General features: G+C 40.8%; 2 protein-coding genes across 5 annotated transcripts; both read right to left on the bottom strand.

The window, feature by feature from the left end:
* Window positions 1-6,705: 6,705 nt before the first annotated feature.
* On the bottom strand, window positions 6,706-40,445 carry clcn5b (chloride channel, voltage-sensitive 5b). 3 transcript variants are annotated; one of them, XM_078276347.1, is made up of 17 exons: window positions 40,132-40,445; window positions 39,020-39,169; window positions 26,459-26,628; window positions 25,853-25,952; window positions 24,806-24,993; window positions 24,056-24,178; window positions 22,873-23,079; window positions 22,165-22,245; window positions 21,336-21,570; window positions 20,885-21,060; window positions 20,448-20,588; window positions 19,839-20,025; window positions 16,503-16,645; window positions 15,710-15,859; window positions 15,063-15,168; window positions 13,656-13,872; window positions 6,706-9,892 (listed from the first exon to the last, which is right to left on the bottom strand). In XM_078276347.1, exons 2-17 carry the CDS (start codon window positions 39,156-39,158, stop codon window positions 9,802-9,804), a joined length of 2,454 nt encoding a protein of 817 aa, XP_078132473.1. In that variant the 5' UTR covers window positions 39,159-39,169; window positions 40,132-40,445; the 3' UTR covers window positions 6,706-9,801. The 3 variants fall into 3 exon arrangements, with proteins under 3 accessions (XP_078132473.1, XP_078132471.1, XP_078132474.1); XM_078276345.1 differs by lacking the exon at window positions 40,132-40,445 and adding an exon at window positions 39,257-39,666; XM_078276348.1 differs by lacking the exons at window positions 39,020-39,169; window positions 40,132-40,445 and adding an exon at window positions 29,532-29,949.
* Window positions 40,446-45,017: 4,572 nt separating this feature from the next.
* On the bottom strand, window positions 45,018-114,951 carry shroom4 (shroom family member 4). 2 transcript variants are annotated; one of them, XM_078275543.1, is made up of 12 exons: window positions 114,687-114,951; window positions 88,906-89,057; window positions 69,657-69,860; window positions 61,932-64,821; window positions 58,268-58,329; window positions 55,992-56,849; window positions 54,645-55,316; window positions 52,735-52,864; window positions 51,664-51,765; window positions 50,320-50,490; window positions 48,713-48,855; window positions 45,018-48,278 (listed from the first exon to the last, which is right to left on the bottom strand). In XM_078275543.1, exons 1-12 carry the CDS (start codon window positions 114,807-114,809, stop codon window positions 48,122-48,124), a joined length of 5,664 nt encoding a protein of 1,887 aa, XP_078131669.1. In that variant the 5' UTR covers window positions 114,810-114,951; the 3' UTR covers window positions 45,018-48,121. The 2 variants fall into 2 exon arrangements, with proteins under 2 accessions (XP_078131669.1, XP_078131670.1); XM_078275544.1 differs by lacking the exons at window positions 88,906-89,057; window positions 114,687-114,951 and adding an exon at window positions 74,409-74,853.
* Between the last annotated feature and the right edge of the window lie 1,484 nt (window positions 114,952-116,435).

Below are 116,435 nucleotides of genomic sequence, written 5' to 3'. Positions count from 1 at the left end.
TGTTCATTCACCGAGTGACAGGCGCGACCGATTCTGCTCCAAACAAAGTCCACTGGTTGTTTTTGTAACTGTAGTCCAGGGTACGTTCAGAACAGTTCAACAGTGTTTGGACTGAGACGCGATACAGTTGTAATTTGAGCAGAGTAGTGAGTCGGCAAATAGTATATTAGAGGGGTAGAATAAAATTATTTTTGCAAAAAATTAACTGTACTGATGGCTACAATTCTGAGGAACGTTCAAGATGCTCAAAGAGATGTCTTGATTGAAACTGAGTGGGATTAGTAAAAAAATAAAATAAGAAAGGACCTTAATGGCACAGTATCATGGTATATTTTACCAGGGCAATGGTACTTTGCTGTACACAAACTTGCCCTTCACACCCATGATAAACCCAGTAGAGCTGCAAGGATTGGTCAACTTATCAATTAGGTGATCAACAGAAAAATAAACAAAACCTATTTTGATAATCGATTAATCGTCATTTTTCATGCAAAATTTGAGAAAATGCTGTTTCTAGCTTCTCAAATCAGTTTTTCTAAATTCTAATATCATGTTAAACTGCATATTGTTGGGTTTTGGACTGACAAAACAAGACATTTAAAGACATCCCCTTACCTAGCCTAGAAAATAATCGGCAGATTAATCAATAATGAAAATAATCGTGGTGTTTTTAATTATTGTGGCAAATTAAGCTTCCTTGCCATTTTCACAAATTCTACTTTTATCATTCGTATTGGTGCATACCAATAGTATCTAGATCTAATTAGCCAAACTAACTGAAAAACAAGCCAATTCTTTGGCACGGAAAAAGGGCAAATGAGAAATTTAATTAGCAAAATATGGTTTTCTCATATGAACTTAATTAACAATGCAACATGGTGACTAGTCATAAGTGTGCACAGATGCACTTTAAACTATTCAGTTTTTTTAATGACATTTAATGTGCCATGCAAAGTTCTTTCACCTCATGCAGTGAAAATATCGATGAATTTGAATGCATGGTAAATACATAGGTTCTACAATATAAGCTGTGTCATCCCCCAGTCTCAACAAAAATAAAATAGTTAAAGTTTTGTAAAAGTACAAAGTTGTTTTTACACTGGAATGCATTACACTGCACAGATGTTTCTCCTTCTGCTCAGTGCTTAATGCATGTTTTATATTTGGCCTATTATATTTTGGTCAAACCCTCAGGGAAAGCTTTTACTGTATATTTTATTATACGATATGACAAGAGACAAGCGGTTCCCTAACCTAATCTTTCTATCATGTTCTGTCTGCCTCAGCTGTTTTGTGATAACATAATAAAAGACATCATTTACATACCAGAAGTCTCCACAATCTTGGCAGGGCAGGTCGCTCCAGAAGCATTTTGCAGGTAGCCTCTAACCTCTCTTGGTCCATTTGTGTTGGGCTGAAGTCATCCACTCATTTTTGCCAATCCTTAGGGTGGGAAAGCGGAAAATAGTCCACGTGCTATCACCTTAAAAACAATACAATTCAATATTTAAAATGTTCAACCTAGCCTTGCTTTGCTCAAAAAAAAACTTCCCTGAGCACCCTTGCAAATCATAGTCATGCTTACTGCTTCAAAATAAAGTTTTATTTTCTGCTTTCATAATGGATTAAATACCTGCAGGGTAGCACTCTTTTAGCTAGCAGTATGCTTGTGGCTAGTGTTAGCTACATTAGCTACTAACTAACCGTTTTGAGCTGCAGTAGCATTAGCTTGTTAAACTAGCATTACTAATCAAATTAGCTTAGCTTGGTCAACAAGTCTCTCTGTATTGTGGTTGCAGCTATACAGTAGAATCTGATGCTATTAAATCGTTTTTAGGCCAACAAGAGTTAGTCAGATGGTAAATATTGATGTTTCACACGTAAATCATAATTTGCAGTCTACTTACCAGGCAGTGAAGCTGTTAATGTTTGCTAGTTTAACTAGTCATAACTAATATTTGGCACCACATGACAGACACATAATTAATTGAAATCATAAAAGCAAAGCATTTGAGTAATAGAGGTTCCTTTTTTCAAAGGTGACCGGTTTGAGCCAGTTTGAGAGGCTTTCTAAAATAGCTGCAGTGTTAGTGCTCCCTCATTCAAATGCAGACGCTGAGAGGGTTTTCTCCATGGTTGGACTAAACAAAACCAAAACCAGGAACAGCTTGGCACTAGATGGAACTCTGTCATCCATCATGACAGTGAAAATGGCTGGCCTGAAACCACAGTGTTTCAAATGGGAGCCACCAACCCCTGTGTTGAAGGCCTCAAACTCTGCTACCAACACCTACAATAAATAACACTAACCATTATCTCTCACACACACTAGCTGCACTTGATGGAGAGACTGCATGTTGGTACTGTAGCTAATTTTAATTAACGTGAATTGGTTACCAGACTGGTCTAATTTGTCATCCTCCTCCACACCTGTCCATTAAGATCAGCCACAGGCACAATATGTAACTTAAGATAGAGGGGGCATTTTTACAAACAATTGTACATGTTTGTTAATCTTTCTGTTATGACAATTCAGTCATTTAGTGTCTGTGTTGTCTTGCATCATATATAATAATTCATTATTACTTGTGATAGCTTTGGGGACTGGAGCACATGCGTGTTATACACTAACCTAGATCAATAACCAGTATTTACTGTTGAGAAAGTCATTTTAATTGTTAATGTAGTATTTTACTTACACTTTATACATTTACATTGAATCTATTTCAGTCTCTGGATTCATACTTTTGTAGTTTGAGATAAACCCAATGAAACAAGAAACAAAATCAATGTGTTACCAATAAATCACAGTTAAGATGAACTCTTTGATTTACTGTTCCTTGTCATAACCCACACGCACATATGCAACCTGTATGAAACATATGTAACGACGACTAATTTTGTTAACTTTTGAATTTGACTGTTTTCAATTTCATGCCATAAACAAACGTATATAGCGTTAACCAGTTCCCAAAAAAGAAGCTGATTGTTTTGCAGCTCTTTAAGGCAACATTCAGTGGTAGCAAAAAAACAAAGAAATGTGATAGGACTTTCCATGAAAAACTACTTTACAGTTAACCTGTAATACTAAACCAACCTGGAGTTGGATGATATCACTAGCCACTAATTCAAAAAAGGCTAATATTAGCTCTTGAAATGAGTTTAGCTAATGCTAGACAAACACTTAAACAATATAAATCCAAGTGTTGGGGTAAGATAAAAGTTTATGTGAAATAATGATGTGGTTGAGTTTGTTGGCGTGTGCTCCATGAACTTATAAAAATGCCGGTTTTATGCAGAAGTAGGATTATATTGCAGCTTGGGGACGTAAATTGGCTGTCACGCTCGATGACCTCAAGTTTCCAGTATCCGTGGAGAAAAATTACAACACGCTGTCCATCAGTTGAACAACATGTTGGATGAAAAAATATCTGATTGCAGCCACAGATCTATGTTTTGATGTGTTGTGGAGGTTAGTGATAGCCGTCACACTGAAGAATGGGTTGATCCAAGCCCTCGACACTCAGGAGCCCAATTTGTGAGGTTTCTGGGGTTAAACCAAAACCCCCAGCGAGAATACAAATTCATATGGCACTGGTATATTTTAGATTGCTTCCAGAGTATGTGCTGGCCCTATCAACTTTTTCTTTCCATTTTCCATTTCCACCTCTTTAAACCTTTGAGTTTGATCAGCAGTTCTCAACCTCATTGCCTCTCGTGAGCTCTTGAAAAGAAGCAGTGCCTGTTCGTGTCACCCCATCAGAGGCTGCGTTTGCAGTTTAACCAAGGAATGACGTTCCCTTTTCGGTTTGCTTCATTTAATTAACTACCAGCAGAGACCAAACAGGCTAAAACACTTCAGTATATCCCTAAACGAAACTAATTTAGTGCACAAAAATCAGATAAATAATACAAATGTATGGTAGCAATAGCATTACTTAGCAGCACCACCTCGGGTAAAAGTTGTGCTGGAGCTACATTCATGTAGTGTGTGACTTGACTCATAAATTCTGGAGTGCACCATGTGTTTTTTCTCCAACCTAAAACCTTTTTTCCAGACCCCAGCAGGACATAAACAGTTTGTCAGCCTCTTCTTGAACTTCCCTAGACACACTGAGTTTATGAGGGGTTCAAACTATTTGATTACCAGTTAGGTGTGGGTCTACTGGGAGAGATCAATTCACTGAAATTCCTCATTTATAAATGTAGGTCCACTCTTTCAAGCCCTTAAGTGCCGTTACTTGTCAACGCATCTTAAAGCTGCACTAATCAGTATTTTTTAACAACGGATCAAATGGCGACATGTTAAGTGAAAGGGGGTTGCCTGTAGTGACAAACCCACGGAGAATTATCAACCGACCCTGCAGTTCCCCTAAGCTCTAGCGTTTTAGTGTATTTAGCTCATTGTTTTGGTTTTACGGCCCTCAACTTTGAAAAAAAATCTTTTTAGTGTACTTTTCCAACATACGCATCACTGGTAACAACACGACACAAATTACAACAATCAACATCACAGCTCGACAACTCATGTTTGGTAAAAAAGTAAAAGTGTGGTCATTCTGTGTTACATGAGCGGCAGCAGAAGCCGTGGGAACCTCCACCTTTATAACCTCAGTTGAGGCCAAAAGGGCAGAGACACAACACTGTGGAGTGGATTAGATTGTATTCCTTGAAAACACACACACGTCATCTCTTTGCATGCATGCTAAGAAAGATTTGACACTTTGGGGTGTAGGATGCCAACCTGAATTGGCCTATTACCACATCGAAATGTTTCGCTGCTTTGTAATGTGCACCAAGACAATGGCAGGCCTGGGAACGGGATGACTGATATGAGAGAGCGAAAACAAATGAGGTAGGGCAACATATGTCAGAGAATAATGAACAAGAAACATAGAGTAATGACGCGATAAAGAAACAGGAACTCAAATGAGAAGGAAATAAAGCACAGTGTGTGGAAGTACAACCTGTGTGTGTTTGAGGTGTGAGAATGCAGAAGCCACGAGCAGGTTGGTAACTCGAGCCCCATGTGAAGTCTCAGCAACAGGAACTGAGCTCAAGAATACGCTGAGTCATTACTAACCAGCTATAACACACACACACACACACACTTCCCTCTGAAGTCTAAACTTCTCACAGAGATTATGTGGCCAGAAATGAGCTCTGACTCGCTGTCAGTCAGTAAGTCAAGAATGACAGCCTAACACCAAAGCCCGTCTACGGAAAGCCGTTCCACTCCCTATTCAGCCCCATTGTCCCGAATTTGGTTGCAGTCCTACCAGAGTTCCACTGGGGGTGATCGCGGTCCAGCGCTAAATGAATGGGACTCTATGGAGCTAGACGGCTACATTTGTCTCTTTCGCCTGATTGTCGTTGAGAAATCTCAGATTTGATTGTAGTTTTTGCAAGTTCAACATGGATTATGAACGAGTACTTGTGTCCTTTCGATTTCTTACAGGTTGAGTCGTTGTTGCCCATAACACGCTAGCATTCTGCTAATGAATGCTGATTGGTCAGTGAAGGACTGATTACGATCAGAGATCCCGCTTGACGGCATCCAAAGCAGAACCAGAATGTCAGAGTGAATATTTCGGCGTGGTCTTTAAAACATTAGCAAACCTCTTTCTAGCACGTGTATTAACAGGGAGAGTCTAACCTGTCAGCTGTGTTGTATTAACAGGGAGAGTCTAACCTGTCAGCTGTGTTGTATTAACAGGGAGAGTCTAACCTGTCAGCTGTGTTGTCGATGCTTCGAGAGAACAAAGGAAGCGACTCAGAGCTTGCCGTAAAGGAGTATCTCTGGCCGTATATGTGTATGACATCATTGACATTTTAAAAGGCTTTTTAGAACAAAAAAGCCACTTAACACCCAGCAGTGTGTATTTTCTTAGCCTCCCCTTTCGAATGCAACATTCAAATTACTAGACAAAAAACTATATTCATTCTGCACTGGCCTGTGAGCGCCCCCTATATGGAACTCTGGTGGAACTGCAACCAGTTCAGAAGCCGGAAGTAACGAGAGAGTGGAACTTCTTCCCTTATTAGAAATTCTTTGGTAACACCTTTAACCCAGAGGGTCTGCAGTACAAACACACACAGCGGTCATCTCGTACTTGTTCCGCAGCACGTAAAGAGATTATTATATAAAATAATGGGTCCCTGGGCACAGACATGAAGAAGGTAAAAAGGAGTGGCAGAAGGTCCACACTCTTCTACTAATATACAAATAAACTACTATACAAAAATATCTTCAGAAACAATCACGGAAAAACTTAATTGGACATTACTTTAATGTGGACTCACTGTAGAGATAGATACTTTATTGATCCCCAAGGGGAAATTCAAGCCTAAGTATGTACTGTGCTTCTGCATTATAAGGAAAAATACATAGCACAAATATAACAGGACTACTGTCAACAGCCGTGCTAGCGGCTCTATGAGAGTGTACTTGGACACAGCAGTGATTTGAACTAAATGCTCATGATTGTGCTAACATGCTAAGGTTTATCAGGTGTTTTTACCATGTTCACCATCTTACTTTTTAACATTTGCTAACTAAAAAGGCACTCCGAGAGCGCGAACCTTCGCTAAAATCATGCCCTATCTCGCAAAGTAATAAATAAAATAATATATCTGCCCCTCACTCCAAAATTCCATGGGTTCTTTCTTGGCCCATGCTACACACTTCCACCAAGTGTCCTGAAAATCGGGCCAGTTGTTTATTAGTAAAGCTGATAGACAGACATTAAAGACAAACAAACAAAAACCTCCTTGGCGGAGGTAATAATAATTACTGTACCAGTAAAGACAAAGTACAGCTGAGGCTGATGAAAATGTCATAAATGATGCAGGTGGGGATCATCCATGGTTGCCAAGATGTTTGTGCTGGTGAACCCTTAAAAACTAAATGTTTACTTGTGTACCCGTCTGGAATATAAAGAATGATTTCAGATTCTCAGAATCTTTCATTTGACTCATTTTAAGGAGGCCTGAAAAAGTAAATATCCTTCTTTCTTCTGACCCTTCCGGTTTAGATATTTTTTCTTGTGACTACTTGGGGGCGTCCAAACCCCCTTCCCTATTTCTTCAAAACTGACAGAACCCCTACAGATCTCTTAACAGACATGATGAGAAGGAGAATAAACTGTTAATCTGTAAAAGATTAACCTTTTCCTTCTTGTCCAACCTAGGCCTCTGTTGGGCCAAAATCCTCTAAATGGAAGCGATAATCATGCCAAAAGGAACCATTTTCTGGTCAAACAAAGTCTTTGGTTTGGAAGAGAATGACTTTTTGCATCAAGGACGTACATGCAGTACTGATGAATATGACCGTTTTGTGCTTCGACTGAGGATGTACCTGTGTGTGGGCCATTATTGACTCTGGTTCGGAGCAAACTGAATCTAATAATCTCATCTGGCAGTAACTTGACATAATGAATAACAATGAAGGCTGAGACTAATTCATAGTGGGTTTGTCCTGGAACACATGTCAACTGAGAACAGATGTATCAATAAAGACATCACAAAATATTGGCACATGCTGTGCAATAACAGGTTCAAGCAGGACACAACAGAGAAAAGACTCGGAATTTGAGTTCATGACATCAAATGTAACACAGTCAATCACTCAAGATTGTTTCAGACATAAAAGGGGACATTTTTAGTGCTCGTGCTCATACATCTGGGTATCTGGAGTGCCTACCAACCCACAAACCATTCATCAAGCCATTTAGATTCGGCTCCCCTTCCTATGTCACATGCAGGCTCATTAGAATATGCCGCCCCCCATCTGAGTATCTTACTACCTTTGCAAAGGAGCGACACATTTTTCTCGCAAGACTGGGCTTTTCAGGAGGGGGGGGGGTTAAAGAGAAGTGCTAAAACGGAGCGTTTCAGACAGAGGGTGAGCATAATGTCTCCCTTAAATCATCCTGGTGACGATCTGCCAGATGAATCTGACTGCAATAATAAATCAGCAAACTGAATTAATCAATTTGCAAAGGACAATCTAAAAGGAACTGCGATGCCACATTTGGGCCAGGGGGGTAAAGTGTGTGGGGAACTTCTCTTTTTTAGTAAACTTGAAAGGTTAAACATAATTTCATCAATTTTGACAACTCGGGGGCAGCAGAAACACGCTGGAAGCACAACATGGACAAATGATCCTCTTGTGAAGATGAACTTGTTAGCAAACACTCGGCTAATTACACATCCAGTTGACACGTAGCAACATTTCGAGTCGTACATCCAATATTAACGCTCCTTAGCGTCCTTTAGCTCTGTTTTGGTCGTCAACAACTACTAAAGGAAATAACTGGCTCCACGTTGTTTACCATCTAATTGCTATCTCTGTTGGTTGTTTGGCGCTGGGCAGGTACAGTAGCATCCATTGGAAATTATTGTCTGAAAACACAGCAATGAGAGCAGTGAGTTGTGTGAAGTAAACCCACTGTAACCCGTGAAGGTTAATATCCAAACAGTAAAGTTTTGGGCCATTAAACCAAAACATTTCAAATGAACATACAGTTTTTTTCCCCAAGTGCTTGTTGCCAGTACAGAACATGGCCTAGCAGTACAGGGCAGTTTCTAGGTGAGAGGGTCAGAGTGAAAAAAGACAATCAATTCAGTGGTTAAATAAAGCATACAGAGTCGAAGAACCAGGCTGAAAACAACTTGACCTGCTCAACCTTTAAAGTGTTACAAAGAAGCACAGACACATTTAAGTCAGTGAAATAATTTAGTCAAACAATTTTACATAAATTAATTTCATGTGTCATGATTCTCTCTTTTTGTATTGTTTAGCCCTTCCACAGCAGCACAGAAAAACACCTCCGCCCTTCCATAAGGCTTGACATGGTTTTTGCAGCATTGTCTTTATGTTCGTATGATTTTTTTTTTGTATTCGAATATTAACCGCCCTGTTGCCAATGGGAGAGTCGGTATGGAAGACACCACTGCATAGTTCCCAGGCTGGAGTCCAACGCTGTATTACAAATCACAAGAGTCTATATGACAACAACAAAAAGACATTTCTAGAGAGTTCCCAGGCTGTCATGGAGTCCTTCTGGAGTGTAAATGTGTATTAGATCCTCTTCTCACACTCCTGTGTGCTTCGCCCCCGAGGCTACAGAAAACCTCACAGAAGGAGGGAAGAGAAAGGGGGGGTGGGGGGGGGCAGAGCGTCCATCAGCCCAGCTCAGAGAGCTCTGTCTGGGCTCGCTGTGACGGCCGGAGGGCAGGCACGGAGCTCCCCGAACCTCTTTATTTCTCCTCTCTTATTGCGAATATATATGGCAGAGGATTACCTGTTCCCACCTCCTTTTAAATGTTTTTCTCTGAGGTGTTGCAGAGAAGCATGACGGCACTTTTGCTCTCAAGATTTCTCACTTTTTTCTTTAAGAAAAAAAGAGAAAGAAAGGAAGGAATGGGAAAAAAAAGCCAAAAAGGCGCAGATGTGAACTATTCTGTTGACTTATTTCTCTAGTGTACAACATCCTTCTGGGTTGAACATGAAATTGAGGCCAGCAGTGAGGATGAGTCATTGTTTCGCAAAGCCAAAAACGCCTCCCTCTTACAAAAAAAGAAAGAAAAAAAGATCCATTGTTCTCTAGTCGCCTGAGCAAATGGAGCTCGAGTTACTAGGCTTTCTCTGAACAGACTCTTTAAATGTAAAAGAGTTAAAAAAAAAAAAGAAAAAAAAAAAAGGTGCATTTCGTTCCGAAGTGTGCAAGCTGGTGTCTTCTTCTCCCCAGGTCTACAGAGGCGAGGTGGAAGGATAATAAGGAGGTAGGACGGAGGGGTTCAGTTGAAGAGGATGGAGTCGGGGTCTCTGTTGGCGATCTGTGCCATGTGTTTCAGTATGTCTTTTTTAGTGATGATTCCCAGCAGCCTCCTGGTGACGAAGAGAGAAAAGAAAACAAAAAAAAAAAAGTCATGGAAAAAGCAGATTACTTCATATCATACTTTGTCTGCTTCGTCATGGAAAGTCAAAAGAATTGACAGAAAGCAGAGACACACAGTGGAGGTCTGGCCTTCCGTCTTAACATTGTGGCTCGGCTCAGTTTTATTACAGTCTCAGAGGGATACTGGCACGCAGCAGGAGATCAGACGGGGGAAACGCAAAGTCCCTGATCACACTAAAGCCGTTTAAAATTTTGTTCAGGTTCACACTCGGGACACTAAGCAACAAGAGCCAAAGCTAAATTATGTTAAATGAAGGCAAGGCAGCTTTATATTTGTATAGCGCATTTCAGCAACATGGCAATTCAAAGTGTTTTACATAAAAACGATACAAAAATTTAAAAACAGATCAAATAAGAGAATAAAAGTTACAGCGCAGTATAAGAAATTAAACATTAAAGAGCATATTAAATCTAGTCCCTCTCCAGTTAATGGATTTCATTCCACTTCAAAACAACGACAGCGTGGGCAGCTTATGGTTCAACATGGCCTCACGCAGAGAGAAATCATTTGTGGACAGAGATATTAAGGAAATAAATGCGGCAACATAAAACAACACAAAAGATGTGGGAGGAAGGAATGCTGCCTTAAAGAGAGACTGTGTCACTTTTGAGCCAAATTGGAAGAAATTCCCTCCAGGGTGTCCTGACATATCGCAATCACAAGAATGGGACAGGTGTACGGACGGAAAACCCGAAAACACAATTCCTCCTGTTTTTGCATTTCTGTCATAATGATGATGTATTAGAAAGCTCTTAAAACAAAATTATTTTATTTTCTTAATAAATTGTAAGTTAATTTAAGCTGACAAAAGAAAAGAAACAAACCCAGGCTCGGACTATTTTGAAGCCAGATATGCCTCCTGCCAATGAGGCAACCTTGAACTAAAGATACTAACTTTTTCTGGGAACATACCATAGTTGTCAGTCAGAGTCCTGAAATTAACGGTATCCATCTCACAAAACGGCCGCAGTGATCACACTCTGCACTTCACACCGCCTCAAGGTCTTTTTTTTATGAGTGTGTCAGACTATCTTCATTCCCAGACAATGAGTGATAAGCTTGCTCTAAAACCTCGCCTGAAAACACAAATCCTGCCTTATCAACAAGAGTATATCACTGTCTCTTTAGCCATATTCAGTTCATCCTGCCCTCTCGCATGAAGCCCAAGCCTTCCCTTCACTGCCCTCTTCTCTGTGCCTCCTTTTGATCCCATATAAAATGTCCCATTTCCTGTCACACGTGGATCCACTCTGGTATAATTGAGCCTTCTATTGTTGGCCAACAAGCAGCCCATCTAAAGAAAAAATATGTGCAAGATTCATCCAGAGTCATTGTGCCTGTCAACAGCCTTTCAACAGCTGCCCATGGGCCAGGCAGTGAGTGAACATAAAAATTGCCAATTCGTAGTGAGATGTTCTGGTGGACATCAGTAGCCAAATGCCTGAGAAGAAAAGATGTAGAGCCAAACTGAGGGGAACTAGTGAGGTTTTTGTTGACAGCGGTTTTGGTGATTTGGTTTGAATTAAAGTTGATCAGGCCCTTCATCTCGAGGATACGCACACTTTAAAGCTGCACTGGTAAACTTTAAAAATCTGCTCCAACTGGCAGCAGATGCAATCTCACTCCACTGATTCAACACGTTAAAGGCATACTTTGCCAATATTCAACCGATCAAGATTATTACCCATTTTCTGCAACAGATTTTCTTGGTTTGGAGACATGCTCTCCCACCCTCGCGTATCCCTCTCTATCGTCCTCTTGCAAAATAATTTGAGTTTTCTCCAACTGGGCTGACCCCTTTGACTGTACCCAGTAGTTGAGAAGCAGGATACGGGAACTTTACATGGGTCTGGAGGAGCTGCAGTATTTATTAACAGACAAACTGAAACCTACCCTGTACATTTACTACAACTTGACAACTTCACTGTTAATTTCCTCTCTGTTCCGATCGCCAACAGCTGTCTGCTCTGAGCTCATGCACCGTCACTCTCTCTCTCTTGACCACACACTCGCTACGCACTGTGCTATTCCTTTAAGGAGCTTCCTTACTACTTTGATCTGGACTGAGACCCCCCTCTTTTCATCGGATCAAGGATTGGCTGTTTGGTTCCGGAAAAGTCCGAAAGTCCGGACCAAACTAGGTAGGTGTGAAAGGGCCCTAAGACTAAAAAGACACAAGGTAGCTCGACCAAGACTTAAAGCTCAACAACTAACTGAAGGAGCTGAGGGGTTTAACTCCTGCTGGAAAATAAATACAGTGCAAATACAGTGCATGTGTGTGTGTGTGTGTGTGCACGAGAGGCATGAGGATTAGGAGTGAAACACTGATTAAGTTTATTCTCACTGGGAGTATCTTCTGTTCTGTTCTGTCTGAATGGAATTCTCCAGATCAACATTGTCCCTTAGTCATCACAGAGACAGAAGTCTGACAGACAAACAGCATCGCGTGTGAAATGTTTGGTTGGTTTTGTAGTTGGAGAAGATTTCAAACAAAGTATGTGTATGTACTTATGTATATGTTTGAGAGGTTAAACTCCGTTGTCAAATAACTGAACACAGCAGAGTCAGTCTTAGGTTCTATCAAAGTACACAGCCCTATATCCCGGCTGTGCAGGTATTTGTGTATTTACTGCCGTTTATGCATCAGATGAACATACAACCTGAGTGGAAATTCATTTGCAGCAAGTTTGATAATCAATCAATCAATGAAGTTATTTTTCAAGCAAAAATGACTAATATTTGACTCAAATGTGAAGATTTCCCGCTTCAGTTTGCCTTGTATCATTGTACAATAAATATCTTTGGGGTTTGGACTGTTGGTGTGACAAAATAAGACATCTCAAAACGCCACCTTTGCTCTGGGACCAAAAAAAATTTGATCACTTTAGACATGACAGCTAAACCCCTAAAGCATCCCCAATAGAAATGTCTACATGATAAACACACCTTTCACTCCTGTTTTACTGTTTTTCTAACTCCATTTTCTTCCTTTAACAGATGCTTACAGCAAGAAGCAGAACATTCACTCGTCCTCCACAGGGGCTCCCCAAACAGTCCATAAATCCTGCCTCAACACAGAGATCACTTTGAAGTAGCAGATTTGACTCTGAAGATAGATTTTTTTTACGAGCTACATGAATTTAAAAAATATATAGGATGTCAAATATCATCAAAGCTTTGCCACTGGCGTCACCATGGATGTTTTCCGTTAAATCAACAGATGTTACGGATACCACATCTGAAAGGGGGCTCCTCGGCGAAGTTCATGGTGATGAGGTCAGTGGCGGTGAAGAGATTTGGGTAAATGCACCTGAAGAGTGTTCTGTGCTATCTCTCACTGCCCCTCCCCTCCATTAACCATCTATGTCTTCCTCCCTACTTCCTGTGCCTCCTTGCTGTTCCTTTAATGCATGACATGACAACGACCCGCAGCCCTCCTACACATCCACCTGTCACTCCTTCAATCCCTCCACACGCACAATTTCCCGAAGATGTCTCACTTTAATGTCTACAGGCGTGGGAGAGTGCTCAGTTTATGTATTCGTCCATCTGTTCCTCCCGTCTATTAGTGCCTTCTACCTTTCTTGTCTTGTCTTTAATGTGACGTGATCACAGAGGGGATTTTCTACCCTGACAATGATAAAGCGGTAAAAATAAATCAAGCCCTACTCGCTGCGCATGTTTGTTCTCACCCGTTATGTGTAACCAGACACTGGCGTAGCCCCAGCTTCCTGAAAATATCCACAGTGATGTCCATAGGTGTATGGTCTGTGACCGTGAAGGGGCTCAGATCCATGATGCCTCTGAGGCGGAGTGGCGGTGGAGCGTCAGCGGCGTGAGCCGGAGCGTGCTCAGTGAAGACCACCTGGGAAGCGCCGACGACGCCCTCCTGGCGCTTTCGGGCGTTGTCTGAAAGGAGTGGTGGTTAACTTGTATAATTATTTAAAAGTAAGTAAGCACGTCACATTATTTAGTTTTTTGTTAAAGTGACTATATGTAACGTTTACAGTTTTCTGAAGCTCTGTCATTTTTTATACAATGATCTTTAATGACCTGTAACAGCAAACGACTAACGGTAAAAGGAACACTATTTTTATATAGTTTTTAGTAAGGCATCTGCACAGGTTTGATTTTTCCTGTGAAGTCAAAGAATGATTTGCGGCAGGTAGACGGCACTACAGTAACACATTCTGATGGGTCACAGATTTCTTTGCAACACCGAAAAAACCAGTGTTACTACCACCATTGTCCAAAGCGGCCGCTAGAATCACCACAAACTGAAAGTTAAATATTGCCACTTTAAAAAGACAATTCCAGCGCAAAACGAACCTACATACAGATGTGTATCCACTCGATCGCTCTCTGGGACATGTTTTCATGCTAATCGAATGTGTTTTGTAGCTTGAAAGAAGCTAGTGCGGACCGCTGGTTAGCGTATTACGCTAGTATTCAAGGCACAGGGAAAGTAAAAACAAATCGCTATTTTGTACCACTAAAAAGGCTCAAAATATCACCACACTTCAACAGTAGCATAATGAGGGTCCCTAAATGTTAACCGAAGCATTGAGAACATTGTAAGTGTACAGACAGTTTATTAAAAAGATAGATTATAAAGACGCGTTCTCGTATACAGGCGGCCGCTGTCTTGGGAGCTACTGTCTTTCTAAACTATCTTTTTAATAAACTGTCTGTACATTTACACTGTTCCCAATGCTTCGGTTAACATTTAGGACCCACATTATGCTACCGTTGAAGTGTGGTGATATTTTGAGCCTTTTTAGTGGTACAAATAGCGATTTGTGCTTTCCCTGTGCCCCAAATACTAGTGTTGTAAGCTAATCAGCGGTCCGCGCTAGCTTGTTTCAAGCTACAAACACATTCGATTAGCATGAAAACATGTCCCATAGAACGACAGAGTGGGTACACATCTGTTATTAACCCCTAGGTTTGTTTTGCGCCGGAATTGTCCTTTAAGGTGTCATTTCAACTCATACACAGGATGATATAATGTTATATAGATTAGCGATACAACTTTATCCTTATATGTTTTAAGCCGGACAGCAGGTATATTTCTATGTATACACACACACAGTTCTGACCTATTGATATGAGCAGGTCTCTTCTGAATACAAATCCCACCAGCCTCTGGGACTCCTGGGAGACGACCACAGGGAAGCCACTGTAGCGAGTGCTTTCCACCAAGGCCTGGGGACAAATAACACCGTATAGGTTATATGCAATATGGTACATCATACTATAAATCCACAAGTCCTGAGGAAAGAGACCAAATACTTTAGACTTTGTATAATTTTTTTTTTTTTTTGACAGTTTTAGAAGTCTAATAATAAATAATGTAATAAATACTACCCACACATATAAATGCTATATATATATATAAAAATGATATATATATAAATGATATATATATAAATGATATATATATATATATATATATATATATATATATATATATATATATATATATATATATATATATATATATATATATATATATATATATATATATATATATACACACACACACATTTATAACTGACATTGCTCACTTATTAAAGTAAATGCAGATAGCACAGTTTTGGTTTCTCACATGTACTTATCGGTATCCAGACCTACAGTATACACGTTTTGCTTTAATATACCACATGTGCGTTTCATATCACTGTGGATTTTTTTTCTGCTCTGCATTCCAGTGTGTTATGATAAACTGTGCGCATGTGTCCATTACCTCCACCTCCTCTACAGTCATGCCCTCCTGTGTGAGCACAGCCAGCGCAGGGTCCGACCTTCTGGGCCTCATCACGTCCACAGTCAGGCTGCTGTGCTCAAACTCCTCTTTAGGCTCCAGGAATGGGTATCCATTCAGCCGGATGTGAGCCTGCAGAACATTGAGGAGTAAGTACCAAACTTAAAACCTTGACCTCTTAAATCTAGAGCTGGGCGATACGGAGGACATCAAATATCACGATATGTTTGGCCAAATACATCGATGTCGATACTGTAGGGTAAACTTTTGGTGCTTTCACAAAAACTTTACACAATGAGATTTTAGATAAATAATCAATAATGTGGATATAATGACTAAATGAATAAAGGCAAGTAACAGAACAGCGAGAACATTCTGGTAAGTTCAGAAAAGTACATCACTTTACTGTAATGCAGCTATAAAAACCAGGAAAAGACAACATTTTAATTTAAGACTATATCTAGCCTCATATATGGATGTCGATATAATCTCGATGTTAAACTTCAATATTCCGCACATTGATAGCTGTGTTGTAATTCTGATTGAACATTAGGCTCTAAATCACATTCAGTCTCCTTTTAAACTGCTGTGTGGACATTTGTCCATCAATTTACTTGAAACTGGAAGGGTCAGAAAGGAGTAAGGACAAAAGAGCCAGAGGAGATCGTTTTGGCACTTTTATGGACAAAAAAAAAAACTCAAAGTCTGTTGCATGCATGACATGCATACATAACAACCACAACCACATCTCACACACGCACACACACACACACACCTCATAGATTCCCTCTCTTCCGAAAGCATCTGCCACCCATTTGCTGGTCATGGTCGCTGCCATGAGGGGGACGATGTACTCCAGACCGCCGGTCAGCTCAAACATGATGACTACCAGTGACACCGTCATACGAGTCACTCCACCTGGAGGAAGCAAAATGTTAGAAATACTCTCGAGCAAGGCGTCTGCAGGTGACTCACAGTAAGTTCTGTGGAATGAATCACTGTCTGATTCATTTAAACTTTACATTAACAACAATATATCTACAGTATGATAAGGGTGCATACTGTTGATACACACAAAGAGTAAATACTAGAGTCAGAAAATGCCATCCGGCTGTCTGGATGGAAGAGACAGCTGCAACAACATGTAGTGACACATTAATGCATTTTGACATTTCATTATCTATAAGTTTGAGCTCTTAATTTCCCCTCTTCATATGGAGATGTTGGGAGTTTAGGTCTGTGGTTCCACTCTGAATCCAATTATAACCATTTAGCTTCGTTGTTTCTTCTGTGGCCTCCTTCCTCTAAACAACTAGCTTAAAGGGATACTTTGCTGCTTTTTAAACCAGCTGTGTGGCATCTTTGTGTGGGCAGTGTGTTTAGATGAATGGTGATTGACTTCCCTCAGTGGCGCCAGCGCTCCGAGCGGCGGAGGATGGCACGAAATGCGGTCTGGCCTCTGAGACCCGCGGGAGCATCAGCGCTCCTGGACGACATTACTGTCTTTAAGAGGCTGTAGCGGGGTGGCTGGTATCATATGGAATTAGAAAGCCTAAGTCATGCTAGCATTTTGGGAAGGGGGCTAAATAATGCTCCAAAGTTAAGTTAGGCTAAATGTTGGCGAGGAAAAGACTGGCATTTTCAAAGGGGTCTCTTCCCTTGACCTCTCACCTCCAGATATCTGAATGAAAATGGGTTCTATGGGTATCCCAGAGTCTGCACTTTACAGACACACCCACTTTATATAACCCCATGTAGTCTTTTGCAAAAACTATGCAGTTTTTCTCATGCAGTATAAATGTGTTATTTTTGCCTATTCTAAAATGGTGTACAGTATTTCTTCATGGATGCCAGTATGCCGAAATATTCAGTCTTAGAATTGGGTATGACTAAATGAGACCAACTGTATTCATGTTCAATGATGTTAGTCCCCATAGAAGCCATTTTATTTTAGTGAGACTATTTTTTATTGTTTTAACGTGACTGGAACAAACTCCCAGAAAACTGCAGAACCGCTGAAACTCCCAGTTCTGTTTGACGCTGCCTTCTATTAAATTAAGTAATTGTTCATTTCTTACACTGCAACTTGTATTTTATACCCGTCTTATTCTATTGTTGCTTGTCTTTATTTCCTGTTGTATGTAAAGCAGAATTGCTTTACTTTACTTCTTGCTAAAATGTGCTATATAAATAAACTATACACTAAACTTTCAAAACTGAATAGGCGCCTAACCAAAACAATCTTTATTACAGCTTTAGGAGTAGAAAGACTTGACACACAGAGCTGAGCTGCATCTTTCAGATTATGTATACGCACGTATATGTGGCTTAAACTGTTGACCTACTACCTCCCCCTAAAGATCCCCTGTCCCTCCCCAAAAAAAAAGGACAGAAATGGGTCTACGTGGGTCTCAGAGGGTTAAGGACAAGAGTTATAAAACAGCACATTTGTATTTCAGTAGTTAAGGATGCACACGGCCTCTGGGTAAATGCTGCTTTACTTTGATAGCCTTTTTGAAAGCACTTACTGTACGAGGACATTACAAACAGAGAGACAAATTATAGTGTAGTAAAGAGAATAAGATCAATCGACTTTGAAGTTAGAGGAGATCATTGCTGGAAGTGATTCTTGGTCACTTGCATTAAATGCTACTTTACAAGAGCTATCTTTAAGTACAGAATGTACTGACATTAGTCACACAAATGTATTGGTACATAGTTCAGAAACAAAGAAACGTTGTCCCAGATCTGCTAGATGACAGATCTGGCCCGTTACCCTGAAACCCTCTCCTCTTGGTAAGAATTTAGTACCAATCTGTTTTTTATACAAAATGTTTCCTGTGTGCGACGAAGCACACCAGCTATCGGTTTTCTTTGTTCACTTAGGCTTTGACAAAGGAACTAGAAGGTAGAAAGGTTAATTCTCATTATCCATTAACACTCCTGGAATTCACTGTACATAATGTGAAACAGCAACAGTTAATATGAGAAAACTGTTTGGATTGGCATGTTGCCGTACTTATTTTAACCACAGCCTTTATAATAATGTGTATATTAGTTTCCTATGTGAGCTGATGGAATAACTCCACAGTCTGTGGAGGCCAAACAGTCACTTTTTTCCAAAAAAACTTAACTGATTTAATTAGAATTCAAAAACTGACAGACTGAATAATAAATAGCTGAAATTATTGTTAGTGTGCAAATTATCATCTTATGAAGACATTTCAGTCTATAAAAAACAATAATATTTTCTAAAACCTTTTTGAAGTGGAAAAAAGTCAAACGAAACCCAATATTTATAAAATACTTGCAACTAATAAGACTTAAGGGACTCAAAACCCCCTGTAAAGTCTCCCTCAGTCCATCCATCATGTAGTACACCACTTATTTGGGTCTGGTTTGCAGTGGGGGGGGAGAAAAAAAAAAAAAAAAAGTCCAGACTTCCTTCTCCCCACCCACATCCAGCTGCTCTCTGGGCGCCGCAAGACATTCCCACATCAAATCATCTAATCTCTGACATGTTACCAGTTGCTCAGAATACCACTATAGGAAGGCGAGCATCCAAATCAAATGGCCAATTAACTGCCTGCTTCCTTGATCTATTCCAGGCTGCTTCTGGATATCTGAGCTCCTCACCCTGCCCCTGTCGCTGTCGCTGTCCGGAGGGGGGGGTGATCTGATTTTTTCGGTCACTTCACCTTCAGCCTGGGCTCTGTCTTTTTTACATTACATGTCATTTAGCTGACGCTTTTATCCAAAGCGACTTCCAATTAAGTGCTTTCAACCTTGAAGGTACAAACTCCAGACAGCAAGAACAGTGCACGTACATTAGCTTTAAATAAGCCAAACTACAAAGAGCCATATTATATATTTTTTTTGTTTTTGTTTTTTAATCATCCAAGGTGCAGTTGGAAGAGAGGTTTTTTTTAGCCTGCGACGGAAGATGTGTAGGCTTTCGTCTTCACCTCGACAGTTAGACAAATAGTATCACACAGATCTGTCTGTTGATCTAACGGTGCATTTTTACCCACACTCACGATCAATGTTTATGGTACCCTCTTTTGAACAAATCAAGCCACAACCCAAGTGCTCCCTGCCACACACGTCTCACCTAAACATGCAGCGGCTCCGACCATAGCGTAGAGGCCCGGAGTGATGCAGTCTGCTCCTGGCGAGCACCACCCTTTAAAGAGAAACCAGTCGTGGTGATAGTAGGCCAGCTGCTCCATGCCGACACCCAGCAGTCTGCCGGCGATGGCTCCAACTGCCATACTGGGGATGAAGAGACCAGAGGGAACCTGGGTGAACAAAGAAGAGAAAACAACGTTACAAAGTACACCATGTCTTAGTTTAAAGCCTCTGTAATACAAACAATCTTTGTTAATTAAAATGTAAACCACACAGCCATTACTTTTTTTTTTTTTTTTACTACCAACTACTTGATCCTCCCAGTTAGCCACATGATTGTGAGTCATGTTGCTATGATTCAAAATCTGGTTCCAGACGTATTGAAGACAGCTGGCACATTTTCACATGCTATGTTACGCAGAGTTCACAGAGAACGGTGCATTAACAAAAAAAAACAGGAGTTCAAAGGAGAGTGGTGACACTTTAACAGGTGACACTATTCAAAGATCAGTGTTCATGATAAGTATGCACAAGAGTGACTGTGCAGGAGTGGATTTCAATGTTTGTATCACGTTTGTGTGTCCGGACCAACCTTCATGCCGAAGGTAATCACAGTGACCATTATCTTGAAGACTAAGGCCAGGGACAACTGCCACAGAGCGGTGTACAGGCCTTCTCCTGCCGGCCGGTCAGCGAGGCTGTTACCTACACCAGTTTCGGATGTGTTGGTTGGCTGGAATGAGTGTGTGGGAAAAACAGTAGCAGAGAAAGATAAACAGAGATAAGATATTGAAGAAATAGAAGGGAGTCGGACAGAAAAACAAAAAACAACTTACTTAAAAGGGTAAATAAAACCGTAGTTTCAGGGATTTAGGTTATTATCTATAATATGACCCAATCTCCACTTTGAAATGACAAACCAGAAAATCTTGTTGACTTACTATCTCTCCAAACAATCTACTCCTTTCCCCAACACAAACACAGATTCAACCCACCCACACACACACACACACACACACACACACACACCGGTTTGTAGCCACAGAGCTGAGAGGAATCAAGCAGCGAGCAGTCGTTGAACAGCTCAGAGATGAGCTCGGCTCCACTCATCCTGGTGTAGCTGTTTGGGTAGGCGACCACGGCGGTCAAAGCTGTGACCACAAGCACCTCAATGACAGGGTAGTGACCCAAACGAGTAGTTTTACCTGTTAGAGACACAGAAACGGAGTAATGAATAGGTTTTTTCCTTTATTTAGAACAGCTGAAGAGAGACAAGAAACGGGGAAGAGAGAGGGGGGATGACAGGATGACATGCAGCAAAGGGCCCCCCGGGTCGGACTCAAACCCAGGCCGCTGGCAAGGACTGAGCCTACATGGGGCACACGCTCTACTGGGTGACTTGGTACACACAATCTTATTTAAATAAATAAGATTGTGTGTACATCTGTTTAAGGCACACACATTCAACTTCACCACTCACGTCTCCTGCACCAGGCGATGTTGGCCCTGATGAACAGCGCCCCCCAGAGGCCTCCGAATATTCCCAGCAGGATGAAGGGGGCCAGCTCCAACATGTGCCACGGGGCATGAAACTCCACGTAGAACAGCACAAGGCGGCTGTTTCCAAACGGATTGATGGAGCGCAGAGTGAAGGCTGCTACGAGGGCGGCAAAGAACGAACGCCAAAGGGTCTTCAGAGGGAAATAATAACTCACCTGAAGGGGAAACAGAGACAGAGAAAAGAGATCTTTGAACTAACAGAAGAGATACATTATTGCATTATCCTTGAGCTTTGAGAAGCAGCACTCAGTGGGTGAAAGTGCCCTTCGTATATTGTCATCCAAAAACTCCTCAGGGTGTTTTGCTCAAGATGGATTAAAGCTGCTGAGACACATTCTCCAAACTATCAATGCAAACACCTGTTCATGATTTATTGTGCCCCAGTACGGTGCCAGTGCTGTGCAGTTTTCAGCATAGAGTCACGTGAAAATTAAACAAGTGGGGGGAAAAAAAACAATTCAGATCAGTTTTGTTATCCATTGCTAATAAAGCAACTGGCAATTGCAGTGTTGTTCTGATGCAGAAAACGCAAGAAAATCAGACTCTTTGATCCTGCTTTGCGTTATTCACTGTAATGAAATCAATTTTTCCTCAAGACTATGTGATATAATTGTGGTGGATTTTAAGTCTCATGTCGTATCAGATTATCCCCTGATGTTGTCTGAGGGGGGATTATCAGACAAATGATTGGGTTGATGATGTTGATGGGCTAATCAGCGGCAAAGAAATCAATAAATAACTGTACTTACCTCCTCCAGGCTGAACAGGACTCCTCCTATGGGAGCACCGAAGGCCACAGACACACCTACTGCTGCTGCTGCCGACAACACCTACAAGCATGAAAATAAAACCAATCTGTATTGCAGTACAACTGAGACGTTAAACAAGAAGAAAAGAAAAGAAAAAAAAAAAAAAGAAAGAAATCAACCAACAATCAAAGGAACTGTGCGTTCTTCTTTTTGTTGAGGGAACAGATGTTATCTGGTGCAGGCCATTTATAAGACAACAGCCGTCTCTCAATAGGCTGATCAAAACCAGGAGCTCCCAATGGTTCTGTGATAAAGGCCAAAAACAAACAGTGCACCAAAGCAGCGATTTTAAGCTATTCTTGTGATATGTAAAGTTTTAGCATACGTAAAAAAAACATTTATTAAAATAAGACATTTCTCTCTTTAGCTACTGTGTTTTCTAGTTTTTAGGGTAATATATTCAAAGACAAGAAGCAGCCTGTCATCTATTAACTCTGTTGTATGAAAGTAAACAACAAATTAACCGCTAACAGCTGCAGAATTTGTAACCACAAAGAGCTTTTTTCAACACTTTCCTTTAAGGGAGACTACCAAAACAACAGGAGTCCATTTTTCCTGCTGCATTCACCAAAACTAGGACACTGAATCCTAAACTAGCAATACAACCCCCCTCATTATTCACCTCACCCAAACTGCCTCAGAGCCTACCTCTCGCCGCTTGGCCTCATTCTTGCGGTACTTGGTGAACAGATGACACAATATATTAGCGCAGCAGCAGGCCACGTGTACCAGAGGGCCCTCCTTCCCTAAGCTGAGCCCAGACGAGACGGCTAAAACCAGGGTGATGGTCTTGATGATCAGGGTCCACTTCCCCAGGTAGCCACGGATGATGAACCCACTCAGGATGGTTTTAATCTGAGAGAGACGGAGAGAAAAAGTGTGTTTGCATGGATTAGTTTGTGTGTGTAGAGAATCAGGATAAGTCTGTGATTATGTGTGGGTTTAGGTTAGGTTGGGATCCGTTTACATATGCGCGTGTGAGCGCATATCCAAGAGAAAGTAAACTGTGATGGAAAGGGAAGGAGAGAAAGCGGAGTTTGCGTTGTGGATATTTTTCTTTCAGATGAGCAGTTCATCTGGTGTGCGTGGGCCTGTCGACCGCTCTCTGACCTTTTCAGAGACGAGAAAAAGGAATCCATGAAATTAAGGATGGTCTTTGTTTAAAGGCAGGAGTGGAAGAGAGGTTTAGAGTTTATACATGCAGGAGAGAGTTGTGTTTGTGTGTCTTGTTCTGTATATATGAAATGAGTGAATCAGTTTGGATATGTTTGTGCTCAGTTGAGTTTTCCACTTGTATTTCCAGTGCGTGTAAGCAAATCTCCACTTCCTTAGAAATAAAGCGTGAAAGAACAGATACGAAGAAAAAGTAAACACTGGTGGAGAGCGAAGAGGATGGAGGGAGAGCAGTCTGGCTTTTAGGTTTAGTATCCACTGCAGGTCATTTGCCCTTTCATATCGTTTCAGTTTGGGTGTAAACAAATCAAAGTGATTAGATGCTGTAAGGAAAAAGTGAAATGGAGGAACAGACAAGTAGTAGGACTCGTGTACAAATGTTTATTAATAGAAAAATAAATTGCATACAACTGAGCTATCACATCTCAAATTGTTTATTCTTGCAGCTTCATCATCATCCCATTAAAATCCTGTCCCTGAACAAACAATAGAAAAATAAAGCAAACAATGAAGAATTAAATGAGGAGAAAAATTAAGAAAGTGAAAAACATTGTTTATGCACAGGAAATGGTCTAAAGCCTGATTCATATGTCAAATGAGGCACTCCACAAATTGATGCTGCTTTTTAAATACATTATCATCCTGAATGCAGTTTTACCTCTGGTATTCCTGAGCCACATGCATATGGAGCGAAGGCCCTGACCAGCGTGACCGCCAGGAAAGCGAAAAGTAAAGCCCAGAAGATGTACATCAGGTAGTTCATTATGTAGGCAAACGGACCCTGCAGGGACACACAAAGACACACGCATGTTAAATTCAATTCAATTTATAGTTTCAAAATCACAACAGGAGTTATCTCAGGACACACTACGGGCGGCAGTCTGCCACTGCCGGGTGGGACTGGTACATCTGTATACACTGATACAGATATATAAAAATGTGTCTACTTATCTATAAATAAGTAGACGCATGATTTCTTAAACCCCTTGTCATTACAAAAAGAAAGATAAAAGCTGTATTTCATTCATTAGGCATACTGGCACTTAGCGGTGGTGTTATATTGTGTCATGACAGCCTACAACCAGTAGATGGAACACCATTACAACTAGAGAGACAATGACTGTACATGAACTCTTGCTAGACTGTGAAGAGAGCGCTCATGTATAAGCAAAAACTCTCTTCAACCACTTAATAGTAAGATATAATAAAATAGGCAGTCTCTGGATCATGACATGGAATTCATTTCGTTTTCATACTTCATTCAAGACATTTGCATTTATTAGCCCAACTTTCCTTCTGCAAACATATGCTTGAGAAAGCTTGGCTACAATATGTACATTTCATGGCTCTAAGTGTGCAGAACACAATTTTCACTCTGGATTCAATTGGTTTTGTAATGTCCCCCTACCTCCGATGTCCCCATCATGAGCTCAGCCCAGCTCTGCCACTGTGGACACTGGTCCCTCTCCTTAAACGTCGTCTCGTTGGACGTCCAGCAGCAGTGCTCGTGGTTGAACCAGAAGCCGATGAGACAAACCCCTTCCTTCATGTCAGTCAGCCAGTGGGCTGCAATGTCGATGCCGCCGGCTAAAGCACCTGGGAGAGAGAAGGATGCGTTTGAGACAAGGAGAAATATTTGTGCTGAGCATGTTTCCACTCCATCCAAAACACAGAAGCTAACTTTATAGTTCTGCCTCTGTGGTTGAAGCTGTGGTGACATGGACCGAGCCAACATCTATCATCAATTGTCACATTCATCCTTGTGTTCTGGGTCTAAACTTAACTTTTTGGCTTGCCAACATAATAAATATTCTTTTTCTTTAGAAGTATGTCACCCTGCTGCCTATTTTTCAGTGTTATTTTGTCACTATGCACCTGCTGCCTGTCACCACATGGGAATTAACTTTCAGCTAAAGCACAGGCAGCACAGAAACAAGAGGAACGGTTTTGTGTTCAGAAAGATTACTATCTACAGGATTAGATATATCTAGCTGTGCAGTTAGTTGCAGCATTCAAGGTCCCATATTGTAAAAAAAAAAAAAAAAAATACTGTTGAAATATCAAAACGCTCAATCCACAGAGAAATGCATAATGCCTGTACTAAACTCAGAGCGCGCAGATGAAGAAGACCCAGAAACACTGACCAATCAGAGCACACTGGGCTTTTCGGGAGGGGGACTTCAAGAGACAGGCAAATCATGAAAAATCATGTTTTTCTAAACAATAAAGCAAGTAAACATGTTCTAGTAGGAACTGAAAAATACAAGTATGAACCTGAAAATGAGCATCATATGGGACCTTTACAAAATATTTTTACAACATTGTAGTCAACAGTGTTTTTCTAGAAACAATTTCCCAGTTTGTCAGAATGAAGGACAGGCTTCACTCAAGCCAAGTCACATGCATTAAACAGAATGAGTCCAGACCACAGCTTAAAGAAATATAGGGCCACTACCTGACATGAGTCCCACTAGAAGCATGAGCAGCCATCCAGAGAAGGCATCGCTGATGCTGTGCAGCAGAGCCACAGTCGACAGTTTGCTCTTATTGGTGATCTGGATGCATGCGGAGATGAGAAGATCAATATTAGAGAGTGATTACCATCATCATTATATTATTTAGTTTCATATCCTAGAGTATATTACATTACATAGGGTATCAGGGATACTTTACAGTTATGTTACTGCTGCAGTGCTAGAACATAAGTCATGTACTTTTAGTTTGTACAGTTTCTTCAACATTTGACAGTTTTTTTTGGTTATTTAAACTCTTGGCCGTGTTCTATTAACATAGAAAAACCAGCTACTATCATGAGCAAACTGCATAACCTCAAGTCTCCAGTTTCTAGGTGTGAATCTGTAGAGCTATAAATATAAACTCTAAGGAGAGCGTGAAGAGAAAGATGTTAGACATGGTGGTTGTCTTGTCTTAAACGGATACCTAGAGAGCATTCTTGTTACAGGTATGACAGTGAAGTAAACCGTACCGAATAACAATGATCTGGTTAAGGTTTTTACACTCTTTCCCATCCTTAAAAAACACACAGCGCTATTCTTCGTACCTCACGGTGTCTGTCGCGGTCCTTGGTCTTCTCTCTGACCCAGTCGATGGTGTTGAAGTCTTCGTAGGTGCCCACCCCGGGCAGCGGGTCCTCCAGGGGGTCCACAAATTTACTGGGGCCGTTACCGTTCATACCGGCTGATCTGCTGCTGCTGCGCTCCTCATAACCTCCTGGGAGGGAGGGACAGGGAGCGAGAAAAACGGGGAAGAGAGAGAGAGAGGCACATTAACATCCTCACACCCAAACGCCAGCCTCTCGCTTGCTACCACATTGTTCTTGCCTTGTCATTATATGCATTTTGTTCTATTGTTTTCAGCCATGCTGTGTTTTGGAGTTATTCAAAATACTATCATTTAAATATTTTGTTTGTGACTTGCATGTTACTTGGGTTTTTTTGTGGTCATAAAAAGGACATACTTCCACAGAATGAAGGAACAAGTACGTATGGGAACTCCTTCACACACACAGTTCAGCAGTGTATCCCACACAAAATATACTGTTATTATACGGGGATTTGTTTTGATCGGCTGTGAACTGATTTCAGCATGTCAACATATACTCTCAGTTACATCTACTCTAATATCTAGAATCTGCACAATCACGGCCAAGAGTATACAGTAGTTGGAAATGACTTTCAAGACAAAAAGTCTAAAGCACTACAGTGTTCATTACACCTCAAAATACAAAAGTGTTGGATGGTAACAAGCAACATAATACTCCTTTCACTTTATTTCATTTTAAAAATGTAGTTTTGTGCTGAGGGTGGGCCAAGGGGAAAAAGTGTTGGAGTTATTAAAGTCAAAAAGGGGTTTTAGCATGAATTTCATCTGCAAATTTCATTAAAAAACAGGACAGTGAACATGAACTTTGGTGTCAGATGTAAGATCATGTTGGGCTCCAAAATCCTAGTAAAGCATCCTCTGGAGACTTTGAATTAGTAGTAGCTAACAAAGCTAATCCAGAAAATCTTGATCTTTTATTTTAAATAATGAATATACGTTTTTACAAGAACAAGTGCTCCTCCAAAGATGGATATGTCAGCAGCAATCCACACACACGTGCGCTATTATTGCTGACTATTGTCACTGAGCCAAGTCAAATGGGGAGAACAGTGCACAAAGGAGCAACAAAAAATGTGTACTGTGACCTACTGTTGTAATATACATTAGATAACACTATTCTTGACAATGCTGCATTAATGAGTGTCTGAGGCAAAGAGACACAAAGCTATGAGTTTGACTTCAGCTGCATTCTTTCAAGCTTGAGTACGTGGCAGCGTCTCAGCTACAGACAGCAACAATTACCAGACAGCAGCAACCAATCACAACCAGCTCTGGACGGAAACAGGAAACAAAACAGGAAATTCTGATTCACATTTGGTGTAAGCCCCTAACAACAGATTTGAGACCCATAAAAATGGGTTTTCATTCGAGTATTAATGGAGGACATAATAGGAATGTAAATGATGGTGGAGGTAGTGCTTCCTGTCTGTGTGAGGAAACAGAAGTTTAACAAGCTTATTGTGAGAAAAGACGCTGTTACTGAGAGAAGAAACTGACGGGGGTCTACATGCTGGACTAAAACATTAAGGCAATCACTAGCAATATTTCATCTCATATTTCACTTTCAGGATTACTCAAGTATTGTCTTAAGTTTGCAGGACAATCAGTCCCTCCAGAAAAACGCGATTTTGCGATCACATAATTCAATGCATCATCAGCCAATGTCCGCATATTTATGCGCGGGGGGGGGGGGCGCATATTTTCAAATACGCCGCACTTTCGCCGCATAAATTGCCAATTTCCGTGCAAAATACGTGGGGCTTGCATGATTTCATATCCCCGTATTTTCGTTGCAAAAAAAGTCACATATATCTTAGCAGAAAGTTGAAAAATGTTGCGTTTACTTCACACAAGAGCAGCCATTTTCCCGTTGCCATGGGAACGTTATGAAGTGACATAACAAACCTTACAAAAATGTTGTGGAGAGGCAAAAATATTGATTCTCCCATTATTCTTTACCAAGCTCTTTTGAATGCCCTTAATATGACAGACACATTTCCCAACTATTTTTAGACCCTCAAAATCATCAACTGTTGCAAGAAATACAGTATGAGCCATAGCCACATTTGTACCAGCCACAATTTAGATTATGTGTTATTATTATTTATAGAGGAAATACCTTAAGATAACTATTTGTCTCAACAAAAGTCATTGCTATTATAAAAGTCCTTGTGTGCCCTTTTCTATTTCAGAGGGATTTACCGCATTTAAAAAACACACAACAACTGTGACCTTTGCACCTTATTCATGATAGACAAAACAGCCTAGAGAGAATGCAGTCACAAAGCCAAAACACACTTGAAGAGAATAACAGGAATTTTTTCATTTTCAAAAAATTAAAAAGGGGGCAAATCTGATTAGTTAAAATGTTAAAAGTTAAAATATCCAGCCTAATATAAAAATGGAAATCAGACTAAAGCCATCAGGAAGATATCAATATTCACTGCTCTAAATAAAGTGGACTAAAAAGCAAAAACAACTAAAGAAAACAAGTGGTAAGGATCTGAGTTTGACCACAGCTGTAAATTCATGTCCGTGCACGTAAGAGAAAAAACTGCCTATGTTCAATCAAACTTTATTTCTGTAGCACATTGCATACAAATCAATGTACCACAATATGCTTCGCACTAAAGTGACAGTTGACCCCAAACATGCATCGCACACACACACACACACACACACACACGCACACACACTAAATGGTCTTAAAGGTTAAACTCCACAGTGTTAAGTTTAAAAGCATCAGCAAAAACACAACTACACCAAATAAAGTTAAAAGCCTTGTTAAAGCTTGTAACCAATCACAAAAAAAAGGTAGCTGCAGTGAAGGTGAAAAAAATGTATACAACTTGTTACTCAAGCAAGACCTATGTCAGCAGTCTAAGAAAAGATGACAACAGCCTTTCTTCGTAAATGCATTTAAAACCTCGGTATGAGAGCAGATTTGATCAAAAGACATCAGAGCTACAAACAAAGCTCTCCTACAAACTCTTCCTGGGTCCCAAACTCACCGTTTTCTGTCAGAACCTCCTCATCCAGATGCTTAGTCCAGAACTCCCAGTCCATCTCTCCTTTCCTGGCCCCAAACACAACCAGCTGAGTATCCTCAGTCAGTGTTAAACTCAAACTGGAAATCTCTTTCCTCCTCTGCACTCCTCTAGGAAGTGGACTCCCTTATTGGCCAGAGCGCCCTGGGAATGAGTTATGATTGGCTAATCTAGTCTGGGAAGTAGATGACGATTTGCTGAGCTGGTGGGAACTTGTTTTTGTATAGAGTGCTTGTGAGCTCTCTCTGATTGGCTGAGGTGGTTCTCTGCGTTAACAGGAGGTCATTTTTGTTTAAAAGGTCTTGAGCTTTTGAATCCGGCGGGACCTCGAGAGATTTCAGGAAGGGAGGCTGTGTGATGCAAGGTGCTCTGTGACAGGGTCAGGCTGTGGGTACATTCACTTTTAATTCAGTCAATTCTGGGAATGCAGTCCTTTTGAACATCAAAAGCTCTTGGCTGGCTTGTGCAAAATAAATACACTGAAGAAAATGTGAAACGTTTTGTTTTTATAATCAGTAATATATTAAAAAAAAGACGAAGTTCACAAAATTAAGTAGTGAACAGAATTTAATTAAACTAAACTCTCATGAAACATATTTCAGAGACACTTAATGATGAAGTTAACATTTTGGAACTGAACTGAAATTAAACCACTAATCCTTACCCTGCTATGACCTCAGGAGAAGTATGTTACTTTACTTCCTGTCACACAAAAGGTCTGAGTTAGACCTCCATAAGATATACAGTACTGTGTATTTAAAGTAGATAGGGCTAAACCACAATCAAATTCTGTTGCCACATTGAAACGGCTTACATCAAAAGATTGGGACTGGAATGTGGCAACTGTTTAACCCTTTACTTTCTGTCTGATGGCTTGATTTTCTTGGAAAAAAACTGTCCAAAGCCAAACCCAAAGGTAGTCACAAATGGCACATTTCTGCAGTGATTCAATTACGTGATTCATGTGAGTAACTTAATTATGAATTGTTTCAGCTTATGGCCTTGGACGTCCCAGGGAAAAGGCAACAAGAAGCCAAGATGTGTCACAATATGGTTGCTCTTAATACTACAAGTTAACACGGACATTAAATTGACAGGAAGTAAAAGTGGGAAGCCGTTACCAAGGAGTAATAGTGACGCTGCAGTCATGCTACACGGTTTCCTCCGAATCAATCAAGCATGTTAACTATTGATGCAATGTATGTTAATAAGCATCCATCTACTTTCTATAGACTGTAAAGTGCAAGGAGCTGAAGCCTATCCTAGCATCCACAGAGTGAGAGGCAGGTGCACCCAGGGCAGGGTGCCTGTCTATCGCAGGGTTAACGGACAAACATGAACATCTGAAGGAAAACTGACAGCGCTAACATCTGAGCCGCCATGCCTGATCACCTCTTCACCATGTTAAAACAGCAACATGGTGGTGCTGTCAAACAACCAAACACACAAGAATCCTGTCTACAACTTCAAATGCCAGAAGCAAAGACACATTTCAAAATGAGCAGTGAAAACTGATCCAGTATTAGTACTTCTCAGAAAAATGGGTCAGCAACTCAGAGTCCTTGGAGCAACTCTGCTCATTTCCAGTAAAGGATGGCATGCTGAGCTCAGCACTTACTCTGTTCCTATCAGAGTGTGTGTCCTAGACAGACAGAGACACAGAGAGAGAGAGAGAGAGAGAGAGAGAGAGAGAGAGAGAGAGAGAGAGAGACGTTTCCAGTAAGGATTTGAACCTTGCACTCCTGCTGCCTTGTTGCCATGGGAATTGGCATCTCATGTGACCCGTGGCGACTACAAACAAGCATCTCTGGAACATGTTTACAGACTGTCATTGCTCTGCTAACCCCAAGTTTTTAGCTCACATTTACTGGGTCAGAGGAAAATTGACTAAAGACGGAATGTGCGTCTCTGCGGTAGATTCAATTAGACAAAAGATAAAGTTTTCCATGTGCTGGAAAGAAACTTTCAAATATGAGGATATGATGCAACGGTCCTGCTGGAAAACTACAGAGACAACTTCACAGAAACCTGGCTCAGATGTTACAGGGAAGGAAGCACTTTGAAAGAATTTCTATCAAGTCAAGATTTCCTTTCCTTGATGTTTTGAACATAGCCCAAACGAACGTCAAAAACTTAAATAAACCTACGCTGTTTATTCAAACTACTTTTCTTTGAAACAAACTGACTGAAACATGTGCAGCATTAAATATCAAAAAGTGCCAAGTCCTGAAATTGGGCATCGACTGCTCGATCAGGTTCTTAGTTCTTTGTTCAGATGTTTCCTGATTTAAAACTGAAAACTTCTGCTTGCACTGATGCAAAATTGCTAAACCCTTTCTGGTTCCTGCTACGCAAATGTTAGGATTTCCTGCAATTATTGTTATTCACAGCTCTATTTCAAATGATACCCGAACCCGAGATGACACCATATATATACTGGGATATTCCTACACCTCAGTGAGAAGCTGGATGGGCGGGCTCATTCTCTGCTCACAACATCTCACCAGGGGATTTCTGGCCTCATGAGTGGTCTCAGTAGCAAAACGCTTATGCAGGATGTGTTATCTCAAACCAAACCTTTATAAGCATGATGTAAGATTAAAACATGAATCAGAGTTCTTTTGACTGTGACTCATTCAGTGATTGAGTCACACCTTTCAATAGTTATGTGAGCATGATTATGACCACAAGGCGTCCACAAATGCATTTTATCGAACCAGTGGAACATCTTGGGGTTTCCAAGTAAGTCTGCAATTGTACCGGCAGCTTCTGACTGCATGAGTGTAAAGAAGGGTACAGCAGTAAAAGGAAGAATATGGTAGCTCAGCTGAGGTGGTTTGGGCATCTGGTAAGGATGCCGCCTGGGAGCCTCCTAGGGAGGTGTTCCAGGCACGTCCAGCTGGGAGGAGGCCTCGGGAGAAGACCCAGGACTAGGTGGAGGGATTAGATCTCCAACCTGGCCTGGGAACGCCTCGGGATCCCCCAGTCTGAGCTGGTTAATGTGGCTCGGGAAAGAGAAGTTTGGGGTCCCCTGCTGGAGCTGCTCCCCCTGCGACCCGACGAAGATGGATGGATGGATGGATGTTAGCTCAGCAAATCCCTTCTTCCTTGCTAGGATGAAAGAGGAATGTTTACTACTACTACTACTACTACTACTACTACTACTACTACTACTACTACTACTGAAGCAAAGCTGTTACAGATTAACAGCTGTTCAAAATGTCCCTGGATGACCTTTACTAGGGCTGCACAATGTAAAGTTTTTTTCATCGTCATCGCGATATCAACTGGCGCAATAAACACATTGCGAAAGGTAGACACTGTAGAAATATTTCTATAATCTAGATGTGATATCCTCAGTATTAAAGTTGTATTATAATTGTATCGCTTATTGCTGCGCGTGGAGTGTAGTTATTGTATTCCCTGTATAATGAATAGGCTAGCACAGATGGTTTAGCTTAAAGCTTGGAATACAGTTTATTATAGTTTATTAATGCGATTGTGTTAGAAACTGTTTCTGTACCAGACAGACAAGTAAAACAACAGGAAATAACTGTTAGGTTGGTGTGTGTTTGTTTCGGTCGAGGGGAATAAGTCACAGAGAAGCAAGAAGAGGAAGTGGAAGCAGACGAAGACTCGGCGGATTTCCACCAACTGTGGAACGAATGCGGATCGGCTCCGCTGCGTGTCGGCTCCATGCTCCGCCGTCCTTCATTACCCACCAGGTCCGTATTCGTTGCGAAACGGCTGCGGCCATGACTGACAGCCGAAGTCACTAGGACCCACGAGATCTCGCAAATTCACGTATGATAGCGGGATATAACAGGATGTAGTTTCTATAAACAGAACCACAAAACCAACAACAGTTTGTTTCCATTCCGACTTCAGGCCTGTCTCCGCCCATTAACACGTTTTCAAGGTGTACTGCAGGGAAATATGATCGGCCGTGAGCACGGTGTATTTTATTATGAAAATGAACCGGATGTTTTATTTTGCTTCCGTGCTTGACTTCCTGTCCCGCACTATCTGCCGTGTGCTGAATTGCTGCGGAGCTCTCCGGCGTCTGGCAAAAATAGAAGCTCTGCGTATCTGCTCCGGAGGGCTGCGGATCGCCGGAGCTGGGACACAGTCGGAACTCAGCCGTTCCGCAGTCAGTGGAAATACACACATTGACTTTAACGGAAACTATTGACTCCGGCGGCGTTCCGGAGCAGATCCGCAGTTGGTGGAAATTGGGGATCACACCTGGCTGCAGTGAAGATAGCAGCACAAACGCGCGCGAACACGCACGCACGCACGAACGCACGCAACGGAGAAGACACCAGCCGAAGAGGAGACAATAAGAAGAGAGGGACAGTTAGAAACGGGGCTCACAGTCGAGGAGAGGCCTGGTGGACCTGAGCTCCGTTCTTTAACGTCTGGATGCTAGGGAAACTTAGTCTCTGACTGTGAACCCACATGTGTTTTGTACTTTCGGAATACTGTTCTAGTAAAGTTACTTGACTTGAACCTATCATCTCAGCAATTGATTCCAGCGCTCTGGTGAACTACTCGCGGGGAATTGATAGGCAGATCGATTGCTTTCACACTAAGAGATTTTTTTGTTAGTTAGAAAGAAAATATCAGTAGTAAACTGCACTTTCAAACGTAACCGTCATTGTTTTTTTAGTGATGCCTTTTATATTCAATTCAATGTTCAATTTGTGCAATAAAACAATGTTGGAAATGATTTCCTTTCATTTGTTTTAAATTCAACAAACAATTTTTTTTGTTTTCTTAGCAGAATACTGAAAGCGGCAGAACTGAGTATACTTTAACATCTGTTTATTTATCGCAAATCATTTCGATATTGCAATATTCAACAACGTTATCGCATATTTTCCTCATATCGTGCAGCCCTGACCTTTACTTCACCTACTTTCTGCAGAAGCCAGTGATGTTAGATTTTACGTTAACACACAAAGCAAAAAAGTTCTGATCATCAAAAGGTAAGCGTTTCATTTAACAGCTTGTTGGTCTTCTTCAAAGAAAAACCTGCAATCGCCATTCTTAGCATGAAACAATGCTTTCCCTTTCCATTAATAAGTTGACCATTCACTCCTGTTCACTTCCTGTTTAATGCAGTCGCCACATGTGACCTCGTAAAGTAAACATGGTGGTATTAAAGACTCCTTCCTGTCAATTATTATATCCTGTTGTCACCAGTTTAGGTGTTGACAGCCCCTCTCTTCCAGTTCTTTTTCCTTTTTTAAAAGATTAAACAGTGTTTATTTTGTTTTATAACAAAACTCAGAACATAGAGCTCACCTTGTTGTTGTTGTTTTACTTTTTCCATCTCTTCAACGATAGATGGTTTGATTTTCCTCTCGACTTTTTACGCTTTTTGAGACTAAATTTTCACTTAAACCAGAAAGTGAAAAAAATGTGTTTCAAGGCCCAGGCTGCAGGCTTAGCCATCTCTCTGCTTCCTCTCGTCAATGAAACATTACTACAATGACAGGGGTCAAGTGGTGTCAAGCGTCCACACTGTAAATTGTAATGAGTTCAAGTATTCTAAGAATATTGAACGAAGAATGACGGAGACAATAAAAGCAGCACAGTGTCTACACAGTTTTAGTCTGAATGCATTTTGGCTGCTATCACCTCGTTTCAGTCTTCATCTTGTTCAAAAACTAAAATAACACAGGAGGCAGAAAAGCCAGGCGGCCAGGACAAGCAGTGACATGCTTCCTTCCTTTAGACAGCAAAGGCTTTCATGGGAAAGGTGGTCTTTCAAAATGCTGCACACCATATTGGATAAAAAGCATAATGATAAAAAAAAATTATAAAAAATCTTTTCCATTTATCTGATCCCTAAACATGAGCTGAGTGATTGTTACGATGCCTTTATCTGTTAAAGGTTTTTATACTGCAAATACACTCAACACCTTCCCTTCAAGATGCATCGCTTCTGTTGGACTCCCTCCAGATTGTTTAGACTTGGAGTCAAAGACACACCAAATTGTTGGAAATGTAAGACAGAGGGCGGCCAATTACTCCATGTCCTATGATACTGCGATAAGGTCCAGAAATTTTGGACCGGGATACATGATAACCTATGCCGGATTGCAGGGACCCAGGTTCTATTCTGTCCAAGATTATTTGTTCCAGGAGATCCTAAGCGGAATAGATAAGCACATAAGAAGATGGGTCCAGACTAGTTTAATCATAGCCAGACAGATTATTTTAAGACAGCGTTTTCCCTCGGTTTGTAGAAGATTTAGGTGCACGTATTTGACAGGGGTTTAGGGGTCATCCGTCAAGATAATGTTACATTACTCAATACAAATAATGCAATTCCACATCATTTTGGACCATTATTATTATTACCGTATCTGTGTCTAAAACGTTGGAAAAACTAGAGCAGATAATAAATAACACTCATAATGGCTAAAGAAGTCCACTGGAGACCGACTACAATCATTCAATCTGAGAAAAGTCTTTTAGTTGCATTCATTTGGCATTTTAGGCAGTTGAGAAAAAGTGCTGTCTGTGGGAGAGAAAGCTCCAATTGGAGTGAAATGGGGTTTTTTTTGTACTTTATACATCGACAAAAAACAAAAAAAAAAAAAAACACACACACACACACACACTATATAACACACTAAAATATGGGGAAAATCCAAAAAAAAGCATAATAGGGGTAAATTGTATGTTTTGTATAATGTTAAAAAAAATATGAATAAAATTTGTTTTACAAAGAACACCTTGATTGCACACTAGTTGCTGACAGAGGAATAAGAGTACCACTATATTGATATCAACCCAGGCCAATATTTGCAGTAGCAACACCTCCTAGGCTCAAACTCTGCTCTATGAACATCGGAGGTTAATGAGTCCCTGAGCAACAGGTTACACAAGGCTGAACGATTACGACGGCACTAAGAACGGCTTATAAGAAGACTTGTTTTGAAACATGTTCAAGTGGGAGAGGGAACGAAAAGGAGGAAGTTGCTATACTAAGACAGGAAATAAAAAATGCAAGCCGAGACAATGTTTTACTGCTTTGGCCTGTTTAGGACACAACCTGGAGCGGGTTCACTTATAGCTGCACAGTGTCCTATTTAAGAAACATCTGCCGTCACAGATAAAAGCACCATTTTCTTTTTTTTTTTTTTTTACTGTGATCTAAAACTTTAATGACGAACTCTGCACAGTGGAGGGTGAAATTAACCCGAAAGCCTCCCGATTTCCCCGGAGCCTGACACACAATTAGAATCAGTCTGAGGCTACGCAGCGAAGCACTACTATCAGACGGAATCCTCACAACTCCAGTTTTGCTGATTCTTGTTTTTCTACTTAGATCAAATCACTACACACACTTTTTTTATTTTATTTATTTTTTTGCAAACCATTGTGTAATTTTAAAAATGCATGGTTGTCAGTTTTAAAACAAGACTGTGTTTCTTCACTCCCCACAAAAAGCTGACAAAGCGGAAACACATGGTTCAACCCAACAGAAGCTGCTTCCATTGAGAGAAAAGCTTGCCTCCTGATGTCTTATCTCTCCGTTTCGACTAGTGGGGGGGGCGTGGTGCTGGTGATGTCACAGTGACATCAGTAGTAACCAGGCAGCTGATGTCACTGTCTGACTGTGCTTTTTTTCCTGAATCGCTTGAGATCATATTTTCAATGCACTGGCTTGTCCTGAAAGTTAGAAAAACACTGAAAGATACCCAGACCAATGCCAAAAATAAAATCCTTCTCCACGGCACAAATTAACCATAATACATCTGCCGGAGGTTAATAAGGTTGTTAATCAATACCAATGACTCAACAATAACCTTGCCTGGAGCTGCAAACTTTACAAACAAAGGCTAAAAACCTCTGTTCTCAAGCCAAACATTTTAATTGCCAAACTCTCTCTCTAGCTGACATGCTAATGTATTAATTATTCACTTGATATTTCTTCTGAATCTCTGCTTCGATTAGATAACATGAGGCATCTCCATAGCGAATTGCTGAGGTCTTACACGGATGTCATGATGACATAAGCAAAGCAGCCATCAATCATTAATGGGAGATAAATCTCTTCATCTGTGCAATAAAAGTAATAATGCTGCAAGCCTGTCATAGCCGGCCATTTGGAGGCTGTTGTACTAAGAGGCAGTCACATTAACGCAGTAAGATGATATCATCAGTAACCGGGCAGCCCTGGTGCAGAAACAGTCAGTACGTTGGTGAGCTACTCCCACAAACATTACTAGTACTATAACTCACTTTAATAGTTGTTATTATGTTCTGATGTGAAGTCAAACCAAAATACAGCAAATCAGGTTGATACAGTAAGTGTGTGTGTGTGTGTGTGTGTGTGTGTGTGTGTGTGTGTGTATGTATGTGATTATTCAGATGAATGACCATGACTCAGTGAAAGCATGTGACACACACTCACCGTACCCAGCGATTACAGATATAACGGTAGACTTAAGGGCTCTTACAGACACCCAATGTTATTAATGCTTACATATCCTACCATGAAAAACACTGCTTCAGGAATACTTTGAGAACATCATAAGACATAATAATAACAAAGTGAGATCAACAACTCTGCAGCAGTCCAACAACTCATCATAGCCTGTGCCATGACTACAAATCTGAGGTTAGCAAATTTAGCCACACAAGCATTTACAGATTTTCTTTCTTTGGTTAGAAAACAACGACATCAGGTCCCTTGTCAAGCTCTTGTTGAAGGCCATAAAGCTTATCCATCAAGTTCAAACTAAATGAGGGTTCAAAGTAAGTCAAGTTTTATGATGTTTGATGTAATCTTTACTGCCACCTGCAATTCAATTTAATACCAATTCTAACAGGTGAGCCAACCCAGACTGACAGGGCTTGGAATTTAAAACAGGTAATAAAAGATGTTATATTACCTAAGATTATAGGTGGTCATGGTCAGTGCCTTAAACCTCCAAGCAGTGGTGGAATGTCTATTTAAGTACTGTACGCAAGTACAAATTTGAAGTACTTGTACTTTACTTGTGTCTTTTTATTCCGCTTTCTACCTCTACTCTACTACTCCACTACATTAGAGAGAGAAATATTGTACTTTTTACTCATATACTACTTTTTACTCGTATTTTCACAGTGTGGTATTAGTACTTTCACTTAAGTAAATGATCTATATACTTATTCAACCACCACTTCACTCAACCAACTCGGCCCAGATTTGACTTTTAGATAGTTTAGTTCATGAAGTTTCCAGACTTCTAGGGGCGATTCAATACAACAGTTTGAACGAACTTTAGAAGCCAATTGTATGATGTTTCTGAGAGTATCCTCGTAGTCCTCAACATTTTTGAAACCACAGGAATATTTCGATCTATTTGCATACAATCTTGCCAATACTATGGAAACTCCCTCCTCCAGCTGTAACTGGACCTTGCCTTAAAAACAATTATCTGCGCAGTTACCCGAGCTGAGAGGGGGGTCGTCGTCCGTGTTGGAAAAGTCCAGTGTGGCTCCTGCAATGTCTACCATCTCGTCATCGTCGTCGTCGCTGGACTGATGAAGGCTGTCAAAGCTCCCGCTGCGGTAGCCGGGGTTTTCCATCCCTTCAAATCCTGTTACACAACAAGAGGACAGAGTCCGTTTAGCAATTAGCGACAGCGTCTGGGATTTAACCACTGCAGGATAATTACTAGCTTTACCTCTTTCACTGTCGGCTGCATATTTTCGATACAAGCTCACCCAAAATTTAAACATTGTCACCGTAAGACAGCACAGACACTCCCTTTATTCACTTAACTTTATTTCATAAAACAAATCCTGGGCTCTTAGGAAACAGCCGACTGGGACGCCCATACTGGTCCTACCACACGGTGCATTACAGCGCAACTCCAGTTACAGGGACGTTTTCGCAACCACTTCCGCAGTTTTTCTGCTTTTTTAGTTATTCTATAGCTAGTTAGCAGTGAAAACAGCTGAAGAAACCGAAGAAGACGATTAGCCTAGCGACCAATGAGATAAGCGTACTTAGCCGTTAAGCCGTCTACATATGACCAGCGGTAAAACCGCTCAGCGCTGGCTGTGCTACTTCTTTTTTTTCTACTTTGGGAGAGAGGTGGACAACTCGGACGAAGCTACCCTTGTTGTGGCGCTCTGCTTAAAGTTCAAATTATTTCAACGTTGGAATCGTTGCCGCTGACCGTTCAAAATTGGTTGAGGTAGCCAAGACCGAGTATATATTTATATCTATGGAAGCAATGGTGATGACGGCGGCAACGGCACCGCTGCGCTCTGATACACATTGTTTCCAATGGCTTGCGCGGCGCCAATGCGGCGTTTTGCCGTATACGTGCGATAAACCCAGCGACAAACGCATCACAAACCGCGTAACGTTATCTGCACTACGCTCTGCGCCCTACCTCGCGGTTTTTATCGCTGATCATGTACTCTTATCACAAACTGACACAATAACCGTTCAGCTAACTTAGTAAATGTCACTGCACTCATGCCTCAACTCCCATGTTGGCTACATGCAGTTTTATAAGACAGAATATGCTAAATTAAGGCCTGACTTTACCTTTGGAGAAAGAAAGCCGCCGTCCAGCTCAGTGAAGAAGTCTTGTGACTCGGATTTGCTCCGCCGCCGTCTTCTACTGTCTGTAGGCTGCTAATGTCAACAGTAGCCAAACTAAACTTAACGCTCCGCAGCGGCTGCTCCTTGAAAATCCTGCGTCATTCTTCGTCCCAGAAACGACGACGACGAGATGTACTTACGGAGGCAACAGTACAGCATTAGCTAGTCAGACAACATTAACCAACATTATGAAATAGTATGCGATTGTCCGCAGTATGTGTTTTTGCCACTTAAAAATGAAAACGCCAATCCGTTAAGTTACCAAGAATTAGCTACAACTTCCGTTTACGCAGTTGGTAAAGCTACTGTACACAATCTTTGCCGAGCTTATAACATGGCACATTTTACGATTTTATTATCAGAGCTTAATAACAGTAGGTGATAGGTACAATTGCGTTTTTTTTTTTTTTAAACGTCAAATTATGCCGTTTTAATTTGAAGGCCAAACCACTCAATTGCCGGTTTAACTGCCTTATCACAGATGCCTTGACATGAGCATCTGTGCTCTCAGGAAAATCATTCGAGTCAAGAGCTATCGTCGCTTCACCAACTGGGTCAGTGGAGCAGTTCGACTAATCGGTCATTATTATTTTCATTGCATACAAATATTATTTAGTAGCATAATGAACGGGAACATTAGATGCACTACATATATTAACTTTTCATATTGATAAATAAAAAGTCAATTAAATAAATAATTCATATTTTGTTCTTCAGTTATTTTAAGATAAAAAAATAAATGGGCTGATTGCATTTGTACTCAGCCAAAACCTAGAATTTAGTAATGAAAATGATGTGAAATGTAATGATCAGAAGGGGAAAGTCTCTGTGTGCCCAACCGAGGTGTGGCATCTCACCAGTACCACTAGGCCACATCTTAAATACCTGTTGGCATTAATGTACACGATTATGTGATTAAATTACATAGAAAATGCAATTAATTTGCCATTTATAACACAAGCCAAGAAATAAGTTATTTGTAGATAAAAAAAAAATTTAAAAAAAAGAAGAAAGAAGATTAGTGTCTCATGGAAGATATTGAAGTGATGAAAAGAGTCTACAACAAAGACACTAGTATCTGGACAATGCATGATCACTGAGAAAACATTAATATTGTGTTTCTTATATTTAGTATGTGTTTAGCTGTGATGATTAGTTTGTAATGGACCATTTCAATGGGATAAAAAACTGTTAAAGGGCGACACCTTGTGGTCATTCTGTAAAAATGAATCAGGGCTCCTCTCTGAGGAAAAGTGGAGCCAACCAAGTTTGTGCAGACAGTTATGTAATCCTGATTTATGTCTATAGCTCTGATAAATCATTGCAACCGCTTTTCCTTCATTACTTACCATGATGCCTTGTTTCTTTCTGCACACCTCCCAGTCATTCATCTTCTTCTTTTCCTCCACTCCACCACTCTGCTCAGCTCAACATAAACATGTCTCCACCCTGCCTCCCACGGTGGTTCTTGTTTTATCGGGGCCTGTTTCTCATCACTTCCGTCTCTTTCATCAAAATAAACTCATTCATTCAAGTTCTTTATTTGTTGATATGTGATACTGCAATAATAAAATCTTTCTTCCTCCATTATTTCACACCTTTGTTTTCTGCTTTATACCTATTTCACTCTTTTATTTCTGCACATGTTCTTAGACGTGGGTCACTTCACCTCGTCTGTCTACACTCATTCACGCCTCCATGTTTTGTCTTTCATCCTTCTCTCTCTCCCTCTCTCTTTACATTCCCATCAGTCCTCTGTTCTTCAAACCGAGTCAGACAGAAGAATGCACCCCCTTGCTTCCCCCAAAACACAGATTCTTCACTTCTACGACAGCTGTTTTATGTATTATCTCCACAGAGCAGCAACCACTAACTCTCTCTGTCTCTGTGAGGCCAAACATGACCAACTAAAACACTGTTCTCTCATCTAGTTTTCAGTTTTTATTAATGGCTCCAGCTCTAGGTACCATTAAAAGTACCACTCAGTCGACAGATCCACATACGTTATCGTCTAAAATAACATTATCGCGCCGCCCCGTGCATTCCCTGAGGAGGTTGTGAGATTATTTCAGGATGAGATGTAAAAAAAGAAAAGAAAAAAAAACATCTCACACAAAACAGGCTTTTAGAATTTCTTGTGATACATAAAAATGCCTCTGTCTTGTGAAGTAATATGTATTTTCAGCTCCCTAGGTTCCTTCCAACAATATTAATAATAATAATAATAATAATAATAATAATAATAATAATAATAATAATAATAATAATAATAATCTCTTGCTGGCCTCACACATTAGGGAAGCACATTTTGGCCAAGAAAATAACATAAAACAGATGAAAAGGTAGGAGTAATAAAAATATAAATGGTAAGTGAAAATGAACAATTTCTTGCTGTGTGGCTGGAACAAATCTCAATTGTTTTTGAAAAATGACACACTAAGTAAAACATTACAGTATGTAATAATAAGTAATAATAAAATAATCAATTTAAAAAGTCATAATTTGTATTTACCATCTCCATAACTCAGTTTTAAATTGTGTGTCGAAACTTGAATGTCATAGTTTCAACACAGAAAATAACAAATGTGCCTATTTGTTATTTTCTGTTTTCTATGTTGGAACTATGGTCTATAGTATAGACCATAATTATTACAGAAAGTAAACAAATCACTTTAATCACTTTTTAAACAAACTATTAAATCTTGACTTATCTTAAATGTAACGTTGACATAAAAAGGAAAGCTTGTGGGCGCCTGGGTATCTCACCTGGTAGAGCAGGCGCCCGTATGTAGAGGCTTACTCCTCGATGCAGCGGCTGCGGGTTCGACTCCGCCCTGCAGCCCTTTGCTGCGTGTCATTCCCCCCCCCCCCTCTCTCCCCTTTCATGTCTTCAGCTGTTGGTGATAAATAAAGGCCTAAAATGCCAAAAAAAAATAATCTAAAGAGATTGTGACTTCATCTTAATTTCAAATCCCCCCACATTTTTATTTATATAGCCCCAAATAATATTTAATATTTGAGGGCTTTGCAAATATGTAATGTTATGACATATGACACCTTCTATCCTAAGACTGTTCATTTGGATACACTCAGGAACATCTAACAGAAAAAAGGGGACAAAGTACGTCAGAATTTTGAATTTTATTTGAAATAAGTGCAAACAAAAGGACAATCGCACGTTCACACCGAGGCCGAGTGAATACATGCGTTGCATTAGTGATGCTTGTATTATTCTGAAATGTGCCGTTCTGCACAATGAGTATTTTAATATTCATACTAGTATAGTATATACATACTTTTATTTAAGTACGATTTTGAATGCAGGACTTTTACTTGTACACTTTGGTACTGCTACTTTTACTCAAATAAAATATCTGAGTACATCCACTTATTCCTATAAAAACTTAGAAATGAACACGGCTTTAATAACAAGACAATGTTCAAACTAAATGAGCATTTAGTTAGGGTTAGTCTCCTTCCACCGCTGCTGTTTTCATAAGTTGATTTCTAATTTATTTATGAGGTGCAAATACTCCATTTTGGTGACTTTTTATGCACTAATTTGTGCTGGATTAGCTTGTCTGCTGGTATTTTAACAAGAACGCTTTTTGATGCACCCAAAATATTTACTACAATGTTGTCAAATTACTCCAAGATCAATCATGTACCACTTTTTTTTTAGTCCAAATGCACGCACACACTACCCTGGAAATCCAGAGTTCTCGCGAGAGCACAATTAGAATTTGCTCAGCGAGTCACTCTGTCATCGAGTAATGCTGCTCATTAACTATGCCCTTGTAGCCGAGCTGCACCAATCACGTCGGTGTATCTGATATAGGCGGGCCAGAGGCGAGCTAAACAGATGACGACAGTTTAATCTACCAGTTAGCTCCGTGGATGTGGGGCTCTGGATGCGTCACCCCGTGTATTGTTGTGATTGGTCGTAGTGTTATCCAATTGCGTGCAGTCAGATTTTCAAATGCATGCTCGGTGCCGCCCTTCAAGTTGGGTCATTTTCATTACTCAATGCCAGATCAATAATCTTTCGGATTTGGGTCTGAATTTCCAGGCTATGCACGCACGCACGCCTCAAACATTTTGCTATGAGTGCATAAAGTTAGTTGCGTGGAAAAGTTGATACATTAGACATTAGATTGTTACGTGTCGCGTGCCAGTTAACACATTCACAAAAGTGAAGTGCTTTTAACAAGATTAGGGCCGGGTTAACTCAGTTGGTAGAGCGGGCGCACATATGTTTATTCCTCGGTAAGGGGGAGTTGAGGCAAGGTCCAGGGTTTGAGTCTGACCTGTGACGGTTTCCTGCATGTCTTCCCCTCTCTCTCCCTTTTCATATCTCAGTTTTCCTATCCATTAAAGGCAGAAATGAACCCCAAAAAATAAAAATAAAAACTATGGACCTTTGGCAGTGATGGGGGTCTTTCGAACCATCCAAACCCTGCTGTCTACGGGCCTGCATCTCTGGTTTGAGGCTTTGAATGGCTCTGTGGCCTCCAGCTGATCGGTGCCCCACACCGCAGGACCACCAATATGTTTTATTGAGCTCTTCTCTTAGAGCGTAAGCACTTCCTTTCCTTTTTTAGATGAGTCTCTTCCACACATCTCTCCCACAGAGCGGCTTAATGCAATGACTGGAGATCCTGCACTCCACTTATCCATCAACCTCGGTCATATTTACTTAACCGTTCCACAACATTCAAGGAACAGTTCTCCCCCCCACGCAGAAGGGAATAAATTTCAGCACCGGACACTGAAGCAGCATAAAGAGACCATTCACCCAGGAGCATATAAATCACAACAGGAGACGTAAAGCTAGTTTAAAATACTATTATTATTATTTATGGTACTTTTTTCTCCTCAAGTGAGTGATTTTGCAGTTACACAATTTGTAATGCATTTTACAAAAAAAAAGAAGCAAAAAATTACATGAACAGAAGAAATATACTCTTAACAAGCAACGCTCGTTCCTCTCTTGTCAATTCAATACGTTTCCAGTCGGTTTAGAAAATGGCTGTTATAGTACAAGAATACACATAATATGTACAAAACCAAACAAATATATGTGGACACAAAAGTTCAGGGTTGTTTGGTATTAAAACAGCAGGAATCATCTGAGAACAAACCACAAGTGTAAAACTAACTTTTAATCAACTTTAAGCTGCAGATTTGCTTGATCAACCAGTGAAACTGATAAAGTAGAAAATGATTAAGTGTGTGTGTGTTTTTTTTTAATTTTACTTAACTTCAACAAGGCCACCTTTTTTTATTTTTTTTAGTTTTTAGGGGCATTTCTGCCTTTATTTGATAGGAAAGCTGAGATATGAAAGGGGACAGAGAGAGGGGGAAGACATGCAGGAAAACAGTCACAGGTCGGATTCGATCCCTGGACCTTCTGCGTCGAGGAATAAACCTCTGCATATGTGCGCCCGCTCTACCAACTGTGCTAACCGGCCACAGCAAGGCCACCTTTTAACAGCCAAAATATACACATTCCCTCTTCCAAATCCCTCCCATCTTTTGAGCTTTTTTTTTTTTTTTTTTCTGTGTTTGATTTACTCAGACAGGCAGTTCTGAAACTTGTCCTGTCCAAGGTTTAGGATACTGGTTAAAGCTCGGGAGACTGTCTTTGGCAACGTCGCAAATCACAATACGTCAATGCAGGTTAAAGCACATATTGAATTCACAAATTGAGAAAACAAGATTGAGTTTTTCTATGTGTTTTGTACGGAAGCCCTAAGAGGCTGGTGAGAAGAATAAAAAAAAATTCTGGTGATCCATTTAAGTCTGATGTAAATTGTTTTCTCTCCTGCGTTTTATGACTTTAGAATAGGTGAAAAAGGTTTTCCCAGGTGAAAATAAAAAAGTTTTGCCAGGATAATTTTTTTCAGATTTAGATGAGAAGCACCACTCGCACACTACTCTCATATCTATGCGAGTTCAATTTGAACGTAAATCCAGCGGCCGTTAAGCTTAGCTTAGCATAAAGACTGGAAACGGAGGGGAAACAGCTAGCCTACATGTACCACCACCTCTAAAGCTCGCTAATTATCACATTATATCTTGTTTGTTCGTATAGCGTTGTGAACAATGAGCTTTAGACGTGCGGTTAGCCAGATTGTGTTACCTTTGGACAGAGCCAAGCTAGCTGTTTCCCCCTGTTTCCAGTCTTTATGCTAACCTACGCTAACAGGCAGCTGGCTGTAGCCATATACCGTATAAACATGAGAGCGGTATTAATTGTTTTATCTAACTCTCAAAAAAAAAAAAAAAAAGTCAGTAAGCATTCTTTAAACTACAGCCTCCAGTAAATATTAAATGATGAATTAAATGTCAACTGGGACTAGCAGACGAGTTAGGGGCAAAAAAACTTCACAAGCTAACGACAAAAAAACTGGAACTCTTGTTTTGAGACAAACCAAACTTTTCCCCGTCAAAATATACAGTAAACGTTGACTCTTCCCGGTGTTTTTGTTCTCTTTTACAACAATTTTTTTTTTTTTTTTTACAACCGATTCCAGTCATTCCAAAACAAAATCACTATATACACATCGTATACATTATAAACACAAGTGTCTTCTGTACATTAACAACTATTTAGTGACAGTATAACGAGTCGCTGGAGTGTCAAACTCCACGCAGTAAAACATGTTACAGTAATGGGAATACAAAGTGATATGTCGAGTATGGTAGATAATACAGTATATGTATTGCTGAATGCGGGGGTCAGCCAGCGAACAAAGGTGAATACAAAACGAGATTGCAGTTAATAATGCTGCATCTCACAATATTGACTTTAGTGTTGTTAACAGAAACACAGTTTCTTAGTGTGAAGCACCCAAAAACGAAAAGTCTCGATTCTCTGAACCAGGAGATTTAAATACAAAAGAAAACACGACAACAAAAGCAGCGTGTCAGTGACACATTCATCAAGAGAAAATGTCTTTGGCAATGTAGAGTTAGAAGAAGAGTAGTGTCATTAGTACAGTTTTACACTACATGTTTCAGGCACTTCATGTGAAGCAGAGGGTATACTTTTTTCTTTATATATATATATATATATATATATATATGTGAAAAACATCCTTTTCTTTGCCATCACACACACTTTGCCGTTTGTTCACAAACTTGTGTCTCAGTGTCCAAATCCATTAATCCTCTTGTTCTAACCATCAAACGTGCCCTCGGCTCTCTAATCACAGTTCTGGGGACGTGTTGTCCATACGTTTCTGGTGTATTTGTTGTATTTTAATATGTTGGAAGTCTCTAGTTAATGGTTTCTGTGAGTCAATGCTCAACTTTCTTCTTCTTCTTAGTCGTTTCTTCTTGGGCTGTAGGCACTAAAGTCTAAATCTTTTCTCTTGTTGACACCCCGGACTCAGGCCTCCTGTTTTGATCTTGGCCAGCATTGGGTGTTACCGAAAAACTTTCAGGGGTGTTTTTAGCTGCTATAGCTGTTGATTTTGGTCCTGCAACTTCGAAATCTACATGTCTGCTAATCCTTAAAGCAAAAGTTTGACATTTTTGGATTGCTAAAGATGAAGCTAACAGCTGGGAGACGGTTAGCTTAGCTAAGCATAAAGACTCCAGGAAGTCACTGCACCCGGCTAAGAATTAGTCTGGCGCGTAAAACATTAGGTAACGTGTATATAACGGTGATTTTCAGATGCTACTGGCAGACAGAGTGGTGTTGATCTTTTCGCATAACGCATGGCAGAAAAGTGAAGAAGTATACTTCCCAAAACGGTCAAACCGTTCCTTTAAGAGACTCCGTAAAGCAATGTTTGTGTTGGCTACCTCTTTTAAATCCTCAACGTCTCGATCCTCTTTGCTCCTTCACTTGTTGTCTTGAAAATGACTTAGTGTTTCTACAAGCCCCTGTTTCTTTATCTCTTTAGGTTTTTTTTGTTTTTTTTTCTCAATAATGTCCGTATCCCATCGACATTCCCATTCCGATTCCCAGCCCCAGCCCCAGGCTCTCCCTCAGCCCCCTCAGCTGCTCCTCTCCCAGCCGCGTCTTGTCCTCCAGCTGCCTCTGCTCCACCAGCAGCGCCGCCTTCATCTTCACAAAGTGGCTACGAGGGGGGAAAAAAAACAGACATAAATACTTTTTAAATATTCACTAATGAAACATGTAACTTAGTGCACAGTACGGGCCATACATGGATTGATCAGTGAACTATTTGACTCTTAAATTGTAAATCTTTTGGCACTTTAAATCACTTTTTTTTTTTTTATCTTATCCTTTATATTTATGGTATTTTGTGAATAAGAATGTTTCCTAACAATGTTTGTTATAATGGCAACACAGATAAGTCAAAACATTTTCTTGTTTGTAAATGTCTTTGTGGTAATATGTCTGTGTAAGCCTTCCCTGTTCCTTTTTCATACAACAGCCCAAACGCCCCAAGACGATAGAATGCTGGTCTATCAAAAAGCTAGCGGCCACGTACTCTTCAGCAGCCTGTATTTGGTATGTGTTATGCTGCTGAGGTGTAGTGTGTTGTACCTGTAGTCTCTGTGCTGCTCGGGGGAGAGGCAGCGGGCCAGCACCCGGCTGACGGCCTGCTCTCGGCGGTCGACGTGGTCCTTCAGGTCCTGAGCCTCAGACAGCTGCCTCAGGAGCTGACGCTTCTTCTCCAGCAGGGGGAGCTAGAGGGCAGAGATACAGAAAGACACCAGGGTAGTACATTTTCTCCATTTAAAAGGTGCAGTAAGATTGTTGATATTTGAACTCAACTGCCAAACAGATGCAACCACCCCCCACCTTCAGAAGCTCTGCCCCCCAGATTCACGGACAGATAACTACTGGCCGGCACATTCAAACCTTCTGTGCAGGTGCGTAGGACAAAAACAAGGACTTAAAGAAAGAGGGAAATCCCGCACACTGCTCTTGTTGCAGCATCACCATTTAGTAAAGATGTCCCTCTGGACCTTTGTCAAGAGTATTTCAATCATTAACACAACAGTGGTCTTAAATACATTCTGCTCCTCCCATTCTGTGTCCCCAGGGGTGGGATAATTGTCAATGGGCCCGTCCCAGACAGTCCCAATTTCAAATGATGTCCCCAAAAAGGATACTTTGTCAACATCTGTTTTTACGCGGGCAACGATAACCTCACGAGATCAAGGCGGCCGCAGGTTTGGGAGGCAGGCGGCGCAGTTGCTCTCCACCGACTGCAAGACCCAGGCGGACCCAGGGCATGCTGTGAAAAGCCTGGCTCTCAGCTGATCTAACAGCTGATTGGTTCAGAATCAACTCAACATGAAGACGTTTTACATCAACTTCTTATAGTTTTTGAACTGGAGGGATTTTAACTGCTATTTGTATGATTTAAAGGCTTATTCTGTACGGAACACATGTTGGTTGGTTGATAGTTGCGTTCAGAAGTCACAGAGACTAAATCTGTTCAGATTACGGATCATCTACAGTCTGTTGTTTATTAACATCAGCAACAGATCGCATGTAGAGCATTTTAACAGCTACTCTGTCTTCATAAAAACAACTGATACAAGCTGATATATGGGTCTGATAACATTTTAATAAATCGGAATCGGACCTAACAGGATGTGAGTGTTTCTATAACTTCCTGTTCAGCCTGAAGGCTGTCGGAAGTGGCTAGAAACTGTCTGACTTGACGGCGGATTTTTGTCACCGCCCCCGGCTCTCGTCCACTTTACAGGCAAGGCGCAGTTCATCCCGAACGAGCCTATTCACTTGTCAATGGGAGTGTCTCTCAGTGGACTCACATGTCATTTGTGCACACATTTTTTCCCATCCTTTCCATCAATACATAGCCCTTCCCTTAAAGATACAATTTAGCACAATTTTCTTTCCAAAAATAGGACCAAATGTACAAAGTTGTTACAAAACAGACACATTTTTGCATCTTAAGCTCACTTGTGTATCTCAGCTGTGTTACTTCTGTAGCACGTTAAAGATGTCATGCTGCCCCACAGGCTCTGAATATGATGCTGAAGTTTAGTTTGAGTATACTATCAATTAAACTGTTAAAAGACCCATTTTGGGGGCATTTAAAAGCTGTGTTTAACTTCAGCAAATTACAGGTACACCTGGCCACCCCCCACTGCCCTTCCTCCTCCTCCTCTCCTCACCCTCTCGTGGTGCTCCGTCTCGGGGTCCAGTGTCTCCAGCGTGGTCTCCACTCTCAGCAGCCGGCCGGACAGCGACAGCAGCAGGCTCACCACCTTGTCCAGGTCGCCGATGAACATGCGGAACTTGTCCACCTCATTGGGCTTACACACCGCCACCACCATGCTCTCCACCTGGGGACACAGACAGAGAGACACAGAATAACGAGAGAAAAAAATTAGGGATCGGAGTCCTTTAACAACGGGGTATCTTTCTTTATTTTCTGTCCCTCGGTGTAAAAAAATTTGGTTTTGGTGCATAAGACGGTAAAGGTGTGAGTGAATACATGTTAAACAGTGTCTGAAAGGAACATGCGATGGCCCTGCAGCCATTTTGCGTCCCTCAGTAGCAAAACCTCTGATGTATAAATGAATGTGCAATGATAAATAATGGTGCAAAAGTCAAATAAATAACATTTAATGAGTGTGACTGAGTGATGCAGTTAAGGAATGAATGAGGATCACAGCTGAAGAGATTAGATACGAGATACGAGCTTCTAAAATGTGAATATGTGCTGGTTGTCTCAGTCTTCTATGATACATATTTAGGTACTTTTTACTGTTGGTTGGACAAAAGTAGCAATTTGAATATGTCAAGTAGGGCTTTGAGAAAATATGACCTCTACTTTTTTATTTTTAGATATTCTTAGCCTCGTTAAGAAATTGGATTAATAGATCATGAAAATAATTGTCAGTTGCAGTCTTATAAATTCACATTTAGTCAACAGCGAGTATGCAAAACTGCAAGAGTGAAAGAGGAAATACATGAGCATCCATCAAGGGCACGCCAATGAGAACATGGGGTGAAAAGAAGAATGACCACTAGTAATAAGTCAAATAATAAATAACAAATAATCATTTAAGTTATTTATCAAGCAAACATGTCAAACATTCACCTATTTCAGTTTCTAAAATGTGAAGATTTGCTATTGTCTCTTTTATATCATTGTAAATTGAATATTTTGGGGGATTTGGACTGTTGATTGGACAAATAAGCTATTTAAAAAACCCCACCACAAACACTCACCGGACTCCAGATGGGCATTCTTTCCCCTGATCCCTGACATTATATAGATTAAACGATGAATCGAAAAAAGAATCAACTGGTTTATATATATAATAAAACACTGATTAGGTACACCTAATGAAGTACTCAAAGAAATACGAGATGTTAGTGGAATCCCTAAGTGAGTGCATTAAAGTTCCTCCTTCACTTTCACCACATCCAGTTTTGGGAGGTACATTGTCACAAGTAAAAGCCAGAAGAGAGACGACTGGAAGAATAAGAGGATGAACTTTTCCCCCCACCTCCTCTCCCAGCTGTGCGTTGGCTCTGATGTCCTCCTGCAGTCCCCTCTGAGCTTCTCTCAGCACTCCCAGCTTCTTGCGGAGGCTCTCCATCAGCTGTTTCTGCACGACGGACGGAGAATTTGTTTAAACACCTCAAAATGAAAACAACAGGCCACACGTGTCTGACAGCTTCGCGTTATCGTCACGTTAGTCTGTAAACACCACGTTCCGCTTCCCGGGATTGCTCCGGTGCCGCCGGAAATTCAGCCGGATTTCACTCTTTAATTGTGTTGGAATTCTAAACTCTGGTGGATTTCTGAGGACTATGGTTAACTGCTCCTCAGATCTCTGCAGGGTAAATCCAGACAGCTAGCTAGACTATCTGTCTAGCTAGCTGACTACGACTAAAACAACTTTTGAACGTTCACATGTTCCACCAAAACATGTTCCTTCCTGAGGCTGTTTTGCAGAGGGACCTTAGCACCGCCCAAGACAATTGTGATTGGTTTAAAGCTTTAGTGCTTAACTTTTTGATATTAATGAACGTCCGTTACATTCAAACCGTTGCCAAATGAGTTGATACAAAGCTAATTAAGAGTATCAGCTCCACACAACTCTCTCTGTAGCCTATTTCTCAGTATGACTGTTCAGAAGATTGTGTCATCCGGTGACTTTCGAGCGCAGAAACTCGAGTGAAGATTATTATCTCTTCTGAAGAGGCCATCATGTTTTTTTAATCCTCCGTGGCTACTAGTAACTGTGTGGAGGAGGGGTGCAGGCGGTGCGCGATCACAGAAGGCTTGTTTCATGCGGATGCACCGACAGAATTGTTGTCATTACTTAGAATTCCACATGGGGGAGACAGAAACTACGCACTATAGTTTTAAAGAAATGCCGATAAACCAGAGCACGTTGTTCTTCCATTCCGGAATGCTGTGTAGACTAGCCAGACCCTCCTCCACAGCGCTGTGGGGGAAGATCTGGCAAAGCGAGACTATCATCATGTTAACTTTGGCTGGAAAATATTAAAACATACTGATTGTACAACACTGGCAGTTCTGGTAGCGAGACGGTAGCTGCACGGGTTACCTTGTAGGTCAGCTCGTCATCCTCGTCCCTCTCTCTGTTATCAGTGAAGTCCTTCATCTGCGACAGCAGCTGCGCCTTGGCTGTCGACGTGCTGTAATAGGACGAACAGCTGGAGCTTGCACCGGAGCGCCTGAGGGGGGAAGAGGTCATTTTACTCATGCGGAGATAAAACACAGAGGCGAAGCGATAGAACAGACGCATAGTCGTAAAATACAGTGATTAGAAAAAGTACATGAATAAGAAGTGCAATCAATTATGTGGGCGAAGTGAGGCAAAAGACAAACAAAGCGGCATATGGAAAACATTTCAAATCCACACAAGCAAATACAACTTGAAACTGTAGGAGTTTACTGTGCAGATGACACCAGGAATGAAAGGACAAGCTAATGGTTGCTAGTGACAGAGAAACAAAATTATTTGTAAAACTATAAAGAATATGAAATAATTCAAATCCACCTGATATCAAGGACATAAGGGAATAGAAGAGAATATAAACCTAATCAAAGGTTTGTATTTAAATGTACTGTTGTCTTCATATGAACATAATCCAAACTTAATTTAAAGTATGTTCTTTGACTTTTTTTATGTGTATATATATTTAAATATTCCTTCATGACATTTCTTTTGACACAGAGTTCATTGTAACCTCATAAGATTTAAAAATGTTTGTTTTTCCACATTGAAAGGAGTTTTGTCCACTATCAATAACTCATTGTGGTAGAAAAATGATTTAATAGAAGAAAAACTATGAAGAAATGGTTTCTGCCTTGTCTTGGTTTGGTATTTTGAAAGGCCTCAGTCCTTCACAGTCGGCATATTTTATGTGAGGAGGCTCCGAGTGTCTCAAGGTAAAGATTAGATGAAGACCTTGGAGATTGGCCTGGACCAAGGGTTAAGGCCTTTATAAACAACATTGTTTTGCTTCCTCTAAGATGGCGTGATGATACTGGATTCTGTATGACGTGGGATGCACAGTATAAGGCCGAGTAATTGTATTGTTATTTCAGTTTTGGGGATATCTCTGTCCATGCACACGCGCTGTGCCAAAAGCTTCTCTGATCAAATTTGTGTTGTAATATACATATGTTCAAGCAGGGACAACTGAGGCTCATCGAGTTTGTTCTATTACTCGTCAAAGGGAGGGTTTCCCCACATCACCCATCAACTGGAATTTAATTAAAAGCCTTTAAGTGCCGCAACTTCAACTGTAAGTCCTGTGTTTATCGGTGTTTTAAGCCCCCAACGTCTCCTTCCAGGCAGCGCTGCCTGGAAGGCACTAGGATTAGGCAATGGTTATGGTTAGGGTTAGAGTTAAGGTTAGGGTTAGGTGCCTTGAAGTCAAAGGTCGCAGCGCTGCCTGGAAGGAGACGTTGGGGGCTTAAAACACCATTGAGGAAGTCCTGTACAGTAATAATCTTTCTAGCTCTGAATGTGATTATTCATTCATTTGCGATACATACTGTATATTCATATTGGAAAACATTCTTACTAATGTGTTCTTACTAATATATAATATGTGATATTAATACCAGACCTTTGTAGATAAAATAAAACCACATTTTTGATATGGTTCACCAAATTGTCATATTGTAAGCGGTCTAAAAATTCCCTTTCCTATACTTTTTCCATCATCAAAACTCTCTAGGACTTTCTGTTAAACGTGGCAACAATTACCCATCTGGCACCTGTGTTTGCAAAAACACACCATTTGTAAATGTAACGGGGAGAGCAACAAGAAACCTGGCCGCACGCAGTAAGGTGCTCTGGAAAGGTTATGGGAAACAGGGAGTAAGCTTAGTGACAAGAACAGTTAGGTCTTGTACAAATCAAATGGTCTGTGTAATTAACACACACACACACACACACACACACACACTGCAGCACTCAGGCCTAAGCCTCTCTCTCGTTACCTATCCAAGCTGTCGGTGTTGTGCTCTGTGTTTTGGTAGGCCCCTCTCCAGCTCTCCCTGCCTGACTCTCCCTCACTGCTGTGGGGGAAGAGCTCCTCCAGGCTCAGCCGCTCTCTGCTGCTCTCCCCAGCCTCCAGCTCCTCCTCCACGGAGCCGCTCTCCGCCCTTGTCCTGCCCGACGGCGAGGCCTCGGTAGAGTCCGCTAAGGTGTCGATGTCCGTCTCCAGGACCGTAACTGGCAGCGCGAAGCAAGGGAGCTCGCTGGTGATCGGCTCGTCCACCGCTGGAAGTCCGTCATCCTCCTGGAAGTCATCGATGTCCGTTTCCATGGGGATGTCCAGGTCTGCGTCCAGGCTGTGCGCAGGACTCGGGCTGAGGGTCGTCTCGGATTCTGTTCCTGGTTCGGGGATCTTCTGGGGCTCGATGCTCTGAAAGCCTCTGCTCATACGAAGCTGTTGCTGCTGCTGCTCGTAGTCTACGGAGAAGTAGGACTCAGGAGGTAGAACCCTGCCAACGCCTCCATTTTCTATGACAGGTGGATGTGTTGAGTCGCTATCAACTCGGGGAGATGGGGCTCGCTCCCACTCGGCTCCTGGTCTCACGTTGGACTGCTGTTGGTGAGGTTTCACTGTTACTCTGCCCTGGTCGGAGTTGACGATCATCTCAGATAAACTGCAAAGACACGGATACACTTTATTAACACAAATATAAAAATTATTGGACATTTTTAGTGAGTTTCAGATGCATATATTTATGGATAATTCATATTTTGGGTACCTTAGAAAACACGGAAACATTACATTTTTGGTCACTTGGTCAAGTCAAGAAATGGTGGTAACAGGTGCAACAGACAAACAAAGCTCTTCGGCTAACTAAACAATACTAACCAGAAGGGTGACGAGTACATTTCACAAACTTGTAATGCCTTTTTGTTTTTTTTGTCCACAGATGTTTAGGATTTTTTGAGGTCCACTGTTATTGAGATTATTTTTTATTTAGACTGAGAATTTCAAAATTGAAATTTCAGGTCTCCAGCATGGCTAACAAAGCAGGATTAACACACTTTAATCCCTTCAGAAGAGTGTAGCTGTGGTGGGTTGAGTAACTGTATAAACCTGAACCGTGTGCAGGCCCATTATATTGCGATATAACTGTAAATCTTGGAATTTGTCTATGTGGGCATATATTGTGTATGCGTGCGCTGATGCATGAGTTGATGTTTGTTTAGTTGTGTGAGGAATATTTTCATGCTTCTTATTCGTTACTGGTAACCTGTACTAATGTTTAAGACCAATAAAAAAAGTTTCCAATCAAAAAATAAATCTTGGAATTTTCTACCGAGCTCACCTGCTCGTGCTGTTCTCTGTAGGCGGAGGTGGAGGAAAAGTTGATAAAACCTCCACCCTCTCCTGCTGTCCATACGTGCCCCTCACGTCCCTCTCTTTCTGGGGCGGAGCCACTGGTCTGAAGGCCCTCCTGGAGAACATGGGACTTGGCGGAGTAACAGCAAAGGACCGATCCTGAAACGGAACCTGATTCTGATTGGATGGAGCGTGGGAGAAGGGGTGTTCCTGCATTTGTGGTCGATTCGGATTGGACGAGGCGTGAGGGTATCTGTGTTCCTGGGTCTGGCTGCAGCTGCATCGCGGGCAGCCCTCCGACACTTCCTGCCTCTCTGGAGGAAGACTGTAGGACCTCTGTCTGGACGTGTCGAGTGGAGGGACGCATGAAGAGGAGTTAGTCGAACAGTGTCCCTCTGCGGTGTCAAAGGAGGGAGGGATGGAGTGAGGGGAAGAAGAGGAGGAGAACAGGGTGTGGTGAGACGCGCGCCTGCGGTGAAACTGCTCCCACTTTGGGGGCGGCGGTCTCGGTGGAGGTGGCGTCTTCTTCCTGTTTGGCCGGCCGGTGTTGGCAGCGTCTCCTCCCCTGACGCCGCCTGCCCATTCCTCCACCTCGCTCAGGGTCTGGCTGGTCGTCGCCGAAATCGACGGCGACCAGCGGTGGCTGCTGTCGAAGCGGAGGTCGTTTTCGGACATGGCGCGTCCTCGGAGTGAGAGAGGAGCCGGCGGGGGAGCGAACGCGTACCCGTTGCGATCATCGTTGCCGCCGTCAGCCTGTCTGTGGCCCCATCGACCCTGATGGTGCTGATGATACTGATCAATGCTCTCTGGAGGCCTGGACTCCCGTCTCCAGCTTAAGTAGTCCCTGTGATGTGGACATTATAGTGACAGAGGATAAAAAATAAATAAAAAAAAAAAAACATTTCTTTGTCAACAAACAAATACAGAATAAAAAGGTAGAGATGGCCCGATACCATTTTTTGCTTCCCGATACCGATTCTGATACCTGAACTTGCGTATCGGCCGATACCGAGTACCGATCCGATACCAGTGTGTCATATATTTTATTATGTTATAACAACTGTATACTACTATCCCTGTATGGATGTGATATTATTTGTTGTCAGTCTGGCTCAGGTTAAACTCTTTGTGAAACATGAACAATGAATGCCACAGAACTTTCTTTTATTATGCAGTTTGACAGTTATAACGGAAAAAGAACATAAATAAAACTACTTTATTACGTGGTATCGGATCGGTGCATAAACTCCAGTACTTCCCGATACAGATACCAGCGTTTTAGCCAGTATCGGAGCCGATACTGATACTGGTATCGGAACATCTCTAGTAAAAGGGGCACATTAAAGAAGGCGTGAAAGTGCCCCAAAACTGTTTCTCTAGCACATTAAAGGAACAGTTCATTCTTCATCTTGTTTCTTTCCTGAGAGTAACACCACAGACCTTATAAAGCAGTTGTTTTTTTTTTTATGAGTTTTGAGTGTTAAATCTTGAGATATTTTAAATCTCAAGATGTTTTTTCTAACTTTAACTGTTTCTTATTTCGTGATGAATACCTAAAGAGATAATTCAACATTAAGGGAAATACGTTTGTTTGCCTTCTCGGCTAATCTGTTTTATTGGGACTGTGTAGGATTGGTTTCATCACATTAGATTGAGTTTATTTGGCAACATTTGCAATCAATCTCACAACTGTCAACAGTTTCTTATGTTGCTAAATTTTAAATGGTGCCAAGAAAAATGAAGTTAATTAAAACTGCTCTAAATTTGGCTGAAAAACATAGCAAAAAGCTAGGTTTTAGGGCCTTGGAGGATGTGAGAAAACAGCCGGAGAAAGTGGTTAATTACAGTAAATGTTTCCTTTTTGCATTCCAGACTCTCTGAATGTTTCTGTCTCAGGTCAAATATGAATAGAGGCCCTTCTTTACAAGCCATGCATGTCCTAAATTCCCCCTTTACATCCTAACATGCAGGAATCACCATCCAACCACATATCATTATGGGCACATTTTAAGCATGGATGATTGCTCTGCAAACTTAAGAGCTCATTATAGTCAAATCACAGCCAGGCATGACTGAGTGGGATTTCCGCCGCGTCAGTGCACAATGGGCCGACCCCACCTAATGTCTCCGGAGACTCACTTAGAGACAATCAGAGATGGAGCAAGTGTGTGCCAGCCATGTCAGAAAGAAATATATAAGATACTTTGTTCACATGAATGCGTCTGTGTTTGGACTGTGTGGTTGCTAAAGGAAGTGGCTCACCTCTCGGTCAGGCTGTACTTCCTGTTGAGCTTGGTCGTTTCCTGTTGCCGGGCAGGATACGTCTGTGGAAGACATTTAAAGCCGGTTAATAACACCGAAGGAATGAAGGAAGGCTTCAATCTGTTGCTCAGCACAGGTCCCTGCTGAAGGGAAGTGGGTGTGTTTACTCCACCCTGTCATTTACTGGAGTGGTGATAAGGTTATTTGAGGTGGTAGTTTTTCTAATGGCAAAAACCTGCCTGGCAAGCTCTTTATTTTAGCTTTAATGCTACCAATTATGTTCTTGATTTATAATATAGTCTATAAAATGTCAATTAATAGTTAAAAATACGAAGATCGCATTTTATTTAAATCGTGTGTTTTGTCTGATTATTAGTCCAAAACCCAACTATGTGCAAGACACGACATTCATCAAAATATTTATATTGAGAGTCTGCGACTAGTGAATTTTGGCATTTTGGCTTAAAAACTACTTTTCTGTCAATAAACAAGTCAATTAATCAATTTATTGTTTCAGCTTTATCTTTCTCAGCGCTGTTGTTGCATCCCTACATTTAATTTATAGAAATTCTATTTAAATTTAATTGAACTCAATTACACTTTATAATTATTTAATTCTGAGCTATGCGTGCGTTTGTTTTTCCCTGTCAACCGTATCTAGAGGGCTTATCTGCAGATAGTTTGCTCAGTGGTCGTTGAGTTTGTTAGATTGTCAGACTATTATTTCCAAAGTCAAGAATGACCTTTCACGCTTAAAAAAAAATTCTTTAGTAACATTACTGCTGTTCTTATTCTTATAAAACACAGATGTTACATTTTTATTTACTAAAACTTCACACTGAAACCAGTTTAACTTGATAGATAAATAAATAAACAAACAAACAGCAATCCTTTAAGTAAGGGACTGAGAAAGACTGAGAAAACGGTCTCTTGTTGATCCAAGAAATAATGCTCATTATGGCTACAGGATACGTCTGCACAATGCATTTAACCTGGTTTATTACCCCACCAGTGGAATGCTGAACAAACTCATTGCACTCTCATTAGGGTATAGATAGGGCAGTAGACACACACACACACACACACACACACACACACACACACACACACACACACACTCTCTTGTGCAGAGGTATTTTCATACTGTCTGCGATGCAAATCTGAACAGTCAGATGGTATTTTTGTTGGAATGGTGTGACGTGAATTTAACATATTTGGCCGTTACTTGCTGTCAACAGAGAATAAAATCCATAAAACTGATAACGTTGTGATAAAAACTCCACACCACAAGTACCTGAATGGCCCCTCTGCACTGGTGAATAGCTGGAATTGCAACATCTACTATTTGTTTTTGCGGAAACTCTTGTCTATATTCCTTTAAGTAGACATTCATAAGAAAAGTCATCACCATGCAACATACATAATTAATAATACTGAAGTAGTGCTGATCTAAGACCTTTTTCAATTCACATAAAATGAATTTCCATGTAGTTAATACAGTATATCTTGTCCTGGTTCAACATATTGAAAACCAACATCTGAGAATAATTGTGTAACTAACAAAACATACACTGTGAATTCAATTTATAAATTGTTTATATGCTCCATTTATAGTTTAATCAGCATTATGCACGCTATGCTTTCAGCACTGACCTTTATAAAATGAATGTGCTTTGAGAACATTGCATCAAAGTGGGGATTTAATGTTCATATAATGAGAGTAAAAAATTAATAAATCTAATAGTCTAATTTTGCCAACAGCAATTCAACTATTTCCTAACCCATTGAGAGCCCATTGAGTGACAGACCACGAATAATAATAATCATACTAACAATGATAATAATAGCAGCAAGTTACATTACTATTCACATTCTGTGTCCTTCCTCTGTCCAAAACAAACACATAATGGAGCATGAAAGCAAACAACGTAATAAATGAACCTGAATTCCTCATTTAATTTAAAATGGGAATTGTTTGAATTTTATAGTGGACAAACACGTAGGCCCTGATATGTATACGTTTCCCTTTGTGTCTGTACATTGTCTTATTACAGCCTCGTAGCCCATCCAGCACATCTGTTACCATTAAAAATATTGGACGTCGTCAGCAGCAGACATAAAAAAGAACTAGGGGTTATCGCTGTGGCATCAAACCACCAACCATTCATTTAAAAGGATCCCGGCATGGAGGGAGCCCCCCTGAGGCCTCAGCATGGCAAAAACCATACAAAAACAACAAAACAGAACTGCTGAACTGAAAATACATTTAGTCCAAAGCAAATGCCAGTTTGGCGTTGCTCAGTGTCAAGCAATAAGGTTACTAATAGGTACAAGTTCACAGGAGTGTCAAACATTCAGACGAGAGGCTGCACCCCCCGCCAAGAGATTCCAATCAATTTGTGGTAAAAGATGTAACCCAACGCTGCTATTATCGCTGACACGAGTGTCGGCCGCTGTTGCCCAATCTCCCTAAGTTCCACAAGCTATTTGAATTTTCAATGAGATTTCAGACTTTGACTGCACGCAGGATGCGAGATTTGACTTCAAACCAACCGTTCAACCACGAAAGGACTTGGAGAGAGTGGCCACTTATAGCGCCAACATCCAAGAGTGGCCACTTGATCCCCTTTCTTGGGCTGGTTTTAAAAAACCAAGATCGTTTTCAGTCTCCAGTGGTCATTTCAGTTTAGTCCAAAACCACAGTCTGATTTCAGCAAGCTGCAAAGTTTATCTTTGACTCTGAAAGGCGTTACTTGGTTTCAGTGCTTTTGGGACACAGGCTGGTTTTTTTTTAGCTTAGCAAGCCTGTTGCTGGAAATCTGTTTGGCTCGTAAACATACATGTAAATGGAGGCAATTAGAACCGCTAACATGTTAGTATCTCCACACAGATTGATGCCTTGAAAAAAATAATGTTTTCAGGTCTTATGAATGTTGCTTTAGTATAGGACTTTCTTTATCAGTAATGTTGTTTTGGTTGTAGCCCATCTAGGCCAGTGTTTAACAATTTGAAAATTAAGCTTTTTTACCTAAAATGAGTGCTAGTAAAAGTTTAACATAAGATAAAGCGGGGGTCAAAGTGCAGACCAAAACCACAATGTCCCAGAAACATCGGAAAGTTATAAAGATTGTTGGATGCAGCCCCCCCCTAATTATGAGGTTAGAAAGGTGCAGGGGATTGCGTTTAAGATGCTGTTTGACCAACTGACAAACACTTCAGTTGAAGCATACCAACCCCTATACACAATTATTAGAATAATTACAATAATTATGCTACTGACACATAGTGACATTAATACACAATAAATAAGTTCTGGTTTGGTCTATCTAGCAGAGTCTCTGAGTAAGTACATGTAGGTACCCCCATAGAATGCTTGGCCCAAATAGCAACTGACCGATACTTGAACTCAGTCCTGATCACTATCATCCACTCTTCCAGCCCACATTTCACTCTCTGTCGCTTTTTGTCTATATATCTGACAGAGTCAAGTTTATAATCCAGATCCAGACTCTACTGAGAGCTAACCTGGCAACCCCTGACTCCTTAATGACCCATAAAAAGGCAGTGTGTCTTTCATGAAAGGTAAAAAACAGAAGGTGCAATATTTCCGTGTGTGTTCATGAATATGTTTTCATGCATTTTTGAGTGAGAGCAGCACTCTTACCTCTGTAGGTGTGTAGCTCCTCGCTGTGTATCCCTGGTGAAGAGGTTGCTGGTTCTCCATGGGCTGGGAAGGGGTATTGACAGGATAAAAAGCCGATCGCGGGACTTGATTCTGGGTTTGGCTATTGGAGAACGCCTGAGTCTTTGGCTGGAAGTTGTGTTGGAAGTCAGGATTTCTTTCTTTGATGCTATATAACTCCTGATGTGAGGTGAGCTGAGCATCTTCTTCCCTTTCCTTCTCTCTTTCTCTCTCCAGCTCTTTCTCTCTGGCCCTCTCCATCTCTTTTTCTCTCTCCAACTCAAGCTCCCTCTCTCTTTCCCACTGTCTCACCCTCTCTTCTCGTTCCCTCTCCCGCTGAATCTCCCTCAGCCTTGACCTCTCCATTTCTAATTCCCTCTCCTGCTGCCTCTCCCTTTCTCTCAGCCTCTCTTCCCTCTCGCATTCCCTTGCCCTCTCCTCCCTCTCTCTCACTTGTTCCCTCTCCTTCTCTTTTTGCCTCTCCCTGCTGGTACTCACAGACAGACTCCTGGCTTCCACAGTGTTTGGAAGCAGGGCGCTTTCCTGCTGAAGTCCTCCCTGGTAGGAGTATCGTCTTTGGGTTGAGTGCTGACCGAGCTCTCCTCCCTGGAGCTCCGGATGGTGGGAAGGTTTCTTCTGCCTGCGACTCGACAGATTCAAAGCATTTGGCCCAGACATACCCTTGCTCGTCTCCTCAAAAAACTTCATTCTATCTGCAAACGGAAGGATATCTGACTCATCCATCCGTGAACAAGAAGAGGAGCGACTGTATGAGGACTTGGATGAGGAGGTGAAGACACAAACCCCATGCCGGGACCCTGTGACTCCCAACACCTTCTCACCCAACACTCCACACCGGCGTTCTGGTTCGGGTTGGAGTTTATGCTCTGGGGTCCAACGCCAGCGGCGGGCTTTGCCAGCAGGGGCTGGTTCCTCCACAACTCGGACACTGACACCAAAATTAGGCACTCCTGGGTCCAGAATCTGGACAGACCTGGATAGGTTGCTGTTTTGAGTATAGGTTGTTGACTGAGTCTGCAAGACATCATGGTTTGATTTACTAGAGATGGTTGCTCTCTCGACTGGTGCTGCGGTGCCGGCATCTTGGGGACTAACGTGCGAGTTATCTTTGGTACTCCTCTCCTGGGCAGGCAGGTCTGGGTCTGCCCCCTCCTCATTGAGGTCTGGACCCTCTTCCTCCTGGACAGTTTCACCACTACAGAGCAACCCTCCTGGGCCACGGCTCCTCTGTAGCTGGGCCTTTTTCCTCTGGATCTCATTGCGGAGGTTGGTAGCAAATCGTTCGCTACGACGACGATTCCGACGATGGTTCCTGGACGCGTTTGTCCTCTTCATGTCGGTCTCTCCTGCCACACCCTCCTCACTTTTACCCCCACTTCCTCCTCTATCCACTGCTCTCTGCTCCTCCAGTAAGGTGTCCATACTGGCAGCAGCACTAACAGGCTCAAAATCTCTCTCTATTATCTGGTCAGAGCTCAATCTTCCCTGGGTTGATGATCCAGCCGGGTCCCCCGGTACGCTTACAGAGCGTCCCCAAGGGTGGTGATGCTCCATTGGTGGAAGGGACCCTCCATTTACACCCATTCCTTTCAGCCTATCAATTGTATCTCCATCATCCTCATCCCCGTCCAAGAACACAGACCCTGGGGTCGAGCAACGGCTGCCTCCCCATTTGTTTGATGGCGCGTGGAGGTCGTTCTGAGAAGCTTCTTGGTCTTCCTTCGTGGGCTGGAGTGATGAATGGGACCACTGGCTGCTACAGGAGGACAAGGAGGGATCAGAAGCGTTTGACGGATTGTGAGGCTCCAATGAAGAGCCATCACTGTTAAACTGCAATAACTGAAGTTGTGTAGCGAGGAGCTTATCTGGGGCGCTGTGCCGGTGAAGCCCCGTAGAGGAGTGCTTGTTCTGCGAGTGAGTTACATGAGACTCCTCTTGAACCTCCGTGGAGGACGCCGCAGGTAAGGAGCAAGGACTAGAGGAGGTGATGGGGACTAGGGAGGCCGTCGCTGGATCAGAGAGGTGATCTGAAGTGGTCTCTGAATTGCAGTCTTTATTTGCACTCGTATCACATCTGATATGTCTAATGTCTTCAGTCCGTCTTTGGATATAGTGCGAGTCTAAGGTATCCTCTTTGAAATTCCCAGTTTTGTCACCTTCTTCTGGTGCAGCGAAGCCATTATGAATTCCTGATTCAACATTCAAAGAAGACCTGTTTTCGTCATGATAAAAAGAAACACTGGAAATTTCAATTGGAGCGGAGACGCAGCGTTTGTTGGCGGAATTAGGGCGACTCCGAGTTGCCCTAAAACTGTCCTTCCTGGTTGGAGGCTGAGGAGGGTTCATCTTTCTCTCAGCTCCTCTTTCTTCATTTTTTACGATCTCAAAGTCTCCTCCCCTCCGCTCCTCCTCATAACAGCAGGAGGAAGGCCTTTCTTTTACCTCAACAGGCGTTGGTCTTGGCCTGGTCAGCGACCTGGACTTGAGTACAATAAGCTGCATCTCATCCGGGGCCTCGCCATATGAACTCCGCAGGGTTGAGGTATCACCACCAGGGTAGCCTCGACAAGCTGGCCCCAGGCTCTGAAGGAGGTTGTCCATGGAGCAGGCGTCACCGCGCCTTAGTGGCACTGTGGCGTAGTCGGATGTGTTCGAGCTGGCGGAGAATGAGCTGTAGGCAGAGTCTCTGTTGTTGTTGAAAAGGGTGGAGTCAACGGGGGAATTCTGGGAGTCAGAGTACTGCTGTGTGGTCGGTGTCGGTGTGTCCAAGCTCTCCATGGAGCCCAGGGAACTGCTTCGGTCTGTGGAGGAGTAAGGTCTGGACAGCTGACCCCACTGCAAGGATAAGTCACTGCAAAGACAAGGAGACCAGAAGATCAACTCAAGTGTTAATTGTTAGCCGATCTTCAGACAAAAGAAGCAAACTGACCACACATTGTTCTCTGGGAACTTGTATTTGTTATTTTTCTCTGACATTTTAGAGTCTATTAATCGACAAATGGAAACTACTTTTGAAACAGTGTGGAGAAAAAAAAACCATTTAGAAACCACATACAACAAGTCATCTTTAATTTTTTTAAGTGGCAATTTTTGATTTCCCCCCCCGGGACCTATACAGTATATTGTTCTGGAATACAACTTTTGATCTGTACATCTGGGGAATCTGTTTTCTATCATTCCTAAGCTGAAGATCCACGGCTGGCCCATGTGTTTTTCAAAGACCGTCGGAGGAAGCCTCTTAAGGCGGAGAGGGATTTCCTTCTCATTAACTCTTACTGCCCGGAGTCAAAAGCTCTAAGTCATCCCCTTGAATCCACTCTTCCTCTTTCATCCCTTTCTTCCTCGTTGATTCTTTCTGTCCCATCTCTTTTACATCAAATGTGGATTCAATCCAAAATGAAAACCACTTTTTGAAACCTACTTATTAAAATTTGATTGACTAAAATGAGAACAAATTTGTTTCCGTTTACTGGATAGGTCAGTTAGGCTTTGCATTGATTACATGACATGATGTTTAAAGAATAGACCGCTCATGCTTAAGTCAGTACTAACCAATATTTCGTTTATACAGCCCAAAATCATAACTTTGATCCAGAGGGCTCTACAATCTGTTTACAAACACCTGTTATCCTTGTTTATCAGTGTTTTAAGCCCCCAACGTCTCCTTCCAGGCAGCGCTGCCTGGAAGGCACTAGGATTAGGCAATGAATATGGTTAGGTGCCTTGAAGTCAACGGTCGCAGCGCTGCCTGGAAGGAGACGTTGGGGGCTTAAAACACCATTGTGCGTTATCCTTAGACCCTTGATTCAATCCTCAATAGAAGCAGAGCAGGGATACCTCTTCCACAACTGCACACCATGCAAGCACAATGCCAATGGTTTGAATCTGACCTGTGACCTCTGTTAGACATTACTCTCCTCTTTCTGTTTCCTTCTACTTCTAACGGTATAATAATAATAATAATAATAATAATAATAATAATAGGCAAAAGAATGTAGTAACAAAAAGATGAAAGTAAAAAAGAAATTTCCCAACAATTTCATTTTTTTGGAAAAAAAAAACACATAAAACAAAGTGACAGGGAGTTATTTTCAGCATAAGAAGAGCTTAGGGAATAGGGGTATCGATACTAGCTCCAGAAGGTAGGGGCACACAGTGTTTTTTGTGCTTGGTTGAAATCCAATCCGTAAAGGCTGCAACAAAACTGTAATTTTTGTTTTATTGTGGTATTTCTTTTTCCTATAAAGAGAGAGTGGTCACTCACCCTTTGTATTGCTTTGCTCTCTTATTCAAACAATAGGGAAAGTTGCCAGGGAGACTGCGGAGATGTTACAAAAGAGACATTTCTAAAGGGCTTTGATCTCAAACCAGTATGGGGAAACAACCAGCAGACTAGCCTTAAGCTGTTTCTGTGGTATTTATGGTTTACAATCCATGCAAAGATTTGAAAACCAATGGGTTTTGTTTCTCTTATAAAGTATTCTACCACAACTTAATCCTATCAAAATGTGATTATTTGCTCATGTAGTCAGATATTTTGGTGGTCTGCAGAATTTGTGTAGGTCATTTATCTTTCTATTCACTCACCATTCTGCACTATGTAAATAAAATCCATGACATTTATTTTTGGAGCATACAAGGGGTTCTGCATGTTTTAGCCCATTTATTACAAATCATGTATGTTTCATATCACTATTTTGCAAGTGATTTGTCTGTGTTTAAGAAAATAATGGAATTTGTTTGGCAACTGTTTTCATGAATTTCTGCACAATATGAGAATCAATAAGCAGACTCTTGAACGTTTCTGAGCTGTTGAATCTATTTCCGTGAACATCAAGTCTAATCAAGTGTTTGTTGTAAATATTACATTATTACAGTGGAAACTTTTCTCTATCTGCACTTAAACTGCACAAACACACACCTTTAATGTAACACCGACAGACATCAATACAGAATGGATGTTCACTGTCGAGGCTTGATTACCAACCAGGAAAAGCAGGTGACCAAAAGTCCGAAGTTCACTGCATGGCAGTTAGTTTTGGTAATGGGATTAATTGCAACAAATTCCTTGTGGAAATGTAATCTATAAAGTACATTACCACCTAAAGCTAGTCCTACATCATTAGCTAATCTAGTTACCTGGTCTTGTAGAGGGGTCCTGTGTCAAAATCTATCTTTAAAACACATGCTAAATATTCCTACATACAACTTTGTTTAATGAAATTATGGAAAATTAATGAACACAGAAAACCTGGCGGTAAAAAATAAAGCTGCTATGTGTAGCCTACTATGTGTACTGTACTGTAATGGGAACTTGAAGGTGACCTGGTACAAATACACTACTGCTTCAGCAAGTTTAAAGAGTCTTTTACTTGATTTTCATATCGTAAAGAAATGAATGGAAAATAACTTCTCCCTGGAAAGGTATAAAAAAGAAAAAACATACAAAATTCTTAAACTGTACAGCATGCATTTGTAAATGCTAAAGTACATGTGATTTGTAGTTTAAGAGCAAAAAGTCGCAACGCTGAAATGGCCCTTTAACATATTATACAAAAGTTTCCAGTCGGAAGAGTACACTGTGGGAAAAGTAGTTATCTGCATGAGAAAAGTGTCTCTAAAGGAAGTGAGCAATGAATGAGAAAGGAGAGGAGGCTGTATAGATTTGACCTGGGTGACAGAGAGAGGACGAGAGGAAATGAGACGGGAGCTGGATAGGAAATGACAGTCACTCTTGCCCAATCAGACGGCAATGTGGAACATGTGAGTGTGAGGGTTGACAGATAAACCAGCACACATAAACAAATACTGTACATGATGGTGTGTGTGTGTGTGTGTGTGTGTGTGTGTGTTCAGACAATTAATACAGACACACACTTAGACATATTTTATCGGCTAAAAGCTCAAAAGATAAGCAGAAAACTGGTGTGTTTTTCCCCCCCTCAAAACACTCACATATTTGTTTTAGTACTTCCATAAAAACACACACAGATGCAGACTGTACAGAATGTCCCTCTCTTTCACACAAACACAGTTTATTGAATGTCTTCCTCTCTTTGTCCACATGTTCTGGGAGTCACATGCCATTGTCCAGAGTTATGCCGGGAGCTACCTCCACTCACTCACTCACTCACACACACACACACACACACACACACACACACAGCTATCTAATCCGCATGGGACTATTACATCTAATAGTGGTACATTATATCACTGATTCTTATCACAAGGAGAACAGTACGAGGCTCTGACGTACTGTACCATGAAACTGACTAACAAAGACTATTTTTAATGTGAGTCAATATACCGACTGCAGTAACTTCCTCTTTCCATTAAAGGATTACAGTTTAGCTGTGTGAGATCATACTGTAATACAAAGACTACTGTACTTACATGCCTTCTTTTTATTTAATTAATTAATTAATAACTTGGGTCTTCCTTTGGACTGTTAGTTGGTCAAAGAAGCGATTTGAAGACCTCACGCTATTTCACTATTTTCCCACAGTGACAACTTCCCAGACTCATTTTCAACAACTTGTACTAAAAGTCAAGATCAATGCATATCAGCATGATGGCTTTTGTCAAAGCCACCTTACTTCACCTTATTCAAACATAGATAAGACCTTTTACACTTTTAGATGTACGTTGGAAAGGCCTACAAATGATAAATTGCAGAAAGATTTTGCAACTAAACGAAAAACATCTACCTGGCCCCCAAAGACAACAAAGAACAGGTCCAATTGGTTATCACTTTGGAATGTTTAAATAGAAGCCCAAATTAGACCAACGGGCTTCCTGTGTGGGCAGTGTTGACATTAGAACACAGTGATGTCACCCGTTTCCTGGCGACCAAAATCCCCGGCAATGACTTGGAGCCAATGTCTATAGAGTCATCGGCTCAATGCGTATGATTCAAACCTACAGCATGACACACTCGCTGTGTGGTTAAATCTGAGCATCAGCCAATTTGTTTTTGTTAAACTGAAACAACTTTAAAAGCTGGATTAAGGAAGTTGGCCAGAAAAAGAGAATATATTTAGGAGCGCATAAATAATCACAATCGCTGGGAACATTTTGCACATACCTGTATGAAGTGTCAAATGAAAGCTGAGAGAAAACCGACTTAACAGGAATTAAAGTTGAGTTTTTATTTATTGTCATTCAATAAAAATAAAAATAAATGTCTCTTTTAATGCAAAGTTTGCTTTAGAGATGTCTGCCATGACAACTTTATAACAATCATCAGGTTTGTTTTTGTAATAATATAGTGTTATTTACTGTCAAATGCTCTTGTGAAGTGTTATGAACTATTTCCTTGAACTTAAATAAAGTTGTAGAGTTTTGGAAGATTCATTAGGATATAATCGTAAAAGTGTTATAAAATGTTCAAATGTAGAAACAGATGAGGGCATTTCTGTGACTAAAAAACACTAAAACTAAAAAGAGATTGAAACAGAATAAATAATGTTTTTATTCTATCACTTTCAGTGCTGTTAAATGTTTTCAGCATTGTGTTGTTACATTTGAAGATGTTATAACACTTTTTTATTAGATGGATAGATCTTTCTTGTCCCAAGATGGAAATGAAGCTTCTTCCACTTTACAAGAAAATTGATTTAATTATTCAGAACACAATGTAACACCTCCATTACATAAAGCCTAGTATGACAATCCACTTCTCACCTGTTGTCAGTTGTGTGCCAGGGTAGTGTGTACGGGCCGGGGTGGAGCTGCATGGCAGACAGAGGGGGAGGAGGGGGGAGAGGAGGGGAGTCGACGGGGGGCAGGCAGGGTGGAGGAGGAGGAGATGGAGGAGGGGGAGGGAGGGGCTGCTCCGATAGCTTTGCCAGGTGCCAGGAGTGAGGCCTGATGGAAGGAACGCTGCGCCTGCGGAGATGAGAGGGAGAAACTCAGGTGAGGATCTACGGCAGCAACAAACCATCACGGCGAAAAGGAGTTTACATGCCCCATTATAATGCATCACATAGACAATAATGACCAAAAATAAATGCACTTCTGGCATGCAGAACGTGTTTTGTTGTCATTACTTACAATTCCTCATGGGGCGACAGAAACTACGCACAATATATTTATTGGTATTTGATAGTAATTTTGGAGGCTGTAGTTGTGGTTGATGGAGCTTAATTACTAAAAAGTGTAAAATATTCTCTATCCTCATTTATATAGTAAATCAGGTGGACAGAATATTAAAGACACTAGACATATTTCTGATTAGATATATATCTAACCAGAAAAAAAAAAATGATATATATATATATATATATATATATATATATATATATATATATATATATATATATATATATGTGTGTGTGTGTGTGTGTGTGTATGTATGTAGGAGTTCATTTTCTGCCTTCAAATGTAGTTGAAGACACATTTAGAGATTATTTGTTTTATAAGAGATTATTATTATTATTATTGTTATTTGTTATTGTTATTTGTTTTTGTTTTATTTCATTATTATTTTGTCTTTTGCATTTACAACCAGCATTTCTGTTTGGAAGTCATCATTAAACTAAATATTATCATGGATTGTATTCTACCAGAGCATTTCTATTGAGATTTACAGTCCACATCCAATTTACTTGACTAATTGAGATTTTGCCCAAGTATAAAGACGCTGCTGTGGTGTTTCCTGCATGAACCCTTCCGGTCTAATATAAATGTGCAACATAGTTAAATGAAGGTTGTCATCATTTTCCCCTGAATGTAATTTCCTTTTCATACAGGACGTCACTTTTTCCATTTTGCAACCTCCTCTTGTTTGACTACTGGATCATTTTGACCACAATTCGAACATCGTTTTTATTTGTCTAAATACGATGATTTATCCAGAAACATGGCTAAGATGACGTCCTTATTTGTAACCACAGCTGTAAGTGTCTCTGAAGATCAGGGCTCACATAAAACATAGACCTACACAGCAGGGGTACCTCGCCAACCCAAATTCTGCGGAAAGAGCTTTCTCTAAAGTCGTTTGCCCTTCCATTGGGCTGCCGTTAAAAAACTCATCTAACATGTACAGTAAGTTCTCGAGTTTGATCCAAAGCCAGACATTCCAGTGTATCCCATGATATTCACTAATTCCCTTATACAGACTTCCGATCTCATATGCGAGCCAGACTCAATTCAACCCCCTGCAGACAGTGTGTGTGTGTGTGCATGAGTGTGAGACAGAAAGAGAAACAGAAAAAAAAGAACTAGAAACAAGGATAGAAAGAGAGAAAGCACAGTCAGGTATAAACGTCCCATTCTCAGAGTCTGAATAGATCATTATGTGTTTCAGATTAATACACAGTTGGGGAAAACTGCTGCTGAAAAAAAAATAACAACGTATAGAGCATGAAAAAAAGAAACGCTGTTGACTAGGCTTGACATGACTCAAACTTGTTTCAGCTGACTTGGTACTTAACACGTCTCTGACTTGACTTGGATTTTGCTCAACTGACCTGAGACTTGACTTGATATTTAATATTTGAAATGGACTCAGACTTTGTCAGTTGGAACTTGGGTTAGAGTTGTCTCATGTGATTATGACACTTGATTTATGTAATCTACTTATGAATATCAAACCAGACTTGGACTTGTGTCAATTGACATTGAACAAGACTTGAGTGACTTGACTTGAGCTCGTCTCAAATGACTTGTCGAGACATAGTCTAGACTTCAAATTCTCTTGATTGGCATTAAACTTAACAAGGCTCAAACCTGACTTGTAATTGGCGTGGTCGTCTTGATTGAATTGAGATTTAACGAGGACTTTGACTTGAATTTTGTCAAACCTGACTTGGACCTCTCTCGATTGACTTGAATCCAAACAAAACTCGTCTCTAACCGGACTTGAACTTATCTTGACTGATGTGAGACCTTTTCTTGGACTTGTCTTGTTTGATTTGACACTTGACTAGTCTCAGACATTGACTTGAGACTTGACCAGACTGACTTTACAAGTTGGAATAGTGTTAATTGACTCGAAAAAAAAATGACGAGGTTTGATTCCCACCGACAGAGTCCCCTCAAAGTGTCTCTGGTTACGATTCTCAAAGTACCAAATGTAAAATGTGACTATTCTGGGCATTTCTGAGAAACATTTGGAGGTACAATTTTGGGAGAGGAATGCGGATCCTGGCACCGCAAGGGAAAAAAAAAAGGACCATTTCTGAGTATTATTGTTTATGATAAAGCAGGAGTACGGGAACCATTTCCAAAATAAACACTCTTGTTTCCTGGTTCTCGCTCCTTAAGAGGGATTTCTATCTGAGCCCACTGATTGTTCGACTCCGCTGACAATGTCCCTAAATTATCCCCTGAGAAAGTTTATGTAGAGCCTGTGTGTGTTTCTGTATATATGCGATAGCATGTATGTATGTATGTGTGTGTGTGTGTGTGTGTGTGTGTGTGTGGGAACTGTCCAAACTCGACTAGACAAAATACCATTATCCAACCTCTTTTCTCCAAGTTTAGTTTTCAGAGATTGATGACCGTGAAAATCAAAACAATGTGACGCCAAAGTTAGAAGGAGAATGTATGATGTATACAACAACAAAAAAAGCTGACAAATGTGCAAAGAATGCCATATAGCTACTGTGCTTTTTTTGTAGCCATGCAGGGGAGAAGGGGAAAGTTCTTCCAAAACCACGTAACCAATCGCTATTTTTCCAAAATGCTCAGAGCCTTGCTTGAGGGGGGGACTATTCTGTCCATTGTAGTGGTCCACTAACACTTGTTTTATCAGAGTCATGTGTAGAGTTTTTTTTTTTAATTATTTATTTATTTTTAGTACCTCTGCAAGAAGAAAAGGCTGCCGTCATGCATGCTTTAATCCCAGTAGGCATGAATGACTACAACAGCATGTTACAAATACAGTGTGTAGTCATTGCAATGCTGTTGAATCAAATGCAGGTTAGTCAATCCATCCAAAACCCAAAGATATAAAGGTTTTGAGTCATTCAAATATAAAAACATATAAGCAACAAATAAGATATACTGTGATACATATGTATACGTACACAAAGTAGTAATGAAAACTCATGTACAGTGACACAGCAAATGTTCACCTTTCAGCCAAACTTTATTTAGTTTGAATGTAGATGCTTTTGACCTACAAATGTGTATACTTTGTTTTAGACATTTGAAAGTCTTTGTAAGGTTTGGGGGATGAGCTGCTTAATAGCAAGAATGTTGTCTTGGAAGAAGTGGCCAAGATGCACCGGAGACTGTTCCTCCATTGGACTGCTTGGGTTCAACCTCAAGTGCCGTCAAGCATCCACCCCAAAAAGCATGCAGTTCTATATCTGGTAAGTACAGTTTTAGTTATCTTGAGGCCCTAAGTAAGAAAATGTGCTGCCAAAACTGTGCTGCCAAAGCTCTTTCTTGGGGAATAAAGTGTTACAAAAAGGTTTCCAAGGCCTTTGTCCGGGCTTCATTCAGTGACAGCTAGGTTATAGAGTCTCCATAAATTCTGTTGCCCTTTCATTTATAGGACACAGGAAAGTACACCAAAGTACTACTGTCCCTTTGAGGTACCAAGGTCAGCATCAACTGTACAAGTTGTTAATAACATAATACAAAGAACTCCCCCTTTTCCGGTTTCTGACACTATAACCCAGTTGGCTACCTGTCTCAGCCAGGAACACAAATAGAAATCACATGAATATTTTTTCAAAGAATTTGCTGGCAAACGAGAGATAACAGTGTGTCCTTGGCGTGGAAACCGAGAGAATGAGTGAATTGAACGCTGTTGTGGTGTCGCTGCGACCACAACCGACCAGGAAATCCAATCAGGTCTGCAAGCCAAGGCAAGCTTCAATTTATAAATACATTCTCAGAGTTGTATCTGTTCATCTTAAATGGCTGGTGAGACTCGACAGCAGTCAAAGGCCGAGAAATTATAAATTCTCCGTCTTGCAGCTCTGAATGAGCCTCTATGAAAGGATCTGCTGGAATGTCCCACTTAATGGTCAGAAACTGCAACAGCTGACTGATACCGCAAAGGTCAACGCGCATAATCTGAGTCACACACACAGTCTCAATACAGTACGGTACAGAATGAATGCCAGACAGGCAGCCAGACAAATAGATTTGTACTCTACACAGTCTCACAGATAAGGACAGAAACTGTTGCAATACATGACTTTGAGAGGAGAGGAATGACGCAGAACAATTGTAAAAAAAAAAATAAGAAGAGGAAACGTGTGTTTATCAGGGTGTATGTGAAAAACAAATGCATCATGTGCTAAACAACCCCTCCCTGGGAAGATAATAAGTGTGGCTGCTGTTAGCCAAGTGACAAAGATGCAAACTTTTCCCGCATTTGTAAGCAAATAAAGGTCCACTAATTGAATTTTCGAAAAAACTCAGAGAGAAGATAATATATTAATCCTAAACTGATGTGGAACCTCGGCAGAGACCTACCAGACTCCGCAGGCTGAAGCATCCGTTGTCAAACTGATCCCAGTTCAGGTCCCAGCATCCCTGATTCCCAGAGTTCAAGTTCAAAGAGTTGAGCGTCTACTGTGGAACGTGCTTAGTACAAAAACACAGACTTCTCTAAAGTTATCCGAGAAGAAGAAGAATCGCCACTCTTTTTTTCGTCCTCATGCCGGTTGAGGTCTGGTGAGAGAACCAGGTTGTGTCCGTGACATCTGAGACTCCGAATAACGTGTCCAAGAGCTGATGTCCATCTGAAGAAGTAAAGTAGCTAACAAGCTCTGACCAAGAGGGAGAAACCAACCGACGATGCTCACATCCCCTCTCCCTCCTTTTCCTCTCTTCCTCCTCCCTTGCTTCTCTCGCTGGAAGACAAAACATGGCTATTTCTCCCTCCTGCACTCTGCATTTCTGTCTCTCCCACCCCTCTCCCTCTCCCTCTCTCTCTCTTTCTCCCCATCTCATTCTCTCCCTGCCTCTCTCGCCCCCCTCCCAGGCAGGATGTGTGAGTCAGGGAGAGAGGAAGTATTGTGGAGAGCAGATAAAGTGGTGGACGGCTGCTAAAATAATACCCAGAGTTCCACACTGTTATTGTTTGACGGGGAGGAAAAAATGCAGAGGTACTTCCTACTCGTGTGTGTATGTGCGCGTGTTAGCGTGCACGCGTGTTTGCAGAGCATGAAAAAGAGATCGTAAGACCAAAGAAAGCTGAGACTGTTGGACAGACAAGGGGGCTTTTTCAGTTTGGCCGGGAGACGAGAAAAACAAAATGTGGTGAAAGAAGGGGAATGTAAGAAATGATGGGAGGTCTGCAGGACAATACTCGAGTCTGAGGAATAATTATACGAGTGGAGGTGATGGATGAACCTGTATTTCTTTAAGCATGCACATCTGTTACAGGAATATTATCGCTTTGACCATTAGATCTCCATGCTACTGATAATTAACATTGTTACTTAAGATTGTAGTTACTCACAGGAAAGTAATTAAACTACAACTTCCTGTACAGCTCCAGGAGTCCCAGTTTTTGTACATATAATATATATGAACTGCAGTTAAATAGCAGTAGTGCCCACAGTGACTGTTTCTTTGCCTGATATTATTGTACATTATATTTATTGTACATGGTTCTTGAGAAATAAAGAATTCAATCTTCACAGCCAGTAGTTGACAAATACATTTAATTGAAAGAAATAAGGCCAAGATACCAAGCGTATAATTTCAACATCGCTGTTCAAGTCCAGCCTGGGTTTGTTAAATGTTGCCCCCCCCCCCCCCCTTTCCTGTTATGTTCTGTCAGCTCTCTAATGTATGCTACCTGATAAAAACAAGAAACTCTCCGAAAAACAAATTAAAAAAATAAGAAGGATGGACTATAACTCTGTTAGACGCCAATTAATCATTTAGTCTATCAAATTCAAGAAGAAATCCCATCACAACCTCCCAGAGCTTAATGTAGTTGTTTTTTCATCCAGCAAACAGTCCAAAAGCAAATATGATGAATTTACGATATAAAACAGAGAAAAGCAGTAAATAATCACTTTGAAAAGCTGCAACTTGCCTGATAAATGACTAAAACTATTAGTTTTCTTTCAATTGATTTATTGTTTATTTGACTTGTCGTTTTAAGTAATGTCCTGCAAACCTCTGAAAGAGTTTAGTCATAACTTATATGCATAAAATAAATCTGATTTCTTACCAAATATAAATAGCTGTAATCTTGCCAGTCATGCAAACATACTTTTCCACTTATAATAATAAACACTAGTGAGTAATGTCTGACAACTGCTTTATTAGCTTCAGTATTGAAGACTGAACTGTAGCTGCTTCACGTCCACCCAATCTTTTCATCGTCTTTGGCTGTACATTATGGGAAATACATATTTAAGCAATCAAGCGTTTAGTTTTGTAGTACGGCCGAATCACGGGTTAAACGTTCGTTAGTTACAGTTATAAAATCTGCATTAGTGTCACTATCCCCTCATTAGTCTGACCAGACTTGAACCTCGCAGGACAAACATCAAGAGGTGTGAGTGTCCGACATTAACGCTGTTGAAGTTTAACCAACCCCACAACAGCAGACACTTAATAACATGAGGCCCTCAGCGGGCTTCAAAGGATTTCCTGGAGACTTAGGTCTCCTGCAGACTGTGTGTGAAGATGTGTGTGAGAGACTTCTATACATGCATGTGAGCAGATTCCTTACATTCCCTATCTTCCCTCTAAAAGGGTGAAGGGTTAACTATGCTAGAAAGCCTAAACAACCTCACCTCCTTCCCTCTGTCCCTTTGCGATCGCCTCCAATCAGCCCCTACTTGTTTGCTTTATGGGTGTGTGTGTGTGTGTGTGTGTGTGTGTGTGTGTGTTTGTTTGCCTGCATTAAAGGCCTTCATCAAGCCTGATTATGGATTTCTAAACGACTCTGACAAACAAACAAACAAACACAGACACTTGTAGACAAGCATTTAATGCTTAGGCGCACACATATGTACCTGTAGACACTCGCTCTCTCTCTCTCTCTGTTTTTTTTTGACATACCAGGTAATCAGTACAGTGAGACTAGGCTCATACCAGAGGTTGATAGCAGGAAGGGTGAAGTCCACTTTAGCATCTGCAGCACAATGCGCTGTTTGTTACTGCTCGATCCCCTAACATTACGTGTGCGTATAACTGCAGTGAGACCTGAGGTTGTTAATATTGGGATTTTTAATCTGCTTTTTAATCATTTGTGCAGCTGTAATTCCTCTTGTCCAACAGTTTATTCTGCCTCCTTCCATCTTTTAACACTGCATCCCTGGCTGTCGATGGATTAAACATGAAACTTTCAGAGCAATTAGTTAGAAAAATTAAGATCAAAACTGTGACACATATCATTATATATATATATATATATATATATATATATATATATATATATATATATATATATATATATATATATATATAAAAAAATAAATAACTGTTGTGATGATAAATTAAGTGATTTCTGTTTATAGAAATACTAATATTTCTTGTTTCCAGCCTCAAAAAGCTGCAGATTTGCAACTTTTGCTCGTTATATATCATGGTCATGTGAATATATCTGAATTTGTTCTGACAAATGTGTAGTACAAGTATGTGGGGTCTGGTAACCTGTGATGAGAATTTGTAACTATTTATAGACAATTTATAGACTAAATGATCAATAAGTGGGCGAGTGAGGTTACAGGGTTAAATGGAGTATCCTCTCCTTCTCTCAACACCACTGATTTAGTATGATGACACTTAATGTCCTGGTTCCTCCTCCATAACACAAACACATCTTTTACATGTGTGTGTGTCCAAGTTTGCCTCTAGGTAGGTGTATGTATGTGTGTGTGTATCTGAGATGACTACTGTGTATGTGTGCATGTGCGTGCGTGCTGGGGGGGCAGTGTCATGTATCATGGAGTCGCAGTTTAATGGGCCAGTTAATAAAAACCAGGCCAGAGGAGACAGATAAACTGTAGCAGACCACACGCATAGAGGACACACAAGCTCACTCACTCACAGACAGACAGACAGACAGACAGACAGACAGACAGACAGACAGACAGACAGACAGACAGACAGAAGGAATACTTAAAATATATACACTATTTTTGGTGACGTTTTCAAATTGTTCAAACAATTCCACACTGAAAGACCGTCAGAAAGAAAAGGAAATATTATTTGAGAAGCTGGAACCAGCAAAGCTTGACCCCTTTTCCTTAATAAGTAGCAACTAATCAATTAACAAAATTGTTGCAGCTACATTTTCTTACTAATCAATAATACACACACAAATACAATTCATGCGGTAACGTTGGAGAGTCCATCATTTAAACAGAAAAAAAGGAAAATCTTGGGAGGGATATCTGAGGAATGAAACTGGTTTTATGATTCATTTCGGTTTCAACAGTTTGGGTCACGAATTACAAAATATTACCATTTGTCTCAAGGCTGGCAGTGAAGGACCAAGTAAAACGTGTCTATGGACTCTACAAAGCATCTAAGCAGCTTTTAACGTTTTTTTATTTTTTTACGGCTCACATTTATACTGTTTTGGTTCACTCTCACGGCTCTCAAATCTGTGTAAAAGCTGTTTTCAGCAATAAAGTTCTGATAAACCCACTGTACACTACCTGCCCAGCACTAAACAACCAAAAGACACAGTTAGAGATTAGCTGGTGAACACAGTGGATCTAAAGAGACAGATATTTCCTTCAGGAGTTGGTGGAGACCAAAACAGAGCTAAAAGGAGAGTGAATATTATTGATAATAATATATTACAATCATTGAGCTAATGTTGCTCTGTGTTTTCAGCTTGTTCTGCTGCCCATAAATGGCCAAAAAAGATCAACTAATACTACTTTAAACAACTGCATGGTCCACTTTTCTACGACTCTTTTGCACATGTTTCAGTCATACAGTGAGACCAGTTAGCTTGACTGCTAGGTATGTTGCATACAGTTTGAGTCACGTCAACCTCCCTTGTCCCAGGGAGATTATTAAATCCAAAATTCCTTGAAGAGCTGAATTAGTTTTCTCCTCCTTTGTACCATCACGGTTAGTAGTCAATACTGAGAATGGACGTAGATTTCCATCGACATAGCATATTTAGCGAGAGACCATTAACATACAATAATACATTTTTGGAATGAGTGAATCCTTTCAGAAACATGGGAGACTAAGAATCTCAAGTCCTGCCTGAATCATCTTTTTACCAGCACCCCCTAAATGAACTGCTAACATAATAAACTCACTTCTCCATCCCTTAGGCTACCACCGCCCCCTATTTATGTTCACCCCGACCAAAACACAGAAACACACATTCTTATTACCTCAATGTCGATAATTCATCGCTAACAGCGTCACAACCAAAATCATTTACAGCCAGGGCCCTAATAACACCCAGAATTGTTTGTGTTTGTGTGTGTGTGTGTGTGTGTGTGTGTGTGTGTGTGTGCGCTGCGTGCGTGAGTGAGGAAGAGGTCTTAAGGAATGCTAGGAATGTCCATTGTTCACTTTGGGAAGGAGTGATGGGGGGCAGATTATTGTGTTTCATGGATCTTGGCACCGCAGACCTCAGTCTTGCCCCGGTCTCCAGGGACCCTGTGGTACAAAAATCTGTATCAGGGTGTGTGTGTGTGTGTGTGTGTGTGTGTGTGTGTGTGTGTGTGTGTGTGTGTGTGTGTGTGTGTGTGTGTGTGTGTGTGTGTGTGTGTGTGTGTGTGTGTGTGTGTGTGTCTGCATCCATGCGTGCGTGTGTATGCACAATTTGCCCATCAATCTGTCTGCGGTAAAATTCCCAACAATCATATGAATGTGTGTGTGCATGTTTGTTGTGCGTGTCCGTGCCCACAGACCTCCTTCTGACAGTCTGAAACAAGCAACAACATAAAACTTTTTTTTTTTTTTTTTTTTAAACTAAAAGAGCGAGTCAGCATGTACACAGAGAAGATTTAGAGGGTCGGAGGATGAACTTTTCCAGGAAAAAGATGAAAACAAGTGTTTCAAATGAACAAGAACAAACAAACTGTGAAATTGAGCAGCAGTGCGCCGGTCGACAATGAAGACTGAAACAGAGACAGATACTAGAAGAGGCGGAGGAGAAGGAGAGTCAAGTAGAATCTCTTAGAAGTGAAAGCCACGATCTTAGTTTTGGCTAGATATTAAAGTGGTCATATTATGCTCATCTTCACGTTCATACATATTTAGAGGTTGTACCAGAATAGGTTTACATGGTTTAATTTTCAAAAAACACTATATTTTTGTTGTACTGCACATTACTGCAGCTCCTCTTTTCCCCCTGTGTGTTGAGCTCTCTGTTTTCGCTACAGAGTGAGACATCTCACTTCTGTTCCATCTTTGTCACACATGCGCAGTACCTAGGTAAGGACTACTAGCCAGTCAGAAGCAGAGTATGAGGGCGTGCCACGCTAGCAGCTAGGCGAGCATTATAACTTGTGTTACAAAGTGACGCACGTTCGTCACGGAAGTAAAAGCTGGACTACAATAGAGCTGTTTGGAGCAGTTTGTGAACAGTGTTTTCTGTTGGAGATGGTAAGTCCCTTTGGGGTGGACTTTGGGCTTTTTCACTTTGTAAACCTATAATGTGCACAAAAAGATATATAACACAATAAAAGAAAGGGAAAAAGCCAAAGCATAATATGAGCACTTTAAAATCTGAAAAACCAGACATGATGGGAATGGATTGAGGTTGAACAGATATGTAACTTGGGCTCGATATTGTTTGATAAATGTTAATACTAGTGGCGATATAATACACAACACAACAGACATTCAGAGTCCGTTTTCAATACTTTGTAGTTTTGTATACTCAGTGTTACAGACACATTTTAGTCAGTACCAAAACAGTTCCCGCAACTTTTTTCTCTTTCAACTACTTTCCTCGTTTCCATTCTTTCATCTCCTCTTCATCCTCCCCGTCCAGCCCTCGGCAAAATAAATGTTTAGTCAATGTGTAGCAGAGATGAAAAAGTGAGCTTGGATGAAAGAGCTTAGTCATAAAGTCCTGTTTACCCTGTCAAAACATCAAATATGATCTCAGCCTCTCTTGTAATTATCGTTTTAATTTCCTTACGATCACTCCTCCTGCCACTGTGAGCGTTTCGTGCTGCCACGTAACTCCAGTCTGTGGGATATTTCTGGATTTGTTTCCCTTTAATCTGACTCGTTTTCTTTTACCAAATTGTGTTTGGATGTGCTTCTGAGTTCGTGAGAGATCACCTTCCAAAGTGAGATTGCCGCCGTTGATATAGAAAAGACTGATATCGCAATTACGAAACAAACAGCTGCACTCTTTAATGGGTAAAAGGTGAGCTACGGTTTAGGCTGACAAATTCATTCATTCAAACCTTTATTTAACCAGGATAAAAAAAAAAAACTCCTTGAGATTACAAATCTCTTTTACAAGAGTGTCCTGGCAAGTGGCAGCAGCGTGGTTTCAAATAAATACAAAGACAATAACAAGTAAAAACATAGACACACTTTCACTCATCATATTCAAACAACAATGTCATCATAAAGAGAAATCTGGGTCCTAAATCAATTTAAAAACAATGACAGACAGACTGCCTTTCTGCAAGATCCTTTAAAAAGCCTTTAAAAGAATAAAAAGAGACCAACTCCTTCAACTGTAGTTCATTCTGAAGCTGATTCCATGCAGATGGTGCTGCAAAATTAAAAGCCTTTTTACCAAAGTCAGTGCGGGCTTTAGGGACTGACAATAAAAACAGATCCTGTGAACGCAAGTGATATGTCCCTGTCGACCTCGGGAGGATGTAAGCGTAAATGATAACATACACATACATTTAGAGGAATAAAACTGAGACGCCTGCATCCTTATGAAGCGACCTGGGCCAGGTCGCTTCATAAAGCCAGGTCACCTGGCTGAACACGCCAAATCTGAGACCTGAACCAAACCCAAGGGACTAATTTTAGGTCATTTCTCTTCCCACTGGGCTTTGCACATCTTTTTTGCAACACTTGACACGCATGGACGCAGAAGACTGGCACAACCAGACAGAGAAAAAGTGACCAAGCTTACAGCCATTTTAAAAGGTCTGAACCTGACTCGAATTTCAGCATTTTCTCTGATTATTTTTTTGTTTGTTTCTAAAGATGTCAAGGAAATCAAGCACATCTGCATCTAAAGCGCCATTTCCTATTCCATCAGCAGCTGTAAATATTCTGTTTGATCTTTGCAAGTGGCTTCTTTTCACACAAAGTTCACAAAACCCATTATGTCCAAGCTGGACAGGAAGTAGAGGGGGGGGGAACTTTGCAGAGAACAGGAAATGATGCTAAAGCTGAAGAATGTCCTCCTGCCTCTTCCATGGCTGCCCACTGAGAGAAACTCTCACACACACACACACACACACACACACACACACACACACACACACACACACACACACACACACACACACACACACACACACACACACACACACACACACACACACCAGTTGGATCTAACAAAAGGTCGGTAAAAACAGGAAGTACTATAGAAGGAACATGTCCAGGTCAAGCTAACAAAACATCCCCAAACATTCTCTCCCTTCCAGAAATATATTCATCATCAGCCACCTAAAAACACCCCGAAAAGATACAAAGAAATACCTGAGGTCGCTGTTTTACTGAACAACAAGAGGGTGGAGGGCTGAAAGGTAACATGCCTATTAAGGGTTCAGCAGAAATGTGTGCCATAGTTCCTCATTCAACATCTAAAAAGTAGAAATGATATATACAGTAAGGTGGCGTCATGCGCTTCCTGTACAAAATAACGAGTCATTAATGCCAAATTTACAGCTTCATTGCACATTTTAATATTCAGTACGCAGCAAAGTATGCCCTTTTTTTATGTTGTGAATATAAACATATGTTGTGGAGCTTGTCCAGCAGAATTATTTGCACTTAGACATAGATTTGAAATGTCATTTAACTGTGTTTAATACGGGAGTTTAGTACTCTGAATGTCACTGCTGTGACCATACTTCTTAAAGTCTCTTTTGTTTATGTTTTTTGCTGCAGTATTTTTTCGTGTGCATTCTTTAAGATAAAGGACGTCTTAATTATGAGAAAAATAAAACACTAGTTAACAGCAGCGTGGGTCCTTTTTGCCATCAGTTGGATTGTTAAATTGTAAGCATCACTCCTAAAATGGGACCAAACACACTGCTGTCTTATCCCTCCACTGAACTGCTGGGCAGGCCAGTAAATTCCTGTGGTTTGCCAAATTTAGCCTGCAGGCCTGCTCTTCTTTCAGCAGTGCAGGGCAATGCATTCTTTATTTAAAGAATGAACAATGATGAGAATGATGGAGGGAAAGCTCAAACAACTAATGATGACATTAACGGAACAAAAAGCAGAGGTAGTGCACGAAAACGTTTGGACGCGACTTGAAGAACGAGAGTTTTAACATCCTTCTAGCAGTAAAAAGAAAACACGAGAGTCAAATGTTTTTGGTTTCCGGTGTTACAGAACTCCTTATTAATGTTATGGGAACCTGTCAGATACAATACACCCTTCCAAAACAAGCCTCCATATCAAAGCAGAAAAGTTGCACAATAGCACCATTTTCCGAGCAAATCATCATCTCTCCTCGCCAACTTCACCATTCCTTCCTCTGCATTTACATCATATAATTAAATCCACTATGAATATTTTCCTACAAGCCAATTTATTCACAAATGCTCCAACAATAAATACTGTACAGGGGGAACCCCAGTGAGTACTTTCCTGACGTTTCCAAGACAAGCGTATTGGTTGTAAAAAGAAATCCATGTAGCTACTCTCCATCTCACTTCAGGTTAAGTGAATTTTAATTGACGTTAGAATAACAGAAAAGGCACACACACACATACACACACACTTGTCACACTTACTAAAATACATGTACACACGTGTGCATGCACATTAAGCAGTGCATAAAAAGACCCTACTTTTACTTACAGTATACAAACATTTAATATGCAATATAATTGGCTGAGGACAGAGCCAGATAAATGCAGTTTTTCTCTTTTGGTGGCATCTAACTGAAGCCCAGCCAAAGAAAACGTCTGTTTTCCATTAACTAATCACAACACTGACACTTAAAAAATACCTCGGTTTAAGCTTCACGTGGACAAGTAGTTTTAGATGCAAGAACTTTATGTAACTGGTTTGTAACGAGCACACAAACTCCCGTTAAAAGGCTACAGATTCTCCACTACGGGGGAGCTGTTTGGTCATTGTCAGACCCGGGCCTCGTTCAGCTCCGACAAAACGTAGCAACACGTTTTATTAAACTGAAACGGGTGCGTTGGACACACTGTTGTGAGCGCAAGCTTGCGCTCTGCCTTTTCATTCCCACGAGTTTACATACACGTCTCTGCTGATTGGGTATCACTTGTGAAACATCCAATAAGCGAGAGAAAACATAACTCAAAGCCGCTTGCACACCGTTTCACACCGTTCCCGAGGAAACGTGTCGTTCAACCAGGAAACCGCAGCAAAACGGCACACACCGTTTTGAGATTGAACGTGCCCCAGTTCTACATGTCTGCACACTGCGCCACCTATAGGAAGAGAAAGTAAGAACAGCAACAGCTTTGATGTGCAGATGTTAAAATGTTGATGTTGCCACCTACAGTCGAAAAAAGGACACTTACTTTTATCATTTTGAACACTTCGTCTGAACATTTGAATGCTGGTTATCAAAACCATTACACTTAACATGTTGCAGGTTTCAAGCTGCACTGCAACAATATTTTAACATTAACAATGGATCAAAGGACGAAGTGTAATGTGAAAGTGGTCACATTACACATTGTACCGAACACACCCCTCAGCTCTATGAAGCGTCTCAGCGTCTTTCATATCATTGTGGCCAGAAACATGACTCTACATGAATGCTAATTTTGCTCAGTGTCTATTTGCCTCTCAACCTCCAACTTCATAAGGCCATAATACCGTATGTCACTGCTGTTTTTACAGTGGCTAAAAAGTCAATGAATACTTTAATGTACAAAGTAAAATAAAAAATCCTCATCCACACACAAAGAGCAGCTATAAAAAAAAAAATTAAAAAAAAGAACTGCACACGATAGCTCATTGCCTGCAGGTGGCACAGGTGTCAAAACTGCAGCAGCTATGACTTTCTTTTCTTGTAGATGGTGCAAATCATCATGTGTAAATCTGCAGGGCTAAACTGCTCCTGTTGCTGTACTTGTTGTAGGCAGGACTGGAAGTGCATGGATAACAATGTCTGCACTTGTTTTTAATCTTTTATTTTGACAGGGTTTCATAAGGACATCTTTCATCTGTCTTTCATTCATGAAATAGAAATGGAAAACTGCAATCGGAGCAAACTTGTAAGTAGCTTGTTCGCCTGCTGACCCCTCAGGATGATGCCTGTGTTGGTTAATGTTATTACGGTTTCTTCTTTGTATAACATGCTACTCACATGCTGACATTTAAGCCAATACGTTTATTTCCCCTTACATCTCTCACACACACACACACACACACACACACACACACACACACACACACAGTTTTTACACTCCTAATAATAATGAGCTACTGAGTCAGAAAAATAAACAAGAGGTCCATCCATTCACATGCCATTACCGTACCAACAGTCCCCTTGTGTTATTAAAAGAGGTGGTAACTAGTTTTGGCTTTTGACTAAGGGCCATTTTCCACTGTTAAAACTATACAAGAAGAGCCAAGTGTGCAAATGTGAGCATTTCATCATCCCTGAGCGACGTGTGTGTGTGTGTGTGTGTGTGTGTGTGTGTGTGTGTGTTGTCTGGCAGCAGACTCCTACAGTACCTTCCAGACGATTCCCTGTTCCTACAGTAATGACTGAAACCGAGCTGGCATGATTGGCAGAGGTCAAAGTGCAACAGGCTCCCGCCCAATACTGAAGCCGTGATTGGCTATTAGTGTCAGTAACTTGTCAATCAAAGGGAGTTTAACTCATGTGCGGGGTGGCCATGGTTAGAGTGCTCCTGCCAAAATACAAATAACAGCTCTAATACAGGCATACAGAGAGTAATACACACACAAACCACATAAAAACATGCAGATTTCTTTCACATAAACTAGCAGATATTAAAGGTAATTATAAAGTTGAATGTCATCTTTACTAGGCCTTATTCTCAAAGGTGTTTTAAGACCAAATTTGATGTTTTTAATGTTTTAAGTCTTTGAAATCCCATCAGGAAAAATTTAAAAAGTGCTGTTACCAGGCTAAAAGTGTTTAATGTTAACTTATCGATACATTAGCAACTATTTCAATTATGGATAAATCGTTTCATTTAATCTTTTAAAGTCAATTATAGCTGCTTCTCTTGTTAGTTTTCTTTGTCGTCTATGACAGAAAATTGGATATTTCTGGAGTGTTTTTGAGTTCGGAGAAAAAGTGATGGGCGTTTTTCACAATTTTCTGACATTTTATAGACCGAACAATGAAATTGTTGGCTCAGCCCCCTGCCAAATAATAACAGAATATAAACACAGAATAAACAGAAAGGAACAACTGTTACTTTCACATGTGGAGCACGTATGGATAATAATGCACACATGTCTTTAGAGAGAGAGAGAGACACACACACACACACACACACACACACACACACACGCAGGGAAAGCCCCTCAGAGTCAGCCATGCAGCACATACCAGACACTGACACACACACACACACACACACAGGAGATATAACTGGGTGGCATGCTCATAACCAGTTACATTCCTAAATCCATCCGTGTGCGTCCATCTATGTCTGAGTCTGTGTGAATGAATTTATACTCTGTGTGTGTGTGTGTGTGTGTGTGTGTGTGTGTGTGTGTGTGTGTGTGTGTGTGTGTGTGTGTGAGTGAGCTGGCCTGTATGTGTATGTCTAACAGCATTAGACAGGGGGTCCGCCTGCTGCAGAAACAGGAGCAGAAAACCCAGCAACGCTCTGACTCCTGGATCTGATTTCAAAGATCTGAGAACAAGACGTGTTGCTGACAAACAGCTGTCTCTAGCTGTCCAGAGAAGACAATCTTCCACACTGGTTTTAAGTCTGAGTCTAGTTGAGAATTACTGAAAGTATCAGAGGAGTAGAGAAGCTGAGAAACATAAAACACTCCCCCCCGCTTTCTCTGCAAAGTAATACAGTATTTAAAACTTCCTGTAAACCTTTTAAATGTGCAGCATTTCCACCTACATCCACTAAAGTGGCAACAACACAAGTCCTGAACTAATGAATTAATTAATTACAAATATTGAGAGACATATATATTTATACATCAAGATGCAACTGTGAACACAACTCATAGTGAAGAAACCTCTATCTAAAAAAATATATATATTATTGTAGTGTATTTTTTAAACATCTTTGCTGCTAGAACCAAGGGTAATTTAATGGAACATGCAACATGATTGAGGTGATAGCGAGCAAAAGTGTGTATAAATATATATAATTAGCCGACAGGGGAGTCAAATTAGGTCCTTAAACGTAGGTCCTTAAAATAGAGAGAGAAAAATCTAAATAACATCTGGGTGATAAGAAAGTGCTAAACTGAAAATGTTTCCTAGAGATCAGCATATATTGTTTGAACTTGAGCTGATATGCTTTTACGTCTGACCTCAGATCTGCAAGGCAGTTTCACGCAACAAACCTTAAGACGCCGACTTGACTTTAGTTCACAGAGTGGAAATATTCCTGCCATTAGTTCTGCTTCCTGAGCCAAAAACACCATCGCCGTGCTGGGAGCAGCAGGGTGGGAAACAGAAACGAGCAACAATTTATAGTGCTTATTTCACCCAACAACCGTCAGGGTGCTGCAAACAAACATTAAAGCTGCTCGCGATCATATTTTCATATTAATAATTGGTCAAAAGACCACCATAGTGATGATTTAGCTGACTCTGAAAGCTTTTTAGCATCTTTCAGCTGTTGGTTTTTACGGCTCACAACTTTACTGGTGATTACAGCTGATTAAAGCTCTGATAAAACCACAGTGCAATACTTGCCAAGCACTGAGAATAGCTGGTGAACATAGTGGAGCATGTAGCTGCTGAAAAGCCAGACGTTTTCCCAGAGTGCAAGGATTTTCTAACTTTTTCACACAAAGTAAGATCCCAGTGCAATTAGCTACAAACGCTAATTCAGCAAGCTAGTTTGTGGGTGTTTATGTAATACATTTCTTGTCAGATTTAGCGTTTCCTGATTCTCTACAACAGTGTGAGAAGAAGAGTGCAAAGTTGGCCACCTGGGTAGCTCACGTGGTAGAGCGCGCGCCCCCATACATAGGCTCAGTCCTCGACTCCGACCTGCGGCCCTTTGCTGCATGTCATTCCCTTCTCTCTCCCCTCTAATGTCTAAGCTGTCCTGTCATAATAAAGGCCTAAAAATGCCCAAAAAAATAAAGTTAAAGCAAAGTTAGCATGACGCATTGTCAGAATGGCTACAATGAAGAGAATAAAGATGAAAAACACTGTTGTGTTCTATAATTATCATAATAATTCTGCAAAGGAAAACGCTATTCCAAATGATTTCTAACACGAACACAATCCCAGACATCCACTCCTCTTCGCACATCAAAGTTTATCAGCTTCCTTTCTGTGACACCCTGAAGGTCAAAGGTTACTTCCTGTGAAACACTGCTCTGATAGTGTGTTTGTATGCCAGGCTAGCAACATTCCTAACAGACCAGGAAACGCACAGTCCCCTACTTCTCGTCTCCTCCCTCACCTTCCTTCCCAGATTCAACGCCAAGACATCTTGAGTGCCGGCGAGAAGAAGAACTAAACAACGGCCGACAAACGCACATCTATTTTTCGGAAGACAAATGCTCAAGTATTCACTTTGAAGTTGTGAAACTATTTAGGAGAAGGATCTGTGTGCGTGCGGATATCTCATGTGCGTGTCAACAATGTACGAGCCCTCTGTGCATCCATTTCACATTGTTGTGGAGTGTTTACCTCCTGACCGCGAGCTTCAGTATCCGGTACGATCCCTTAATGAGGATGAGGGCTTCCTGTCTGCTGCCGTAGAGGGCGGATCCATTTATGTTAATGAGCTCGTCGCCGGCTTTCAGCTTCTTGCACAGGGCGGCCTTCCCTCCATCCTCGATCTGGAGACAAAGAATCGGTTGAGATAAAAAAAGAGAAAAAGTTGGACGGCAAACAGAAGCACATTCAGTTTAAAAACAAGATTAAAAAAAAAGTCACTCAAGGATACTTCCACGCTGCCAAGCAGACTCCTTTTAAACCCATTTTTGGAAGACATTTTTGTCCGACTGTCTCTGTCCCCATGGCAACAGCGCCCTAATGAGCATCTCCAAAACAGCCTGAACCAAACATCCCACATAAACCCATCACATTCCACTATAATAGACTGTGTGTGTGTGTGTGTGTGTGTGTGTGTGTGTGTGTGTGTGTGTTTGCCACAGTGCTGACTGTGGGTCACACAGTGGTGAAGTCTGTGTTGTTAATGCATTGCTGGGATGTTTCAGTGTGTTTTTTAAGGCTGCCGAGGGGTGAAACATTGACTAGTGTGTGGTGTGAGGTTGGACATGAATCACATCGACAAGAAGAAGGAAAAGGATGGAAAGGAAGGAGAGAAAGAGAGGAACGCACACAGATGGACTAACCGATCTACCGACTGGACCAACGTCAGGAAAAGATGTGGGCCTAACGGAACAGAAATCAGTGGTGGATGGGATTATTTTTCAAAAAGGAAACGATATTTGCTAACGTCACATTGCAGTGGTTTAATTCCAAGATATTAAAAGCACTGTGACAACATCCTCTTGCAGTGTAGGAACTAGAACTGCGATGCATTTTCAAGCCACTATATCGACCCAGTTCGTCCGAGTACTAAAAAATTATCACTTCCTGTGTGACAACATACTGCGTTTGTCGGTACTAAATCGACCCCTCTCTCTCTCTCCCCATTTCCAGTATGTCTCTACACTTTCATCTGTTCAATAAAAGGTGTAAAATGGCAACAAAGAAAGGTTGGTGTATTTATGAAAGCAGAATGTTTTGGTCTCAGTACAGAAACGTGTGTATCATTTTCACACTCGTATGTCAAACAATAGCCAGCCCCGATACTCAAATATTCAAGTTAATACACTATCTTTTTTTGTTTTAGACATTTATGTTTGCAAACCAACATGTCAGTACTTGGTCCATGGGGGACCCACGCAGTATTTTGAAAAGAATGAATGAATCTAAATTTACAAAACATATGCTTAATGCTTTTTTGCAATGGGTATATAAACCAAAAATAAACGCAGCAACACATTTCCATGCTACAACAACCCACTGTCAACATCTCAGCCCCTTATGCAGGACTTTGTTTAACCCAGTGTACAGTGTATTGCCAAAAGTGGGTTACTCAAGAAGCCAAGACTGTAAACCTATGTTCATATCAATGTAGGCATACATTATATGCTCCTAAATAGCATATAATGCTATTTAGGAGGCATCTAATAAGAAGAGTCTAGAGACATATTTAGAGTGCTTGGGCTAAATTGTCTCATTTTGGAATGGAGTTTGGTGTGAGAATAAAGTACCTCAGTGTTTCCTTTAGGATTTATTTATTTTTTTAGCAGTGGGGGCAGGTCTGTCTGAACAACAACCCCCCACCCGCCGCAAAATGTTTGACGTCAGAACTGACACTTTGCTGTAACACAAACAAATATATTTATTCACCTCTAATAACACACAATGAGGCATATTTTCAGTTGTGATTGAACTGTATTTTTGGAGGAACTGTAGGGCACTTAACATCTACAACAGGTCTACACTTACAATGGACCCACCGCAGTGACGTTTTTGGTGGAGCTGTTCGTTTAATAGTCGACTCGGAAGAAAGCGAACGTTTTGACAATAAACTACATCAACACAACAGTATGTGGAGTTAAACTGGACGGGCCCAATAACCTCTGAATAGTTCTACTTGTTGTTAAATAGCAATGTGAGCGGCAGCCAACAGGGGGGTGCATTATGTCGGCAGGATCATTTAAAAGGCAACCGCGACTACATTTTTTGTACAGCCCTATTTCTGATACCGTGGTGGCAGAAATTTTGCCGTGGTGGGCCGCCACTACAAAATCAACATAGAGGAAACACTGTACCTGTACGGCTTTATTTTATGGATGACAGATTCCATTAGGAGTAGGCAGGATTACATTGAATGATTACTGTGGTTTTTAAAGAAGTGTTCTCTCTCATTTCACACTCAACAAATAGCAAGCCAGATCAGGATTTCAGGGGTCGCCGGGCAGGTCAGCATTTTTGTATCTAACCATCCCTTTCAGATATAGAACCATGGAGAATTCCACCATTACCCACCAAAAAAGTGCAGTTTAAAGATGCTTCATGGGCATATAAAAAGGAAATATTCCTGATTATACGGTAAGAGAATAGAGAGCAGGCTTGTCCCTCCATCTTTTATTCATTCATTCACTTGCTGCAAAATCAAGGGAATGCATGTCATGGAAACACAGGTCTGATTTTACGCTTTTAGGGTTTTACAGACGCTCAGTGGGAACTTTGCCTTGTGAGCCAACTCAAACATAAATCAAGATCTTTCATATGTTAGCTTTCTGCTGTTCTCTTGGGCCTAATGTGGTCACGAATACTGACTTCAAAAAGGTTAATATTTTATAAATTTAATCCTGTGGTAATACCACTCCAAACATGGAAAACCCAGAAGCAGGCAACCACATTTAATCTGGGCAGCTTTATCACAAAGTTTGGGTTTGAAGTCTTCAGTTGACATTTCTTAAACCAGTTTAGGTGGACTGGGATCCAGTTCAAGACCTGGCTGATGCTTTGAAGCTTTTAATCTAGATTGAATAATAGAATGGACTTTTGACTCCCAAGATAAATTAAAAGGAAAACAGAGAAACAGAAGAACGGGGGGGGTCATGCACATAAAAATTTAGCTTTTTCCACACACATACACTCACACAAAGAGAGACTCCGGCATGAGTTGACTGCATTTGAGAAAGTGTGAAATAGATGGTTGCTGGTTCCGCGTATCAGCGTTAGCTCCAAAAGTAATCTGTCAGTTATAACAAAAGGAAGTACCGGTAAGAAGGGAAAAAGAAAGGGAGGATGGGAAGGTGATGAATATGTGGGGGGGGGAGCCTTAGAGGAAAAGGTGGTGAGGATGATGTGAGGAAGGGCAGGAGAAAGACAAATGGCGATAAAAGGGTGAGGAAAGGCAGAAGGAAAGTATGAGGAGGGAGGAAGGGTGGGAAGAAAGCACATGAGGATGAAGGGAGGAGACAAAGGAAAAATACATGAGTTAAAAAGGAAGAAGGGAGGACGGTAAAGAGAAAAGATAAGATGAAATGGTGGAAGGAAAGGAGAAAGAAGATCGGAAAGAAGGAAGAGCTGGTTTTATATACTTATCCCCAGCGAGCAGGTATAATTAGAAAGCGGTAAGAAGAGAGTTTATTATAGGCAGATGTGTGTGTGTGTGTGTGTGTGTGTGTGTGTGTGTGTGTGTGTGTCTGATGAAGTCATTAACCAAAGCTCACTTCTTCACACAGGAGGGGTTAGAAGCAGCTGTTTCCACAAAGTACGGCCGACGTACTACTGGTATACAAATACTCCATTACAAGTCCTGAATTCAAAATGTTACTTTAGTAAAATTAGAGCAACATGTCTCTCGTTTCTAAAAGACAGGAATGATTTGTATATTAACTTGCTGCATTACAATGCTGTTCAGTAGTGTTTAGAAATCACTGTGTAACAAACTGCAAAGAGTCTGAGCCTTTTAAAACACACTCAGCAATATGTGTCATCATTCAAACATTGAATAGCCATAAATAAACTGGCAAAAAGATGAACTGGCAGAAACAGAGCACTTCCAGATACAAACGTTCTGAACTAGAGACAGAAAGCAACTCTACTGATGCCAGGTTATCAATAATGATTGATTATTTGCCCCACCCCTGGCTAGAAGTTATTCTTGTATGTACTTAATGAAACTCTTTCAGCTGTTTCTGACAGGTTTGTTTCAAAGCACTTTAGCTCAGTTTCACTCCAGTATGACCTACATGCCTGTGCAGTGTGTGTGTGTGTGTGTGTGTGTGTGTGTGTGTGCGCCATGTTGCTGTGGGAAGACCAGACAGGGTGAGGTCACACCAGGCACCGAGATGAAGAAGAATGCCCTCTTTATGTGCTGAGAAACACACACACACACACACACACACACAGGTCAGACACACCCTTTTATTTTTAGATTTGAGGGGTGACTTCATGGCCTCGGGTGTGTGTGCATGTATGTGTACAGTGGCATGGTGCCCGTCATTGTGCACTGGAAAAAAAAAACGGGAATTGCCTTGCTGGTCACAGGTTGTCATCACTAGGCTATCACCTGACACACACACACACACACACACACACACACACACACACACACACACACACAGCATCGAACAACAGCCTCTTTATCAAAAACTGAAACGATCAGCTCCAGCCTGAAGATCATTAACAGTGGGATACAAAATTATTCTACAGCAGTGTGTGTGTGTGTGTGTGTGTGTGTGTGTGTGTGTGTGTGTGTGTGTGTGTGTGTGTGTGTGTGTGTGTGTGTGTGGCATTGCAAGGCGGTGCCTAAACATGTGTAAAACCTCACATTACTGACTGAAAGGTTGAGACAGAGAAAATTAGTAGTTGGATAACACAGCTTTAAGAAAGTCTGAAAGCAAAACAGTGTGCATATACACATGCAACACTAAGCATGGGACACTGTAACACACACACACACACACACACACACACACACACGAAAAGATGCTCAAAACCTCTGGTAGTGAGTAGAGTTTGGGAAAAGTGACTGTGGAGATATACAAAAATTGAAATCACACACATACGTGTTTGTACAACACATACACACACGCACACACAAAGACACACAACCGTTGACGAGAAATAAAGTGAAGGAAACTGTTTTTCATTTGTTTACATAAAGACATCCAGAGAATAAAGGAGGATTTGTGCAGGCTTGGAAAATATCGGAATCAATGTGTCATATGTTTGAATGAAACAAGTTTAAAGAAGATAATTGATCACACACACACACACACACACACACACACACACACACACACACACGCCTATAATAAACTCTCTTATTATCGCTCTCTAATTATACCTGCTCACTGGGGATAAGTATATAAAAGCCACAGCCAGAAGTATATCATGATGTCACTTCCTTGCAATTCTGACTGTCAAATGACCACACCTATGAGCCAATCTGAGAAACACAGCCATTGGGTGCGTAACCACATGATTGCTTAATTGTATACACACCAATCAGGTTTAAGCACTATAAAAATGCAGCAGGTCAGTCCAGTAGTTTCTGTACTGTATTTTCAGGTTTTTTTTAGATCTTTTTTGTTTGTTTTTACTGTAATTGTAACCTGTACTGGACACAGTATTTATGTTTGTCTGCTGTTTGCTGAGCTAACAATGTTAAGCACACTGCTGTAGAAAACTGGGACATGTTGTTGTTGTGATTTTCCATGTTGACTGATTTGGGTATATGGAGAGAAATACATTATATTTTCCTCAGTCTGCAGCATTGGTCTTGTGTAGTGTTTGGTGAACTTATTGTATATTTGCACTTTCTCCGTGTACCTCATTTACAGTACTCTAATCACTTAGAATTAGAATTGCTAAAAGTGTTTTAGGTTAGCAACAGCAGCGTATAACTGGTTCAAACTGAATAAAGTCATATGAAATGTGTGTGTTTCATATGGTAACAAAATATGTTTTTTTTTATAAATAAGTGTATAGTTTTTGCAAGAGTGTTTCATTTTGCAAAGGGTCTGAGGTGTTCTGCTAATTGGGTGTGTGGTTGTGCTAATTGTGTCTAGTGTTCTGAAAAACTGGTCCCTGTTCTCAAAATAGCGCTTAAGCAATCGAAAAAAACAAACTGTAATGAGGTATTTTGCAGCTGACATGACAATACAATAAACATCATTCTAGAGTATCTAAGTATCTAAGTCTAATCGGAAGTAAATAAACTTCTATTTTGTTTATAAAATCATTAAATGTTCATTTCATGCCCCATTGCTTCCCGTTTGGGCCTTTTAAAAAGCCTGACTGAATACTTTTTAAAAGAAGTTATTAATGCGAGATCAGATTTAAAAGTGAGTTTGACACATGTGCTGTAGGGTCTTTATGATCCAGGAGACGATGATAACAAACATTAAGGAGATCATTTAAAGATAGAGCTTTGTGCGGCAGGGCTCTAAATAGAGCCATCAACCTGACAGGTCAACACATGCTCTGGGACCCTGCAGGAATCCCCCCGAGAACAAAGACCCTGGGGGGGAGAGGAGGAGGAGAGGCTCCCAGGACCCCCTGCTGCACACCAGCTTCATGCTTCGGCTATTGTCTGTGCTGCCACTGTTCAGCTCCCAAACATAATGTGAAAATGGATTTGGAAACAGCGGTTTTCAATATGGAAAAATGGCTCAGGAGCTGGAGGTTGACGCTGCCAGTTCTTTATACAGCTCTGAAGGTAGAGCCCAGTTTCTCCCACATTTCCTGTTTAGATAGTAGTTTGAATTCACCTTAATTTCCACTGTTGGTACTGAACCGCTTAAAGTCAAAAGTATGCGTCATTCTTTGTTTGACCTACTCTGCAGAATGAGGGCAGGGACTGTGAATGCAAGAATTACTGCAACGTGTGCGTGGGAGAGGCAAGGCTCCAACTATATTAGGGATTGAGGTGCAACTCCCAAATACAAAGGACAATAAAGCTCCTGACTAACCAACAGCAGCTGTCACTAACAAATACATAGCGTTAAATTCTCAGTGCGGCTCTACAGGTAAAGCAAGGCACCTATTATCTTTAAACGTTAAAGTGCTCATATTATGCTCATTTTCAGGTTCAAAATTGTATTTAGAGGTTGTACTAGAATAGGTTTACATGGTTTAATTTTCAAAAAACACCGTATTTGTTGTACTGCACATTGCTGCAGCTCCTCTTTTCACCCTGTTTGTTGAGCTCTCTGTTTTAGCTACAGAGTGAGGCATCTCACTTCTGTTCCATCTTTGTTGGGAGTCGCACATGCGCAGTACCTAGGTAAGGACTACTAGCTAGAAGCTAGCGCCGCTAGCGGTTAGCCACCTCGTTCTCAATGGCAAAACACCGCTACAACACACACAAGTTCACCCTAATCTACAAAAGAAATTGTATAGAACTACTTACATGTACATACATATACATATTCAACGCAAAGTAGGAATTGCGCCCTCGTTTAGAAGAAGACTCCCGGCTAATCCTGCTTTGTGCTGACCGAAGTTGGAGAAACAGCTAGCTGATGTGGTATTAGCTAAAGTGGCTAGCACACACCAAATGTTTCGGCCGATGACGTAGACGGCCCTGCAGATTTTGACCAGCTCACCCGGAGACTGAAGGCAGGACACATTCAGAAACCCGTATCTCACTCAAAACAGCATGGATGTTGTTTTTTTTCCAAGTTTGTATGTGTGTGGAAGCACCAGAGACACAAAATAACACCTCAAATCCCAGAAAAAGGGATTTTTTTCATAATATGGGCACTTTAAGAGTTTTTATTCTCCATGTGTGAGAACAGGGAGATGCACATAATGCACACATGACAAATCTGCTCTCTTATAAGTTCTCCGGAGCACACACCCTCCTTCAACCTCTGCCCTCCAGTCTGAGCCCTCATGAGATTCTCCTCCCTTCCTCACACCCACGCTCACACGAGGCCTTATCAGGCCGGGAGGAGGGGAACAGCAGAGATGGAAAAAGAAAAACGCTCACAACAACTGCTAGGTGTGTGTGTGTGTGTGTGTGTGTGTGTGTGTGTGTGTGTGTGTGTGTGTGTGTGTGTGTGTGTGTGTGTTTGCATGTATACCACCGCAGTCTAAGTCCATTGATCCCTGATGTTGCAACTATTGGGGTGTGTGGTCCTTAACGGCTCTTCCCTGGGAATCATTAATGGAAGCAAACAAGACAAAGATGCCCCAGACAGAGAAGCCCTTTCTGGGTGAAGTTTGCAGCCCTTTCCGCCGGGTTTCCACAGGCAGCAATGTTGCACTTTTTGTCCAGTTTTGGTCTATGTTTATTTGTTTATTATTATTTAACACTGACGAATCAATCGTTACCATTAGTAACCAACATCCTGAATTTCAAACAGGAAACCACAGAAACATTGTGTGGTTCAGTCACAAGGATGAACACCAACATGTGAGCAAACGCTCACTTGCTTGTGAACATAAGCTCGCTCTCTCACTCGCTCTCTCTCTCGCTCTCTCTCAGTTTGTTTCATCCAGAGGAGGAATGCTTCTCCGTGGTTTTACATCCCCCCCCCGATGTGTTTGCCTCTCGTGGCTTCGTCTGACAGACTCCCCTTCATTGAGATGGACCTGTAGCATCCACACGGTCACACTTCACACATCCTCACAGCTCACACTGCTTTCCATCAACATCCATCATACATTTGACTTACTTAGAAACTATTGTTAAAGGGCAGCCTTGTGACGTGTTAAAATGAAGGTTATTTTTCTACGTTTTCTTTTTTTATGTCCCTGATGTTCAACTGAGAACGTGTGTAGTTGGAAATAAACTCAGAAATGAACAACAAAATCATAATGTCGGTGAAGCTTGTTCTTGCAATTTTGCACCAAAAAAAAGTTAACAAGAGGTCAGGATAAAACAAATAAAACAGTGCAGAATAGCCGTTATAAACGATCTTCATACTGTTAAACCAGTGTTATGTGCAGGTTGGGTGGACTTTTGAGATGATTAAAATGGGAAATACTTGTGCCGAGTAAGAGACAATCACTAAAAATGATGTGCAAGCGGAGCCGGAATACCAAATTTCCCTTCTTTTTTTTCTGTCATTTTAGGCCTTTATTTGATAGGACAGCTAAGACGTGAAAGGGGAGAGGGAGGGTGAATGAAATGCAGCAAAGTGCAGCAGGTCGGACTTGAACCTGCAGCTGCTGCGGCGAGGACTGAGCCTCTGTACATGGGGCGCACGCTCTACCAGGTGAGCTGCCCAGGCGCCCCCCCAAATTTCCCTTTTCTGTACCTTTTTCTGAGCCCCGCTGCAGATTTAGTCAAGACTGTAGCACCGGTTTCCTGATCCTGCACGTTTAAATCATCATCATCAAATGTTCTGAGTGATTCTATAGGTTGGATCACAGTCAACTCACAAGAATAAATTCTGTGTATATAAAAATAATAACGTTGAATGGATGCTGATTAAATAGTCTGAATCAGACTTTTTTTTGCGACTTGATCTGCTGATCTCAAAAAGATCAACGAGGAGTAGTAAGGTTTAAAACATCTACATGGAAAACATACAGTATAGTAATGAACAATACTGTCCATGCTGTGTCCACTTGACGTCTATAAAAGGACAATTCAAGCATTTCTACACTTATACACAAACCTTTTATATCTAAACACTCGAGCTGACTCAGCGGTTTCTTACCGTTTGTTTTTAATCCAGAATATTTTCACCAATTATTCAAAATGTGCTGCGACCGCTTTCTGGTGGGTCTCCTCACTCGTATATATTTTTATTAGCCGCACTCCCGGGGATGAGACTAAATATTTTAAATTAAAATTAAAAAGCCCCCTTTTCCTCTTGCTTGAAGAGGTGCCAAGTCATGTAGCGATGCTTGTTTTTGCTTTGATCAAACAGTCCCCCGACTCGGGCGGCGTACAACGTGAGAAGAAAAGCGACAACACATTGAAAAGTAACTAACGGCATCTTATGTTTTACTGCCATGATAGAGCTGCAACCTTTAAGTTCAATTCATATTTTAAGAGGGTATATTAAGGAAGAATACATAAAAGAGAGATGTTAGTGTTCAATGTCATTTACTTTAATGTTGTTGGCTTCTCAAACATGCATTTGTATACATTTTATATGTCTATTAAAACAGTCAGGGGTGCTGCTGAAATTGAAACTGGGCTTATTCTGCAACAATAACAATGAACCCAAAATACAATAACAAACATATACGAAATGCACTTTATGATGCAAGGAAAATATCTCCAAGAGGGAAAGCCATTTCGGACAACATCTTTACCAACACCGACTGACAGAGAACCTAGTTATTACTTTTGTATTACGAATGAGATTAAAGAAGTACATATCAAAATACACAATATATGTATCCAACAATGTCAATAAAGTTTCAGAAATTGACAACAAATGCAGCTTTTGGAATGGTCACAATTCCCTCTATTTATTCCAAGCTTATATAAAAACATCTGCTTATCTCCTTGAATAAGTGTGTTTATTTAATTTTCTAGCCCAAAACTACATTTTACAAGATTACATTTGAACACATCAGGTTATAATTTTACTTCGCTCAATTGTCATTTTCAAAATAGACCATGAATCTCCATGTTACCTCCGCTAACGTTAGCTGTTAGTACTGTTATTTAGCACGACTGTGCTGCCTCAGAGCAGACAAGGTTTACTAGCTCACCTCAGGTTTTTGGCCAAAATAAATCCTTAATTCATTGCGTTAAATGTGAAAAATATGCCGGCTTTCCACAATGGTTTCACACATGAGATTTTACTGGGGGCACGTGCCCCAGTAAAAGGGGTCTAGGGTCTATGAAAACAGGTTTCTAAAACAGGGCCGAGCAGCTCTTTCCTGTCAAGAAAATACAACTGAATCAAGAGAAGAGGAGCCGAGTGGTAAGCGTAACCGACGTAGACGAAGAAGAGAATCTTCATTACAAAGAAAACAGACATCACTGTGCCGCCCACAGCGTTTGATTGACAGGTGATCTTTGGGAAATCCACAGCAGAAACCCAACTGCTTTTCACCAAAGACGTTCTTACCACCTTAAGCTCCAGTAATGCCATCAAAATCTGACTTAATCTGTGAAAACAAGCCCCTCATTACAGACCCTGAGCTGTCGGCCACATCAAGGCTCTACTACCCAGAATGCTTAGCAAAGGAGCACAGCAACCCCCGACCCTGAAGACACGGCAACCTGTCAGACCTTCACCCTCAGCCGTCATCCACATCTATACATCATAAAAACACACACTCCATCTCCCATAATGCATCACAACAACCTGACCACACTCGCATACACACAACTGGGTCTTTCTAATCCACCATAAGCCTGACACTCAAACAGTGACACATACCTTACTTAACCTCACTCACACACTCAAGTGACTGTCACACACTAAAAGAGACAATACACACTTTTCTGGCAGTGTGATAGTCTGGTTTTCAGATGCGCGCACACAGGTTTGTGTACATGTACACACCAAAAGGGGGGGAATTCCATTTTAGGGATGGATTAATGCTCTTGGGGATGAAACAAATACACAAATGAAAGCGGTTGAACTTTGAGAGGTTTTATGAGGACACTGAGGCTGCAAGCTAATAGGAACACACATGAACACAGATTAAACCCTCTTCTAATCTGGTTTTGCAATTTGGGACACTTAATCTAGAAAAATATTACATGTACAGAAACAGGAAAACAGTGGTTCTCAAACTTTTTCACATCAAGGACCCCTAAACTGACACAATTTAGACCACGGACCCCCATCTGACATGATAAGACTTTGTCCCGGGGTACCTGATAGAATTTTTGCTTTTAGATGTTTTATTACAGAAATTGAATGAAACCCATGAGCAAAATAGTCATACAATCTGTCATTCTGTTACTTATGGATGAAATTATTGTGAAAATAAATGATTCCCCTTTGTGTTGGGGACCCCATGGAACCCCTTCAAGGACCCCACTTTGAGGACCACTGCTTTAGAGAATTGTTTAATATGCATGAAGGTATATTTGGATGCAAAAACAGCAGATAGCATCATTTTAAAGAGGACACATTATGCTAATTTCAGGTTCACACTTGTGGATTGAGGGTTTTGAAACTTTCTCAGTATTAATATAGCACCACGACCTGCTTTATAAATCAAAGTAAGACGTTTTTTTCTTCTTTTTTTTTTTTTACAATATGGGAGCTTTAATACTTTATTTCCACAGCAGCCATTACCAGAAATGCGTTGTTGGGTGCTCACAATAACACAAATTCTATTAAAGGAAATTTAATTAGCAGGCTAGGAAGCTAAATTAAACAGTACGTTCTTGATTTTTGTAAACTGAAAGAATACGTCACTGCTCACGGCGCAGTCCATACGTCTGGTCATGTTATTAATTAGGTCAAACATCACAAGTAATCCAGCACGAGTAAGGAAATATAATAAACTGATTTAATAAAATAAGCTTAATTTAGCATTATTAAAAAGGAAAATCCCAGTCTTTTTCATAAACAAAGCTTTGTTGATATCACTTCTAACATGAAATCAACAGCAACTATGTGCAATGTGGTTGGTTTCCAAAGCTTTAGTAGGCTCGTGCTGATTGCCTTCATGTTGTTTTGTAAGGGTCTGCATTTTCAGAATCACTAGTTAGCAGTCATAGTTAGCATGAGCAATAGACATAATGATGAGAGTAAGTTTGAAAAACACCAGAACTTTCCTTTAAAGTAAATGTGACAATGTCTCATGATTTTAGGTCGTATAGTCCAGCCCCAAGCTATTTATTTTATTTTTTTATAGTTGTTCAAGTCTTGGGATGGTGTGACAGTTGAAATATATGTCCACAGAGGGAGAGACACACACACACACACACACACACACACACAAACACACACACAAACACACACACAAACAAACAAACTGGCAGTGTGTTTCTGGTGACGTATGGAAGCCATTATATCCGGTGACAAGCGCTGACAATAGCAAAGGTTAAAAGGCCGGCGGGCTGGTGACGGACTGGACTGATCCATCAATGTCGTATGTGTGTGTGTGCATGTGTGTGTCCCCTTGATCCCACACACACACACACACACACACATGGATACACACATAAATAAGGGTGAAACATTAACTTCTTAACGTGCACTAAATGACCTTGCCCTCTCTACTGACATCTTGCCCCTCCCCCGCTTTTTCTTGAGACAGAGAGAGTACATTGTGTGTATTTTTTACTTTCTGTCAGATCAAAGCTGCTTTGCCAGCTTTCAAACTCTCCATATATATATATATTATTTTTTTTTTTTTCTATCTGGGCTTTCATTCAAGTATTTTTATGAGAGTCATAACGTATCACACTGGAAAAGTTGAGACCAAAGATCAATCAAAATCATGTGAAGTTCCTCGAAGCAAAAGTCTTCCTTTGATGGTATATAAAGAAAGTATCTGTTGATTTGGATACCGATATTATGCTAAATTCAGCCTTTTCTTTAAAATGGAAAGTTTGGCTGCTGTCAATCCCATACAGCACATACTGCTGCCAGCTGAACGGCAATCACCGCCTCTGTCCGTTTTTCTTTTTAGATGAAACTGATCATTAGTTGACAATAACTTGATCAACACCTTTAGATGGCAAAACTGTCATCAATCAACAGTTAATTTAACTGTTGTTGACAGATTTGAGAAGCCACTACTCACAGATATCAGATTTATGATTTGATTTAATCTCCAATTAACACTTGCCACTGAAAAAACAAACAGAAACCACTTATGGAAAATCACCTGCAACGCTCTTTTTAGAACGTTCCTCCGGCTTTGTTCATTTCCTCTAAAGGCCCTGAAGTGTGTTCATATGACTGATGCTTTGAATAGTTTTGGTTATTTCACAAGAGAGATTTATGTATATGCTGTTTTGCTTTTTCTCAACATTTGAATCAAAATGGGATGACAGTTTTGGGACGGTTTGTTGTGCAAGCGAGTGCTGTGCATTCAAATGTCATGGACACCGTCCTGAGGAAGCATATTAGCAGAGTTTGAGTGTTTAACTCGTAAAGTGCTCATATTATGCTCATTTTCAGGTTCATAATTGTATTTAGAGGTTATATCAGAATAGGTTTACATGGTTTAATTTTCAGAAAACACCATATTTTTGTTGTACTGCACATTGCTGCAGCTCCTCTTTTCACCCTGTGTGTTGAGCTCTCTGTTTTAGCTACAGAGTGAGACATCTCACTTCTGTTCCATCTTTGTTTGGAGTAGCACATTGGCAGTAGCTAGGTAAGGACTACTAGCCAGTCAGAAGCAGAGTATGAGGGCGTGCCACGCTAGCAGCTAGGCGAGCATTATAACGTGTGTTACAAAGTGACGCACGTTCGTCACAGAAGTAAAAGCTGGACTACAACAGAGCTGTTTGGAGCAGTTTGTGAACAGTGTTTTCTGTTGGAGATGGTAAGTCCCTTTGGGGTGGACTTTGGGCTTTTTCACTTTGTAAACCGATTACGTGCACAAAAAAGATATATAACACAATAAAGGAAAGGGGAAAAGTCAAAAAAGCATAATATGAGCACTTTAAGAAATAATACCTTTAAACTTAAAAGGTGAAAGCGGAATTAATCAGTATCTTATTTTATACCGTGATATATATATCGTTATCAAGATATTAAATGATAGACAATTTTGGCCATACCGCCCAGCCCTACTTGGACATTTCATTCAATCACACGCTTTATGCACGCTTCATCATAATTTACTCACTGCCTAAGCTTGCTCTCATTGCACTTTATTGTATTATGCTTTGATAGACACAAATATTCTACCTCAGCCGAGGGTAATAACTTTTTATACAATATTTGGACTGTTTTTAATATTTCTGGTGTTGCCATTCAGGTGTTTTTATGTGCAAATTGAAAATGCACATGAAATCAGGTGGACTGAAACGCACTTAGTAGTGAGATGCCAAGAAATGTAAAAAAAATGTCTTTGCAAATGTTTTATGTAAAAGAAAATGCATAATATACTGTACGTAATGTGTTTTGGTAACATTGAACGTATACATAACTTTTGTTTGTTTACGGGAAAGCTGTTAAATCAATATTTAGTGTTACAGCAAAATGCCATTTCTTTTTACCAGGGGCTCAAAACAAATGTTCTGACAGAGCCTTACTTGGTGTACATAGTTATATTTATAAAAAAATAAAAAATAAAAAAAAGGGGTTTCACTTAGATTTTTAGATACAAATTCAGTCAAGACTAGAGGAAAAAAACAGCTAGTGGTGTGTTCAAAGACGATAAATGCAGACAAAAAGGCAGGGAAGCGTCCAGACATCTGAAACCTCTCTTTGGTCCCTGGCTGTCCTTCTCCCCCACCTCCTCTATCTTTTCATCTATTATCTCTCCATCCACCTATTATCCATCTATCAGCCTACAGCTAAAGCGGCTAAACATAACCCCCACTCCCCCTGTCTCTATTTCAATCAACTCGTCTTTCTTTTTCCCATATTTTTCATTCATGCATCGCACATCCTGTCTTGGGTCTTTTCTCTTCATTTAGCTTTTTATCCTCCTTAATCCACCATCTTCCTCCGTCCTCCTTACATTTCCATCCGTCCATCTTTCCCAGTTCATCCATCTTTTTCTACATTTCCTACTCTCCCATCCATCCGTTTCGCTCCTACTCATTCATCTGCACCTCCAGTCCTAACCAAACTCAGTCTGGATGCTTCAATTAAAGCTTTGGAAGTTTTATTTTCATGTGAAAAGACAGAAAACCTATACTTTGATAGCCCTTTAATGCTCACTTGGCTGTTTGAACTTTAACTTTTTTTCAAGGACAAAAATGTTACCGTACATATGGGCTTTCCTTTAAAATAAAAACACACATTTCTGCAGAGTTAACAAGTCTTTGACAAAGAGGGAAAACATAACTTTTAGGTGAGACTGATATATCTGGATTGTGGTTTTATTAAAAACTTGAAAAGTGTTTCAAAAACCAATGAAAAGCAACTTTCTTTAAGGTTTTTAAACACATTTAACAATTGTTTTTTTTAAGCCAGTACATGTACTGTATTTCATAGTCTCCCAACTACAGCGAGGGTCGGCTATCCTGTCATTAAGAGTTATTCACGTTAAATTGTTTAATTGGTCTAGATTTCAGTACAGTTTTTGTATCCCACGGTGTCAAAAATGCTGTTCCAGAGGCTTTCTGTCATCGTTAAAGGAATATAAATCCAAGCGAAGACACTAAATCCTTCTGATTTATGGGAAGAGAGACACTATATATTGATTATCAGCAGCTTTAATCAGCTTTCAGAAACCAAATATCCAACCAAAATCACTCAAACCTAAGACATGAATAAACAATTTGGGCAAACTCCTCATAAATCCTAACCACGAAGAATGCAACACACCCACCGCCCCCCTCCTCACCGCACCCACAAGTTTCGGTTTCCCACTCAGAGGTTCCATTCGTCCCACTCCCAACGAGGAGAGAACCTGAGGGAAGTAAGTTCTCGCAAAATCCCCCCCCCCCCCCCCCCCCGAGAAACCATGGTCGCCTGACGATGACGGGGGAAAAGGTGGAGGGATGAAAGGATGTTTCCGTCAGACGCCACCGAGGGCAGACGGGAGGGCAGACGACGAGAGAAGATCCATTAAACAAAGAGAGTTTTGTGTCATTTTAAACCACAAACTGGAGTCGACTTGCCAGAGTAGCCACGAGAGTGGACCACATTGCATGGTGGAATGTGTGTGTGTGTGTGTGTGTGTGTGCGTTTCATGCTTGGGTTCGGGGCATGGCTACGATGCAATAAGCTGTAAACATATAAACACAGACGTACAGAAAACACACAAATTATGCCCTGTAACAGCGCTGCTTAATTCAACATAATAGCTCGGAAACTGCGTCTAATGTCAAAGCGTTGAACATAATAGCTGCAGTGCGGTTGGTGGAAAATGTTATAAGAGGAACCAGAAACAAGGTGGGATTAAAAGAACCGGATGAATGGAGTCTTTCTAGCGTACAACGAGGGCTGCACCATATTAGGAAAATATCCAATTGCGATTATTTTGACTGATATTGCGATTGCGATATGACTCACGATATTGGAGTGAATGATCATTTTTGTATCATTAGTCTCATTTTCATTGAAAAAATAAAAAAATAAATAATAATAATATTATATATATATATATATATATATATATATATATATATATATATATATATATATATATATATATATAAGATCTGTAAACCAAAGAAAGATGTTTTCTTTAGTCTGTAGGATACGATTTGTAGGCCGGGATGTCTCTGCAGTACCACAACACTTTATTTTAGAATGGTTTGACACATATTTTGCCTTTTAACAAATATTGCGCCCCCCCCCCCTGCGATTTGGATATTGCAGTAGTCTATATTGCGATTTCGATAAAATTGTGATTAATCGTGCAGCCCTACAATCAACCACAAGAAACTGTCAAAATAGTTGCTGATTACATTTCTGTCAATTGACTTGAGTAAAGTGTGCCTGATTGTTGGATACCTTTATCGAAAAGTTAAACATTTTCAGACATAATCTTCCTGAAAGGGGGTGTGAGAGACCTTTACATCCCTTAAGTCTACTTTGATTGTCCTGGAAGACTCCGGGTCGAAACGAAGCTGGCTGGTTTTTTTATGGCACAGATTTCTTCTGAAATCTACGCGCAATCCCTGCTCTCAGTCTCTTTTATTTCTACTGCTTTTGAGTTGAAAAAAACTTAACAGTTAACAATTTACCGTCTTGTGGGGGGTTTACCACCTCCAATAAAAAAACTAGCAGAACACAAAACCCAACAGGGGTTTCAAAAAACGTTTCTCCAGCGCATCAAGATGCAATTCTGGTGTAATCTGAGAAAAAAGAAAACATGGGTGCGTGTGTTGCCCCCAAGTGAGAGGGTAAAATGTGTCGGACAAAAACAATAACAACTGCAGCAGCCTCAGGTCAGGACTTCTACACCCCCAGCACGCACGCACACACACACACACACACACACACACACACACACACACACACACACACACACACACACACACACACACACCTCAACTATGACATATATCTCCCATGTAGCTTTCATATCTTCTACACTTTTTCCATGACACACACTTTACGAACACACACACAGCAATAATAACAATGTTGTGTGTGTGTGTGTGTGTGTGTGTGTGTGTGTGTGTGTGTGTGTTTTTGAGGGTCACTGTACTGATTTATCTAACTAAAGAGAGGTTGTTATTTCAGTTTGTGCCTGCAGACGTAGCCTAAAAGAAACAGCTAAAGGCACAGATCAGAGATAGAGACATTCCAAACCCACCCCAAAACACACACACACACACACACACACACACACACACAAATTCTGTAGCAATAGGTTTAATCCCTTACGATGAAGAATTTTGAAGCAAACATTTAATAAAATGTAAATTGTGTGCGTTCCCATTCAACCTTGTGTGATTTTTTTAGTTTGATTAGTTTCATCTGGTGGGAGGCGTTTTAACATTGAATGAGAACCGCCTCACCAGAAAAAGAAAGTACCTACATGAGAAAATGTAAAGGACCGAAACTGGAATCTGGTCTTCAAATGTTGAATATTTAGGATTGATATTGGGAATGCTGCAATATTTTAAAGCAAACATGTTCACAAACATTCAACAATGTGGAAAATATACCACCTAGCAACTTTTTACAAAGTGTACAATATCAAGATACAGATGTCTCCACATAAAATTAAATGTAGGGGATTGTATCTATATCGCCCACTCTTCATTCCAACTGTGCAAAGACTAGTTGTGATAGTGTCCAGAAGTGCTACAACAATTACAATCTACAGAACCTACAGAAAATACAACAATGAATTGTTTTAAGTCAGTTCTCAAGCAAAAATAGCACACACTGTCTGCTTTATGTCATTGTAAACTGAATAACTTTGGGTTTGGGGCAGTTGTTTGGGTGAAACGGGCAATTTGAAGACATCACATCTCATACCGTAAAAAATGAATTCACTGAAATATATAAATAATGTTTTTTTTCTCCATTAACTAATAATCATTTCTTCTTTAAAATAGTGAAAAATTACCATCCCAATTTCCCACAGCCCCCAATGTGACTTATTTATTAACAACCCAAAGATCTTGTTCAGATGAAGGTAAACAGCAAATAGTCATTATGTGAGAAGCAGGAACCAGTGAATGTTTGGCATTATTGCTTTAAAGATGACTTTATATGATTAAATCATTCATTTTCCCATCCTGTCTTTATGCAAATATCAATATTATTCTTTGGAAACATGAACACACTCTCCTTCGTTCTGTGTTTCTCATCAATATGCTCCATTGTGTAGTATGCTGCCGCACAACATATGTTTTTGGTTTGTTAGGACAGTTAGAGGAGCAAGTCAGGGCGGAGGACATGGAAACACACACACACACACACACACACACACGCGCCAACAGTAGAGACAATAGCATCTCTATCTGATGGCATCCTCATCTACCCCCTGCAGAGCAGATTGCTACTGGAGGCTACCTTTACTGGAATGTAGGGGGCAACACACACACACACACACACACACACACACACACACACACACACACACACACACACACACACACAGCTGTTTACCAACCCAAGACATTGGGTTGCATACCTTCGACCACATGTCAAAACATTCTTTTCTAAAATCCATGGACTTCTGTTACTGTCAACAGCAGGACGAGAGAGGAGGAGATTATCGTCTCCATTTTTGTTGCTTCTTCTGGGAAAATCAAAATTCCCGACTGCTCGCAGTGTTTTCAAACATGGGCTAAACCTGCTGGAATGCAAGGAACATGGCCCGATTTCCAACAGAATAAGAAAAATCCCTTTCAGCCACAAAACATGAGACTCATCCACAACATCCCCATGCCCACTTCATGTAGCAGTTGGAGTTTAGTTGAGGTCAACTTCGGCACCAAGATATTTCAAAATCCTGGAGCAAAAGAGAGCAGCGCATATTTACCAAGTTTAGTTTCCATCAGAGTAGATCAATGATTTGGTGAGGACAAAATCAATCATCAATCATCTCATGAATCCACAAAATCTACTAATTCTGTCCAACACTAAGACAAGATAACAACAATCTCTGGTAAAATTGTCTCATGATCTTAAACATTTGTTTAAAACTTGATAAAATACCTTGACATGTGCCGACGCCAAATCCGGTTTATGGTGACAACAACTGCTGTTTAACTTCCAAAAGAAATTCAACCTCAGATCAAAGAGCTTTGCTGACTGCTAAGCATCCCAGTTCAAACAAACAAGTACATCGTGGGACATACCTAACATCGAAAACATGCATCAAAGAAGTTCATATACAGGATACATGACTTTTTCAGCAGGGGGACACCACATAATCTAACAACCACCGAAGAATTAACCTAAAATGCAAAGGTTTTCTCTCTCAAAACAAAAAAAGGAAACGGAAAGACTTTCCATCACAAATAACCAAAGTACCAAGATGACCTCCCGTCATGGGTCAGTAGTCCTCTTTTGGATTCAGTGGTTGGACAGCCTGGGAGATGGGCTCATTGTTGGCAGGTCGACTGAGAGGAGAATGAACATGGCAACGAATCCAGCTTTGTAGAACATGGGGAACACAAAGAAAAAAGGATTGTGTAGCGAAGGGGAACCCAAGCTAGTGGTCGGCTAATACTCTCTGAACAGACTGGATCCGTTTCCTCAGGTGAAAAGTAGAGCCCGACCGATATATCGGGCGGGCTGATATATCCACAGTTGTGTTGAGTTTCTGCTCTTGCCAAAGAGTATAGAAGTAACAAGAGGTGAAACTCAATAGAACGTTCCATTGCAACAAACGCACCCATGACCGAGCTGCAGCGCCGCCATCTTGGACTGAACGCTCTTGTTCCTTCTATACTCTTTGTAGAGTTACGCTTGCACTACGCGCGCTACGCTGGTCGACGTAATAACGGCGCGTTAGGTGGAGCTAGAGCTGGGCAATATATTGATATTATATTGATATCGTGATATGAGACTAGATATCGTCTTAGATTTTGGATATCGTAATATCCTAATATGGCATAAGTGTTGTCTCTTCCTGGTTTTAAAGGCTGCATTACAGTAAAGTGATGTCATTTTCTGAACTTACCAGACTGTTGTAACTGTTCTATATTTGCCTTTACCCACTTAGTCATTATATCCACATTACTGACGATTATTTATCAAAAATCTACAATATTGTTGCGGTATCGATATCGAAGTATTTGGTCAAAAATATTGTGATATTTGTTTTTCTCCATATCGCCCAGGCCTAGGTGGAGCGTTCAATGCAGTAGGCTGAGAGAAAGTGAAAATGGAACTCGAGAGCAGAAAAAGTGTTGTTTGGCAGTACTTTCAGTCAAAAGAAGGCGATTCAAGTCGAGCTACATGTTCAATTTGCAATGGCGTTTTGACTCGTGGGGGCAAGGGCCCTAAACAATACATAACATCGCCGCTGTTAAGACATTTGCGTATGAGTTGTGCAGCCAAAATGGAGCAACTTCAGGTAAGGAAAGACTAAAACACAGCTAAAAACTTGTGTTAACCAGACAGTGCCTCTCGAGGGGCTGTCAGCTGTTCTCTCGGTAAACGAGTCTCCCTACAGCGGGAGCGGAGCGACTGCTGCTCGTTAGCTAACGCTAGCTAGCTTTCTAATTTCACCCACACAACATGCCTTCATCATACAACAATCATACGATCATCGACATGTCATACGACAATCACCTTGTCTGTGTCGTTCATTTTTTAAGTCTGATGAACCCTCCTTTTGTCTTTGACATCTAAAACATATGATATATTTTAGTATACAATCTCTTGTATACAACACCACTGCAGACAATTTGTAGGTAATTAGAACTCCCTTATCTCCATAATACAAACAAGAAGATAACGAAGGCTGCACACAAGTGAGACAAGTGCTTCCGTCCACTCAGACAGACTCTCGTAGAACATGTAGAGTCTGATGTTCATTCAGATAGCAGACATGTCTGGTCTGCAGAGGTCTGGAGTCCAGACAGTTCACATGAGCAACTGGGATCCATCAAAACAACTGGGATTGATTCTTAAATTCACAGCATTAATGTAAACTGATTCATCACTGCAGAAAAGGGCACCTCACTGCAACCCTGAACTCATCAGCCACAGAAATTTAACAACATGATCTTGGGAGGTTTTTATAGCAAAGACTGATCTGCATTTCTTTGGATTCCAAACTGCCCCATTGGAACACCGCCTTAAAGTCAGGGAGCCAAAAACTGTTGAGGAGACACGAACTTGTCCTCAACAGAAATCACCCGAGGGCTCACAGTAGATCACAAAACCACATTATGAAAGTGAGCTGACAGCTTAACAGCAGCTGTTCCGTCAAATACAACAATGAGGGAACTCACCACTTACTCATCACAACCACATTTCACACAAAGGACATAAACATTGTCCCAAAAACACATGGGAATGACAACTGGTAGAGTTTTAAATGATAAATTACGCTAAAACATGCCTGTATTGTCTTTTAGTCTGTAAACATGCACTCTTATTTCCACAACAACCTTTACATATTGTCACCGAAGCATGTTTAACCTTTGACTGACTTGCCAACAAGCTGACAGACTCAATGAATGGCTGACTGAAAGCTAATGGCTAACTTGTTGAGCAGATAAAACCTTAAGCTCATCTTCATCCCACAGCTGATCACTGGCTGCAGGGACAACAAGTATTCAAGTCGAGTAACTTGGTGTATGAGCAGCGCACATGTACTGTGTGTATGAACACACACATGCACTATATCTCCACACCCATCCACACACACCCCACAGTGGTAATTTGTTATGCTCCTGGAGGAATGTTGACCAAATGGCTTATATCCCTCTGCTGTCTTAGATTTGGGAAGCCTCCCTTCCCCCTCCGAACACACTCTCAGAAGGGCCACGAACACACACTCCCCCAAAACATGGACATTCTGAAAGGGCAACTGGCACATTTTTATGCACTCTATGTCTCATACAGATGTTCCACGACTGCCTCAACAAACAGCAGACTCACTCGTTCAAGGTTACACTGGTGACTAGCACATGCACACACAAAAAAATTCCCAAAATTCAATCCTGACATCTAAATTTATATCTGAGAAATGGCTATATCATACAGGGTATAAGTAACAATTATTTGATTAATGTTCTGGCACTTTTGACTGGAAGGTGACCCAGGGCGGACCCAGAAACTACTGGAGGGATTATATCTATATACAATCTGGCCTGGGAATGTCTTCAATTACCCATTGAAGAAGAACTAGAGGTAGTATGTAGGGAGAATGGGTTCTGGGGTACTTTGCTGAGCCTGTTACCACCACGACCCAGATCTGGAAAAGTGGCAGAAGAAAGGATGGATATAATAAAATGTTCTATGAAAATGGTGCAAAATGCCAATCACAAGCTCCCAGAGCTGAAGGTGATGTTTTAAAATGTCTCTTTTTTCCAACAGTCCAAAACCAAAATATTTTCAATTTATAATTATATAATACAGAGAAATGCAGCAAAATCCACACCATTTGAGAAGCTGGTGTGTGATCTATAAGGCTTAAAAGATTAATCTATTCTTGAAATAGTTCCATTCATTTTTCATTCGACTGATCTGTGAATTGTTTCAGCACAGGCCGAAAAATTATACTGCCATAAATTCTCTGGCATAAATCTCAGCATGTTACGAATAACCCCCCCCCCACCCAAATACGACCTCTTGTTTTCAATTGAACATCCATATTCAGGTCATGATGGAACTCGACATGAACTCGAAACATGACACTAACGGATGAAGGCTGAAAGATGTGGAAAAAGATTAGTAGATAGTGAGTTATGAGTTAAGATTATTTTGTCAAATAGACAAATGTGTATGAGATAAATATGGATTGGATATATTAGGAAATCGATTAAAAGTTGTTATGAAGAAATGCTTTGAAAAAAGTGCTTTCAGGTGGCATTAAGAATGCCCTGGCAGCCTCTCTCTCTCTCCCATCACAGAGAGAGAGAGAGAGAGAGAGAGAGAGAGAGAGAGAGAGAGGATTATGACTGTATTCAGCTGTGGTCCATACAGACACAGTAAACCTCTGTGTGGAGGCTGAGGGGAACTCTAAACCTAAAACACATTATTCACTCATGTCTTCCATACACACACACACACACACACACACACACACACACACACACACACACATATACCTCAACTCTACCTTTAATCTGTGTTCCTGTCTTTCTCCTCTTTCTTTCGAGGACTTAACACTTAATCATTGAAAACTTTTCTGCACCACATTTTCCTGTCCAGCACTCAATGTCTGAGCTACTTTATTGTGTGTGTTTTAACTAGCCACTGAACACAAAACAGCCATAGAGCAGTTTGATTTTTATCTCCTTGTGCAGTCCCAGTCACATTTTCCCAGGGGCTGTGTGTGTGTGTGTGTGTGTGTGTGTGTGTGTGTGTGTGTGTGTGTGTTTCCAGATGACTGAGCCAGGCTTTTCCATTCCCCGCTGTGGTGAATATAGAAGTAGACCGGCCAACATTTACACCACCACTGCTGCGACTTTTCAACAGAGTGAAGAGCGAGAGACAGTGAAGGAAAGACTGAGAGGGAGAGCAGAGGTTGAATGTCAGTCGGCCTACTTATGCACTGGACTGAACACACACACACACAGACACACACACAGACAGACACACACACACACAGACACACACACAGACACACACACACACGCACACACACACACACACCACCCCCAGCAGAACATACACCAATAATTACTTGCAGTAATTCAAAGACACCCTCCTTATTTCCAGCAGCTCACTGCCCTCGGCGTGAAACCGTGAGAAGGGGCCGTGAGGAAACATCGGCCCCCACGACTTTATCGCACAAGACGAGGTCACGTCAAAAGATCTGAAAGCACACACTAAATCTCTTACAAAGCCCTCAAACGCCCCCAAAAAACACACAAAATGAACCTCTTAGAGCTCTGCACAAATAACAACACTACATCAGTCCGCTTGTCTATCAACTCCCATAATTCTTGGTTTATTGGGTCAATAATCTGCAAGATATGTTACAAACAAGCATAAAGCAATTCTAAGAATCTCTTATCAGAGAATCACTATCTTTCTTTTCAAGGATTCCACACATACACCCCACTGGAGTGCACATTTCTGCCCCAGACTCTATCTGAAGTGGTTTTGGTCATTCAGTGAATGAAGTGACAGGAAGATGAATAGAGCCTCGTTTTGCCAGGGATCCCCTTGGGAACCTTTTTAGCACCGGTTTGAGAACTCAACCACTGCATTACATTATGTGGGGCTTTTTATTCATAAGACAGTGACAGCTGACAAACCTCAACTTGCTTGAGCTTTAGGACAATTACATGTAATGTAATGATGTACATAGAAGGAGGAAGAGTGGAACTAGCTGTGCAGAAGTCAAATATACAGAAGAGGTTGCAGGAAAAGCAGTGTGCGCAGAGTTGAAGACTTTTTTACATTGGGTTGAAAAGTTGAAACCAAGGCGTCAGCAGCCAAGCAGACTGTAAAGCACTATATGAATGAGAAAGCAGTCACAAAAGCCTAAAAAAAACAACCGCAGTTGCTGTTTTGGTGGAGCTGGAGTGTTCCAACAACCACATCCTTATAAAATAAAATCCCTACAGTCATTTTGAGTGAAATACTATGGAAATATGAGACCAAAAGTGTAAATATATACAGAAATATTATACAAATGTCATGTAAATGTAACGTAGTGCAGTATAAACTCAGTTAGTACATTAGAGACACTTTTAAGCAGTTTTAGCTCATGTAATTTAGAATTTCATACATAAATCAATAATGTCATGGTCAACTTACTTTAGTGATGATGAGTGGCTCGCCGTGCTCAAGCCCTCCTTTCAGCGTGAACCCCCAAGGCGCGCCCCCGCTCAACTGGACCTGAATGTGGTGGAAAGAGACGAGCTGCTCAACCGTTTCCATTTCTCTACCTCCGGTCCGTTTGTTTTCTTCCCCTTTCTCTCTGTGTCTGTTGATTAGCTTGGCTTGAATCGTTGCTAGCTAGCAGCACCGGTAGCGGTCCCTCTGCTTCTCCATCACCGCTCTAACAATAACAACGAATGGATGGATGGGTGGAAGGACGGAGTGTGTGGAAGAGGGGGAGGGAGGAAAAGTTTTTAGCTAGTGTCTCAAGCTCATCGACGTTATGACCAATGTGTCGGTTGCAACTTCCGGTCAAAGGTGTTTAACGCTGACGATAAGTAGACGTCAGCGTGTTTTTTAGTTCCAATCTCGCTTGATACTTTGTCAAACGATTTTACTGATCATTTCGTTTCATACTTTCAGCTACTGATCCGCTTATTTACCCAAAAATAGCAGGTATAACACTTTTATTTTGACATTTAAATCAAATACTTCCGGTGAATTTTGCTAGCTCGACGGAAAAACTTTGGGAAAACTTTGTGACTCGAGGTAGGCGGTCCCCGCCCACTATTCGAACGGAATTTGATTGACAGAAAGACCCACAAATAGCAAAGGCTCTGGCTGAACGTGTCCAATGAGGAGCGAGGAGTGAGGAGGGGCTAGAAGCGCAACAGGCAGGCTCACGGCGGCAACTACAACCAAATAACAGTAAAAGATGTGAGTGGCAGTCTTTTTCTCATTTGAAACATGAAACCCGCCACTTTGCCACCGACCTCTGCAAAAACTATCAACAGTTAATTTGATAACACATTTACTTAGCCTAAAAATTTCTATTCTCTGCTACTTTATACTTCTATTCCACTACAATTCAGAGGGATATATTATACTTTTTACTTCACTACCTTTGTTTGATACCTTAAATGATTTGCAGATCGAGATTAATAATACAAAATGTAATCAATAAATAAAGTATGATGTGTTATTATGGATAAAGGAAATTGATCCTGGGGGTAAATTCACAAGCTACCTAGCAGTATATAAAGTCATTAATATTAACCCCACCTCCATCAGCTGTAACATTAATGTGATGAACACATGAATGTATCAATAAATATAGTATTTATTATTCTGAAATGGGCTATTCTGCATGAGTAGTTTTACTTTTCTACTCAAAGTTTAAGTTAGATACTAATACTTTTGTACTTTTACTCAAGTATGTTTTTACTTGAGTAAAAGTATGTTTTTACTTGAGTAAAAGTACAAAAGTATTAGCATCTGACTGAATTGAATGCTTTTACTTTTGACATAGTATTTCAACACTGCAGTATTGCTACTTTTACTTAGGTAAAATATCTGAGTACCTATTCTACCACTGTCAGGTACTGCACACAAGTGTACTTTTGAGGTACTTGCATTTGAGTATTTTCAATTTCTACTACTTTATACATCCACTTCACTACATTTTAAGGGGGCATTATTACTTTTTACTCCACTCATGTGGTAGCTGACTTAACTTTGCATTTTAAGATTTTACATAATACATTGGTGCATGGTTACAGATTAAACTTCCCAATGCACAGTATGTAGCTTAATTTAAAAGAAGCTTCAACTTGACCAGCTACAACAGAACAGTAACTTACACATCATTACAGTAACAATAATAGGCTGCATAACAATTGCATAATA

Source organism: Sander vitreus, chromosome 19, assembly GCF_031162955.1.
Source record: "Sander vitreus isolate 19-12246 chromosome 19, sanVit1, whole genome shotgun sequence".
In the NCBI taxonomy this organism is placed as follows: Eukaryota; Metazoa; Chordata; class Actinopteri; order Perciformes; family Percidae; genus Sander; species Sander vitreus.
The sequence above is the reverse complement of the archived record's forward strand: the minus strand, read 5'-3'. Positions and strand labels throughout refer to the sequence as shown.

Coding starts and splice junctions, on each gene's coding strand:
- clcn5b (XM_078276345.1), bottom strand. CDS start 39,311: ATGTTTAAATTTTGGGTGAGCTTGTATCGAAAATATGCAGCCGACAGT. Junction 16,646..19,838: donor CGGAGCCGCTGCATGTTTAG/GTGAGACGTGTG, acceptor TGCTTCCTCCAG/GTGGAGTGACTCGTATGACG. Junction 15,169..15,709: donor TGACTGTAGAGGAGGTGGAG/GTAATGGACACA, acceptor ATTTGTCCCCAG/GCCTTGGTGGAAAGCACTCG.
- shroom4 (XM_078275543.1), bottom strand. CDS start 114,809: ATGGAAACGGTTGAGCAGCTCGTCTCTTTCCACCACATTCAGGTCCAG. Junction 55,317..55,991: donor ACAGAGAACAGCACGAGCAG/GTGAGCTCGGTA, acceptor GTGTCTTTGCAG/TTTATCTGAGATGATCGTCA. Junction 48,279..48,712: donor GAGCAGCACAGAGACTACAG/GTACAACACACT, acceptor CCCCCCTCGTAG/CCACTTTGTGAAGATGAAGG.